We start from the raw sequence: 144,179 nt of genomic DNA on the forward strand, positions 1-144,179 counted from the left end.
TTTACCCACTTAATGATTTCTCTTAGTTGGCTTTTGCACATGGACTTCATTCTCCCCCAACCATTTTTTTTTAATTTTATTTTAATCATTGTTCAAGTACAGTTTTCTCCCACTTCCTCCCATTCCAGTCCACCCACCCAACCCTCCCCACTTCCTCCCCATTATCCCCCACCCCTAGTTTCTGTCCATGTGTCCCCCAAATTTGTTCCTGTAAACCCTACCGATTCCCCCCTGAAATTCCCTCTTGTCTCCCCTCTGGTCACTGTCAGTCTGTCCCCTATTTCAGTGTCTTTGGTTATATTTTGCTTGTTTCTTTGTTTTGTTGTTTAGGTTCCTGTTAAAGGTGAGATCATGTGGTATTTGTCTTTCACTGCCTGGCTTGTTTCGCTTAGCATAATGCTTTCCAGCTCCATCCATGCTGTTGCAAAGGGTAGGAGCTCCTTCTTTTTTTCTGCTGCATAGAATTCCATTGTGTAAATGTACCATAGTTTTTTGATCCATTCATTTACTGATGGGCATCTAGGTTGCTTCCAGCACCTAACTATTGTAAATTGTGCCGCTATGAACATCGGGGTGCAAAGGTTCTTTTGTACTGGCGTTTCAGTGTTCTTAGGATAGAGGCCCAGCAGTGGAATTGCAGGATCAAAAGGCAAATCCATTTTTAGTTTTCTGAGGAAGTCCCATACTGCTTTCCATAGTGGTTGTACCAGTCTGCAGTCCCACCAACAGTGCACTAGGGTCCCCTTTTCTCCACAACCTCTCCAACACTTGTTGTTTGTTGCTTTGTTTATGATGGCCATTCTGTCTGGTGTGAAGTGGTATCTCATTGTGGTATTAATCTGCATCTCTCTGATAGCTAGCGATATTGAACATCGTTTCATGTGTCTTTGGATTTTCTGTATGTTCTCCTCGGAGAAGTGTCTGTTCAAGTCCTTTGCCCATTTTTTAATTGGGTTACTTGTCTTCTTAGAGTGGAGTCATATAAGTTCTTTATATATTTTGGAGATTAAACCCTTGTCTGAGATGTCATTGGCAAATATGTTTTCCCATACAGTTGGTTCTCTTTTAATTTTGATACTGTTTTCTTTAGCTGTGCAAAAGCTTTTCATTTTGATGAGGTCCCATTTGTTTATTCTTTCCTTTATGTCCCTTGCTCTAGGAGACATGTCAGTAAAAAAGTTTCTTCATGAAATATTTGAGATTTTCCTGCTTACATTCTCTTCTAGGACTTTAATGGTGTCACAGTTTATATTTAAGTCTTTTATCCACCTTGAATTTATTTTTGTATAATGTGTAAGTTGGTGCTCAAGTTTCATTTTTTTGCACATAGCTGTACAGTTCTCCCAACACCATTTGTTGAAGAGGCTATTTTTATTCCATTTAATGTTGCTGTCTCCTTTGTCAAATATTAATTGACCATAGAGACTTGGGTTTATTTCTGGGCTCTCTGTTCTGTTCCATTGTTCCATGTGCCTGTTTTTATGCCAGTACCAGGCTCTTTTGATTACAGTGGCCTTGTAGTCTAGTTTAGTGTCAGGTATTGTGATCCCTCCTACTTTGCTCTTCTTTCTCAAAATTGCAGCAGCTATTCGGGGTCATTTATGGTTCCATATAAATTGTTGAAGTGTTTGTTCTATGTCTGTGAAATACGCCATTGGTACTTTAATAAGTATTGCATTGAATGTGTAAATTGCTTTGGGTAGTATGGACATTTTGATGATATTAATTCTTCCAATCCATGAACACGGTATATGTTTCCATTTGTTTGTGTCTTCCTGGATTTCTCTCCTCAGTGTTGTGTAGTTTTCTGAATACAGGTCTTTTACCTCTTTGGTTAGGTTTATTCCTAGATATTTTATTTTTCTTTTTGCCATTTCAAATGGGATTTTTTTTCTTGATTTCTGCTTCTGCTGTTTCATTGTTGGTGTACAGAAATGCCTTTGATTTCTGGATGTTAACTTTGTATCCCACTGTTTTGCCAAATTTATTTATTAGGTCAAGCAGTTTTTTGGTGGAGTCTATAGGATTTTCTATGTACACTATCATGTCATCTGCAAACAGTGGCAATTTTGTTTCCTCTGTTCCGATTTGATTGCCTTTTATTTCCTTTACTTGTCTGATCACTGTGGCTAAAACTTCCATTACTATATTGAATAGAAGTGGTGAAAGTGGACAACCTTGTCTTGTTCCTGTTCTTAGTGGAAAAGATTTTAATTTTTGCCCATTGTGTATGATGTTGGCTGTAGGTCTCTCATATATGGCCTTTATTATGTTGAGGAATGCTCCCTCTATTCCCACTTTGCTGCGTGTTTTTATCATGAATGGGTGCTGTACCTTCTCAAATGCTTTTTCTGCATCAATTGATATGATCATGTGGTTTTTGTCTTTGCTTTTGTTTATGTGATGTATTACATTTACTGATTTGCGAATATTGTACCATCCTTGCATACCTCGAATGAAACGCACTTGGTCATGGTGTATGATCTTCTTAATGAACTCTTGGATGCAGTTTGCCAGTAGCTTGTTGAGGATTTTAGCGTCAATGTTCATCAGTGATATTGGCCTGAAGTTTTCTTTCTTTGTTGGGTCGTTATCTGGTTTTGGAATTAGGATGATGTTGGCCTCATAAAAAGAGTTTGGGAGTCTTCCATCTTTTTGGATTTTTTGAAATAGTCTGTGGAGGATAGGGGTTATCTCTTCCTTAAATGCTTTGTAGAATTCCCCTGTGAAACCATCTGGTCCAGGGCTTTTGTGTGTTGGGAATTTTTTGATTACTGCTTCAATTTCATGTGCTGTTATTGGTCTGTTCAGGCTTTCTGCTTCTTTTTTATTGAGTTTTGGAAGATTATATTTTTCTAGAAATTTGTCCATTTCATCTACGTTTTCAAATTTTTTGGCATACAGTTTTTTGTAGTAATTTCTTACAATCCTTTGTATTTCTGTGGTATCTGTTGTAATCTCTCCTCTTTCATTTCTGATTGTGTTTATTTGGGTTTTCTCTCTTTTTTTCTTGATGAGTCTGCTTAAAGGCTTGTTGATTTTGTTTATCTTTTCAAAGAACCAGCTCTTGGATTCATTGATCCTTAGAATTGTGCTTTTAGTGTCTATGTCATTTAATTCTGCTCTGATCTTGGTTATTTCCTTCCTTCTGCTTGCTCTGGGCTGTCTTTGTTGTTGTTCCTTGAGTTCTTGTAGACGAAGGGTTAGGTTGTTTGTTTGAAGTGTTTCTAACTTTTTTAGGTGGGCCTGAATTGCTAGGAACTTCCCTCTCAGGACTGCCCTGGGTGTGTCCCATAAGTTTTGGGTTGTTGTGAGTTCATTTTCATTTGTTTCCAGAAGCCTTTTGATTTCTTCCCTAATGCCATTCTTGACCCATTCATTGTTTAATAGCATGCTATTTAATCTGCATGAATTTGAGTGTTTGGGTTTTTTTTCCTTGGGGTTGGTTTCTAGTTTCAGCCCCTTGTGATCCAAGAAAATGCTTGGTATGATTTCAATTTTTTTGAAATTGTTGAGGCTTGTTTTGTGTCCTATCATGTGGTCAATCTTTGAAAATGTTCCATGCACATTTGAAAAAAATGTGTATTTAGCTTCTTTGCGGTGGAGGATTCTGTGTATATCAGTAAAGTCCGTTTCATCTAGGGTATTGTTCAATGCCTCAATATCTTTGTTGATATTTTGTTTGGAATATCTGTCCATTTTTTATAGTGGGGTGTTAAAATCTCCCACTATAATTGCGTTGCTGTCAATATCTTCCTTGAAGTCCTCTAAGATTTTCTTTATGTATTTGGGAGCTCCTATGTTGGGTGCATATATATTTACAATATTTATGTCTTCTTGGTGGAATCTTCCCTTGAGTATTATGAAATGACCTTCTGGGTCTCTCTTTATGGCCCTTTTTTGGAAGTCTATTTTGTCAGATATGAGTATTGCTACCCTGGCTTTTTTTCCTGTCCATTTGCTTGGAAAATTTGTTCCAGCCTTTCACTTTCAGCCTGTGCAGATCTTTTATCCTGAGGTGGGTCTCTTGTAGGCAGCATATGTGTGGGTCATCTTTTCTTATCCAATCAGCTAATCTATGTCTTTTGATTGGAGCATTTAATCCATTTACATTTAAGGTTATTATTGACAGGTACTTATTCATTGCCTTTTATGTATGTGTGTTCTTCTCTCACTCTCTGTTTTCCTTTCTTTCCTTAAAGCAGTCCCTTTAGCTGGTAAGTGGAGGTGTATTCTTTTAGACTGCTTTTGTCTGAGAAGCTTCTTATTTGGCCTTCTATCTTGATTGAGAGCCTTGCTGGGTAAAGTAGTCGTGGTTGCAGACCTCTGGTTCTCATTACTTGGATTATTTCTTGCCATTTTCTTCTGTCTTGGAGTGTCTCCATTGAGAGGTCAGCTCTTAGCCTTATTGGGGCTCACTTGTATGTTACTTCCTGTTTCTCCCTTGCTGCCTTTAAGATTCTCTCTTTGTCTTGAAATTTTGCCATTTTAATTATTGTATGTCTTGAGGTGCATCTCCGGGTTCCTCTTGATCGGGGCTCTCTGTGTTTCTTGGATTTGTTTGACTTTTTCTCTCATCAAATTAGGGAAGTTTTCCATCATCACTTTTTCAAATAGGTTTTCTATCCCTTGTTCTTCTTCTTCTCCTTCTGGTATCCCTATTATACGGATATTATTATGTTTCATATTGTCTTGAGTTTCTCTTAATCCCTCTTCATTCTTTCTTAGCCTCTTTTTCTTTTCTTGCTCTTTCTGGGTGTTTTCTTCTACTTTGTCCTCTAGCTTGCTGATCTGATCTTCTGCTTCATCGATCCTGCTTTTCATTCCTTCTACTGTGTTCTTCAGTGTAGAAATTGTATTCTTCATTTCCTCTTGGCCCGTGTTGAGAGTTTCTATTTCCTATTTTATGCTGATGTAGTTTTCAGTGAGTTCATTGTAGCTTCCCTGTAGTTTCTGGTAGCTCATTGTGAGCTCATTGAGCTTCCTGACAATCATTGCTTTGAACTCAATATCTGATAGTTGAATCGCCTCTATTTCATTTAGCATTCTTTCTGAGGCTTCCTCCTTTCTTTTCATTTGGGGATTGTTTCTTTTTCTTCCCATTGTTTGTGAGACTCTTCTTGTTCGCCTCAGCTGCTTATATTGATCCCTTCTGGCTCCCTGGGTTTATGTTGTGAACTTCTGTAGTAGAATAGCAGTGAGTTTCAGTGGTGCTGTTTCCTTGATCTCCCAAGCTCACTGGTCTTGGGCTGTCATTTAAGTTGGCTTTGTGTTTGGCTTTGGGTTTTGATTGTTGTTGAGTCTTTCTTTGGTGGTTCCTTCCCACCAGCTGGTTAAATGAGGGTCACTCTGTCCACCACCTTTTGTATTTTGTTGTGCTGGTGAGGGCAGGTTGTTTTGAAGCTGGTTCTTCTGTGTGTATAAGGTTTAAAGAATTCTTGTTCAGTTGTTTGTATTGGGTACTGTCTCTACTGTTTAGTTGTATTTCCAGATAGTTCCTGGATTGAGGTTTCTGTGGTTACTACTCCCTCCTTCACCTTCTTCTGTTGTTATCTGTTAGTGGTTCCTTTGTTGTTGGGTTTCCTCTTCCAGTGGGTATCCTGGTGTTCACCTCCTCCTCCTTTTCTTTTTTGTCATCAGTTGGAAGGGGCAGGCAAAATGGTTTAAGAGAGCAACAGAGAATTCTATGCTATTTACAGTAGTAGCAAGTAGGGAAGAGATAGGAGATCCTTTGACTATGTATAGTGTTAACCGTGATCTTCCACCCAGCTAGCTAATTTTTAGAAAGGATGGAAAGAAGATAGGACTCTTGTTGGGGAAGGAAGGATTGTGAGTTGGATCTATAAAGCAGGGAGGTTGTGGGAGGTCAGATTCTGGGGTAAGGTGAGAGTAAAGGATAGTAGATACGTGTAGTGTGTGTGAGAGAATAGAGTTAACCACTACAGTAATAGAGTTCAGGAAACTTTGAAATGGGCTAAGATCTGGGGTGGGGGGAGTGTTGTGAAGTAATTACAATTGCATGGAACAGCAGTTATTTACAATAATATTATGGCAACAATCATATGACAGAGTCTATGAGATCTAGGTAACAAGAAAAGGGAGTGTGCTAATGGGACACAGGTGAGTTAAAGGACAGTAGATTAACAATACAGTATGGAAAGAGATATCAGGGGAAAGCTGTCAGGTCATACAATATATCCAGCCTAGCAAAGCAGACTATACAAAAAGAAGAGGGATATAAAAATACTATTAAAAAAAGATGTAGGAATACCAGAAAAATAAAAATAATACAAATATGCAATAACTTGCAGGTTCTCTGTAATAGCAGAGTGAAATTTATCTCACTGTCCCAGCTGTTGTGATGCCCCTTCTTTGGGTTCAACTTTGGTCTTTTCACAGATCCAGGATTTTGTCTCATTTGTAGGTATTTAGGAAAAAATTAAAACAGTAAAAATGGAAAAGGCAGATGAAGGAAGGAAGATGAGATAAAATTGGAGGACAGGAAGGAGGAAGGAATAAAACAAGAAATCAGGTAAGAGAGGAAAAAGAAATCAGAAGAGAATAAAAACAATAAAAATTAAAGAATTAAAAATTGTTAAAAAAATAGAATCAAATTAAAAAGTCTCTTGGTTTCAAAGTGGCCAAACGAGTTTCTCTGCTCTTGCTGGCTGAGGCAGGCTGAAGGATGATTGGTTTGGCTTTTCTTCCTAGGCCAGTGGAGCTCACACTGGCTCCTCAGCCTTGCGCCCTGGGTGTGGGAATCACGTCTTTCCCCAGGGTTACTGCTGTGGACTGGGGCGTGGGGATGCTCTCCCTGCACGTGCAAAACCATGCGCCCACAGCTGGGTAGCAGGGAGGCTGGAGCCACTGATCACTTTAAGAGAATTCCCCAAATGGTGTCTGTGTCTATTCACTCCTTCCTCTTGAGAAATTCCTACTGTTCAAGCCTGCCACTCCCCACAGTGGCCTGGCTTCTCCCACCACCAAACACTCCAGCCAGACCAGTGACTGTGGGGGTTTGGGTCCGCTGCACGACTCAGCCCCTCTGGTGTCCACCGCCTCCAAAGGTGCTCACAGCGCCCATGTGTTTGCCAGCACCTGGATTTTTCCCAGAGCCGTTCAGAACTTGTTTGGCTGGGGAGGGAGTAGTTGACCTGGCTTTCTCCCAAGGACCCTATGGCAAACCCAGCAGTGGGCCCGGGCCTGGGGCTGCATCCCTGGGACCACACACTGGTCCCAGGATCCTTCCTTGTTGCAGGACTCTTCTTAGGGTCCGTTCTTTGGTCTTTTGGTTCTGCCACAATCCTTGGTCCCCTATTTTCAAAAATGCTGAAGTATGTTGGTTGCTTGCCTCCCTACTCCATAGATCGGTCAGGATTTTCTCCCCTGAGCAGAGGAAAGCCGTATCTGCTCCATCCTACTCCGATGCCATCTTAGCCTCCCCAAAGTCCCAACCTTTTTTTTTTTAACAGCTCTATACTAGTTCATTAAGTGGTGCAATGTAATTTATTTAGCTAATCTGTTTTTGATGCTCATTTAGGTTGGAAAAATTCTCTTAAATGTAGCCCAGATGAAACTGATTAGATATTATAGAAATGAAAATAAAAAATAACAAGGAAGCATCATTTTACAATCATTCTACTGACAAATATTAGAATGGCGGGTAATGCCGAAGGTTAGAGGGGTGGGTAGTCAGTGACACTTTAGTGCCTGTTGGAGATGGTGTGGGCACAGCCATATAGCAGAGGAGCTGGCAAACACAGGCTACTTGAGTATGAGCAAGACATCCTTCCCCTAGGTGCACCAGAGAATTAGTGCTCGCACTAGTCTTACAAGAGACGTGTGTGCATGGCACTATTGTATTGTTTAGTGGGTGGGAGCAATGAAAATAGCTGTCTTAGAGGAATGACTAAGTATATCAAGCACTTGAAAGTGACATAAATGTGGTAAGTACAACATATATGCTGATTTTGGGGACTTACTACAAAAAAGAAAATGTAAAATATCCCATTAATAACTTTATACTGGTTATATGTTGAAATGAAAATATTTTGGATATATTGAGCTAGATAAAACAGATTATTAAAATTATTTCCACCCATTACCCATTTACTTTCACTTTTTTAATATGGCTACTAGGTAATTTTAAATGATAGGTATGGCTTGTATTATTATTTTTAAATAAACTTATTGGTGTAACATTGATTAATATCATTATATAATATCCAGGGGTACAAGATTATAATTCAACATCTGTTCTAACTATGGAAATCTAGTTTCCTTCCATTACCATATACTTGACCCCCTCTACCCACATGTTGCCCTCTCTTCACCCCCTTTCTCCTCTGGTAACCACTATCTATAAGTTTGTTTTTGTGGGTTCTGTTAGGTACTTTTTAAAAATGTATTTTATTGTTGTTCAATTATAGTTGGGGTATGTTTAGAGAGGGTGGGAGGGAAAGGTGGGGATAAAATACAGACAACTGTAATTATTATTATTTTTTAATTGTTATTCTATTACAGGTGCCCCAATATTTTCCCTTTTGTCCTTCTCCACCCAGCCCAGGCCCCAACCTCTGCTCCCACAGGCAATTCCAACACTGTCATCCATGTCCATGGGTCACTCATATATGTTCTTTGACTAGTCACTTCCCTTTCTTTCAAACATTATCCTCCTCCCACTTCCCCTCTGGTCACTGTCAGTCTGTTCCCTGTTTCCATGTCTGTGGTTCTATTTTGTTTGTTGTTTATTTTGTTCATTAGACTCCTCTTATAAGTGAGATCATATGGTACTTGTCTTTCACTGACTGTCTCTTTTCACTTAGCATAATATTCTCTGATTCCATCCATGATTTCACAAAAGGTAGGAGTTCCTTCTTTCTGCTGCATAGGTTTCCATTGTGTAAATGCACCAGTGTTTTGATCCACTCATCTACTAATGGGCACTTAGGCTGTTTCTAGCACTTGGTTATTCTAAATAGTGCTGCTATGAACAGAGGGGTGCATAAGTTCCCCTATGGTATTTGGTATTTTGAGATTCTGAGGGTATATTTTCAGCAGTGGAATGCTGAGTCAAAAGGCAGTTCCATTTTTATTTTCTGAGGTGTCTCCATACTGTTTTCCACAGTGACTGCACAAGTCTGTATTCCCACCAACAGTATGTTAAGGTTCCCTTTTATCTGCATCCTCACCAGCACTTGTTATTTGTTGATCTATTGATGAGGGCCATTGTGACCAGTGTAAGGTGATAGCTTATTGTGATTTTAATTTGCATATCTCTGATGGCCAGTGATGTTGAGCATTTTTTTGTATATCTATGGGCTATTTGTATGTCCTCCTTGGAGAAGTGTCTGTTCAGGTCCTTTGCCCATTTTTTCATTGGATTTTTTTTGTCTTCCTGGTGTTGAGTCATATGAGTACTTAATATATTTCGGAGATCAAACCCTTGTCTGAGGTATCATTGGCAAATATGTTTTCCCATATGGTTGGTTTCATTTTCATTTTGCTGATGTTTTCTTTAGCAGTGCAGAAACTTTTTAATTGGTTGTAGTCCCATTTCTTTATTTTTTCCTTTATTTCCTATGCCCTAGGAGATACACTGGCAAAACTACCGCTATGTGGGATATATGAAATTTTCCTGCCCTTGTTCTCCTCTAGTACTGTTAGGGTATCACAATTTATATTTAATTGTTTTATCCATTTTGAGTTAATTCTGGTGTATGGTGTAAGTTGGAGGTCTAATTTCATTTTTTTTCATGTAGCTGTCCAGTTCTCCAAACACCAATTATTGAAGAGATGGTTTTTACTCCATTGTATACTCACACCCCCTTTGTCAAGTATTAATTGACCATAGAGATGTGGTTTTATTTCTGAGCTTTCTATTCTGTTGCATTGAATTATGTGTCTGTCCTTATGCCAGTACTAGACTGTTTTGATTACAGTGGCTTTGTAGTATAGTTTGATACCAGCATTTTGATCCCTCCTACTTTGTTCTTTTTTATCAAGATTGCTGAGGCTATTTGGGTTTTTTTCTGTTTCTTATATATAAATTTTTGAAATATTTGTTCTAGATCTGTAAATATTCCATTGGTATTTTACTAGGAATTGTGTTGACAATATTGATTGCTTTTTGTAGTATGGATATTTTAATTATGTTAGTTTTCTCTATCCATGAGCATGGTATAAACTTTCATTTATTTGTATCATCCTTAATTTCTTTCTTCAGTGTTCTATAGTTTTCTAAGTCCAGGTCTTTTACCACTGTGATTAAATTTAATCCTGTGTTCCTTATTTTTCTTATTGCTACAGTAAATGGAATTTTTTTCCTAATTTCTCTTTCTGATAATTCATTATTGGTGTACAAAAATGCCATTGACTTCTGCATATTGACATAGTATCCTGCTTTTTTTTTTTGGTCAAATTCAATTATTAGGCTGAGTAGTTATTTGGTAGAGACTATAGCGCTTTCTATGTCCATTATCATGTCATCTGTGAATAATGCTAGTTTTACTTCCTCCTTTCCACTTTGGATGCCTTTTATTTATTTTTCTTGTTTGATTGCTGTGGCTAGAACTTCCAGTACTGTGTTGAATAAGAGTGGTGAAAACAGACAGCCTTGTCTTGTGCCTGATAGTAAGAGGAAAGCTATTAATTTTAGCCCATTGAGTATAATGTTGGCTGTATGTTTCTGGTATATGGTGTTTATTATGTTGAGGTATGTCCCCTCTATTCACACTTGCTGAGTGTTTTTATCATAAATGTATGCTAGACTTTACCAAATGCTTTTTCAGCATCTATTGATATGATCATGTGATTTTTGTCCATTTTTTATGTGGTGTATTAAGTTTATTGATTTATCAATATTGTACCATCCTTATGTCCCTGTGATGAATCCCAGTTGATTGTGGTGTATGACATTTTTAATGTATTGCTGGATCTGGATTGCCAATATTTTGTTGAGGTTTTTACATCTATATTCATTAGAGATACAGGCCAGTAGTGTTCTTTCTTTGTTGTATCTTTACTTAGTTTTGGGATTAGGATGATACTGGCCTCATAAAAAGTGTTTGGGAATCTTACCTCCTTTTGAATTTTTTGGAATAGTTTGAGAATGATAGGAGTTAGTTCTTCTTTTAAATGTTTCATGAAATTCACCTGTGAAACTGTCCAGTCCAGGGCTTTTGTGTGCTGTGAGTTTTTTCATTACTGATTTGATTTCACTAGTTGTTGGTCTATTCAGGCTTTCTACTTCTTCTTTTTTCATTCAAACATATTTATTGAGTATTATGATATGGTAAATACATAATTTATGTTTTCTCGAGGACTTCCATTCTTTTTTTATAGTTGTTCAAGTACAGTTGTCTCCATTTTCACCCCACCATGGCCTCCACCCCAACCATCCCTACCTCCCACCCTCTAACCTACCCCTTTCAGCTTTGTCCATGTGTCCTTTATACATGTTCCTTGATGGACGTTCTCCTAGTTCCCCCCATTATCCCTTTCCCTCCTCCTCTCTAGTCACTGTCAGTTTGTTCTTTATTTCAATGTCTCTGGTTCTATTTTGCTTGCTTGTTTATTTTGCTGATTAGGTTCCACTTATAGGTGAGATCATATGGTATTTGTCTTTCACTGCCTGGCTTATTTCACTTAGCATAATACTCTCCAGTTCCATAATGCTCTCTTTGTTGTCATGGAGGGTAGGAGCTCCTTCTTTCTTTCTGCTGTATAGTATCATATTGTGTAAATGTACCATAGTTTTTTGATACACTCATTTACTGATGGGCACCTAGGCTGCAACACTTGGCTATTGTGAATTGTGCTGCTGTGAACATTGGGGTGCAGAGGTTCTTTTGAATTGGTATTTCAGGATGTTTAGGGTATAACCCAGCAGTGGTATTGCTGGGTGAAAAAGCAGTTCCATTTTTAGGTTTTTGAGGAAATTCCATACTGTTTCCCACAGTGTCTGCACAGTCTGCATTCCCACCAACAGTATATTAGAGCTCTCTTTTCTCCACAACCTTTCTAGCACTTGTTGTTTGTTGATTTGCTCATGATGGCCATTCTTACTAATGTGAAGTGGTGTCTCATTGTGCTTTTAATTTGCATTTCTCTGATGGCTAGTGATCCTGAGCATCCTTTCACATGCTTCTTCTTGATTCAGTGTTGGAATATTGTATGCTTATAGAAATGTGTCCATTTCACCCAGGTTTTCAAATTTCTTGGCATGTAGTTCTTCATAGCAATTTCTTACAATTCTTTGTATTTCTGTGGTATCAGTTGTAATGTCTCCTCTTTCATTTCTGATTTTATTTTATGGGTCCTCTCTCTTCTTGATGAGTCTGCCTAAATACTTGTCAATTTTGTTTATCTTTTCAAAGAACCTGGATTCAAGGAAGCTTCTGGATTCATGGATTCTTTGGATTTTTTTTTGTCTCTATGTTATTTAATTCTGCTCTGATCCTGTTTGTTTCCCTTTTTCTACTCACTCTGGGCTTTGTTTGTTGTTGTTCCTCTAGTTCTTTTAGATGTAGGGTTATGTTGTTTATTTGAACTTTTTTCTCTCTTATTATGTAGGCCTGCATTGCTATGAACTTCTCTCTCAGAACTGTGTTGTGTTCCATAGGTTTTGGGTTGTTGTGTGTTTGTTTTAATTTGTTTCCATATACTATATGATTTCTATTTTAAGGGTTTTATTTATTTATTTTTAGAGAGAGGGAAAAGGAGAGAGAAAGAGAGGGAAACATCAGTGTATGGTTGCCTCTCACATGGCCCACACCAAAGACCTGGCCCACAGCCCAGGCATGTGCCCTGACTGGGTATCAAAATGGTGACCCTTTGGTTCACAGCCTGTGCTCAATCCACTGAGCCACACAAGCCAGGGCCGATTTCATTTTTGACCTCATTGTCAACATATTCATTATTTAATAAAATGTTATTCAGTCTCCATGTATTTGAATGTTTTTGGGTTTTTCCCTTTGGTTGATTTTTAATTTCAAGGCATTGTGATCTGAGAAGATGTTTGATATGATTTCAATTTTTCTGAGTTTGTTAAGGCTTGTTTTGCATCCTACCATGTTGTCAGTCTTTGAAAATGATCCATGTGTGTTTGAATAGAATGTATACTTTGCCTGCTTGTGGTGAAATGTTATGTAAATATCAATTAAGTCTATTTGATCTAGAGTGTCATTCATTTTCACAATATCATTGTTTATTTTTTGTTTGGAAAATCTATCTATGGTTGACTGTGGGTGTGAAAATACCCTACAATGACTGTATTGCTGACAATGTCCTTCTTAAGGTCCTTCAAGATTATCCTTCTGTTTATGTGCTCCTATAATGGGTACATATTTTTTTCAAGGTTATATCCTCTTGTTTGAGTATTCCCTAAGTATTATGTAGTGATCTTCTTTGTCTTGTTATGGCCTTTGTTTTGAAGTCTATTTTCTCTGACATAAGTATTGATACCTCAGCATTTTTTTCATGTTCATTTGCTTGGAATATTTTTTTTCCATCCCTTCAATTTCAGCCTGTATATATCTTTTGTTCTGAGGTAGGTCTCTTGTAGACAGCATATAAGGATCATGTTTTCTTATCCACCCAGCCACCTTATGCCTTTTGATTGTAGCATTTAAGCCATTTATATTTAAGGTTATTATTGATAAGTAATTGTTCATTACCATTTTTTCCCATTGTACCTGTGTTCCTCTCCCCTCTCTTTTTTCATCTTAAAGCAGTTCCTTTTAGCATCTCTTGCAGTGCTTGCTTGGTGGAGATGTACTCTTTTAGCTTTCTTTTGGCTGGGAAGCTCTATATTTTGCCTTCCATGAGAGCCTTGCTGGATAGAGTAGTCTTAGTTGCAGTTCCTTGCTTATCATTACTTGGAATATTTTGTGTCAGTCCCTGCTGGCTTGTAAAGTTTCTGTTGAGAAAACAGGTGGTAGCCCTATCAGAGCTCCCTTGTATGTTGCTAGCTATTTCCCTCGTGCTGTCTTAAATATTTTCCCTTTGTCTTTAATTTTGCCACTTTATTTATGATTTATCTTGGTATGTGCCTCTTTGGGTTCATCTTGGTTGGGACTCTCTGTGCTTCCTGAACTTTCATGACTTTTTCCCTCACCAAGTTAGGAAAGTTTTTTGTCATTATTTTTTTCAAACAGGTTTTCTATCCATGGCTCCTTTTCTTCTCCTTCTGATAGTCCTATGATGAAAATGTTGGTATGTGTCATGTGGTCCTGAAGCTCCCTTAAATTATCCTCATTGTTTTGGAGTCTTTTTTTTTCATTTTGTTGCTCTGTGTGTTATTTCTACCTTGTCTTTCAGCTCACTGATTCAGTCCTCTGCTTCATCTTGCCTGCTTTTAATTCCTTCTAGTGTATTCTTCATTTCCAATAAGGTATTCTTAATTTCGTCCAAGTTATTAAAATAGTGAATATGTCCTTTTCATGCTGTTGAAGTTCTCACTAAGTTTCTCATAGCTCCCATAAAGTCCCTTGCAGTTATCACTGAATTCCTTTGACATCCTTATAACTATTATTTTGAATTCTGTGTCTGATAAATTGCTTGCCTCAAATTAATTTGTCTCTTTTTCTGGGTATTCCTCCTTTCCTTTCTATTGGTGGTTATTTCTTTGTGTCCCCATTTTAGGTGACTGTTTTTGTTTGTTTCTGCATCTCAGATTGCTCTGCTTTGATTGCCTATCTTTGTGGGCTAGCCTTATGTGGTAGGAGTTCTGTGAGACTCAGTGACACCGTCTCTTTGATCTCCTGACCTTGATGTTCTAGTGATGCCCTTTATTTAGTTTATGTGGGCTCTCTTGTGTTATTTGAGCTTTGATTATTGGTGGCCCATTTGATGATGGGTTCTCCCCTCTGGCTGGCTAACTGAGAATTGCAACCCTCACAATGTCTTGTATGCTGTGCTTTTGCTTGTGTACATGTGCTTGCAGAACAAAGCAGAACTATCCAGAAAACCCAACCTATGCAAGAAAAATATCCCCCTTCCCATATCAGCAATATCAACAGCAACTGAGGAAAGATTGATAAGCTGGGAAGAGATAAGAATATTATAAGATAGGAAAAAAGAATATGAGATGACTAAAAAGGAGTAAAATGCTTTTGGGAAGGAGGAAGGAAAAAAATAAGAGTAGCAAATAGAAACAAGGCAAAGAAAGGGAGAAAATGAAATGTAACATGTAAGTAAAACAGAGAAGGGTGATGGCAAAATAGAGTAAGAAAAGGGAAGGGTATAAAGTGAGGTATAAAAAAATAAAAAATAGTAAACCAATAGAAACAAAATTAAACCACAACAGGTTCAATAACAATGAACAATGAGTAAATATTGATAAAGGTGGAAAGAGAATAAGAATATTATAAGAAATAGAAAAGAGAATATGAGATGTCTCTAGTAAAGAAAAATTATTTTTTAATTTCATAAAAGTACATTTTTTAGACTTCCGGGCAAGATGGAGGCATAGGTAGACACACTGTACCTCCTCACACAACCAAAATAAGGACAACAATTTAGAAACAAAATAACAACCAGAATTGACAGAAACTTTAACTGTATGGAAGGCTGACAACCAAGGAGTTAAAATAGACACATTCATCCAAACCAGTAGGTGGGGTGGAGTTGGGTGTCCAGGTAGAGAGGAGTTTCAGCAAAAAAAGCCATGGCATCAGGCACACAAGGCACCCTGGGCAAGCAAGAAGGCAGTGAGCTGACCCTGGGCATGCAGGTGGTGGCTGGCAGACCCTGGGCGTGGGGTGGCAATGGGCAGACCCAGCAAAGTGGCATTTGTGAAGCAAGGTGCTGCACTCAAGGCAGATGACTGACCGGGTGGTCCCACATTTGCACGTAGACAAACCAGGGGAAACAAGGTAGTGAGACAGACCATGAAACCCAGGGTCCCAGCATTGGAAAATAAAGCCTGAAAACACTGATTGAAAATAACTGTGGGGGATGAAGCACAGGGAGAGACTCGCACAGCCTTACAGGAGAGTTCACTGGAGAGATCCACAGGGTCCTAGAATGTACATAGGCCCACCCACATGGGAACCAGCACCAGAAAGGCCCAGTTTGCTTGGGGGCAGTAGTGGAAGGGACTGCAATCCAAAAGAGAGTGGAGCAAGCACCATTGTTCCCTCTCAGACCCTGCCCCCACATACAGTGTTACAACCAAGTAGCTGGGTTGCCCTGCCCTGGTTAAAACCTAAGGCTCTGCCCCTCATATACAACAAGTGTGACAAGACAAAAAAAAAAAAAGCCAAACAGAAGAACAGATCAAAGCTTCACAGCAAATACAACTAAGTGACAAAGAGATAGCCAACCTAGCAGATGCACAGTTCAAAGTACTGGTGAACAGGATGTTCACAGAATTGGTTGAATTTGGTCACAAATAAGATGAAAAAATGGAGGCCACACTAAGTGAAATGAAGGAAAATGCACAGGGAAACAATGGTGATGGAATGAAAGCTGGGACTCAACTCAATGGAATGGACCAGAAGAAAGAAAGAAATAATCAAACAGAATAGAATGAAAAAACAAGAATTCCAAAAAAAAAATGAAGAGAGGCTTAGGAACCTCCAGAACATTTTTAAACATTCCAACATCTGAATTATAGGGGTACCAGAAGGGGAAAGGGGAAGAGCAACCAGTGGAAAAGTTATTTGAACAAATAATAAAGGAGAACTTTCCCAATCTGGCAAAGGAAATAGACTTCTAGGAAGTCCAGGAAGCTCAGAGAGTCCCAAAGAAGTTGGACCCAAGGAGGAACACACCAAGGCGCATCATAATTACATTATCTAAGGTAAAAATGAAGGAGAAAATCCTAGAAGCAGCAAGAGATAAGGAGACTAACCTACAAATTAGTTCCCATAAGACTGTCAGCTGATTTCTCAAAAGAGACCTTGCAGGCAATAAGGGCCTGGAAAGAAGTATTCCAAGTCATGAAAGGCAAGGACCTACATCCAAGATTGCTCTATCCAGAAAAGCTTTCATTTAGAATGGAAGGGCAGATAAAGTGCTTCTCAGATAAGGTTGAGTTAAAGGAGTTCATCATCACCAAGCCCTTATTTTATGAAATGTTAAAGGGACTTATCTAAGAAAAAGAAGATAAAAAATATGAACAGTAAAATGACAGCAAACTCACAATAATTAACAACCACACCTAAAACAAAAACAAAAACTGACTAAGCAAACAACTAGAACAGGAACAGAACCACAGAAATAGAGATCACATGGAGGGTTAGCAACAGGGGAATGGGAGGAGAAGAGAGGGGGAAATGGTACAGAGAATAAGTAGCATAGATGGTGGGTAGTAAATAGACAGGGGGAGGGCAAGAATAGTATGGGAAATGTAGAAGCTAAAGAACTTATGACACATGGACATAAACTAAAGGGGGGAATGTGGGTGGGAGAGGGTGTGCAGGGTGGAGGGGAATAGAGGGGGGTAATGGGACAACTGTAATAGCATAATCAATAAAATATATTTAAAAAATAGAAGTACATTTTATTCTGCACTGAAAACTATCTTAAGAAAGTAAGGATAGATGACAAACAGAAAATATTTGCAACTTTTAATAAAGCTTTTATAAATGGGACATTTTCAGCATAATAAAGATAATAACTATAGTGAATCAAAATTCATTAATGTGTTTAGTTTTTTTACTTTATTGTTGTTTAATTACAGTTGTCTGCATTAAAAATGATTTTGAGTGGATTGCGGAAAAAGCAATAATAAGACTGAAAAGAGTATAAGAATCCAGGTTAAGAAAAGAGAAAAAAAAATCAAACTCAAATAAGCAAGAGCGGGAGGAAGGTAAAATGTAAGACAGGGGGAGAGTAACCTATGAGGTTTGAAATAAAAAATAGTGAATATGATAGTTGAAGAAAAACAGCCATAACCACAGTATCCATGCCAAACAAGCAATGATTTTAAAAATAGGAAGAAAATAAGAATACTAGGGGGAGGGAAGATGGCGGCTTTACTCTAGGCAGCGTTTTTCTCGGCTTCATGAAGAGGGGGGAAACTCGCGGATCGGTGGAGAAACAGAGCAAGTGGGCTAGGTTACTGAATCACTTTTGAAAGCAGGACATCAATAATTATTGCACTCACTGGAAAACCAGACGGTAAGGAGATGGCTACAGGACAAAAGGGGCCGAGGGATCAGCTCGAGGTCTAGGAGTGTGCAGACCCCAGGCCCACCGGTGCTCCGGGGTCTGCCCCAGGGCTCCTGGGAGAGGGAAGTCGCTGCTCCCTCCCCGGAATATGGGGGGGTGGGTGTGGGTGGGGGTGGGTGGGGGGCGAGCAACTCCAGGGGAGAACGTGTTGCTAAAAGGAACAGATTGGCCAGCTGGACTGGGAAAAAATCACCCAGGGACTATGAACACCCGGAGTGAGGGACTCTAGCCGACAGGACCAGGGGCAGCCTGGAAGGGCGCCTGCACCCCTAGCCGGGTTGAAGTGCAGATCCGTGGAGGGTACAGAGCCGGCCTCGCTCCGCTCGAGCCCCATAGGGAGGCCTGAATCCCGCGCCAGGATCCTGGGACGTGGTGCTTGGTGCGTTCCTACAGTGGTGGCTCAGAGATTTCTAGCCAGCCCGACCAGGGGAGCCCGGAAAGGCGCCAACACCCGGTCAGAGTGCGGTTCGGCGGGGACCTTGGAGCTGGAAAGGACTCGGCTCGAGCACCGTCAGGATGACTGACTCTCGCGCGCTTTGATCCCAGAAGGGTCTCGGCGAGGCGCTTAGGGCGATCCTAGACCCCAATCCCAAAAGTCTGGGGGAGGGGCGCTCCCTTTTACGATCCCCAGGGAGGGCGCAGTGAATCCCAAAACATCCCGGGTGCCTCCTGAGATCATAGAGCTGGAAACCTGCAGGACCCTGGAGTCCAGAAGAACATGGAAGTGAGATCCAAAGAGCCAGTGTGTTCTGGAGCGCCCAGGCTACCTGACAGACTTGCTGAGATCTGGCTGGGAGAGAGAGAAGCATTTCAAAGGTCCCTTCGCCAGCTGAAGCCAGCAAGATCAGAAAAACTGGTCTGGCCAGTTAGAAACCAACAAGAGGGTTTTTTTTGTTTTGTTCTGTTTTGTTTTTTTTTTGTTGTTGTTTTTTGGGGGTTTTGTTTGGTTTGGTTTTGTTTTTGTGGCTGATGTTGGTTCATTGATTTTATCTTGTGTTTTATGTGACATTTTATTTTTCAATTCTTATTATTTTTATCTCGCAATCCCTTATATTTCTCTTCCATTCATCCTAATATTATTCTTTCCACTCCAAATTTATCTCTCCTGCACTACATCTTCTGCTTTTCTTTCCTTTTTTTTTAATCTTGCAAGTTACTGTAAATTTGTATTATCTTTTTCTCACTCTTCCGACATTTTTTATTTTAATAATATTTTGGTATTCTTTTTCGTTCTGTATAATCTTGTTTGCTTGGCTGGTTATACTGTCATTTGATAGGTTCCCCCTGGTGTCTCAGTCACAAGGTGTTGATAAGTTACTATCCTTCATCTGTGTTCCATTAATACACCTCTCAAGGTTCTATACTCTTTATTCTTGTTATCTAGATCTCCTCGATTCTGCCACAAGACTGACACTTTACTATTACTGCTAGTAAGACCTAGTCTATACAATTGTAAATGCTTCTCAATACACCACCTGATCTCAGTCCACTTTCCAATTTTCTGAACTATACTATTGTGGGGGTTGTCTCTATTCTTTTACTCACTACTACTATATACTAATCTTTAGTCCAACCCTACCTTAGAATCTGACCTCCCACAGCCTCACAGCTTTCTAGATCCAACTAACAATCATCTCGTCCCCAATAAGAGTCTTACCTTCTTTCCATCCTTTCTAAAACGTGGATAGTGGGGTGGAGGATCATGGTTAACACTATAAGGGGGCAAAGGATAACACATCTCTTCTCTACTGGCTGCTAAAGTAAATATCATAGTATACTGTCTTGCTGTTTTAAACCATTTTGCCTTACTCCTCCAACTGATCACAAAAAAGAGTAGGGGTAGGCTGGGAGGACCAGGATACACGAAGGAGATTGCACCACTGAATCTCACAAATATTCTACCACAGAAGTTCACACCATAATTACAGGGTATCAGAACAGATCAAATTAACAATCAAGAAGCAAAAAGAAGAAACCCACGAACAATGAGAAAACAAAGAAACATCCCCCAATTGAAGGGAAACGAGGAAGCCACAGGAAAAATGCTAAATGAAATCGAGGAAATTCAACTATCAGATAGTGAGTTCAAAACAATGATTACCAGGAAGTTCAATGAACTCACAGTGAGCTTTCAGAAATTAGAGGGAAACTACATCAATCTCACTGCAAACTATATAAACATGAAAAAGGAAATAGAAACTCTCAACAAAGGCCAAGAGGAAATGAAGAATACAATTTCTGAAGTGAAGAACACAGTAGAAGGAATGAAAAGCAGGATCAATGAAGCAGAAGATCGGATTAGCGAGCTGGAGGACAAAGTAGAAAACAGCATCCAGAAAGAGCAAGAAAAGGAAAAGAGGCTCAGAAAGAATGAAGGGGGATTAAGAGAAATTCAAGACAATATGAAACGTAATAATATCCGTATAATAGGGATAAAAGAAGGAAAAGAAGAAAAGCAAAAGATCGAAAACCTAGTTGAACAAGTAATGAAGGAGAACTTCCCTAATTTGATGAGAGAAAAAGTCACACAAATCCAGGAGACACAGAAAGTCCCAATCAAGAGGAACCCAAAGAGACCCACCCCAAGGCACATCATAATTAAAATGGCAAAATTTCAAGACCAAGAGAGAATCTTAAAGGCAGCAAGGGAGAAAAAGAAAGTAACATACAAGGGAGCCCCAATAAGGCTAACAGCTGACTTTTCAATGGAAACACTTCAAGCCAGAAGAGAATGGCAAGAAATACTCCAGGTAATGAGAATCAGAGGTCTGCAACCAAGGCTACTTTATGCAGCAAGGCTCTCAATCAAGATAGAAGGCCAAATAAGAAGCTTCGCAGACAAAAGAAGTCTAAAAGAATACGCCTCAACCAAACCAGCTCTGCAAGAGATTCTAAAAGGACAGCTTTAAGGAAGGGAGGGAAAAGAGAGAAAGAGAGAAACGCACGTACATAAAACACAATGAATAAGTACCTATCAAAAATAACTTTAAACGTAAATGGATTAAATGCTCCAATCAAAAGACATAGAATAGCTGATTGGATAAGAAAAAATGACCCACATATCTGCTGTCTACAAGAGACCCACCTCAGGATAAAAGACCTCCACAGGCTGAAAGTGAAGGGCTGGAAACAAATCTTCCAAGCAAATGGACAGGAAAAAAAAGCCAGGGTAGCAATACTCATATCAGACAAAATAGACTTCCAAAAAAGGTCCATAAAGAGAGACGCAGAAGGTCACTTCATAATACTCAAGGGAAGAATCCATCAAGAAGACATAAATACTGTAAATATATATGCACCCAACATAGGAGCACCGAAATACATAAAGAAAATCTTAGAGGACTTCAAGAAAGATACGGACAGCAACACAATTATAGTGGGAGATTTTAACACCCCACTATAAAAAATGGACAGATCTTCTAACCAAAATATCAACAAAGACATTGTGGCATTGAACAATACCCTTGATGAAATGGACTTTACTGATATATATATAGAGCCCTCCATCCAAAAGAAGCTAAATACATATTCTTTTCAAGTGTACATGGAACATTCTCAAAGATAGACCACATGATAGGACACAATACAAGCCTCAAGAATTTCAAAAAAATTGAAATCATACCAAGCATTTTCTCAGACCACAAGGGACTGAAGCTAGAAAGCAACCTGAAGGAAAAAAACCCCAAACACTCAAAATCATGGAGATTAAATAGCATGGTATTACACAATGAATGGGTCAAGAATGATATTAGGGAAGAAATCAAAAGGTTTCTGGAAACAAATGAAAATGAACTCACAACAACCCAAAACTTATGGGACACAGCCAAGTCAGTTCTGAGAAGGAAGTTCATAGCAATTCAGGCCCACCTAAAAAGTTAGAAACATTCCAAACAAACAACCTAACCCTACATCTACAAGAACTCAAGGAATTACAACAAAGGCAGCCCAGAGCAAGCAGAAGGAAGGAAATAACCAAGATCAGAGCAGAATTAAATGACATAGACACTAAAAGCACAATTCTAAGGATCAATGAATCCAAGAGCTGGTTCTTTGAAAAGATAAACAAAATCAACAAGCCTTTAAGCAGACTCATCAAGAAAAAAAGAGAAAACCCAAATAAACACAATCAGAAATGAAAGAGGAGAGATTACAACGGATACCACAGAAATACAAAGGATTGTAAGAAATTACTACAAAGAGCTGTATGCCAAGAAATTTGAAAACCTAGGTGAAATGGACAATTTTCTAGAAAAATATAATCTTCCAAAACTCAATGAAAAAGAAGCAGAAAGCCTGAACAGACCAATAAGAACAAAAGAAATTGAAGCAGTAATCAAAAAACTCCCAACACACAAAAGCCCGGGACCTGATGGTTTCACAGGAGAATTCTACAAAGCATTTAAGGAAGAGATAACCCCTATCCTTCCAGACTATTCCAAAAAATCAAAAAGATGGGAGTCTCCCAAACTCTTTTTATGAGGCCAAAATCATCCTAATTCCAAAACCAAATAAAGACACAACAAAGAAAGAAAACTTCAGGCCAATATCACTGATGAACATTGACGCTAAAATCCTCAACAAAATACTGGCAATCCGCATCCAACAATACATTAAAAAGATCATACACCATGACCAAGTGGGATTCATTCCAGGGATGCAAGGATGGTACAATATTCGCAAGTCAGTAAATGTAATACATCACATAAACAAAAGCAAAGACAAAAACCACATGATCATATCAATTGATGCAGAAAAAGCATTTGAGAAAGTACAGCACCCATTCATGATAAAAACACGCAGCAAAGTGGGAATAGAGGGAGCATTCCTCAACATAATAAAGGGCATATATGAGAGACCTTCAGCCAACATCATACTCAATGGCCAAAAATTAAAATCTTTTCCACTAAGATCAGGAACAAGACAAGGTTGTCCACTTTCATCACTTCTATTCGATATAGTACTGGAAGTTTTAGCCACAGCAATCAGACAAGAAAAAGAAATAAAAGGCATCCAAATTGGAAAGGAGGAAACAAAACTGTTACTGTTTGCAGATGACATGATAGTGTACATAGAAAATCCTATAGACTTCACCAAAAAACTGCTTGACCTAATAAATGAATTCAGCAGAACAGCGGGATACAAAGTCAATATCCAGAAATCAAAGGCATTTCTGTACACCAACAATGAAACAGCAGAAGCAGAGATCAAGGAAAATATCCCATTTGAAATAGCAAAAAGAAAAATAAAATATCTAGGAATAAACCTAACCAAAGAGGTAAAGACCTTTATTCAGAAAACTACACAACACTGAAGAAAGAAATCAAGGAAGACACAAACAAATGGAAACATATACTGTGTTCATGGATTGGAAGGATTAATATCATCAAAATGTCCATACTGCCCAAAGCAATTTACACATTCAATGCAATACCTATTAAAGTACCAATGGCTTATTTCACAGACATAGAACAAAGACTTCAAAAATTTATATGGAATTATAAACGACCCCGAATAGCTGCTGCAATTTTGAGAAAGAAGAGTAAAGTAGGAGGGATCACAATACCCGACACTAAACTATACTAAAAGGCCACTGTAATCAAAACAGCCTGGTACTGGCATAAAAACAGGCACAGAGACCAATGGAACAGAACAGAGCCCAGAAATAAGCCCAAGTCTCTATGGTCAATTAATATTTGACAAAGGAGACAGCAACAGTAAATGGAATAAAAATAGCCTCTTCAACAAATGGTGTTGGGAGAACTGGACAGGTACGTGCAAAAAAATGAAACTTGAGCACCAACTTATGCCTTATACAAAAATAAATTCAGGGTGGATAAAAGACTTAAATATAAAACGTGACACCATTAAAGTCCTAGAGGAGAACGTAGGTAGGAAAATCTCAGATATTTCACGAAGAAACTTTTTTACTGACGTGTCCCCTAGACCAAGGGACATAAAAGAAAGAATAAACAAATGGGACCTCATCAAAATGAAAAGCTTCTGCACAGCTAAAGAAAACAGTAACAAAATTAAAAGAGAACCAACTGTATGGGAAAACATATTTGCCAATGATACCTCAGACAAGGGTTTAATCTCCAAAATATATAAAGAACTTACAAGACTGCACTCTAAGAAGACAAGGAATCCAATTAAAAAAGTGGGCAAAGGACTTGAACAGACACTTCTCCAAGGAGGACATATAGAAAATCCAAAGACACATGAAACAATGTTCAATATCGCTAGCTATCAGAGAGATGCAAATTAAAACCACAATGAGATACCACTTCACACCAGACAGAATGGTTATCATAAACAAAGCAACAAACAACAAGTGTTGGAGAGGTTGTGGAGAAAAGGGGGCCCTAGTGCACTGTTGGTGGGACTGCAGACTGGTACAACAACTATGGAAAGCAGTATGGAATGTCCTCAGAAAACTAAAAATGGATTTGCCTTTTGACCCTGCAGTTCCACTGCTGGGCCTCTATCCTAAGAATACTAAAACACCAATTGAAAAGAACCTATTCATCCCAATGTTCATAGCAGCACAGTTTACAATAGCTAGATGCTGGAAGCAACCAAGATGCCCATCAGTAAATGAATGAATCCAAAAACTATGGTACATTTACACAATGGAATTCTATGCAGCAGAAGGAAAGAAGGAGCTCCTACCCTTTGCAACAGTGTGGATGGAGCTGGAAAACATTATGCTTAGCGAAACAAGCCAGTCAGTGAAAGACAAATACCATATGATCTCACCTTTAACAGGAACCTAAACAACAAAACAAAGAAACAAGCAAAATATAACCAAAGACACTGAAATAGAGGACAGGCTGACAGTGACCTGAGGGGATAGAAGAGGGAATTTAAGGGGACAGTGGGAAGGGTTCACAGGAACAGATGTAAAGGACATATGGTCATAAACTAAGGGGAGGGTGGTAATGGGAGGGAAGTGGGGAGGGTGGGAGCGGGGGACTGGATTGGGAGTAAAAAGGAGAAAACTGTATTTGAACAATGATTAAAATAAAAAAATGGAAAAAAGAATACTATAAAGAAGGGAAAAAGAATGTGAGCTGTATAAGAAATATGATTTTGAGAAAATAGAGGGAGGAGAAATAGAGTAAAGAATAGGAAGAAGGCATGGAAAGGGGAAGAATAACACTTATCATGAAAATAAGGAAAAGCAGAAAGAAGAAAAATGGAGAAAGACAAGGGAAGGGTACAATGTGAGATTTGAAATAAAAATAAAATAAAAATATAAAACTATAAATAGAAAGAATAAAAAATAAAAGACAAAAATAGTGAATTAGTTGGAATACAATTGTAGGAAAAGAAGAAATGTTAAAAGACTCTGTGAGAGAAAAAATAACACAAATTCTGAAGAAAAATGAGGTGGAATTTGTTTCAGCAAATTTTGGTGTTTGCCTTCTGTCTTCTCCTTTTGGATGTACCTCTGGCCTTTTTTTAAAAAAAGATTTTATAGAGAGAAGGAAAGGGAGGGAGAGAAAGATCAATGTGTGGTTACCTCTTGTGCATTTCTTACTGGGGACCTGGCCTGCAACACAGGCAAGTGCCCTGACTGGGAACTGAACTGGCAACCCCTTGGTTCACAGGCCCATGCTCAATCCACTGAGCTACACCAGCCAAGCACCTCTGGCTTTTTATTAGTTCAAAGTCCAGGTATGGGTCCTCCATCTTCTGGCAGCACTTCATGTATAATCTTCACCTGCTACTAGATGGGGCTTTCATTGCAATTGGGAAGGTGGGATGACTGGGTCTCCCCTACAAGGCACTGTTCAGTCTTATGGGAAAATCGTGGGTTGTGTTCCCCTGCCCCTGTGCCACCTGTCTTGGTCTGTTCTAGCTTATTTCCAATAATGTATAGTTTCTGATGAACTAGCTGTCTGACCCAGGTACAGATAGAGTCTCTCCCTCTCTGGCACTCTCGTAGTTGGTATTTGGCACTGCAGTTATGTATATGCTGCCCACTGTGTGTGTATAGCCTGGATCTCCCTGACTTTGTATATCCCCCCAAGTCACCTGTGGCCCGGGTCTGGTGGTTCTCTGCCCTGGGAGGGAGCCACAAATGTGTGATTTTTGACTAGACTTTCTCAGGTTGCAGGCCCCTTGCATGGGTTATTTCTCCTTCATGCTGTAAAATCTCCTTACTGGCCATTGTGAAGTGTCTTCTGTATTCCTTTGCTTCCAAAGTTCATATCAGCTATGATTCCATTGTTTGTTCAGGATATTTGTTGGAAGATCAGCCAATAATCAGAGTTGGTAGCAAGAGCAAGTGGACTCAGCTTCCACTTACTTGGCTGCCATCTTCTCCCTTGCACTTTCACACATAAGAGATTTCTGTTTTTCCCCCCCCCTATAGTTTTGCTTTTACAAAGTGAGAAATAAATTTCAATCTGATCCTCACCCCCTATCTTTCAAAAGAAAGAAATTTCTAACGTAGTGACCCTGGGAAACAAAGGGACAGCTATGGGACCTCAGGGAGCTCACCTTCATCATCTGGGTTGTGGGGATCTCAGGACACAGTAGAAAGCTATCAGATGGAAGGCTGGGGCCATCATGATTCCCCTCACCTTCTGCCTAATAGCCACAGCATGTAATGCTTCTGAGCACTTCTTTGTGCCTGATGCTGTGCAGGAGCTCCAGTGGATGTTCTCACCCCATCTTCCTACTGTAGGGATATGGTGCAGGTGAACAAATGTAGATGCATCAGTAAAACAACCTGTCCAGTCCACACAGTGAGGCAGCAGGGAGTTGGAGTCCTAAGTCCCATCCATACCACTCCGCTCCAAAACTGTCCTGGAGTATAGTTCATTCTCTTTCTTCCTCTGACAAACTTAATTGGCCTCCACCATACTTAGCTGGGCTCCACCAACAGTTTCCTATCAGGTTGCCTGTTCCTATTCACACTGAGGTGTGGCCACCAAAGTGACTTTCATAAAATTCCATGCTGGCTTCTGGGAGTTCACACCCAGGGCCAATTCCACCTGGCTCAGTCTGCCATTCCAACCACCTGCCCTTGTACTGCCTGTACAAAGTTTCTGTCCATACTTACACAACTGGGCCTTTTCTATGGTAGGGCCTTTGTACAGGCTGCCCCTGTACCTGGAATGCCCTTATTCTTTCTTGTCTATCTAACAAACCCAAGCCACTGGTGACCTGCTTGTGAGAGGAGTCTCCCTCCCAGGACTAGTTAAAGCCATGGTGTCCCTTCTGTGCCCTACACCTGTTTGGGTCATTTTGTTTGTACCAGAGAACCATTTAACTTATGTGATAATCTGTGTTTAGCTGTTACTACACTTCTTTGACTCCTGTGAAATGTGTGAAAGTCTTCATGTTAAAGGAGGATGGAAGTAATCCCATAGCCAGGAGCCTTTCCTCCTCACTCTTCCCCTCAGGGATGTCACAGAGGTCTGTGGAACTGCAGCTGTCACTGATTATGAACCTACATTTACATTTGCCATTGTTTTCTGTGATATTGCCCAAACTTTGGTGTCCACATGAAGTCCTGCACAGGCTGTGTACAGATGAACTTCATGGGTAGTCTTAGGCATTAAATGATGCGGTAGGCAGGATAATGGTTTCCCCAAACTGTATATCCCAATCCATGGAACCTGTAATACACAGTTGGCCTTCCATATTTACAGGTTCTGCATCCACAGATTCAACCAACTGTGGATTAATATTCAGGAAAAAATGTTTGGTTGTTACTGGTATGTACTATGTAGTTAGGAATATGATGGTTGTGTCTGTAACTGAACAAGTGCAGATATTTATCTTGTCATTATCCCCTAAGCAGTACAGTATAACAACTATTTACATAGTATTTATATTATATTAGGTATTATAAATAATCTAGAGATGATTTCAAAGTAAATGAGAGGTTTCCATAGGTTATAGGCAGATACTGTACCATTTTATATAAGGAACTTGAGCATAGGCAGACTTTGGAATGGGTGAGGTCCTGGAACCAGTCACCATAGATACTGAGGGACAATGATCTAAAATTTCATGGCACAGGGGAATTAGGTTTCTAATCAGCCTACCTTATGATAGGAAAAATATCCTGAATGTTTGGGTGGGCTCAGTGTAATCACAGGCTCATTAAAGTGGGAGAGGGAGTCAGAAATGGAGGCGTGACAATAGGAGCAAAGCAGGGCAGTATGATTGTTGGTTTTGAAGATGAAGGAAGAATCCACAAACCTAGAAGTGCCAGCAGACCCCCAAGGCTGAAGAATGCAAGGACATGGATTCTTCCCCAGAGCCTCAAAAGGACTGTAGCCCTGAAGACACTCCAATTTTAGCCCACAGAGATCCGTTTTAGATTTCTGAATTATAGAAGTATAATATAATAAATTCATGTTGCAATTTAAGCCAGTAAATTTGTAATGATATTTTTCAGTAGCAATAGGAAATGAATGCAGGGATAATTATACTGCATTTTTACCTGGTGTGGATTTAGATTCTAACCTCTCAGAAGATATCATGTCACTGTATTTGCACATCTCTTCTCTCCTACAGAATGTGAACTTGTTGAGAGCTTGGACTTGCATTGTGTCCCTTTTCCCATAACAGTGCCTGGCTCAGAAAAAGTGCTCAAAACATGTTGATTAACTGATGCTTTGTGATTTTCTTTGAGTGTGTCTTCTCTCTGAGGAACACCAAGGTATTCTCTTGCTTTATTCTAGGTATCCTGGTAGTGCCAACTTCAGGGCTGAGCAGCCATATGTGTTGAGTAGAGATAGAGAAAGGGGGAGAGAGTGGGTTTTGTCTGGAGCCAGAGGCTTTCATATCTGTGCCATAGGGGACAGGTTCCACCTCTGCCCTCTTCCTGGTCCCCCCCTCTTATGGCATGCCCCCTCAGATGAAGAAGATCCAATACTGGCACACTTCCCTTTGATAACATTGTTCTAAAAATTCACAGTATTGGGAAGGCAGAGAAACAAGTTTCAGCAGGTCTTCTGGGCCTTAAGTTATGGCTCTGATCTGAAAGAAGTGTCCTTGCTGGTTAAAAGCCTTGTGTTTCACTGGAACCAGAAGATTCAGCTATTCTTTCTGACCCATGTATTTTTCCTGTGCTCCATGCCAGTGGAGATCATCTACTGTTGAGTTTCTCAATGCTGCAGGATGGGCATAACCCCCCACAGAATGTGGAGACTGTGCCTGCATTGTCCAGTTGTCATTTCAATGACAGCTGACTGCTACCTCATAGAGGTCCTCTGCTCAGCCTGGGCAGGTCTTTGCATGATACGGGTCTATTTCCTAACTTGGCTGTTATCCATAATGTCTCTCAGTAAGCCCAAATGCCTCTATGTAGCTTGGGGCCATGTCCACCACAAGTAGGCAGACTTCTGCATCTGTATCTAATGCTCCAAGCTCCCACAGAGACTTTCAGTACAAGGCAAAGCCCATATTCTAAACAATCACCACCCTGGTGCCAGAGCCCAGATCAATAGAGTGGGAAGTCAAATCCCTCCCCTTTGAATAATGCTGGAGTAACCAACCAAAATGTCCATTTCTTGGTGATTTGTTTAAGAAATTATGCTACATATGTGATGGAATACTATATTGCTGTTTTAGATATACTGTTGAATAAAAGAAGAATGGATTAGTCACGTTATATATGTAAAAAAAGAATATGCAAATTTATATATATTTGTAATTGATATATTCCCTTTGTAATTTATATATTCCCTTTGCTCAGCATTTTTCTTCAAGAAAATTTGATGGAATATACCAGAAGTTGGCAAATGTTTCCTGTGAAGGGCTGGATAGTAAATATTCTAGACTTTGTAGACTAGAGGTCTCTTTTGCCCCTCAGTTCTGCTGTTACTGTGTGAAAGCATCACAGACAATCCAAAAATGATGAGTCTATCTATGTGTCAATAAAACATTATTTACAAAAACAGTTGGTGGGTGGAGTTTGTAGTAAACAAAAATGTTGAAGTTTGGAGAGAAAAATATTCAAGAAATAGTTAAGGAGTAACTTGGGATTGTAAGTCATAGTCACTTACCAGGCATGTAGAGCTTCCCTCACTGAAATGAACTAAATCACTTCTCACTAGATATTCCAAGGTCCAGGAACATTTGAGTCCTTTCCTGTAGCAGAGCTATCAATTTGATCCCAACAGAAATTGGCTTTGGTGGAGGAAGGTTAGAACATCAATTAGGAAGTCTTGGGCTGGAAGTAACTCAAGGGAACCTGAATGAGAAGGGACATTTGTTGCAACAATTAGCATCTAGCAAGAAGTCCCAGGGCTGATTCATTCAGTAGTGTATCCCAATCCATGGAACCCATGGGTCCAGGACCTGGGTCTTTTCCCTCTGTGGATCAACCTCAGCAGTCTCCTCCCAGTCTGTCATCATTGCAAGACAGTTTCTGAAGTTCCAGGGGGGCATGCAGACTTGAAAAGACTCAGCAGAGGAAGACCCCATCTTTTTCTCTATAGCTTTTCAAAAGAGAAAACCTTTCCCAAAGCCCCTCTTTAAATATTCCTGTATGTCTTGGCCAGGATTGTGCCACATGGCTGTGTTAAACTAACCTTGGGGGAAGGAAATGGTATTGTTACAGCTCATTCATTAAAAGCAGGATTTATCAATAAGTTGTATCAGGGTCTGGTTGCTGTATACAAGAAGAATAGGGGGATGTCTATAGGGAACACCCAGGTGGGTCTGCTAGAGTTGGAAAATAAATGGGGTGACTTGACTCTACACCCTGATACATCTTCTCTCTTGGTGATCCCAGTCTCAGGAAGAACAGCTGGATCCATTTGGACAGTGACGCTATAAGAAACACTTTAAGATGAAGAGGGTAGGACCCCTTGAAAAATTTTCTGGTTTTTGGTTTTGACTGAATGGCTATTCCCTTGTGGCTAAACTCTTGGCATCTCCCTGGTTCTGAATTGGCAAGCAAACTATTGACACCCTCCATTTCTGGATGTATTGGACTCTCATTGTTCCCTACATTACTGGGTTGTCAGCTTTTGTGACCTGGGTTCTTATAAGGCCTCCTGCTCATCTACCTGTACCTGCTCTCTAGTGATCTACACAGGGTTGTGGAAAGGTATTCTTAAAGGGCATCCTTGCCTTAAGCTATGCTGATGGGGCATGAAGACCAACTCCTTGGTGTAGCATTTGAGGGCTTCTGTGATTGGCCTCATCTCCTTTTACTGCATCCTCCTGTGCTTCAGCCACCTGGCAAATGGGACCACCTCCTGTTCCTTACCTGCTTGATACATTCTGATCTCTGAGCCTTGCTCCTGATAATCTTCTGGCTGGTCACGCTCCCCACCCCCAACTCCACTGCTGGCACTCAGCACTTTCTGGGCATACGAGCCCCTTCTTCAAATGAAATTGACATTGAATTGCAATATGAATAACAAGATGAAAGTGATCTTTTATTAGTAAAATTTTATAAGTTCAAATTCAAAGCATTTGCTCATTATAATCAACTAGTGAGACCAATAATGCTTTCCTGAAGAACACAAACTGAACCTGGGTATATTTGACAACTGTAATCTTCTATCAGCCCTAGCATCCAAATCACTTTTCTTTTGTGTTCTATTGTTCAGTGTCAAACAATCCTGCTTCACAAAGAGAGCTAACAAATAGCCAAAGTTTTATAAAAGTCCTCCATTGCAATATTAAAGTGAAAAAAGGATTGAAAGAAAAATGCCATTTCAAAGCTGAATCTCTAACACTATCTAACAACAGGAGGGCAGAAGTGTCTAGTTTTGAACTGCAAGTATGAAAGTCAGACAAGAAATGCAAGGGCTTAAAAAAAACACTAAAGCAAACCATTGCTTGTCTGAACACACCAAGTGGAGGAGCCAAGAGGCTGGGTCTGGAAAATTAAGAACTACTGCAGTCCTGGCCAGGTAGCTCAGTTGGTTAGAACATTGTCCCAATATGCCAAGGTTGTGGATTCGATCCCCAGGCAGAGGACATAGAAGTACAAACCAGCGAATGCATAAACAAATGGAACAACAAATCTCTCTCTTCCTCAAACCATAAGTAAAAAAAAATTAAAAAGAAAAAGGGTTTATTAAAAAAAGAACTATCTCAAATTATATGTATATTTCTGCCTAGAATTTCAAGAGATTGCACTCAAGCATTGGGTTATTCTGGGCACTATGCTTTGGGAAATGCTGAGTGTAATAATAATAATAACAACAACAACAAAACAACAATAATAATAATAATAATAGCAGCTAATAAATATTTAGTGTTTTAGTGCCTTACAGGCACTCTGCTACCACTTTCTCATTCAATCCTCACACCAAACTTATAAAGGATTTTTATTCCCATTCTGTATATCAGGAAAATAAGGCTTTACAAAGGTTATTTTGCCCAAGATAACGCAGCTAAGTAGCAGACCTGGGACTAAAGCCAAGATCTGAAATCCAATGCATCCAGAAAAGTGTTCTGACATTCTGGCAACACCTCTCTAATCAAGGGAAATGTGACAGCTTTTATATTCAAATAGGTGGAGCAGGTGCAGGGGTTCCATTAAGAGGAGGTCAGTCAAGCAGAGACCTGCGGTGGTTCCCCTCAACATGGACACCACCAGCCAATACATCTGCTGAGAGGAACTACTCTTCCTTTGTAGTAAGAAAAAGAATCCACAGATTAGGACCTTTTTCACCAGGGAGAAGATTTAACTTATTTTAACTGAGATTCCTAGAAACCAAGACCTCAGATTAAGAAATGCTACCATGTACTGGCCGCTCAAAGACCCATATGTGCCAGTAATTGCAGAGGGCAATTTGGTACAACTGCAGAGAGAGAGACATGGCTTCTACCATGTCTAGCCTACTAGGGAACAAATTACCTTGGGTCTAACTGGATCCCCCTTCATGGTGGCAAAATCAGGTTTACAACTAGCTTGTCTCCATGGACATGTCTCTCCAGCCTGGGTTAGCAGCTAGAAACCTGGGGACATGGAGTAGCAGTCACCACAGTCACACAACTATATACCAAGGAAAAGCTGTCTTGATCTAGGAATGTTTCCCTCTAGTAAAGTTCTAGGCAATTTACTAACCACTCTTGCTTTAAACAGAGGCTTGTGTAGGGTAAAAGTCTTGAGAAATTGTTGAGCACCATCTATCAAAGTGCATTCTTTGAATCCACTGTGCTTCCAGAAGTATAGATGGTAAGTAAAACAGATGGATTTCCCAGATGTTTTTTTATCTTCCCCTAAGGTTATATTTATTGATGAGAGAGGGAGAGGAAGAGAGAGAAGAGAGAAGAGAAAGGAGAGAAGGGAGAGAAGAGGACAGAAGAGAGAGAAGGGAAAGAGGGAGAGAGGGAGAGAGGCATTGATATTAGAGAGAAACATTGACCAGTTGTTCACATACATACCCCAGTCGGTGATTGAACATACAACCTAGGTATATGCCCCAACCAAGAATTGAACCCATAACCTTTTGGTGTATGGACAATGCTCCAATAGACTGAGCCACCTGGCCAGGGTTCCCAGGTGTAATTCCTAAAATACATTTTTGGGAGTGGCTGTTTTCTGATTATGCTCAACTGTGGGCTGAAGAAGGAGTTTCCATTCTTCTTCTTCAGCCTTGAGAAAGATATTGCAAAGGCTGGATATAAGAGGGCAGCTGGCCACCAAAGGGGCATGCTTCCTCTCTTATTTACTACAGAGCCTGGTCTGTGTCTGGGTTGAGTGGTGAACTTCAATTGTATTCATCCAGGACTAGACTGTAAAAGGCCATGTGTGTCTCAGAGCTAGTCAAGGACAGCTTGAGTTAAGTTCAATCCAGGGCCCTCTGTACCAGCCCAAGAGAGGACCATGGCTACAGAACCCTGCATCTCCTTTGCTGACACAGCCCCAGCCAAGGGTAGAATCTCTCTGCTCACTGTGGTTGGGTTTGAGTGGCAGGGATGTTATGAACTTATATTACACTGCTAGCACTGTTTTGAATAATATTGTTGCATTAGAAGAGTATTCTGCATGAGAATAGATGGTCTTTATAAGACTGAAGCCTGAACAGAGCACAAAGTCTTCCTTTATACTACAATTTTGAGATCATGCCCCTGCTCAGAGACTAGGTCCAAAGTCCTTGGTCTTCCAAATGTTGGTCATTTAGCTATAACCTACTTTTCTAGCTTTTATACCAAAGGCATTGGCCCGGGCCAACTGGTCCACCTCTGTCCTTCATTCAGCTATTTCCATAATCTCACTATCAATTGCACACATGGGTCTGCTTTCCTTTCATCCTCTGAAGCCCTAATAGAAGGTCTGCTTCTTGGCGATGATTTTCTTAAGTCCGCAGCAGTATGGAATTCACCCTGTACTCATTCTGTGCCATCACTACATTCTGCCTGGTTGTATCTTGTCCACCTTGAGCAAGTAAAGGTCCCTAAGGGTGGGCTCTGCACACTCCCCTTGCAGTGACCAGTCCTTGCTGCTTTGCACATGGGCTACTACACATTTAAAGCACATGTATGGATGCCCAAGATTTCTCTCCATTTCTAATGCCTCCTTTGCAGACACAACAGGAGGTTCTGTAGCAATGCTGACCTCAGTGCTCCTTGCCTTCTTCCACCAAATCTGAAGGTGGGGGGATGAGGTCTCGAGGATTCATCCTGGCAACCAAGCAGACATCATAGCTGTCATGCATGAGGACATCGATAGCTATAACATTCCACTGATTTTCCCATGGGTCCAACTCCAGTATTTTTTTGGAGATAACCTCTTGGCGATCTGGAAAACAGCAAAGAAGAAAGACAAAAATATCACAGGAGTATTAAACTCAGAGGTCATAATCACAGTATTGAATAACTTTCTCTAAAAGACCAAAAACTAACGAAAAAACAAATCAAGTTACTTTAAATGGAGGACATGATGTTCCTGACATTTAGGAAACTAAGAAAGGCCATGTTACAACTCACATTCAAAATTTATTCAAGACATACCTATTTTCAGGGCATACTATTGTCTGAAGTTGAAAGGATGTTCCAGTGTTAATGATTTATTAATAATGTGGGCAAGAGATGAAACTGTCTAATTTCTACACTGGTAAAAGGAAGCATAGCTGGAGTCATGTGACCTGTGAGAGTTGCTGATATCCCTGAGCTTATGTTTTCTTAAATGAAGACAGAGATGCTAATACACAGCCAGGGTCCTTGCAGGAAACATGGGACACTCTAACTGGATGATTTGAAGAGTTTACAAAGGGACTGTTGGAAAAGTGTGGGCAAAGTTTGGGAAGACCCACAAGGGATGACACAGCACCCCAGGACTAATAGTAGCAAGGGCCTTTAGCACCTGAAAAGCAGCAGGGGAAGAATGGGTACTGGAACTTGCAGAGGGCAGCTGTCTGGTGAGTGCTGCCTGGCAGAAGCAGACTTTGATAGGGGAGGATGGATGCAGCCATCCTCAGCAACCCTTCAGGGAGAAAGCAGGGAGAATAAATAAACTATCTCTATCCTCCTCTCACTCAACAATTTATGCTCTTGCCTCCAGTTGGCTGAACCTAATCAGAAGCCAGAGAGGAAAGTAGCTGTGAAAGTAATCCATACAAGTTAGGTTTGTAGAACACAGAGCATGAGAGAAGGGACAGGGTGAGTCTGAAGGAGCAAATGAAAAATTTCTAGGCCAGCTGTCTATTTCACAATTGTGTTATGATTAGGGGAGATATTGTATGAAAAATTGCCTAGTACTGACATATAAAAGTCAATATTAGAAAATGGCTTATGTGTGCTTGTAAAGGATATATATTTTGTAATTGTTGGGTGCAGTATTCCATAAATGTTAATTAGGTCATATTATATAACCCTTCTACATATTCACTTATTTTTGTAGGGTAGTTTTGTCAGTTAGTTACTGAGAGAGCTGTGTTAAAACATTCCGCTGAGATTATGGATTTGTCTTTTTCTCCTTTTAGTTTTGTCAAGTTTTAGTGTACAGTTTTGAGCCTGTTATTAAGTAAATATAAATTTCATCATATATAAACTTATCAGGGATCCAAGATGGTGGCAGAGTAGGTGGAAGTTACACTCACCTCCTCCCAGTACCAAACTGGAATTATAACTAAATTATAGGACAGTTAACCTAAATAACCAATTAAAGAAGACTAGCTGAATAGAAGTCTCATAACCAAGGATTTACACAAGAAGCTACATCGAGACTTATAGGAAGAGTGGAGAAACAAAAAGGGCTGGCCCCACAAACAAGTATGGTGTTTGAAAATCCAGAGAGATATCTCAGCTATAAAGGTCCCTTCTCAGCCTACACTAGGCGCTCAAGTCTAGAGCCTGGAAGAGGATACTAGGGCCAGGAAGAGGAGTGAATGTAACATTTGGCTGTGAAAATCAGCAGGGATTCTGTCTACCAGAGAGAGACTGGAGTCTACTGGAAAACCAGGTGCTGTCTTAAAGGGCCAGCACACAAAGTCTCATTCACAGCCACTTACCCTAGGTTCTAACTGAGGGAGTGTGGCTCAGACTGGAGTGGAATTATGAGAAGAGGGACTGGGTGTATTGTGGCTCTGGAAAGAGAGCTGAGGGGACAGCCACCAGGGCACCTGTGCTAATTCCCTCTCCCATACTGCCAACAAGTACCACATTTCCTGGGTAGCACACTCCCATCTGTAGGCATCAAGCTATGGAAATGTACTAGCCCCACCCTCCTGACACCAACAGCTGGCTGTGGCCACCCCTAGATCCACAGTGCAGACTTTCTAGAAAGGTTATTCAGGACATCCAAGCAGAACTGTGGAAAGACTGAGTTGTATGGCTTTAGGGAGGGGGCCATTTTTTCCTCACATGCCCAACTGGTGCCGCAGTTCTTGTGCAGAGCCCTCCTTTCACACAGCCAAATCTTGGTCTGTTAGAACTTGATGAACTCTGTTGGCCTCATCCTGATGACTCCTTAAGACCCTACCCCACTACAAAGGTTACCAGGCACCTGGCAGGTGGTGCCTAGCATTGGTGTATCCTGGAACTTTGGCTGAGTGGCCTCAGACCCAGAAGTGTCTGTATCAGTGTCATGAACACCATGATACTTTGAATCTGTATCAGTTTCATGAACACCACTTGCCACTACCTGGTGACTAACTGAGGACCTACCTCATGCAACTTTTGTACCTCCAGAGGCTCTTTTAGTGATTGAGCCTAACAGGCAGCTGGCAGATTTGGGAAATGTTGGATCTTTAGTTGACCTTCCCTGGTTCACTGTGGATGGAAGCCAGCCTTAGTGCACAGCTTGGCCTCTCCCATGCACACTCAGGCCCAGTAGAGGCAGCTACAAACTGTGGATTGCTTTGTAGTTCCAAACAAGTATTTCAGGACCCATTAAAGGGAGTACCTGCCATTAACCTGCACCAGAGATGCTCCCAAGAGGCCCTAGAACCAATACGCCTGGTGGCAGGCTTCAGACTACACTAGAGTATAACTCAAGTAGCTCCACAAGCAGCATAACCAAAGGGATATCTCACTAGACACCAGATACTGCCGAGGTGAATTCTGCTTCATGAGGTCAGCCCTGGTGCAGCACCTCATACACTGTGGTCAGGGGCATCCACATAGTCAAATAGCCATAGGATTAACCTTAACCACAAAAGGACCAACAGCAGTCAAGACTTAAGTACAACAGGAGGGCTCACATAAGCCACACAAGGGACATTCCTGGAGCACCTAGCTCCAGTGATAAGTGAGAATGAACCACTGAACCTCACAAGACATTTATTATATAAGGCCAACCCACCAAGACTGGGAGACAGCAGATTTTCCTAATACACAGAAACAAATACAGAGAGGCAGCCACAATGGTGAGACAAAGAAACACATTTCATATAAAAAACAGGAGAAATTCCCAGAAAACAAACTAAATGAAATCATGTAAGCAATATACCAGATCCAGATCTTCAATACAATGGTTATAGGTATACTCAAGAAACTCAGTAAAGGCTTCAGCAAAGAGACAGCAAACATAAAAAGGACATAGAAACTATAAAAAGATCCAGTCAGAAATGAAGAATGCCATATCTGAAATAAAGAATACACTAATGGAATCAACAGGAGATTAAATAAAAGCAGGGACCAAATCAGCCATTTAGAAGACAAGGTAGCAGAAAACATGCAATCAGAGCATATATATAAAATGAGGATAGTTTAAGAGACCTCTGGGACAACATGAAGAATAACAACATTTGCATCACAGGGGCACCAGAGGAGAAGAGAGAGAGCAAAGCTTTGAAAACTTATTTGAAAAGTTAATGATGGAAAGCTCTCCTTACTTGGTGAAGGAAAAAAAACCAGGAAGTACAGAGAATCTCAAACAAGACAAACCCAAAGAGGCCAACACCAAAACACATCATAACTAAAGGCAAAAGTTAAAGACAATAAAAGTATCTTAAAAGCAGTAAGAGAAAGAGTTACCTACAAGTGAGCTCCTGTAAGACTGTCAGCTGACATCTCAACAGAAACATTTTAAGCCAGAAGGATTGTCAAAAAATATTCAAAGTGATAAAAATCAAGGACCTACAACAAAAACTATTTACCAGGCAAATCTATCATTTAAAATTGAAGGATAAATTTAAAAAATTACTGGAAAGAAAGAGCAAAAGGAGTTCATTACTACCTAACTAGTATTTAAAAAATGTAAAGGGACTTCTTTAAGAAAAGGAGGGACAAAAAAAGAAAAAGAACATAGTTATAAAAATGGCTGGCCAAGATGGAGGTGTAGGTAGACTCACTTTGCCTCCCCACGCAACCATAAGAAGGATAACAACCAATCTAAAAATAATCAGAACTGCTAGAAAATTGAACTGTATGGAAGTCCAACAACCAAGGATTTAAAGAAGAAACTTTAATTCAGATGGATAGGAGGGGCAGAGAGGATATGGTGTGATGTGGTGAGGCAGTGGCAGGTGGTAGTGGTGGCAAGGCAGCTGTGGTGGCAGCCCACAGAATGGGTAGTCCCACATTAATGTGTGGTGGATAAAAATGTGTGTGTGGCAGGGACAACTGGGGACAGTGATCCCAGCCTCAGGCCTGACTGCACTGCCCAGGGTTCCATTGATTGGAGAATAAAGCTTCAAAACATCTGGCTGTAAAAACCTGTGGGGGTTGTGTTGGCAGGAGAAACTCTCACTCTCACAGAAGAGTCTCTTGGAGAGGCCCATGAGGTTCTAGAACATACACAAACCCACCCACCTGGGAATCAGCACCTGAAAGGGAAGAGTCCACTTGTGGGAAGTGATGGAAGTGATGAAATGTGGGGTGAGAGCTGAGCAAGAAGAGGCATTGTTCCTTCTCTGACCCCTCCTCCACAGACAGCACCACAACACAGCAAAGAGGGTTGCCCTGATCTGGCAAATACCTAAGTTTCCACCCTTTATAACATAACATATGCCAAGACAAAGAAATGTGGCCCAAATGAAAAAACAGATAAAAACTCCAGAAGAAGAACTAAGTAATGAGATAGCCAACCTATCAGATGCAGAGTTCAAAACACTGATTAATTCAGAAACAAGATGAAGGAAGAAATGAAGGCTATACAAAGTGAAATAGAAGAAAATATACAGGCAACCAACAGTGAAGGGAAGGAAACAGGCATTTAAACCAATGATTTGGGACAAAAGGAAGAAATAAATATCCAACAGGAACAGAATGAAGAAACAAGAACTCAAAAAAGAAAATGAAGAGAGGCTGAGGAACCTCTGGGACAACTTTAAACATTCAAATATCCAAATCATAGGGGTGCCAGAAAGAGAAGACGGAGAGCAAGAAATGGAAAACTTATTTGAACAAATAATGAAGAAAAACTTCCCCAATCTGGTGAAGGAAATAGAGTTCCAGGAAGTCTAAGAAGCTCAGAGAATCTCAAAGAAATTAAATCCAATAAGAAACACACCAACACACATGGTAAGTCACCCAAGGTTAAAAATAAGGAGAGAATCTTAAAAGCAGCAAGAGAAAAGGAGACAGTTACTTACAGAGGAGTGCCCATAAGACTATCAGCCGATTTCTCAAAAGAAAACTTATAGGCAAGAAGTGGTTGGAAAGTTTTCAAAGTCATGAAAAGCAAGGACCTACATTAAAGAGTACTCTATCCAGCAAAGCTGTCATTTAGAATGGAAGGGCAGATAAAGTACTTCTCAGATAAGGTCAAGTTAAAGGAGTTCATCATCACCAAGCCCTTATTTTATGAAATGTTAAGGGGGCTTATCTAAGAAAAAGAAGATGATCAAAAATATGAACAGTAAAATGACAACAAACTCATAACTATCAACAACTGAAACTGAAAACAAAAGCAAAAACAAAAACAAACTAAGCAAACAACTAGAACAGGAAGAGAACCACAGAAATGGAGATCACATGGAGCATTATCAGCATGGAAGGGGAGAGAGGAGAATGGGGAAAAGGTACAAGGAATAAGAAGCATAAATGGTAGGTACAAAATAGACAGGAGGAGGTTAAGAATAGCATAGGAAATGGAGAAGCCAAAGACTTTATATGTACAACCCATGGACATGAACTAAGGGGAGGGTGTAGGAGGGCGGGAAGGTGCAGGGAGGAGGTGGATAAAGGTGAGAAGAAAATTGGGACAACCGTAATATTATAATCAATAAAATATACTTTAAAAAGTAGCTCTATCTAATACACAGAAACACAGGAAGGCTGCCAGAATGAAGAGACAGGGAGATAAGGCCCAAATGAAGGGACAGAGCAAAACTCCAGGAAAAAAGCTAAGTGACATAGAGATAGCCAACCTATCAGGTCCAGAGTTCAAGGCCCTGGTGATCAGGTTACTCAGAGAAATGACTGAGTGTGGCTGCAAAATAAAAGAAGTCAAGGCTATACAAAGTGAAATGAAAAATACACAGGGATATAATGCAGTAGAATTGCTGGTCCAAAAGGCAATTCTATTTTTAGTTTTTTCAGTAAATTTCATAGTTTTCCACAGTGGTTGCACCAGTCTTCATTCCCACCAATAATGTACTAGGGTTCCCTTTTCTCTGCAACCTCACCAGCACTTATTGTTTGTTGATTTGTTTATGATGGCCATTCTGATGGGTGTGAAGTGGTATCTTATTGTGGCTTTAATTTGCATCTCTCTGATGGCTAGTGATGCTGAGCATCCTTTCAGATGTTTTTGAGCCCTCTGTATGTCCTCCTTGGAGAAGTATCTATTCAGATACTTTGCACATTTTTAATTGGGTTGTTTGTTTTCCTGGAGTGGACTCATGTGAGTTCCTTATATATTTTGGAGATCATATCTTTGTCTGAGGTATCGTCAACAAATACATTTTCCCATAAGGTTGGATCTCTTTTCATTTTGCTGAAGTTTTCTTTAGCCCTACAGAAGCTTTTTATTTTGATGAGATTCCATTGTTTCTTCTATCCATTAAGTCCCTTGCTCTAGAGGACATATCAGTGAAAATATTGCTGCATGGAACATCTGAAACTTTCCTTTTGAAAAAATTTTATTTTAATTGTTGTTCAAGTACAGTTTTCTGACTTTTACTCCCACCCCAGGCCACCCACCCATCTTTCCCCACCTTCCTCTAATTTCCACCCCCCCTAGTTTTTGTCCATATGTTCTTTATATTTGTTCCTGTAAACCCTTCCCCTTTTCCCCTGAAATTTCTTCCCCTCTCCCCTCTGGTCACTGTCAGCCTGTCCTCTATTTCAGCATCTTTGGTTATATTTGCTTGTTTCTTTGTTTTGTTTTTTAGGTTCCTATTAAAGGTGAGATCATATGGTATTTGTCTTTTACCACCTGGCTTATTTTGCTTAGCATAATGCTTTCCAGTTCCATGCATGCAGTCACAAAGGGTAGGAGCTCCTTTTTTCTTTCTGCTGCATAGAATTCCACTGTGTAAATGTACCACAGGTTTTGGATCCATTCATTTACTCATGGGCACCTACGTTGCTTCCAGCACTTGGTTATTGTAAATTGTGCTACTATGAACATTGGAGTGCATAGGTTGATTTGGAATGGTGTTTCAGGGTTCTTAGGTTATAATCCTAGCAATGGAATTGCTGGGTCAAAAGGAAGATCCATTTTTAGTTTTCTGAGAAAATTCCATACTGTTTTCCATAGTGGTTGTAGAAGTCTGCAGTCCCACCTACAGTGCACTAGGGTTCCCTTTTCTCCACAACCTCTCCAATACTTGCTGTTTGTTGCTTTGTTTATGATGGCCATTCTGACTGTTGTGAAGTGGTATCTCATTGTGGTTTTAATTTGCATCTCTCTGATAGCTAGCAATATTGAACATCTTTTCATGTGTTTCTGGATCCTCTGTATGTACTCCTTGGAAAAGTGTCTGTTCAAGTTCGTTGCCCATTTTATAATTGGGTTGCTTGTCTTCTTAGAGTGGAGTCCTGTAAGTTCTTGATATATTTTTAAGATCGAACTCTTATCTGAGGTATCATTGGCAAATATGTTTTCCCATATGGTTGATTCTCTTTTTATTTTAATGTTCTTTTCTTTAGCTGTGCAGAATCTTTTTATTTTGATGAGATCCCATTTGTTTATTCTTTCCTTTATGTCCCTTGCTCTAGGGGACATATCAGTAAAAATGTTGCTGTATGAATATCTGAGATTTTCCTACCTATGTCCCCCTCTAGGACTTTAATGGTGTCATGACTTATATTTGCCTTTTAACCATCCTGAGTTTATTTTTGTGTATGGTATAAGTTGGTGGTCGAGTTTCATATTTTTCCATGTAGCTGTCCAGATCTCCCAACACCATTTGTTAAAGGGGCTATTTTTACTCCATTTTATGCTTCTGCTGCTTTTGTCAAATATTAACTGACCACATTGGCATGGGTTTGTTTCTGGGCTCTCTATTCTGTTCCACTGGCCTATGTGTCTGTTCTTATGCCAGTGCCAGACTGTTTTGATTACAGTGGCTTTATAACAAAGGTACAATGCCACATGCATCAGGTTTTGTGATCCCTCCTGCTTTGTCTACTTCTTCCAAATTGCTGAGGCGATTTGGGGTAGTTTATGGTTCCATATAAATTTTTGAAATGTTTGTTCTATATCTGTGAAATATGTCATTGGTACTTTAATAGGTATTGCATTCAACCTATAAACGGTTTTGGGTAATATGGACATTTTGATGATGTCAATACTTCTGATCCATGAACACGGTATATGTTTCCATTTGCTTGTGTCTTCCTTAATTTCTTTTTTCAGTGTTGTGTAGTTTTCTGAGTACAGGTCTTTACCTCCATGGTTAACTTTACTCCTAAGTTCTTTTTTTTTTTTCTTGTTGCTATAGGAAATGGGATTTCCCCCCCTGATTTCTTATTCTGATACTGCATTGTTGATGTATAAAAGTACTTTCAATTTCTGAATATGAACTTTGTATCCTGCTGTTTTGCTTAATTAACTTATTAGGTTGAGTAGTTTTTTGGTGGTGCTTATAGGGTTTTCTATGTACACTATCATGTCATCTGTAAACAATGACAGCTTTACTTCCCCCTTTCTAATGTGAATGCTTTTTTTCTTTTTTTTGTTTGATTGGTGTGGCTAGAACTTCCTATAATATGTTGAATAGAACTGGTGAAAGCATACACCCTTGTCTTGTTCTTGACCTTAGTGGGAAATCGTTTAGTTTTTGCCTGTTGAGTATGATGCTGGCTGTAGATTTTCATATGTGGCCTTTATTATGTTGAGGTATGCTCTCTCTAGTCCCACTTTGCTGAGTGTTTTTTATCATAAATGGATGATGTACCTTATGAAATGCTTTTTCTGCATATTAATATTATCATGTGATTTTGTCTTTATTCTTGTTTATGTAATGTATTATGTTTATTTATTTGCAAGTATTGTACCGTCCTTGCATCCCTGGGATGAATCCCACTTTATCATGGTGTAGGATATTTTTAATGTGTTGCTTGATGAGGTTTGGCAATATTTTGTTGAGGATTTTAACATCTATGTCCATGTGCGATATTGGTCTGTAGTTTTCTCTGTTTTGTCTTTATTTGGTTTGGGGACTAGGATGATGCTGGCCTCAGAAAAAGAGTTTGGGAGTCTTCCCTATTGGATTTTTTAGAATAGTCTGAGAAGGATAGGGGTTAGCTCTTCCTTACATGTTTGGTAAAATTCTCCTGTGAAACTGTCTTGTCCAGGGCTGTTGTGTGATGGAAGTACTTGATTACTGCTTCAATTTTACTAGCAATTATCAGCCTGTTCAGGCTTTCTGCTTCCTTTCCATTCAGGTTTGGAGGATTATATTTTTCTAGAAATTTGTCCATTTCACCCAGGTTTTCAAATTTCTTGGCATATAGTTGTTTGTATTAATTTCTTACAATCATTTGTATTTCTTTGGTTCAGTTGTAATTTTTCTCTTTTTTTCCCTTGATTTTATTTATTTGGGTCTCTCTCTTTTCTTCTTGATGAGTCTGGTAAAATGTTTGCCTGTTTTGTTTTTATCTTTTCAAAGAACCAGATCCTGGATTCATAGATCCTTTGAACAGTTCTTTTAGTCTTTATGTCATTCAGTTCTTCTCTGATCCTGATTATTTCCTTCCTTATACTGGTGTTGGGCTTTATTTGTTGTTCCTACAGTTTTTGTAGGGTTAGGTTGTATATTTGAAATATTTCTATCTTTTTTATGTAGGCCTGTGTTGGTATGAAATTGCTTCTTAGGACTGCCTTCACTGTGTCCCATAGAATTTGGGCAGTTTTGTGTTCATTTTCACTAATTTCCAGAGACTTTTTTATTTCTTTCTTAATTTCATTACTAGCCCCTCATTGTTTAATAGCATGGTATTTATTTTCCATGACTTTGAATGGTTTTGAATTTTTTTATTGAAGTTGGTTTCTAGTTTCAAGCCATTGTGATCCAAGAAAATACTTTATATGGTTTCAATTGTCTTGAATTTGTTAAGGCTTGTTTTGTCTCCTATCATGTGGTCTATCTTTGAAAATGTTCCATGTACATTTGGAAAGAATGTGTATTTTTGCTTCTTTAGGATGAAAGTTTCCATATATAGCAGTTAAGTCTATTTGATCTAGTTCATCATTCAGTGCCACAATATCCTCCTTGATATTTTGTTTGGAAGATCTATCCATTGTCAACAGTAAGCAAAACACCCATTTTTTAATTAGAAAAATTTTTTATTACAAATCATAAGCATGTAATTCTATAACAACAATATCATACTCAAGCATACCATATGTCATTTTAGGTGAATTGTTCAAATAAATTATTATATCCATATTAATACCCTACATATCACACTTACGCAGGTGTTACTTCTGCTGGACCTTGTATACATCCCCATGTACCCATTGTCCAGCTTTAATAATTTTCAACACTTGCCAATGTTGGAAAATCTATTCTTGGACCCTCTAACCTGTTCACTTTATTTTATTTATTTTATTTTATTTATTTTATTTTATTTTATTTTATTTTATTTTTTGATTTAATCTTTATTGTATTTTTTCCATTACCATTTAGCTCCCTTATACCAACCTCCCCCCCAGCAATCATCACACTGTTGTCCATGAATCCTTTTTGCTTTTTGCTCAATCCCTCTAACCCTAACCTCCACTCCCCTGGTAGCTGTCATCTGCTCTCCATCTATGAGCCTATTTCTGTTTTGCTTATTAGTTCAGTTTGTTGATTATATTCCACATACAAGTAAAAAAATATGGTATTTTTCTTTCTCTAACTGCCTTATTTCACTTAGCATAATGTTCTCCAGGTCCACCCATACTGTTGCAAAGGGTAAAATTTTCTTTTTTATGGCTGAGAAGTATTCTATTGTGTAAATGTCCCATAGTTTTTTAGCCACTCATCTGTCGATGGACACTTAGGCTGTTTCCATGTCTTAACAATTGTAAATAATGCTGCAGTGAACATAGGGGTGCTTCTTTTCTTTCAAATTAGTGTTTTGGGTTCCTCTGGATATATTCACAGAAGTGGGACTGCTGGGTTGAAGGGAAGATCCATTTTAATTTTGGAGGGTAACTCCTACCTCATTCACTTAAAAAATATTTGCTGGAGTAAAGCAGATTTCAGATATCATATCCGTTTCATTCACAAATGCTTCTAAATAATCTCTAATTGTTAAGAATATATTTTCTTTTCTTTCATTATAAAACTATAATGCCAATATTATCATAACCTAACAAAATGAGTAATTTCTCATTATCATCGAACACTCTAGTCTATACTCAAATTTCCCAGAAAAATACCTTTTTACAGAAAATTTGTTTGAATCAAGGGTCAAATAAGGCTCATTCTTTGCATTTGGTTTACACATTTCCTAAGACTCTTTTATTTTGCAATGAAAAACTTTATTCTTTGTGCTTTATGTGCTTTAACTTATGTGCTTTAAAAGTGAAGGTAGTTTTATAAAAGGCTTTACTTTCCTGCAGTATCATTAGCTTTATTTTAATCTAGCAGACTTCCAAAGTTTTAAGTGCTCTTGAGGCATGTAACACATTGATTATGTATTAGCCTAGTGCTTCTATTAGTGAGGTTAGAATTAAACAGTCATTTTGAATATAACTGCATTCTATCCTGTTTACTGATGCAACTATCAAACTACAGATACAGTTGCATATTAGATTTGTGCATAAAATGTACCTATTACAATAAAAATTATAAATCTATAGTATAGATTGCAATGATGCTATGATTAGATATGTAGAAACTAGGTTTGGTAATAAATATATGCATTAGGTATTATTTTAGAAATTCCTTCAGGTAATTTATTTCAAGTGGTAGTAGTGGAGAAGGAATATGAGTGTTTTCTGGGATCAAGTTCTCTTGACCAATAAAGACAGAGATAAAACCCAAGGCTTTGGGGTATTCTTCTATTTCTACCATTTCATACATTTTGAAATTTCTCCTTTAGAGCTCTGATCAAAAAGGTGGAGTAGGTGAAAGCTGAGCTTGCCATCTCCCATGACCATATCAAAATTAAAACTAAATTGTTGAACAATCAACCTGGAGGACCATCTGAAGACTAGCTTAACAAAAGTCCTATATAAAACTAATGATGTAGAAGCAAAGTTGACCCTGGTAGGCATTAAATAGCCTGGTGCCACACCCAGGTTTGGTAGTTAAAAATAAGGAGGAGTATCTCAGCTGCACAGTTTTCCCTGAGCAATGACAGGGCCCAGCCCCACCCTGGGGTCCCCAGCTCAGAGCACAGTGCTGGAAAGAGTAGCACCCCATGACATATGGCTATGAAAACCAGTGGGGATTCTGTCTGTCCAGAAGAGATGGAAGGTTGCTGGAAATCCTGGTGTCCTGTTAAAGGGCCTTCACACAGATATGCTCACTCACATGCACTCATCTTGGGATTCAGTGAAGCCCAAGTTACTTGGGAGTTACTGGAGACATACAATAAGAAACTGAATTGTGTGGCTTCAGGGCAAATACTGGAGAAACAGTTGCTATTGTTCCTGTGTTGAGCCCTTTGCCAACAAAACTGGCAGGTGAGCACAATCTTTCCTGTGTTGAGCACCCCCAGCATGACCAAATATGAATCTGCATTAATTGGCCCTATGAACCCCACTAACTTCACCCTGATGAATCCATGGGGCCCTGCCCCACCCAAATCATGCAATCCTTCAGGCTCTTTCAACAACAGGAATCTGGCCTTAGCTTGTGATGCAGTATTTGTTGAAAAACTCTCAAATGTCCATGGTCCCAGGTGGGTGGTGGCTGGCTTTGTTGTACCCTATCCCTTTTGCTCAGTGGCTACAGGCACAGTAATGGTGCTAAATCTGAATCTGCATTAACCAGGTGAATACCACTTGCCCCACACTGGTGACTACCTGAGATCCTGCTTCATCCCAATCTCATACCACCCGAGGCTCCTCATGAGCAGCCGGCAGGTGACAGCAGGCGATCTGCACCTTTCAATGACTGTCCCAGGCCAGTACTAGTAACAGCCAGCCTCAGTTACCAGTATGGTCTTTACCATATGCCTCCAGGTCTATCACACAGAGCTACCAAATGAAGATTGCTCTGTAAATCTTCAGAGCCAGTCACAGGTAGTAGCCAACATTGGCCTGCACTGCACAACACACCAAATGGCAGGCCTGAGATGACAAAATAACACCACCTGATTAGTTCCACAAGGTGCATTCCCAAAGGGTGGTCTTGGCAGGCACCAGAGCCCACAAGGGAAAATCCGGTTTTGTGTGGTGTTCGCCCACACAGCAGCTTGTATCCTGTGGTCATGGCTAATCCTCACTTAGTCATCCTAAGCATCAATCTCACACACTGATATGCCAGGAGTAATCAGTACTCAACTACAACAGGAAGGTAAACACAACCAGCCACAGAAGGGTACATACAACCAACACAAGGGACATGGGTGGAGCACCCAGCTCAGGTGATCATGAAGCCCATTTAGGGGCTTTGGGCTCCTAAAAATGCTTAACTACATAAGCCCAGCCTGACAAGATTGGGGGTCATAGCAGATCTACCTAATGCATAGAAACAAACAGAGAGGCAGCCAAAATGAGGAGAAACATGCCACAAATAAAAGAAAAGGAGGAGGAGAAGGAAGCAAGATGGCTACCCTTTAGGATTTGTTAGAAAGAAGACACAATTGCAACTGCTGCACTGCTGTAAGTCTGCAGGATGAGAACAGGATTTACTCATGATATTGCTTTCAAGCCACTGCCAAAGTTAATAGTTACATTTTCTTCAGTAAGAAGTGGTGGATTTGGAAGTGGCAAGATGGTGGAGTAGTGAGTGGAAGCCATGCTAACCTCCTCCTGGGACCAATCTGGAATTACAACTAAACTGTGGAAAAATCACCCAGAACAAACAACTGAATGATAGTGAGAGAGAATCATTATAACCTCAGACAGACAGAATAACTAGCTTTAGCACAACCTGTTTGGTAAGGAGTGTAGTGGAGATTCAAGAGGGCTGGATGGGTGACCACAAGTGGTAGCACTGGAGAAATAATTAAGTGGCAGGTTAGACTTCCCTGAGAAGAATGGGGCCTAAATCCCAATCTTGGATCCCCAGCCTATAACACCAGAGCCCCAAAAGTACACAGATAACAACCAGTAGCGAAAAGTGGCAGGGTTGCTCTCTGATGGAGATGGATGGCTAGCTATGCAAAGAGCTATTTAAAGGGCCAACACACCAATTTTAGTTTGTTATCACTTACCTGGGATTCCAGCAAAGGCAGGAGCAGAATGGGCTGGAGACACCTGAGGAGAGACTGGGGATGGAAGCTTTGGGCAGAGTGCAGAGAGAGTAGCCACAGGAAACCCAGTGCTGAGTCATCCCCCAAACGGTGGCAGCCATCATGCACAGGCAGACCACTCCCCTACAAGTGGCAGCAGCTGATGGGAAACAACAGCCCCAGCCCCAAGAAAGATTCTCTCCTGGCTCTGTGGTGCTTAAACCTGACTGCTGAACACATAGAGACTAGATTAATAACTAAAGGAGACAGCTACAGACATAAATCCCTGGCAAAGGCAGGGCAGAGTGGACTAGAGACACTTGAGGAGAGTCTGGAGATGGAGGCTTGGGGGTGAGAACTGAGAGGGTGGCTGGTGGGACCCCGGCACTGAGTCATCGCCCATACTGCAGCAGCCAATCTGCTCAGGAAGACCACACCCCTCTGAGCAGCAGCAACCTGAGAGGAAACGCTAGCCCCAACCCCAGGAGGATTTCTGCCCCACCCTATGGGACTTAAGCCTGACAGAATACTGAGTGCAAAGTGACTAATTAACAACTGAAGGAGACAACTGTAGACAGCAAGCTCTGGCAGTCTCAGAGCAGGCTGCCTAAGGTCAGATGGGGTCAACATCTGACACCACCAGAGGCAGATCCAAAAAGAGAAAAACAGTGGTAAATACTAGAGGCTACCAAGACAAAATCCACTGTAGTCTTCTTCATGATTAGTGATATTTTCTTTCCTGTATAGCTTTTTAACTTGCATTTCTTGTCCAGCAAGTTGGTGCATATTAAGTCACTAGAATTTATATTATAGTTTATTTCTCTCCTTTCTAGTAAAAGTCTTAGTCTCTTTATACCCTTATTAATACTGGTTCATTTGCTGTTGATACTGAAATTGTGGTGGGAAATATTCTTGTGGATGTGGGTTTGTTCCCTGTATTTTGTAGTTTTCTTCTGGCAGCACTTGCACAACAGCATACAAGATGTGACAGGCAGAGTGACCCTCGGTCAACCAGCAGGAGGAAAGGACTCACCAAAGAATGACCCAACAACAACCAAAACCAAAATACATCCAGAGAGCCAACATAAATGGCATCCCAAGAACAGCAAGTTCAGGAGATCAAGAAGACTGCACCACTAAGTCTCACAGGTCTTCTACCATAGAAGTTCACACCACAAACTCAGAGGGTCAGAACAGGTCAATTTAAGAAGCAGAGCCTAACATGAAGTGTCTCATAAACATTGGGAAGACAAAGAAACAAACCCTAGAGGCATAGGTAGACACACTGTGCCTCCTCACACAACCAAAATAAGGACGACAAAAATTCAGAAATGCAAAAACTACCAGTACTGACAGAAAATTGAACTATATGGAAGTCCGACAACCAAGGAGTTAGAGTAGACACATTCATCCAGACCATTAGGAGGGGTGGAGTCAGGCAGCCAGGCAGACAGAACTCGGGGCAAAGAGGTGGCTGGCAGACCCTGGGCACATAAGATGACTGTGGGTAGATCCAGCAAGGTGGCGGATTGTGGAGGGGCACAGCACACAAGGCAGCTGGCAAACCGGGTGGTTCCACATTGATGAACAGATAAACCAGGCAAAACTGGGGAACAAGACAGACGGCACAACCCAGGGTCCCAGTGCAGGGAAATAAAGCCTCAAAACCCCAATTGAAAACACCTGTGGGGGTTAAGGTGCGGGAGAGACTCTCAGCCTCACAAGAAAGTTTGTTGGAGAGATCTACAAGGTCCTAGAACATACACACACCCACCACATGGGAGCCAGTACCAGAAGGGCCAACTTAGCTTGGGGGAAGCAGCAGAAGTGATTGAAGTCTGGCAGAGAGCAAGGCAAGGGCCAGAGAGTGGGGTTCCCTCTTGGAACCTCCCCCCGCATACAGGGTCACAGCACAATGACTGGGTTGACCCACCTGGGCGAACACGTAAGGCTCTACCTCTCACTACATAATAGACGTGTCAAGACAAAAAAATGGCCCAATGAAAAAATAGACCAAAACTCCAGAAAAAATACAACTAAGCAATGAACAGATAACCAACCTATCCGATGCACAGTTCAAAGCACTGGTGATCAGGATGCTCACAGAATTGGCTGAATTTTGTCACAAATTAAATGAAAAAATGAAGGCTACACTAAGTGAAATAAAGGAAAATGTACAGAGAACCAGTAGTGATGGGAAGGAAACTGAGACTCAAATCAATGGAGTGGACCAGAAGGAAGGAAGAAACATCCAATCAGAAAAGAATGAAGAAATAAGGAGAACTGAAAGGAGAATTTTCAAAAAGAATTGAAAAAAATGAAGAGAGGCTTAGGAACTTCCAGGACACTTTAAATGTTCCAACATCTGAATTATAGGGATACCAGAAGGAGAAGAGGAAGAGCAACAAGTGGAAAAGTTATTTGAACAAATAATAAAGGAGAACTTCCCCATTCTGGCAAAGGAAATAGACTTCCAGGAAGTCCAGGAAGCTCAGAGAGTCTCAAAGAAGTTTGACCCAAGGAGGAACACACCAAGACACATTATAATTACATTAACCAAGATTAAAATGAGAGAGAGAATCCTAGAAGCAGCAAGAGATAAGGAGGCAGTTACCTACAAAGGAATTCCCATCAGGCTGTCAGCTGATTTCTCAAAAGAGATCTTGCAGGCAAGAAGGGGCTGGAAAGAAGTATTCCAAGTCATGAAAGGCAAGGACCTACATCCAAGATTGCTCTATCCAGCAAAGCTTTCATTTAGAATGGAAGGGCAGATAAAGTGCTTCTCAGATAAGGTCAAGTTAAAGGAGTTCATCATCACCAAGCCCTTATTTTATGAAATGTTAAAGGGACTTATCTAAGAAAAAGAAGATAAAAAAACATGTATAGTAAAATGACAACAAAATCACAACTATTAACAACCACACCTAAAACAAAAACAAAAAACAAACTAAGCAAACAACTAGAACAGGAAGAGAACCACAGAAATGGAGATCATGTGGAGGGTTAGCAACAGGGGAGTGGGAGGAGGAGAGGGGGAAAAGGTGCAGAGAATAAGCAGCATAGATGGTAGGTAAAAAAAAGACAGGGGGAGGGCAAGAATAGTATGGGAAATGTAGAAGCTAAAGAACTTATAAGTATGACACATGGACATGAACTAGAGGGGGGAATGTGGGTGGGGGGGTATGCAGGGTGGAGGGGAGTGAAGGGGGGAAAATGAGACAACAGTAATAGCATAATTAATAAAATGTATTTTTTAAAAAGAAACAAACCCCAAATGAAAGCAAAGGGGGAAACCTCAGAAAGAATGCTATATGAAACAGAGGCAAGTCAACTATCAGATATTGAGTTCAAAGCAATGGTTATAAGAAAGTTCAGTGAGATCACTGACAATTAGCAAAAACTATAGGGAAACTATGATGAACTCTCTGCAAACTATATCGACATAAAAAAGGAAATAGAAACTATCATCAAGGACCAAGAGGAAATGAAGAATAAATTTCTGAATTGAAGAACACAATAGAAATAATCAAAAGCAGGGTAGATGAAGCAGAGGATTAGATCAATGAGCTGAAAGACAAGGCAGAAAAAAACACCCAGAAAGAGCAAGAAAAAGAAAAGAGACTCAGAAAGGCAGGACAACATGAAACATAATAATATCTGTGTAAAAGGGACAGAAGAAGAAGGAGGAGGAGGAGGTGGAGGAGGAGGAGGAGAGGAGAAGGGGAAGGGGAAGGAGAAGAGCAGCAGCAGCAGCAGCAGCAGCAGCAGCAGTAGCAAGGGATAGAAAATCTGTTTGAAAAAGTCATGGAAAACTTCCCTAACGTGATGAGAGAAAAAGTCACACAAATCCAGGAAGCACAGAAGGTCCCACCAAGAGAAACCCAAAGAGGCCCACTCCAAGGCACATCATAATTAAAATGGCAAAATTTCAAGACAAGAGAGAATCTTAAAGGCAGCAAAGGAGAAACAGGAAGTAACATACAAGGGAACCCCGATAAGGTTAGCAGCTGACTTAGCAATGGAAACACCCAGAGCCAGAACAGAATGGCAAGAAATATTCCAATTAATGAAAGGCAAAGGCCTACAACCAAGACTACTCTAGCCAGCAAGCCTCTCTTTTAAAATGGAAGGTGAAATAAGGAGTTTCTCACATAAAAGAAGGCTCAGAGAATACACCTCCACCAAACTAGTACTGGAAAATATGTTAAAGAGACTGCATTATGAAAAGGAAAAAGAGAGAGAGAGAGAGAGAGAAACACAGCTGTGAAGGAAGTAAAATGGCAATGAATATGTACCTATCAATAATAATCTTAAATGTAAATGGATTAAATGCTCCAATCAAAAGATATAGATTAGCTGAATGGATAAGAAATCATGACCCACACATATGTTGCCGTTTGTAAGACTCACCACAAAACAAAAGACCTACACAGATTGAAAGTTAAAGATTGGAAAAAAATAATCTTAGCAAATGGACAGGAAAGAAAAGATAGGATAGTAATACTCATATCAGACAAAATAGACTTCAAAACAGAGCCCATACAAGGAGATCCAAAAGGACACTTCATAATATTCAAGGGAAGAATCCATCAAGAAGACATAAACATTATAAATATATGTGCACCCAACATAGGAGCACCCAAATATACAAGGAAAATCTTGGAGGACTTCAAGAAAGATATTGACAGCAACAAAGTTATAGTAAGGGATTTTAACACTTGTCTGTTAACAATGGATGATCTTTCAGAGAAGATATCAACAGGGATATCATGGGACTGAATAATGCTCTAGATCAAAGGGAATAACCTTTCATACCAAAGAAGCAAAATACACATTCCTTTCAAATGTGCATGGAACATTTTGAAAGATAGGCCATTTTGAAAGAAAGACATAATAGGACACAAAACAAGCCTCCACAAATTCAAGAAAATTGAATAGCAAGCATTTTCTAGGACCACAAGGTGACTGAAACTAGAAATGAACCTCCAGGAAAAAACTCAAGAACACTGAAAGTCATTGAGATTGAATAGCATGCTATTGAACAATGAATGGCTCAAAAATCACATCAAGCAAGAAATCAAAAAGTTTCTGGAAACAAATGAAAATGAACTCACAACAATCCAAAACTCATGGGACACAGTGAAGGCAGTCCTAGAGGGAAGTTCAGAGTGATAGAGGCCTAACTAAAAGAGGTAGAAACATTTCAAATAAACAACCTAACCCTATGCCTACGAGTACTTGAGAAACAACAACAAAGACAGCCCAGAGCAAGTAGAAAGAAGGAAATAACCGAGATCAGAGCAGAATTAACTACATAGAGACTTAAAGCACAATTCCAAGGCTCAATAAATCTAGAGTCTGTTTCTTTGAAAAGATAAACAAAATTGACTTTAAGTAGACTCATCAAGAAAAAGAGAGAGAGGATGCAAATAAACATAATAGGAATGAAAGAGGAGAGATTACAACTGATACCACAGAAATACAAAGGATTGTAAGAAACTATTATGAAGGACTATATGCCAAAATATTTGAAAACCTAGGTGAAATGGACAAATTTCTAGAAAAATATAATTTTCCAAAACTTAATGGAGAAGCAGCAGAAACCCTGAACAGACCAGTAACAGCTGACAAAATTGAAGCATTAATCAAAAAACTCCCAACACACAAAAGCCCTGGACCAGTGAGTTTCACAGGAGAATTTTACAAAGCATTTAAAGAAGAGGTAACCCCTATATTTCACAGACTATTCTAAACAACCCTAGAAGATGAAAGACTCCCAAACTCCTTTTATGAAGCCAGCATCATCCTAAACCCAAAACCAGATAGAAACACAACAAAGAAAGAAAACTTCAAGCCAATATCACTGATGAACATAGATGCTAAAATACTCAACAAAATATTGGTAAACCACCTACAGCAATACATGAAAAAGATCATACACCATGATTAAGTGGGATTCATCCCAACAATGCTAGGAAGGTATGGTATTCACAAATCAATAAATGTAATACATCGCATAAAAAAAAGACAAAAATCACATGACAATATTAATAGATGCAGAAAAAGCATTTGATAAGTTACAGCACTCATTATTATGATGAAAACACTCAGCAAAGTGGGAATACAGGGAGCATTCCTCAACATAATAAGGGTCATATATGAGAGACCTACAGCCAACATCATACACAATGGGCAAAAACTAAAACCTTTTCCACTAAGATCAAGAACAAGACAAAGTTGTACACTTTCACCACTTCTATTCAATATAGTATTGGAAGTTTTAGCCACAGCAATCAAACAAGAAAAGGAAATAAAAGGCATCCAAATCAGAAAGGAGGAAACAAAACTGTCATTGTTTGCAGATGGCATGATAGTGTACATAGAAAATCCTATAGACTCCACCAAAAAGCAGCTCAACCTAATAAATGAATTGGGCAAAACATGGGGATACAAAGTCTATATTCAGAAATCAAAGGCATTTCTGTATATCAACAATGAAATATCAGAAACAGAAATCAGGGAACAAATCTCATTTCTTATAGCAACAAGAAAAATAAAATACCTAGCAATAAACCTAACCAAAGAGGTAAAAGACCTGTATTCAGAAAACTACACAACATTGAAGAATGAAATCAACTCTGAAGAATGAATATGTTTCCACAAATGGAAACATATATCGTGTTCATGGATCAGAAATATTAACATCATCATAATGTCCATATTACCCAAAGCCATTTATAGATTCAATGCAATACCTATTAAAGTACCAGTGACATATTTCACAGATATAGAACAAACGCTTCAAAATTTTATATGGAACCATAAATGACAGTGAATAGCTCCAGAAATTTTGAGAAAGAAGAGCAAAGTAGGAGGGATCACAGCTCTGGACATCAAACTATATTACAAGTCCACTGTAATGAAAACAGCTTGGTACTGGCATAAGAACCAGTACCAAGATAGAACAATGGAACAGAATAGAGGGCTCAGAAATAAACCCAAGTCTCTATGGTCAATTAATATTTTACAAAGGGGGAAGAAGTATAAATGGAGTAAAAATAGCCTCTTCAACAAATGGTATTGAGAGATCTGGACAAGCTACATACAAAAAAATGAAACTTGACCACCAACTTACACCATACACCAAAATAAATTTAAGATGGATAAAAGACTTAAATACAAGTTGTAACACCACAAAAGTCCATCTGGAGAACATAGGCAAGAAAATCTAAGATATTCCATGCAGCAATACTTTCACTCATATGTGCCCTAAAGCAAGGGAGATGAAAGAAAGAATAAGCAAATGGGATCTCATCAAAATAAAAAGCTTCTGCACAGCTAAAGAAAAGAACATTAAAATAAAAAGAGAACAACCATATGGGAAAACATATTTGCCAATGATACCTCAGACAAGGGGTTGATATCCAAAATATATAAAGAATGCACATGACTCCATTCTAGGAAGACAAAAAACCCAATTAAAAAATGGGCAAAGGACTTGAACAGACACTTCACTAAGGAGGATATACAAAGTGTCCAGAGACATATGAAAAGATGTTCAGCATCACTAGTCATCAGAGAGATGCTTATGAAAAGCACAGTCATATACCATTTCATCCAGGCCAGAATGGCCATCATAAACAAATCAACAAACAAGTGTTGAGCAGTATGCAGAGAAAAGGGAACCCTATTGCACTGTTGGTGGGGTTGCAGATGGGTGCAGCCACTGTGGAAAACAGTATGGAATTCCCTGAGAAAACTAAAAATGGAATTGCCTTTTTATCCACCAATTCCACTGCTAGGTTATATCCTGAGAGCACTGAAACACCAATCCAAAAGAACCTATGCATCCCAATGTTCATAGCAGCACAATTTACAATAGCCAAGTGCTGGAAGGAACTTAAGTGCCATCCATAAATGAATGGATCAAACAACTATGGTACATTTACACAATGAATATGCCACAGCAGAAAGAAAGAAGGAGTTCCTACCCTTTGCAACAGCATGGATGGAACTGGAGAGCATTATGTTAAGTGAAATAAAACAGGAGGTGAAAGACAGATACCATATGATCTCACCTTTAAGTGGCACCTAATCAACAAAACAAAGAAGCAAGCAAAATTTAACCAGAGACATTGAAATTAAGGTCAAATGAACAGTAACCAGAAGGTAGATGGGAAGGGATAATAGAGGGAAAAGGGTAAAGGGTTTTCAGGAACAACTATAAGGGACACATGGACAAAACTAAGGGGAAATGGAATCAGGGCAGGGAGGTGGGGATGGCTGGGGTAGGGGGAGGAGGTGGAGAGAAAAGGCAGACAATTGTACTTGAATGACAATAAAATTCAAGAAATGGAAGAAAATACCTAGGACTCTGGACATGTGATTCAGTGGTTTGGAGTACCATTCCATGTACTGAAAGGTTGCCAGTTCAATTCCTGGTTAGGACACACATGCCTAGTTTGTGGGTTCAATCCCTGGTTGGCGTACATATGAGAGGCAACAGATTGATGTTTCTTTCTAACCTCTCTCTCTCTCTCTTTCTCTCTCTCTCTCTCTCTCTCTTTTTCTCTCCCTTCCTCTTTCTCTAAAAATCAATGGAAACATGTCTGAGTGAAGTTTAAAAAAATACACAGAAATAAATTTAACCAAATAGGTAAAAGACCTATACTCTGAAAATTATAAGACATTGAAGTAATAAATTGAAGAATATACAAATAAATGGAAGAGTATGTCATGCTCATGGTTAGGAAGAATTAATATTTTAAAATGTCCATACTCCCCAAGGCATGAATATATATATATATATTTTCATTCAATGGCATGCCTATGAAAATATCAATGGCACATTTCACAGAGCTAGAACAAATAATCCTAAAATTTATATGGAACTACAAATGACCCAGAAAGCACAAAATTGGAGGTATCATGCTACTTGGTATCAAACTTTACCACAAGGCTATAGTCATCAAAACATCATGATACAGGCATAAAAACAGACACATAGATCAATGAAACAGAATAGAGAGCCCAGAAATAAACCCACACCTATATAGTCAATTAATATATAACCAAAGATACAATGGAGTAAAGACAGTTTATTCAACAAATGGTGTTGGGAAAACTGGACAGATACCTAAAAATTAAATTAGACTCCTTTTTGTACAATACCAAGAATAAACTCAAAATAGATTAATGACTTAAATGTAAGACATGAAACCATAAAACTCCTGAAAGAAAACATAGGTAATAAACTCTCCAATATTGCTCTTAGTAATATTTTTTGTGGATATGTCTCTCTGGGCAAGGAAATAAAAGAAAAAATAAGCAAATGGGACTACATCAAACAAAGAGTTTTTGCACAGCAAAGGAAACCATCAATCAAACAAAAGGACAACCTATTGAATGGGACAAGGTATTTGCCAATGATACATCTGATAAGGGGTTAATATCCAAAACTTATTAAGTCATACAACTTAACCCCCCTAAAGCAAACAATCCAATTGAAAAATGATCAGAGGTCCTGAATAGACATTTTCCAAAGAGAACAAAGAGATGGCCAATAGACATAATAAAAGTTGCTCAAGTTCATTAATTATCAACAAAATGCGAACTAAAATAATAAATAAATATAACTTCACACCCATCAGGATGGCTATGATTAACTAATCAATAGGCAACAAGTATTAACAAGGATACGTAGAAAAGAGAACCCTTATGCATTGTTGGTGGGATTGCAAGTTGGTGTAGCCATTATGGAAAACAGTATAAAGTTTCCTCAAAAAGTGAAAAGGAGTAGTACCATATGACACAGCAATTCCACTTCTGGGTATTTATCCAAAGAAATGCAAAACACTAATTAGAAAAGGCATGTACACCTCTACATTTAATGCAGCATTATATATAATAGCCGAGATATGGAAGCCATCTAAAGTACCCACAAATAGATGAATAAAGAAGAAGTGGAGCATATATACAATGGACTGGCCATAATAAATAATGTAATGTTAACATTTGCAAGAAAACAGATGGCCCTATAGGGTGTTCTGCTAAGTGAAACAACTCAGGCAGAGAAAGGCAAGTACCATATGATTTTACTTATATTTAGAATCTAAAGAATAAAAATGAACACACAAAACAGATACAGACTAAAAGATTCAGAGAACAAATTGAGGGTTGCCAGATTAGAAGATGTTGGAGGAGCTGGGTGAAAAATGTGAAGGAACTAAGAAGTACAAATTGGTAGTTACAAAATAGTCATGAGGGTGAAAAGTACAGCACAAGGATTATAGTCAATATTGTAATAATTATGTATGGTTCCAGGTGGGTATTAGACTTATTGGGGGACCACTTTATAAATTATATAAACATCTAACCATTATGTTGTACATTTTAAACTAATATAAAATAATATTGAATGTCTACTCTAATTAAAAATAAAAAATATTTCTTATTTGGTACTACAATCAGGCCTTCTGTCTCTGATGCCTCCTCATACTCACATTATAAACTAGATCTCATTTTATTCTTATGGTATCCTTTGGAGGTAGTAGCTCCATTTTGTGGATGTGATAACTCAAATTCAAAGGTTTGGTGAGTTGCTCAAGATCACTGAACACTAAAATCCATGCTTTTGCCAGTCCTCATACTGTTCTCAGGCTTATTTTTGGTACTGGGTTAGTTAAGGGAAGTCAAATCAACACCAAAGTTATAAAACATTTTTAAATGGATCAATACCTGCTCCATGGAATCCTCCACAGATATACAGCTTCCCATCCACTGTTCCTGCATTGGTAGAATTGGTTCGAAGAGAGAGCAGGGAACTTGGCATAGGTGGGCCTTCTCTCCAGAAGTCCCCATCAGGGTTATAGATCTCCACCACATCCAGGCACTTTCTAATCTGGCCCTTGTCTTGACCTATGCAGCCAATTCCACCTACAGAGAATGATAAGAACAGACACTTCATTGTAGATAGCCTCCTTACTGCTACGGTTTGTATCATGTTTCTAGGCCTTTTGACCTTTCTCTTTGTTGCCTTGGTGCTACTTCTAAGCAATAGTGATGTCTACTAGATAGTCCATAACCAAATTTAATGTCATTTCTATTCACAGTGTTCCATCTGCTTGTTCTTATGCATGATGCTGATTCCACTGCAGGCTTTATATTCTATATAATATCCAACACTGGTTGACACGATGCATACCCCCTTTAGAATAAGAACTCCAGGTTTAAATATGAGGGTAACTTGACTTTGACATCTGCCTTCCTGTTGATAATTCACAATGATTTCACTGATCTTGTTAGCTAGAGATGTGTCCTTTCCATTCCTCATCATTACAAGCCTGTCTTTTCCTCTCTTCTTGAGTTGCGTAAGTTTTCTCCATTAGGAAAGGACAATTCTTTGGTAAATTTAAGGTTTGAGGGTCAAAGGAAGGCCCTCAGATCTAACTGTCCAGTGCATCTTCCACTTTTGGATGATACAGTTAATTCACCAGATAGTCATTGATTGCCTAATATGTGCAAGGCAATGTGCTAAGTGATAAAGGGAATTTAGAAAGATGAATAAGGCATATTTCTAGCCATTAAGAAGTTGAGGGGTAGAAAGAGCCATGTATGCAAATAAGTGAAGGAGATCATGACAAGTACCTTAAAAGAGATACAAATTAGACCCAGAAATCCAGAGACTGCAACAAGTAACAGAAATATCTTTTATATATTATGACTTTAAGTACAACCCTCCACAAGAAAAGTAATTGTGTAAGAACTTCCAATTGACTGTAATAATAAACACAAAGTTTTTAAGTGATGTTTTTTGTTCTCTCCTCCAAAGTACCACAATGAATGTTCTTAAATGTCAGGGCCATATTTCCTGACCTGAAATATGGCTCCTGAAACTAAGGCGAATTCAATGGAAGGAGAGACACTCTTGTACTTGCAGACACTCCTCTCATCAGTGACCTCATTTCATGCACACCCAATCTGACAACCCTGATCTGCACAATCAGTCAAAATAATTTTAAAGTGCTAGTCTCAGGCTAAACCAGGTCCCTTTACTGTAGAGAGGGTCGTAGAAGAGTCACTGCATTTGTGGAGTGCTGGTTGGTGTTTGGCTAAATATATAGATATTTATAGCAATATCTATAACTAAGAACCAAACCTAAGAACTTCTCTGATCTCATGACATTTACTGAACATCACTATTACTTAACATCTTTTGCCTACCATTGCACTAGTCAGATGGTTATTTGCATTATCATCTGTTTTTCAACTTTCAATACTGCATCTTCAGTAACTAGTACTGTACCTGATATGTGTGTCTGGAATGAATGAATGAGAAATTTAACTTTTCCTATGGTTTCTGAGTTTGTTCACGTGGATGTATTGTAAGCTTATTCAGGGCAAAGTCCATTTTTTACATATTTTAAGTTTATTTCAAATGCCTGGCACACAGTACTCAATGAATCCAAGAGTGATGGGAACAACTCTTTTAACCATGGTTGGGACTTACGTCAGGTGTAAGAGGTGATAGAAGAGGACTTTGGAGGAAGACTTTTTTTTCACTTTGCTGAAAGAGCCTGGCCTGTTTCTTGTATGAATCTAGGGACTGAGATTATAAACTCAGGAAGCTTTTAGCTACTTTCTTTCTTATCTGGCTGGATAAATAATTTAGCCCCCTATAGTGCCAAGTCTGAGCAGCAGTGTTTCCAGGGAGAGGACATGCTCGCTTTGGTTAACTGCAGAGCTCTGTTGTTCATGGGTCCCCTTTCAATGTAGTACTGTGGTAGATAGAAGTTCCATAGTCCAACAAAAAGTGGGGGCAGGTTGGCCTTAAAGAAGATGATTTATCTGTAGCATTTAACCCTGGCAACCACCTGTCAGGTAATAACAAGATGATTTAGTTACCTGTTCTGCAAGACACAGGAGAGATATTATTAGGCTGATCAGTAGTTTCCCCCTAGGTCTGCCAGCCTAAAGCATCATCAACTTCCCTTCATTTGATCTTAGACAAAAGTCCAAGAAGTGATCATTAACTTCTCTTAACTTGGGGTACCTAATAGGATACAAGACACATTTCCTTTTTTAAAAAAGATTTCTCTCTTTTTAAGATTTTTATTTATATTTTTTATTTTTAGAGAGGGAAGGGAGGGAGAAAGAGAGAGAGAGAGAGAAACATCAATGTGCGGTTGCTGGGGGCCGTGGCCTGCAACCCTGGCATGTCTCCTGGCTGGGAATTGAACCTGTGATACTTTGGTTCCCAGCCTGCGCTCAATCCACTGAGCTACAAGACACATTTCTATTAATACTTCTCTGAAGTGACCCTGAGAGAACTATTAATCAAAAAAAAATTCACAGTTTAAAAATATAGGCATATAAGATAAATGCATCCTTAAAGGCAAGGCATGAGTCATTATATTTTCCAAGGTATCAAGCATAATATCTTTTTTCTAAAAGAAAATCTTGATAATATTTGCTTAATAACTATTAAAAAGATTATATGTTTTTGGAATAATTATCTTGTATATAAATAAGATGATTTATAGAGAGTGATAATTTGTGCTCATTCCCATATGTGCCTAGTAACTGGTGGAGTAAGAGCATAATTAAAAAATGATGACATATGAATTAGCATAAACTAATTAAAATAATACATTTTATTAAAATGAGAGTTTGTGATCATTGATATTCTTTAAGGCATCAAAATTTGTTTCAACTATTTTATTTTTTAAAATATAGTACATTATTGAGCTAGGACTCTAAGATGGCATCGGAGTAGGAAGGAACAGATTTGGCTTCCCTCTGCACAGGGGAGAAAATCCTGGCCGATCTATGGAGTAGAGGAGCAAGCAACCAACATACTTCAGCATATGTGAAAATAGGGGACCAAGGATTGTGGCAGAACCGAAAAACCGGACCCTAAGAGGAGTGCTGCAACACGGTAGGGTCCCAGGAACCAGCACGGGATCCAGGGGCTGCAGCACCAGGCCTAGAGCTCAGTTGCTGGGTTTGCCACAGAGTCCTTGGGAGAGAGCCAGGACAACTGCTCCCTCCCCGCCAAACAAGGTCTGAGTGGCACTGGGAGGAACCCAGCTGCTAGCAAACACAGAAGGGCTGTGAGCACCCTTGGAGGCTGTGGACACTGGCGGGGTTGGGTTATGAAGTGGGCCCTGATCCCCACAGGCACCAGTTTGGCTGGAGAGTTGGGCTGTGGGAAAAGCCAGGCCATTGTGTGGAGCAGCAGGCTTGAATAGAAGGAATTTCTCAAGAGGAAGGAGTGAAAACACAGACACTGTTTGGGGAATTCTCCTAAAGTGATCAATTGCTCCACTCTCCCTGCCACCAAGCCAAGGGCATGCGGGCGTGTGCAGAGAGAGCATCCCAGCACCCCAGCCCACAGCAGTAACCCTGGGGAAAGGCCTGATTCCCACACCCAGGGTGCAAGGCTGAGGAGCCACAATAGCTTCCCAGACAGTGCGCTCACTGCTGACCGAGGAAGAAAAGCATTACTAATCACCCCTCAGCCTTCCACAGCCAGAGAGAGCAGAAAAACTGGTTTGGCCACTTTGAAACCAAGAGACTTTTTAATTTTATTCTATTTTTTTAACAATTCTTAATTTTTAAATTTTATTATTTTTATTCTCTTTTAATTTATTTTTCCTCTCTTTCCTGCTTTCTTCTTTTATTCCTTCCTCCTTTCTTTCCTCCAATTTTATCTCTTCTTCCTTCCTTTGTCTGCCTTTTTTATTTTTATTTTTTAAATACCTACAAGTGAGACAAAATCCTGGATCTGTGAAAAAACCAAAGTTGAACCCCAAGAAGGGACATCACAACAGCTGGAACAGTGAGACAAATTTTACTCTGCTATCACAGAGAACCTGCAAGTTATTGCATATTTGTATTATTATTTTTCCAGTACTCTTACATCTTTTTTAATGGTATTTTTGATTCCCTCTTCTTTTTGTATAGTCTGCTTTGCTAGGCTGGTAATATTGTACGACCTGACAGCTTTCCCTTGATATCTCTTTCATAGTGTATTGCTAATCTACTGTCCTTTAACTCACCTGTGTCCCATTAGCATACTACTCGAGGTTCTGTACTCCTTATTCTTGTTCCCTAGATCTCATAGATTCTGTCATATTATTGTTGCCCTAATATTATTGTAAATAATTGCTGTTCCATGCAATTGTAATTACTTCACAACACCCCTTCCAGATCCCATTTCAAAGTTTCCTGAACTCTATTACTGTAGTGGATAACTATATTCTCTCATATACTACACCTATTTACTATCCTTTACTCTCACCTTACCTCAGAATCTGACCTCCCACAACCTAACTGCTTTATAGATCCACCTCACAATCCTTCCTTCCCCAACAACAGTCTTATCTTCTTTCCATCCTTTCTAAAGATCAGCTAGCTGGTGGAAGATCACGGTTAACATTACACATAGTCAAAGGATCTCCTATCTCTTCTCTACTGGCTGCTACTGTAAATATCATAGAATACTCTCTTGCAGTCTTAAACCATTTTGCCTTCCCCCTCCAACTGATCACAAAAAACAGTAGGTGGAAGCTGTGAACACCAGGATAACCACTGGAAGAGGAAACTCAACAACAAAGGAACCACCAACAGAGAACAACAGAAGAAGGTGAAGGAGGGAGAGGAAGCCACACTAACCTCAATCCAGGACCTATCTGGAAAACGACTAAAAAGTAGAGACAGTCCCAATACAAACAACTGAACAAGAGCAAGAGGTTAGGTTTTAAATCCTTAAAACCTTATACACACAGAAGAATCAGCTTCAACACAACCTGCCCTCACCAGCACAACAAAACACAAAAGGTGGTGGACAGAGTGACCGTCATTTAACCAGCTGGTGGTAAGAACCCACCAAAGAAAGACACAACAACAATCAAAACCCAAAGGCAAATACCAAGCCAACTAAATGACAGCCCAAGACCAGTGAGCTCGGGAGATCAAGGACTGCACCACTAAAACTCACTGCTATTCTACTACAGAAGTTCACACCACAAACCCAGGGAGCCAGAACAGATCAATTTAAGAAGCAGAGGCTAACAAGAAGAATCTCACCAACAATGGGAAGACAAAGAAACAAACCCCAAATGAAAGGAAAGGAGGAAGTCTCAGAAAGAATGCTAAATGAAATAGAGGCAACTCAGCTATCAGATATTGAGTTCAAAGCAATGATTGTCAGGAAGCTCAATGAGCTCACAATGAACTACCAGAAACTACAGGGAAGCTAAAATGAACTCACTGAAAACTACAAGAACATGAAAAAGGAAATAGAAACTATCAACAAGGACCAAGAGGAAATGAAAAATACAACTGCTGAACTGAAGAACACAGTAGAAGGAATGAAAAGCAGGACTGATGAAGCAGAAGATCAGATCAGCAAATTGGAGGATAAAGTAGAAAAGAACACCTAGAAGGAGCAAGGAAAAGAAAAGAGGCTAAGAAAGAATGAAGAGGGATTAAGAGAAATGCAAGACAATAGGAAATGTAATAATATCCATATAATAGGGATACCAGAAGGAGAAGAAGAAGAGCAAGGGATAGAAAACCTATTTGAAAAAGTGATGATGGAAAACTTCTCTAATTTGATGAGAGAAAAAGTCACGCAAATCCAGGAAACACAGAAGGTCCCACCAAGAGAAACCCAAAGAGGCCCACCTCAAGACACATAATAATTAAAATGGCAAAATTCCAAGACAAAGAGAGAATATTAAAGGCAGCAAGAAAGAAACAGGAAGTAACATACAAGGGAACCCCAATAAGGTTAACAGCTGAGTTCTCAATGGAAACACTCCAAGCCAGAAGAGAATAGTAAGAAATATTCCAAGTAATGAGTACCAGAGGTCTGCAACCAAGGCTACTTTACCCAGCAAGGCTCTCAATCAAGATAGAAGGCCAAATAAGAAGCTTCCCAGACAAAAGAAGTCTAAAAGAATACACCTCCAGCAAACCAACTCTGCAAGAGATGCTAAAGGGCCTGCTTTAAGGAAACAAGGAAAAAGAGAGAGAGACAGAGAGAAAGAGGGGAACACAGGTACAAAAATGGCAATGAATAAGTACCTATCAGTAATGACCTTAAATGTAAATGGATTATATGCTCCAATCAAAAGACATAGAATACCTGAATGGATAACAAAGCATGACCCACACATTTGTTGCCTACAAAAGACCCATCTCAGGACAAAAGATCTACACAGACTAAAAGTGAAGGGCTGGAAACAAATTTTCCAAGCAAAAGGACAGGAAAAAAAAAAGCCAGGGTAGCAATACTCATATCAGACAAAATAGACTTCCAAAAAAGGGCCATAAAAAAAGACCCAGAAGGTCACTTCTTAATACTCAAGGGAAGAATCCACCAACAAGACATAAACATTGTAAAAATATATGCACCCAACATAGGAGCACCCAAATACATAAAGAAAATTCTAGAGGACTTTAAAAAGGATATTGACAGCAACACAATAATACTAGGCAATTTTAACACCTGACTATCAAAAATGGACAGATCTTCCAAACAAAATATCAAAAAGATATTGTGGCATTGAACAATGCCCTACAGGAAATGAACTTAACTGATATATACAGATCCCTCCATCCCAAAGAAGCAAAATACACATTCTTTTCAAATGTACACAGAACATTTTCAAAGATAGACCACATGATAGGACACAAAACAAGCCTCAAGAATTTCAAGAAAATTGAAATCATACCAAGCATTTTCTTGGACCACAAGGGACTGAAGCTAGAAACCAACCCGAAGGAAAAAAACCAAAAACACTCAAAATCATGGAGATTAAATAGCATGCTATTACACAATGAATGGGTCAAGAATGATATTAGGGAAGAAATCAAAAGGTTTCTGGAAACAAATGAAAACGAACTCACAACAACCCAAAACTTATGGGACACAGCCAAGGCAGTCCTGAGAGGGAAGTTCATAGTAATACAGGCCCACCTAAAAAAGTTAGAAACATTTTAAACAAACAACCTAACCCTACATCTACAAGAACTTGAGAAACAACAAAAAAGACAGCCGAGAGCAAGCAGAAGGAAGGAAATAACCAAGATCAGAGCAGAATTAAACGACATAGACACTAAAAGTACAGTTCTAAGGATAAATGAATTCAGGAGCTGGTTCTTTGAAATGATAACAAATTTGACAAACCTTTAAGCAGGCTCATCAAGAAAAAAAGAGGAAGGATCCAAACAAACACAATCAGAAATGAAAGAGGAGAGATTACAACTGACACCACAGAAATACAAAGGATTGTAAGAAATTACTACAAAGAGCTGTATGCCAAGAAATTTGAAAACCTAGGTGAAATGGACAAATTTCTAGAAAAATATAATCTTCCAAAACTCAATGAAAAACAACCAGAAAGCCTGAACAGACCAATAACAGCAGATGAAATTGAAGCAGTAATAAAAAAACTCTTGACACACAGAAGTGCGGGTCCAGATTGTTTCACAGGTGAATTCTACAAAGCATTTAAGGAAGAGCTAATGCCAATCCTTCACAGACTATTCCAAAAAAACCAAGAATGATGGAAGACTCCCAAACTCTTTTTATGAAGCCAGCATCATCCTAATCCCAAAACCAGATAAAGACACAACAAAGGAAGAAAACATCAGGCCAATACCACTGATGAACATAGATGCTAAAATTCTCAACAAAATATTGGCAAACCGCATCCAGCAATACATTAAAAAGATCATACACCATGACCAAGTGGGATTCATCCCAGGGATGCAAGGATGGTTCAATATTCGTAAATCAGTAAATGTAATACATCACATAAACAAAAGCAAAGACAAAAACCACATGATCACATAAATAGAACCACATAAAACCACATAATAGATGTAGAAAAAGCATTTGAGTAGGTACAGCACCATTTTTGATAAAAACACTCAGCAAAGTGGGAATAGAGGCAGCATTCCTCAACATAATAAAAGCCATATATGAGAGACCTGTAACTAACATCATACTCAATGGGAAAAAATTAAATTCTTTTCCACTAAGATCAGGAACAAGACAAGGCTGTCCACTTTCACCACTTCTATTCAATATAGTACTGGGAGTTTTAGCCACAGCAATCAGACAAGAAAAAGAAATAAAAGGCATTCAAATCGGAAAGGAGGAAACAAATCTGTCACTGTTTGCAGATGACATGATAGTGTACCTAGAAAATCCTATAGACTAGGTCAAAAAACTGCTTGACCTAATCAACAAATTTGGCAAAACAGTGGGATACAAAGTCAATACCCAGAAATCAAAGGCATTTTGTATACCAACAATGAAACAGCAGAAACAGAAATCAAAAGAAAAATCCCATTTGACATAGCAAAAAGAAAAGTAAAATACCTAGGAGTAAATCTAACCAAGGAAGTAAAAGACCTGTATTCAGAAAACTACACAACACTGAAGAAAGAAATTAAAGAAGACACAAACAAAAGGAAACATATACCATGTTCATGGATTGGAAGAATTAACATCATCAAAATGTCCCTACTCCCTAAAGCAATTTACACATTCACTGCAATACCTATTAAAGTACCAATGGCATATTTCAAAGACATAGAAAAAACACTGGAAAAAATTTATATGGAATCATAAATGACCCTGAATAGCTGCTGCAATTTTGAGAGAAAAGCAAAGTAGGAGGGATCACAATACCTGATATCAAACTGTATTACAAGGCTACTGTAATCAAAACAGCCTGGTACTGGCATAAAAACAGGCACATAGACCAATGGAACAGAACAGAGAGCCCAGAAATAAGCCCAAGTCTCTACAGTCAATTAATATTTGTCAAAGTGGGAAGCAACATAAAATGGAATAAAAACAGTCTCTTGAACAAATGGTGTTGGGAAAACTGGACAGCTACGTGCAAAAAAATGAAACTTGAGCACCAACTTACACCATATACAAAAATAAATTCACGGTGGATAAAAGACTGAAATATAAGTCGTGTCACCATTAAAGTCCTAGAAGAAAAAATAGGCAGGAAAATCCCAGATATTTCACACGGTAACATTTTTACTGATACGTCCCCCAGAGCAAGGCATATAAAGGAAAGAATAAACAAATGGGATCTCACCAAAATAAAAAGCTTCTGCACAGCTAAAGAAAACAGTATCAAAATAAAAAGAGAACCAACCATATGGGAAAACATATTTGCTAATGATACCTCAGACAAGGGTTTAATCTTAAAAATATATAAAGAACTTACACGACTCCACTCTAAGAAGACAAGCAACCCAAATAAAAAATGGGCTAAGGACTTGAACAGACTCTTCTCCAAGGAGGACATACAGAGCATTCACAAATACATGAAAAGATGCTCAGTATTGCTGGCTGTCAGAGACATGCAAATTAAAATCACAGTGAGATACCACTTCACACCAGTCAGAATGGGCATCATAAACAAAGCAGCAAACAACAAGTGTTGGAGAGGTTGTGGAGAAAAGGGAACCCTATTGCACTGTTGGTGGGACTGCAGACTGGTACAATCACTATGGAAAACAGTATGGAATTTTCTCAGGAAACTAAAAATGGATCTGCCTTTTGACCCAGCAATTCCACTGCTAGGATTACATCCTAAGAACCCTGAAACACCATTCCAAAACAACCTATGCACCCCAATGTTCATAGCAACACAATTTACAATAGCCAAGTGTTGGAAGCAACCTAGATGCCCATCAGTAAATGAATGGATCAAACAACTATGGTACATTTACACAATGGAATTGTATGCAACAGAAAGAAAGAAGGAGCTCCTACCCTTTGCAACAGCATGGATGCAACTGGAAAGTATTATGCTAAGCGAAATAAGCCAGGCAGTGAAAGACAAATACCATATGATCTCACCTTTAACAGGAACCTAAACAACAAAACAAACAAACAAGCAAAATATAACCAAAGATACTGAAATAGAGAACAGACTTACAGAGTTCAGAGGGAGAGGGGCGGGAATTTCAGGGTAAAATGGGAAGGGTGTACAGGAATGAGTATAAAGGACACATGGATAAAAACTAGGGGCGGGTGGAAATGGGAGGGATGAGGGGAGGGCTGGGTGGGTGGGCTGGGATGGGAGTAAAAGATAGAAAATTGTACTGCAACAACAATTAAAATAAAAAAATATATATTACTTATTTTCTGCCTTAATGAATTGAAGATACCAAATATAATTTAACATTTCATTAAGGATTCAGGAGGAACATGATTTGTTCTCATAATATGCCATAGATATGTAGATGGTTCTATACATTAGCCTGCATGAAAACATGCATGCCTAAAATTTGCATTCTTTTTTCAGATAAATATTTTATTTTATTTTTATAATTTTTTTATTGTTGTTTAAGTGGTTGTCTCCATTTCACCATGCCACTCCCCCACCCCAGCCATCCCCTCCTCCCACTCTCAAACCTACCCCCCTTTGGCTTTTTCCTTATGTTTGTTATACATGTTCATTGATGGTTCTTCCCCTATTTCCTCCCATTATCCCTCTCCTCTCTCCCCTCTGGTTACTGTCAGTTTGTTCTTTATTTAAATGTCTGGTTATATTTTGCTTGCTTGTTTTTTTGATTAAGTTCCACTTATAGGTGAGATCATATGGTATTTCTCTTTCACTGCCTGGCTTATTTCACTTAGCATAGTGCTCTCAGTTCTATCCATGCTGTTGCAAAGGGTAGGAACTCCTTCTTTCTTTGCCTAACTAACTAGAAGCTTAGGTAGCAAATGGTCCTACATAATTCAATAACAAGTGTACTGCACTCACATAAGAAAAGCATAGTTTTTGATGCTTGCAATGATTGTTTTTAGAGGTCATTTTAATTTTGAAATGGGGTAGATTTGGGATTGAAATCCTGGATATAATCACACTATTACGTTATAAAGTAAACAAAGAGCTTACCTTTAAGATAATACATGTAAACCACCTAGGACTGAGTAGTTCTCAATAAATACTACTTTCCTTTTCATGAGGCAGAAAAGAGTGTAACAACTTAAAATATTTTTCCTAGTTAAAAATATCAGATTTTGGCACTTAAAGGTGCTGGCATCAATTACTTGGTAAATGTACATATATAGAACCTTTCACTTTCCAATGCCAGGAAAACAGTTTTTGTTTTATTTAGAATGCAGACTATCAAGATGGATTATCTACTTAAAGATATGTTTTACCCCATAAGTAACATAAGCTTTTTGTGGATAGGGGCCTTGTCCATGTAATTATCTAAATAGTGCAGGCTAAGTAATGGTTACACAAAGATTCAAAATTGTAAATACAATAAAGGAGAATCAGTAGGGAAAAAAATAGGCTTGGAGAGTTTCAAGCAATTTCCTGGAGTACACTGAATAGCTAAGTTAAAGTAAGCCTATGTTCTTTTTTTGCAAATGTACTCAAACCTGAAATAGAAGTCTCAGAAAAAAGTAAATTGAAATGGAAAATTATTGATTTAGTCCAGAGGTGTCAAACTCATTTTCCCTGGGGGCCACATTAGCCTCACAGTTGCCTTCAAAGGGACGAATGTAATTTCAACTCCTTAACAGTTGAGGAATAGTTACATTTATACAATCCTAAAATTATTTTGGCATAATTTTAGGTGAAATTATGAGTTTGACATCCCTGGTAAAAATGAGTTTGACACCCCTGATTTAGATGATATCTAGGAAGGATTGAACATTTTCAAAGAGCTTTAGAAAGTAAACAGAACTGGACACACACTCATTCTGGATCTTAAATTAACACTCTCTAGATAACTCCCAGAAATGTTGGTTAATAGAAAATCCTTGGACTAGGGACACTACTGCCTAAAACAAATGCTTCTACCTAAGACCATGCAAACAGATTCTGCTGAAACAATTGTCGCACTCTTTATGTACTTTTATTCTTTATTCCTTTGATCACATTTGTTCTCTTTATTGGTTTACTAAGGGGTGATGACCATCTTAACTTTATAATTTGGCTCTTTCAAACTATTGCTTGAGCAGCAAATTTGAATTATGGTATAAAACTATGTTATACTAACATTACCAATAATACAAAAATAAACTATTTTTGTAAAAATGAACATTTACCCTTTATTTTTTCCAAAAAGATCAACTGATTCCTTGGGATCTGTGCTCTATACTTCCTTGTTGGTAATAGTTTAACTATCTTTTTCTAGTTTGTTGAGAGTGAAACTCAAGGCTCCTAAGTGCACATTTCTAGCTCTTCTCCTTCTTTTCATTTTTATTTATTTGTTTTTTTAAAAAGATTTTATTTCTTTATTTTTTAAAGAGGGGAAGGGACAGGAAAGAGAGGGAGAGAAACATCAATGTGTGGTTGCCTCTTGCATGCCTCCCCACTAGCGACTTGGCCCCAAACCCAGACATGTACCCTAGGCTATGAATGACCAGCGACCCTTTGATTTGCAGGCCAGCACTCAACCACTGAGCCACACCAACCAGGCCTCCTTTTCATTTTTAATAAAATGCCTGCCACACTAGGTTAATAAAATAAAAACAAAAAGTCCTTGCATTGAGAGAGGGGGATAAAAATTTTCTTGGGATTTAATAGTGGCTGGTTATCATGAATCCAAAGACAATATGCACAGAGCTCCACTGAGGCTGATCACAGCTCCTGGATTCAGGTTGTTTGTAATTCAAGACCAAGGCCAATTGTTCTATCAGATGCTTAGTCAGATCTTTCAAGTATATAGTTTTCTCAGAGTGGACTATTTCTTATAAAGGGTCTGAAGGGATTAAACCCTTCCTGAGTGGTATAAGTGAACACTAGTGGGACAGATTCCTAAGGATAACACTTTTATCATAGGTGCTATTCAACTCAAATGATCCTCAAAAATTTGTCCCTCACATTGGCTGATATAGAAAATAGTAAACCAACCAATTAAAATGCCTTTTCCAAAATAGTTATGGAAATTAGCATGGCTTTGGATTTTTCTATTGCTAACTGGAGAGTGTGCCATTCATTGCTAAAAATTCATTTAGTACCTTGATTAACACCACAGAGGATGTAGAACAATTTCTATTTATGCAAAAACAAAAGGCAAACTGACTATTAAGGAAGACTTAGGGAGTTTTGGGGACTTATTTTCATGGTTAGGCCTGGAAAAATTGAGATCATGTCATTAGAGTGCCCTCCAAACCCTTCTTGTGACGCTTTGTTGTATATTACATAGTTTGACTCATTTATCTACAGTCTTAAATCTACAAAGTCGCTGTCCTAATGAAGATTTCAAAAAAATTTATTTAAAGAAAAAAACAGAATGAACTCATGCTGATTAACATGCACACTGAAAATGAGAGCCAGGGATAAACCTTGTCTTCAAGAAGAATCAACAGTGTAGAACACCTGGACACCCCTGAAACCCTGTTGCTTTAGCTGATAGAAAACTAAAATGGAAGAATGAGAATATATAAAAGTTCCATACCTCTAGGAAAAGACTAACTGTTCTATAGTCATGGTAACAAATCAATATGAGAGCTGGTTTTCAACCTGATTAATCAATCCATGACAACTTGCTAAAGCAAACATGCCTCTGGAACCCATAAGTCAGATGGAACCTCACACTCTGAAAAGCAGCCAACTAGTAGCTGACTCACTCCATTGATCCTCTGTGAAGGCTGATCTACCCCTGCCTCTGTAATAACATTAAATCACACTTCTAAGGTTCACATAATACACTCCCACCATTGTAACAATTATAATCCAAAATAAACTCCTGCTGAAAAATTCTATATAAGATTACCAGTTAGCTTGGCTCAATGAGAACATCTCTGATCAGCAAACCATTCTGGCACTTAAGTAAGCAGTAAATTCAGCCTTTTGATTTCAGATACTGAGTGCTGGTGTCATCCTTTAACAACAATCAAAATTAACATTTAATTGAGACAGACTAAATTAATCTTTACTCACAGAGATATTAAAGTAACTCAGTTTACTTTACCTAATTTTTCTCTATCACACTTAGACTTACACTGCTCCTGGTGCCATGCATATCCATCTCCTTTTTCTTCATTTGACTATTCCTACCTATAAGGTGGGTTAGTTGACACTTCACTATGTCCTCATAGGCATGCACTTAACTGTACACATATTTGATCTGCCTATGTCCTGTCCTAGTCATTAAGTTTCTTGTGAGTATAGAATGTGTCTTCCTTCTCTGGGTCTTGAGCATCCAGACTGGGTCTGGCATACCTATGCTACAAAAAGCATTTGCTGAATTAATGACAGTATGTTAATAAATTTAATTATCTCTCCAATGGAAATTATTAATCTGTCTGATATCAATGTTACTCAATTGAACTTTGCCTGTTTTCAGAGACATACAAAAGGATGCTTAGCATCACTAGGCATCAAAGACATGCAAATTAAGAGGACTTCCAGCCAGGATGGATGCGTAGGTAGACATGCTGTGCCTCCTCGCAGAACCAAAATAAGAACAACAATGATTTAGAAATTTTAAAAAAAAACAGTACTGACAGAAAATTAAACTATATGGAAGTCTGACAACCAAAGAGTTAAAAGTAAACACATTCATCCAGACCAGTAGGAGGGGCAGAGTCAGGTATCTGGATGGAGAGGGGTCGAGGCAAGGCAGTGGCTGGCAGACCCCGGGTGCCCAAGACAGCAGCCGGGGGACCCCGGGAGAGCAAGGCAGTGGTGGGTAGACCCTGTGAAGTGGCAGATTGTGGAGCATGGAGTGCAAGGTGGCTGGCAGACTGGGTGGTCCCATATTCACGCACAGATAAACCAGGCAAAACTGGGAAGCAGGACAAGCTGCACAACACAGGGGCCCAGCGCCAGGAAATAAATCCTTAACACATCAATTGAAAACACCTGTGAGGGTTGAGGTGCTGGGAGAAACTCCCAGCCTCACAGAAGAGTTTGTTGGAAAGACCCATAGGGTCCCAGAATGTACACAAACTCACCCACAATGGGAATCAGTACCAGAAGGGCCCACTTTGCTGGGGGGAAGCAGGAGGAGTGACTGAAATCTGGCAGAGTGGAGCAAGCGCCATTGTTCCCTCTTGGACTCCTGCCCCACATATAGGGTCACAACAGAGCAATGTGGGCTACCCCACCCTGGTGAATACCTAAGGCTCCACACCTCACTATGTATCAGGCACATCCGACAAAAAAAATGGCTCAAACAAAAGACCAGATCAAAACTCCAGAAAAAATACAACTAAGCAATGAAGAGACAGCCAACCTATCAGATGCATAGTTCAAAACATTGGTAATCAGGATGCTCACAAAATTGGCTGAATTTTGTCACAAATTAGATGAAAAAAAATGAAGGCTATGCTAAGTGAAATAAAGTAAAAAAATGAGGAGAGGCTTAGGAACCTCCAGGACAACTTTAAATTTTCCAATATCAGAATTATAGGGGTACCAGAAAGAGAAGAGGAAGAGCAACAAGTGGAAAACTTATTTGAACAAATAATAAAGGAGAACTTCCCCAATCTGGCAAAGGAAATAGACTTTCCGGATGTCCAGGAAACTCAGAGAGTCCCAAAGAAGTTGGACCCAAGGAGGAACACACCAAGGCACATCATAATTACATTACCCAAGATTAAAGACAAGGAAAGAATCTGAAAAGCAGCAAGACAAAAGGAGACAGTTACCTACAAAGGAGTTCCCATCAGGCTGTCAGCTGATTTCTCAAAAGAGACCTTGCAGGCAAGAATGGGCTGGAAAGAAGTATTTCAAGTCATGAAAGGCAAGGACCTAAATCCAAGATTTCTCTATCCTGCAAAGCTTTCATTTAGAATGGAAGGACAGATAAAGTGCGTTTCAGATAAGGTCAAGTTAAAGGAGTTCATCATCACCAAGCCCTTATTATATGAAATGTTAAAGGGACTTATCTAAGAAAAAGAAGATAAAAAAACATGTATAGTAAAATGACAACAAACTCACAATTATTAACAACCACACCTAAAACAAAAACAAAACCCAACTAAGCAAACAACTAGAACAGAAAGAGAACCACAGAAATGGGGATCACATGGAGGGTTAGCAACAGGGGAGTGGGAGGAGGAGAGAGGGGGAAATGGTATGGAGAATAAGTAGTATAGATGGTAAGTAGTAAATAGACAGGGGGAGGGCAAGAATAGTATGGGAAATGTAGAAGCTAAAGAACTTATGACACATGGACATGAACTAGAGGGGGAAATGTGGGTGGGAGAGGGTGTGCAGGGTGGGAGGGAATGAATGAAGGGGAGAAATGGGACAACTGTAATAGCATAATCAATAAAATATATTCAAATAAAAATTATTTTAAATTTATTTTTCATTGAGGCATAATTGACATTAGATTAGATTCAGGTGTACAACATAAGGATTTGCTATTCGTATGAGAGATAATTTTTTAAAGACCTAGTTAGAACTTTAAGTTCAAATTTTTATCAATTCCATTTGTTCTTAGATTGACAAAGACCTATATATCCTGTTAATTCAGGACTTCTAGAGGAGATGTCATGAGCTTGGCTGGAGTATGTGAGTTTGTACCTTATCTCACTCATCTTGCTATTGAAAATACACACACACACACTCACACAAGTGATATGCCTACATAGTCAGGAACCAGTTTTCCTAACTCATCTCATGTGGAGAGTATCGAGGTTATGATCATTGGCAAGAATAATGAAATACTGAAATCCTGAAGCCCAAATCTTGAAGGCAGAGAGTGCAGAGCCAGTACCATCCAACTTACAAATAAATGTGGTTATTACTCCCTACCCTCACCTGACTCAAGGATTTCCCTAAGGGTCTCTGTTAATAACTTAGGATGACTACTGAAGCAGCCTTAATGGAATGATAGAATAAAAATCAGTAACCTTGATGTAAGGAAGGAGTAGCACAGTGGTAGTAAATAAAGCTTTATTGTCTGATGACTGGTTCTGATTACTGCTATGCCACCTCATAACTGTAAGTTTGAATGAAGTACTTAACCTGAAATTTTGTTCTTTCCCTTTAAAAACTGTGAAATAAATATTATACAAAAAGAATTGTGTCTCATAAATAAAGTGTGTATAAAACATGTATATAGTATTAATTTTTCCATTCTGGCTGAGATGTAGTAGTTTATGGCAGGCTAATGATCCTTACAACCAGGAAAAATCATACATTGGAAAAAAAACACATTTAAAAGATAGTGGAACCTTGGCTACTGTGGCTCAGTGGACTGAGTGCTGGCCTGCAAACCAAAGGGTTGCAGGTTTGATTCCCAGTCTGGGCACATGCCTGGGTTGCAGACCATGTCCCCAAGTGTGAGGTGCATGAGAGGCAACCACACATTGATGTTTCTCTCTGTTTCTTTCTCCCTCCCTTCCCCTCTCTCTAAAAATAAATAAATAAATAATTTAAAAAATGGGTAATGGAGAGGTATGGAAACAATAAGGGCTAGATGAACTAAAATTCTAGAGAGTAAACAGGCCTTTCTGAGACATTTTTTTTTTGCCCTTGTGGTATTAGCTAATTCTGAACAAAAGATAAGAACTGGATTTGACAAAGACAGGACTCTAGTGAGGAAAAGAGAAATCAGGGGAGTTTTTAGGGGTTGTGTGGGGCTGGTTAGATACACTGAAAACTAGAGAATCTGCAAAGAGGAATCTCAAACACGCCAATTTTCTACTCAAAATGTTGATTACTGGGACAATCTGGGATTCTGGGCCAAATACTTCTAACAAATTTAAGAGAACAAATTTGGACAAATTAAATTCATAAAAAATTTAAGGTCAGAGAGAAATCTCCCACAGTTGTATGGTATGTAGGAGATGAAACTGAACTGCTGTGAGGCCTTGTTACTATAGACAGTCAGGGAGCACCAGAAAGAGTCTTCCCCATTACCTAAGATGGTGCAGTGGGAGGTTCTTACACTGAGTGGTGCCAAAAGCAAGAAAGGTGAATGGATAGGACCAAAGGCAAAAAGCTAGCAAGACAACTGGATGGGAAAAAAACCCTACCCTCCCTATCCCTATTATAGCGTGGGCTTGAGCAGGAAGAGGAAATAGTCTTTGAGACGAGAGTCTACCATTCTTCCATATTGTGGCATGTGAATAAACCTCTTTACTTTGTTAGTTTGGCTTTCGTTGTAGCAGGCAGCAGAACCTGTGTTTCAGTTACAGTTTTTGGTGACTCTGGAAGAATGCATAGACCTCAGTAAGTCCTGGAGGGCCAAGGACTTCATGGGGACTCATATGTTCCCATTTTGTCTTGGGTCTTTCTATGGTTATGGTTTTTGGTTTATACTTTTGTGTCATCAGGGGTTGTTCTGTAGACTCCTGAAGGGAGCCCACTGAGCTAAATTTTAGCAGATTAGTCCTTATACAACTATGATCCAATGACTAAGAAAGAGTTGGTTTTCTATTGTAACACTGTTTGGCCTGTGTATACTTTAGATTATGGGGGGAAGGGAAATGCCCCCTAAATGGTTGCTAAATTATTATACTGTCATACAGTTGAAATTGTTTTGCCAACGGTCAGGAAAGTGGAACAAAATGTTTAGGCATTTATGTCTTTATACAATAAAGATTGGGCAAAGAAAGGGAACAAACTAATGATGCAGAGAAGGGAATTGGCTTCAAAACCCCTCCCTGATAGTAAGCCACAGAAAGAAAAGGAAAATAAGATGAGTCTCTTTAATTCCCTAAATCCAGAGAACCCAGGGTTAGCAGCAGGAAAATTTCCCCAGCAGCTAGATACCTCTAAAATAAGGCCAGAGGAGTGACAGCACCACCCTCTGGGCATATAATGAAGAAATGGCCTTCCCCTCAAAGACCCAGCAGGAAATCCAATTTGGCTAGGGAGCATCCCTACCTGGAGCAGGACAATTCTCTTTGAGGCAATACCGCACTGGCAGAATAAACAGGACTGGCCACTACTGGGCCCATACTCCATTTTCCACTTCAGATTTACTGAAATGGAAGAATTCCAACCCCTCATATAGGGAAGATCCTCAGAAAATGACAGATCTTATTACCTCCATTTTTGTCACTCTTCATCCTAACTGGGCAGATGTATAGGTTCTTGTTAACATCCTACAAATGGTGGATGAAAGGCAGTTAGTTATAAATAAGGCTAATGAAGAGGCTCATCACCTATATCAAGAGAATCCCAATGGGACCTCCACAAAGCCAGGGTGATTCCCTTGACAGAGACCAACTGGTACCCAAATAGTGGGAACCTAGCCTTCTTAGCAAAATGTGCATATTGGAAGGGCTTAAGAAAGGGTGCCTAAACAAAAGAACTTGAACATGGTACATGCTGTTCAACAAAAACCAAGTGAAGCAAATAAAGATCCTCTTGAATATTTAGAAAGGATCTATCAGGCCTATTGAAAGCACGCTGATGCTGACCTAGAGGCACCAGAAAATGTCCTGATGGTAATTATGACTTTTATTAGGCAGAGTGCCTTGGTTATCAGAACGAAGCTCCAATTTTTAGATGGGAGATTGGAAATGAATCCCTCCCAGCTGGTGGGCATAGCCTATAAAGTTTACCATGCCAGGGAAACAAGGAAATTAAAGCAGGTCACCATGTTCTGAGAAACAGTGCAGGGAATCAAGAAAAAGAGACAGGACTGAAAAGGAAAAGAAAGAGACCCACCTGGTACCAATCAGTGCACCTATTGTAAAAGCCATTGCAGAAGGACTTCCTAGAATAAATAAATAAATAAATAAATAAATAAATCCTCTTCAAGAAATGTTAAGAGAAAGGATGACTCTGATGATAAATGAAGAGGCCCAGGTGGCTCACCTAGATACCTCCTGACCTATTACTATTCCCCCACAGGAGCCCCAGGTACAACTGATGGTGAGAAAAAAGTTAATAGATTTCCTCACTGTTCCAGGAGCTATATACTCAGTGCTAAATACAAAACTAACCAAGAAAAGTTCAGTTGTGGGGTGACCAGACAATTACAAGGCAGGCATTTCTTCAACCTCTAGAATGCAAGCTTAGGAATCTAAAACTTACACATAGTTTTCTCTACATGCCAGACTGCCTCATTCCACTGTTAGGCCAAGATTTACTCTGAGAATTGCATACATAAATGTTTTCCTCTGAGCAGCAATTATGGTTAGGAGTCATGCGTGAAAATATTCTTCAGTTTCAGGTGGTCCAAATTTGCCTAGAAAAACCCAGAGGTGAACTCTTTCCACCTGAGAACTATGAGTAGGTTGATCAAGCCATTTGTGCTGACAGAACCCCAGGTAAGAGCTGTTAATATCCAAGCCATAAAAATTAATCTAAAAGAAGGGACACAGATCAGATTAAAAATATACCCCCTTTAAAATGAAGCTTTATAGGGAATTCGACCCATAGTGCAGAAATTCTTAAAATCAGGATTAATTTGGCCATGTCTGTCTCCCTACAACACCCTTATTTTGCCAGTCAAAAAGCTTTACTCTGATGAATATTAATGTGTACAGTACCTTAGGGCCATAAATGACATTGTCTAAGACATTTATCCTATGGTGCCCAAACCTCATGCTTTGATGACTACTGTGCCTGGGGAAAGCAAATTGTTTTCAGTCCTCAACTTGAAGGATGCTGGTTTATGCATCCTAATAGATGAACAGTCTCAACTATTATTTGCCTTTGAATAACAAGACTCAGAATCCAAAGCCATGCTTCAACACTGTTGGATTGTGTTGCCACAAGGATTTAAGATTCTTCCAGACATATTTTGGGAAATATTAGCAAAACAACTTAAGAGATGTTCAACTGAAATCAGGAATTATTCTACAATATATAGATGACTTACTAATAGCTAGCAATAGTTGTGAAGACTGTTTGCTCAACACTATCACAGTCCTAAATAATTTGGCAAAAAGATGGTATAAATTGACCTCACAAGGTCCTGATTTGCAAATAGGAGATGGTATACCTGGGACTCCAACTGAAGGAGGACACTAGGAAAGTGAAGACCAATAAAAAACAAGCTATTGATACAATAAAATCCCAGACAACCAGAGGTAGCTTCATGGATTCTTAGGGATTATAGGGTTTTGCCAGATTTGGACCCCAAACTTTGGCCTTATAGTGAAACCAGTGTATAATTTTTTGGAAGGACTAGACTCTAAACTCCTTGAATGTACAGAGACTATCTGGTGGCATTTGACACCTTGAAAGAAAAACTAGTTACAAAATCCTGCACTGGGATTGCCTGATTTACAGAAACCTTTCAAATTATACATTCATAAAAGGGAAGGAATTGAATTTGTGGTACTAACCCAGACCCTGAGAAATACTCCTCAAACCATAGCCTATCTTTCAAAGAAACTAGATCACACAACAAAAGAATGGCCACCATCTCTCCAGGTAATAGCAGCTATCTGTGACATCTTATAGGAAGTACAGAAATTTACTCTGAGGCTATCTACTATAGTATTTGTGCCACTCCAGGTCCTAACCCTATTAGAATAGAAAGAAGGGTATTGGTGATGACAGAGCACCTGGGGAAATATCAGCCATTTTATTAGACATCCCTAAATGTTACCTTACAAACCTCCACTACCTTAAATATGGCCACCCTAACCCTGAACTCAGAGGGAAGTTCAGATCACCAACATGATTGCTTAAAAATCATTCACAAAGTTTCTTTTAACAGACTGGATTTATTGGACCAGACAATGACAGAACCTGACAGGGAATTATATACAGATAGGAGCAGCTTCAATAAGAACAGTCAATGATGAGTTGGGTATGCAGTATCACATAGATAAGGTAGTAGAAGCCTCAGCCCTTGCTATAGGAACCTCTGCATAAAAGGTTGAACTGATAGCCCTACCTAAGACTTTAGAATTTTCCTAGGGTAAGAATGTTAATATCTACATTGACTCTAAATATGCCTTCATGGTAGTCCGTGCCCATGGGTCAATATGGAAAGAAAAAGGGCTCTTAACTTCAGGGAATAAGGACATCAAACATGCAAAATAAATTTATAATTCCTAGAGCCAGTGAATCTACTGACACAGATTGCCACAATGTACTTTCCAGGACACCATAAGGATAGTTCTAAAACAAGCCAGGAAACTAGACTGCTGATAATGCAGCAAGACAAACTACCCAAGGGCTGCACATCTTGGGGTTTTAATTCTTTACCTGGACTTGCCAAAATTTAGACCCCATTACACAGAATGAGATGAGGAATGGACCCATGAATGGGGATTCTCTAACAATGATCTTAATTCTATATGGAAGATCAATATTCTCATGGTGTGATCTGACTCTCTAATGCTCTAGTGTATTCCATCTTCATATACCTACATGAAGAGACCCACTCTGGCAGGTATGCTATAATGGATCTCATTAGACCATATTTGGAGGGTCCTCATTTGGAAGATTATCCAAGCCTATTAGACAAGCACTTAAAACAATCATAAGACAGAATATGCTTTAACAGGAAAGGAGGTAAAATAAAAAGGGATACATCCATTTGAGGACTGGCAAGTTGACTTACATAGATGCCTAAAACCATAGGAAACTAAATTTTTATTAGTTTTTGTACACACCTTTTCCAAATGGGTAGAGGCATATCCCATGAGAACTGAGAAAGCAGCTGACATTCCAAACAAGATGGAGGAGTAGATAGAAACCCTTGACTTCCTCACACAACCAAAAGGAGGATAACAACCAATCTAAAATCAATAAACAACCAAAGGCACCAGAAAATCTAACTGCATGGAACTCTGACAACCAAGGCATTAAAGAAATAAAATCAAATAAAATCAATCAGAACAACCAAACCAGTAAGGCGACAGACCCTGTGGGCCAACTCAGGACAACTGCCATGATGCTATAGCCTTGGAGGTGGGGCTATCTGCCTACCTCCTGCGGGCTGTGAGGGAAGGACTGACTTAAGGGGAAAACTGAGACTCAGCTGACTGTGGGCTAAGGCTGGGGTTGCTGTGGTGAGAGATACTTCCAGTCTCACATGAGAGAGTTCGTTGAAAACTGTGCCAGAGATGAGCAGGCAAGCTGCACTATTCTCTTTCTGGCCACTTCCCAACAGGTAGCACCACCGCGCAGCAAAGAGGGTTGCCTTGCCTAGGCAAATACCTAAGGCCCACCCCTTTATAACCTATCAGCTGCACCAAGACAAAGAAATATAGCCCAAATGAAAACACAGAGCACAGTACATGTTTCCATTTGTTTGTGTCTTCCTTGATTTCTTTCTTCAGTATTGTGTAGTTTTCTGAATACAGGTCTTTTACCTCCTTAGGTTTATTCCTAGGTATTTTATTTTTCTTGTTGCTATATCAAATGGGAGTTTTTTCTGGATTTCTGCTTGTGCTGTTTCATTGTTGATATACAAAAATGCTTTTGATTTCTGCATGGATGGAACTGGAAAGCATTATGCTAAGCAAAATAAGCTAGGTGGTGAAAGACAAATACCATATCATCTCACCTTTAACAGGAACCTAAACAGCAAAACAAACAAACAAGCAAAATGTAACCAAGACACTGAAATAGAGAACAGGCTGACAGTAATCAGAGGGGAAAAGGCAGGGAATTTCAGGGGAAGGGTTTGCAGGAACAAGTATAAAGGACACATGGACAAAAACTGGGGGGGGGGCTGGAAATGGGAGGGAGGTGGGGAGGGCTGGTGCGGGTGGGCTGGGATTGGAGTAAAAGACAGAAAACTGTACTTGAACAACAATTAAAATAAAATTAAATTTTAAAAAAGAAAGAACAGAGCAAAGCCTCACAAAGAGAACTAAGTGAGAAGGAGATTGCCAACCTATCTGATGGAGAATTTAAAGCCCTGGTAATCAAAATGCTCACAGATGTGATTGCGCTTGGTTGAAAAATGAAAAAACAAATGAAGGATACCCAAAGTGAAATAAAGCAAAACAGGGAACCAACAGTGACAGGAAGGAAACCAGGATTCAAAGCAATGATTTGGAACAAAAGAAAGAAAGAAACATCCATCCAGAAGAAAAGGAAGAAACAAGAATTCAAAAAAATGAAGAGAGGCTTAGGAAACTCTGGGACAACCTGAACTGTTTCAAAATACAAATTATAGGGGTTCTGGAAGAAAAAGAACTACAGTAAGAAATTGAAAACTTATTTGAACAAATAATGAAGGAAAACTTCCCCAATCTGGCAAAGGAAATAAACTTTCAGGAAGTCCAGGAAGCTCAAAGAATCCCAAAGAATTTGGACCCAAGGAAGAACACACCACGGGACATCATGAATTACATTGCCCAAGATTAAAGATAAGGAGAGAATCTGAAAAGTAGCAAGAGAAAAGGAGACAGTTACCTACAAAGGAGTTCCCATTAGACTATCAGCTGATTTCTCAAAAGAAACCTTACAAACAAGAAGGGGCTGGAAAGAAGTATTCCAAGTCATGAAAGGCAAGGACCTACATCCAAGATGACTCTATCCAGCAAAACTTTCATTTAAAATGAAAGGGAAGATAAAGTGCTTCCTAGATAAGGTCAAGTTAAAGGAGTTCTTCATCACCCAGCTCTTATTATATGAAATGTTAAAGGTACTTGTCTAAGAAAAAGAAGATAAAAAACATGATGTGTAAAATGACAACAAACTCGCAACTATCAAAAAGTGAACCTAAAAGAAAAGAAAAACAATGAAAACAAAAACTAAGCAAACAACCAGAACAGGAACAAAATCAGCAAAATGGACATCACATGGAGGGATTTCAGTGGGGAGGGGAAATGGAGAAATAGGGGGAAAAGGTACAGAGAAGAAGAAGCAAATTAGTAGACATAAAATAGATGGGAAGATATAAAAAATGGTATAGGAAACAGAGAACTCAAAGAACTTATATGTACAACCCATGGATATGAACTAAGGTGGGGGAATGCTAGAGGGTTGGGGGAACAGGGTGGAGGGGGGATAAAGGGGGAAATTGAAAAACTGTAATAGCATAATCAATAAAAAATACTTAAGAAAAAGAAAAAGCAACTGAGGTAGCAATTAATTGAGCACTTCTACTCAATAAATAATCCCTAGGTTTGAACTTCTTCACAGGATTCAAAGTGACAGTAAACCATCATTTACTTCAGAAATCTCCCAGAAGACAGGACAGGCACTACAGATTCAACAGAAACTATGTGCATCCTGGAGACCCCAATCTATAGGGATGAGTGAGGAAAAACACCACACAATAAAGAATATCCTGGTGAAAATATGCCAGAAAACACATTTGAAATAGGACGAGGTACTCCCTATTGCCTTGCTCCAGATTAGAGTAGTGCCCTGAAGTGGAATTAAATTAAGCTCTTTTGAAATAGTTTATGGGACACCATTCCAAGTTTTTATTTCAGGAACACCCCATTTAGATTTAGATTATGAATCAAAAATCAAACAATATATACAACATTTAGGGCACAAGTTTGCACAAGTTTGCTTATTGCAGGTAATATCTACCCATCTGACTAGCCCTTACACCTGTTGCAGCTGGAAGACCCAGTCTTACTAAAGACCTGGAAGACTCAAGGTCCTGAACAGCAGTTAGCTGAGCAACGGACCACTCTCTATGACATCCTTCTGACAACAGACCCATTCATAAAGCTTCATGGGAATCAAGCCTTGGATCTACCACACATGGGTAACGTGGGCACCACCTGAGGAGGACTCAGATCTTGCTGCTGCTATTGGTACCTAAAGGGAACTCTGAACTTGCACTCCTTTAAAGAGATTTAAAATTCCTCTTTTGGAGAGGGATAGAATGTCCCAAAGCTAAGTGGCAATGTTATTTTTTATTTTATTCTGCATTTCCCAGATAGTGGCTCCCTGCAAATTTATTCTGCTGTTGGGTATGCCACCCAAACCCAGCTCAGGGTAAAATCATGGGATCTTTTAGTCTCTCCAGTTTATGACACTTCACTAAACACTCAACTGATTGTCTGTGCAGTAGATATCACTTTGGAAATCCATCTGCAACACCATCTCTTGAAACATGAAGCAGTCCACCAGCTTCACTTGTTCAGCCATGCCATCTTCTAAACACTGCATATAGTGCCCTCAAAGACAGCAGTCCTTCTCCTTCACTTAAAAGCCTCCATCCATTCCTGATACCCACATCTTCCTTTGTTATATGGTAAGAATTTCTGGACCCAGAGATAGGTAAGACTACACTGTTTGTCAGCAGAAGGTAACTACAGAAGAATAAGACCTTCAACTATTTGACCTTGTAAGATTACAAGGGTCCAGAATTTTGAAGAGGGGAATTGTTACTATAAAACAGTCATTCAGAGTGTCAGAGGAGACTCCACCCATTGGCCAAGATGGTGGCAGGGGGAGCTTCTTATACCAAGTACACCAAAAGCTAGAAATATGAATGGATAGGGCTTGAGAGCATATGGAAAAGTAAAAAGATAAATGGATAGGGCCCCATATGCCTCAAAAGCTAGAAAGATAATTGGGTTCTGAAAAAAATCCTTCACCTCCCTATCCCTATACAGAACTGTGGGCTTGAGCAGGAAGATGAGATGGCCTTTGAGATAGGAGTCCATCATTCTTCCAGGTTGTGTGGCACCTGAATAAACATCTTTCCTTTTTCACCAGCACCTGCCTTATGAATTTGGTTTTTGTGGCAGAAGGCAGTTGAACTTCTGTTTTTTATTTGGTAACAATATTTCCCTCACTTTACCATACTGCTTCCATTGTGAAGGAGATTTCGGTGGCTGCTCTTTTGGGGTAGCCTGTAGACAACCTAGGAGTTAGTAAGAAATTAAATCCATTACAAGGTATTAGGGAGAGCACTTATTATACTAACTGACAGTGACCCCAGTCACAATCGGGGCTCATATAGATTCCCAAAAGCAGACAGAGCTTTTTCAAAAACAATTAAGAAATGACTGTAAGGTATCATTGAAATTTGAAACTGATAAATTTTTAGGTTTCTATATGACATTTGCCCAAATTCCAATTGCCCAAATTATACATGCAATGAACATTAAATCTGAACTAAGACTACCACAAAAATAACTAAAAATGAACTTCATTCAATTTCACAGCTTATAAATATATTTGGAAATTACATACAAAATGTTGGGAAGTTGACTTTTTTGGATAGAATCTTACAACATGGTAAAATTTATTTCATCCTCAGTTCTTGATATCCAGAAACTAGATTCTATGCTACTGGAAAAGCCTTTTTACTTGGTTTATTCACTTACATTTCTGTTTCACCTATTTTTTTCTTGATTGAAACACTGCCATGTAGACTTTCAGGTAAGACAGAGGTGTAGGTAGATACACTATGCCTTCTTACACAACCAAAACAAAGAAAATAACAAATTTAAAAACAAAAAATAACCAGAAGTGCTAGAAAATCAAACTGTGTGGGAGTCTGACAACTGAGGGGTTAAAGAAGAAACATTCATTCAGACTAGTAGGATGAGTGGAGTTGGGCAGCTGGAGCAGAGAGGATGCATGACAAGGCAGGACGCATGTTTGGAAGACCAGGAGGGTGAGGTAGCAGCTTGCAGACTGGGCAGACCCACATATTTGCATGTGGATAAACTGGGAGGAACAACTGGGGATGGAGACAGACCACACAAGCCAGTGTTCTAATGTGGGAAAAGAAAGCCTAAAAACCTCTGGCTATAAAAACCTGTGGGGGTTGTGGCAGTGGGAGAAACTCCATCCTCACAGGAGAGTTCATTGGAGGGGCCCACCACATCTTAGAACATACACAAACCCACACACCAGGAATTCAGCACCAGAAGGGACCAGTTTGCCGGTGGGTAGCAAGGTAAGTGACTGAAAGCCTGTTTAGAGCTGAGCAAGCAACATTATTCCCTCTCTGTCCCCTCTCCCGTACACAGTGCCACAACTCAGCTATGTGAGTTGCTCCATCCTGGTGAATAACTAAGGCTCCACCCCTTACAATGTAACACTTGTGCTGATGCAAATAAATATGGTCCAATTGAAAGAAGAGATCAAAACTCCAAAAACAGAACTAAGCAATGAAGAGATAGCCAACATATCAAATGCAGAAATAGTTGAGTATGTTTGTAAAATAGATGAAAAAGTGAAGGCTATGCAAAGTGAAAGAAATGGGAATGTATAGGGAAACAACAGTGACAGGAAGGAAACTGGAACTCAAATCAATGATTTGACACAAAAAGAAGAAATAAACATTCAACCAGGACACAATGAAGAAAGAATTCAAGAAGACAAGAGGCTTAGGAACCTTTGGGACAACTTTAAACATTCCAACATCCAAATCATAGGGGTGCCAGAAGAAGAGGAAGAGTAAGAAACTGAAAACTTATTTGAAAAAATAATGAAGGAGAACTTCCCTACTCTGGCAAAGGAAATAGACTTCCAGGAAGTCCAGGAAGCTCAGAGAGTCTCAAAGAAGTTGGACCCAAGGAAGCACACACCAAGGCACATCATAATTACATTACCCAAGATTAAAGATAAGGAGAGAATCTTAAAAGCAACAAGAGAAAAGGAGACTGTTACCTACAAAGGAGTTCCCATAAGACTATCAGCTGATTTCTCAAAAGAGACCTTGCAGGCAAGAAGGGGCTGGAAAGAAGTATTCCAAGTCATGAAAGGAAAGAACCTAAATCCAAGATTACTCTATCCAGAAAAGCTATCATTTAGAATGGAAGGGCAGATAAAGTGCTTCCCAGATAAGGTCAAGTTAAAGGAGTTCATCATCACCAAGCTGTTATTATATGAAATGTTAAAAGGACTTATCTAAGAAAAAGAAGATAAAAAATATGAACTGTAAAATGACAACAAACTCACAACTATCAACAACCCAACCTAAAAACATAACAAAACAAAACAGAAACAACTATGAACTAAGCAAACAATTAGAACAAGAACAGATTCACAGAAATGGAGATCACATAGAGGCTTATCAGCGGAGTGTGGGAGGGTGGGAAATGGGGTAAAAGGTACAGCAAATAAGAAGCACAAATGGTAGGGACAAAGTAGACAGGGGAAGGTTAAGAATAATGTAGTAAGTGGAGAAGCCAAGGAACTTATGTGTATGCCCCATGGCCATGAATAAGGGGAAGGAATGCTATTGGGAGAGGGGTATAGGGTGGAGGGGAATAAAGGGGGAAATGGGATAACTGTAATAACATAACCAATAAAATATATTAAAAATAGAACCTAATAAATAGCCCAAATGAGCAAAATAGAAGCAGAGGCATGGAAGCAAGGAATAGACTGTCAGCCACCAGAGGGTAGGGGGAAGGGGGATCAGGGTAGAATGAAGGGGAAAGGACTAGTCAAGTAACATGTATGAATAATACATGGACATGGACAACAGGGTGGGTATTGTCTGTGGGAGTGGGGGTGGTGGGATGGGTGAAGGAGAGCTAAGGGGGAAAATTGGGATAAGTGTAATAGAACAACAATAGAATATTTATTTTTAAAAATAAAAGCAATGAAAAAAACAGGAAAAATAGAAGATGATGTTAGGGAAATGGAATGTGCTTAGAATAACAAAGGACTTAATAATAAAAGACAAAAACAAAGAGAAAGAATAGCAGAAATATGGCCTGCTTCAATGTGGTTGGTAGGGTAATGAGTGTAATAATTTATAGTTTTAATTTGAATATTTCACCTAAAATGCCATATGCTGTGCTTGAGTGTGATATTGTTGTTACAGAATTACATACTTATGATTTTGTAATAAATGGAAGTATTATTTGTGCCAGACCCTGTATATTGATGTTCTAGGGTTTTTTATGGGAATGAACCAATCTTTCACCAGCCCCTACAGGCTGTTATAAGACCACACATATTTGAGTGATAAGAAAAAAATGCATTCAGATAAAAGTTACTTTTTAACATCTCTAAAGAAATTAGGTGGGAGAGGCAAAATGAAGAGGATTGGCATGATCTGTGGCTTTGTCTCTCCTATGGTGGCTTTCTCTTCTATTAGCACAGATAATCATATTTTGTTGCAAAAGCCCACATTTCATTGATTAAAAGTAACCAAAGTGTTATTCCCATTTGTAAATATTTTTCTTGATAGTATATATTAGGATGTAAAACTACTGTTCTCATACTCCAAGGGACTTGGAAATTCCATAAGGATAATTTTGTTTCTAATAAGTCAATAGATTTTCATTTAATATTATTATCTGTGCTCTAGAGAACAAGAAATACAAGTAAAAATAGCTAATTATGTATACATTTGAACTAGAATGCAAGAGGAAGGGAGACTATTTCATTTTTACTGAGGCAAACTTCTAAGAAAAATAAAAGTAGTTATACTCTTTTAGCAATTTGCTTCTTACCCAAAACATAAATCTCACTGTTGACTACAGCTGTACTGAATCGGTACTTAGAATACTTCATGGGTGCCCGCTCTGTCCATTGGTCTTGTCTAGGGTCATACTGCAACAGTTTGTTGCTTAATCGATCAGGTTCTTCAGCAGGAAGGTCCATCTGCATGAAATATGACAATCAATATAATACATCAGTATATATATAATATAATACAACCAATATAATACAACCAATAATACATCATTTAAAATCTCTGTGGATACATAAATGCAATTAGCCAAAGCAAATAGCCAAGCAGATGGAGGTTAACTGTAGTGACTTGAACTAACAAACCCACAAATCCCATGATTCAGGATTATGAATCCACTGTCCATATCAGAGGAATTTATATTCCATAATAATGAGGCTAAGATGTTGAGTTACAGCAAATAATCTGTGATCTTAGCAGTAAGACAACACAGCATTTTTTAAAAATGAAGCAGCTGCAATGCCTTAAAAATGAAACCATGCTTTCTATAGTAGAACAGTATTTAAAGTATAATTTTATTTTGTCAAACATTATAGTGGTGGATTCTAATATTTGTGAGAAACAATTTATAAGGCATTTATATTTATAGTAATTTTCTTTTTTTTAAAAGATTTTATTTATTTATTTTTAGAGAGGGAAGGGAGGGAGATAGAGAGAGAGAGAGAGAAACATCAATGTGCGGTTGCTGGGGGTCATGGCCTGCAACCCAGGCATGTACCCTGACTGGGAATCGAAACTGCAACACTGTGGTTTCGCAGCCTGCACTCAATCCACTGAGCTATGCCAGCCAGGGCCTATAGTAATTTTCTAGTACAAATGGAACAAATATTATAGTGTTCTAGTAATTATTTTTACCCCATAATTATAACCTATATAGGAATGGTCTGATGAATTCAATTTTCAAAATCTATGCATTAATATAAATTATTCACAGTTATTTTATGTATTTATTTTATTTACATATATTTTTAAATGACTAGATATAGTACAAATTGAATGACTGTTTATCCTTACACAGATGTATGTGGCTTCTCCTACTCATAAAATTCAGGTGAAGTAATTCTTTTTTATAATGTGTCAGGAACTTTTATGACTTCAAGCTAAGGATGCTTAAGTGTCTTTTAGTTTTAGTTTTGGATGCAGATGTTCAACACAGAAATAATTGCCATAGTTACAAAAGTTGTGTGCAATTAATTTTAGTTAATTACTTTAAATGCATCAGGAGTTATCACTATGATTGCAATCACAACCCCATGTTACTTTGCAATTTAATGTATAGCATTAGGCAAAGACTAGCTAAAGCTTTTCTCGGGCAATAAATATTCACGTCATAAGTTCAAAGACAATATAAATTAATAAATATTATCTTTATTGTTTTAATTTTTCTTTTTTTTCTTTTTTTTAAAGAGAAGAGGGAATTTTTAAAAAGATTTTATTTATTCATTTCTAGAGAGGGAAGGGAGGGAGAAAGAGAGAGAGAGAGAGAGAAACATCAATGTGTGGTTGCTGGGGGTCAAGGCCTGCAACCCAGGTATGTACCCTGACTGGGAATTGAACCTGCGACACTTTGGTTCGCAGCCTGCACTCAATCCACTGAGCTATGCCAACCAGGGCTAATTTTTCTTTTAATATATTTTCTTCTAATGTAAGTATTTAATCTCCAATGTAGTGAAAAAGTAAAGAAAAGCTTATAAGTTCTCTTTAGAGCTTATTCATATAAAAATTAACTATATAATGAATAGTTATAAAAAAGCTTAATTATAAATAATTTGTCAGGTATCAGCTACTAGCTGATCTGTACTTCTTTTTGATACATAGCACAAATTTAAAATGTATTAAATGTGAAGTTTAAGTTTTTAAAACAGGTATGGTATGTCATTTACATGGCAAAGTGCAAGCTTATGAAATAAATGCAAAAACATCAGTTTTATCATGAAATAAATAAGGAAAGCCAAGAAACAATATAGGAAAAAATAAATTTACATCATGTGGGTTGACAAGGAGCTATTAAGATTAATTTCTCTTAGAAAGACAGCATGGCCAGGGTAAAAGACAACTGGAGATACTACTGTGAGAGCTCCAAGACACTGGGAGGAACACCCAAGAGAAGAGGAAGGACCACTGTGGTCACACTCTTTTAACTTTTCAATTTTGACTTGCCAACATTTCACTGGGCTTCAATATAAACAGTGTTCTGGTTTCTCTGTGTGTGGATGCCCAGCAAAAACACAAAGTGTTTAAAATCATAATATGCTGTTGCAGAAATAATTGTGCCAACACAGGATCAGTATTATTCTGGTTTCCTACTTAGAGTAAGAATTTTAAATGTGGAAAGGACCTAAGAGTTAGTTGCCTCATACAGCTGTTATGCAGACAGTTCTGGGATGAGGACCCAGCTTCTCTGCCTCCTCCTTATATGTTCCCTACAGATAATCCATCAGCATAAGCATCTTTCATAATTAGTAAGATGGGAAGTATTATGAAGAATACAGCATGAATACTGAATGAAGGCATTCTATGAATAACACTTTACAATTTTATTCTCCTAAACTGATTTAACACTTTAAAATTTAAGTTTAATATTTCATAAAATAAATTTTTTTTATCAAAATGCAAGCCATACTCTTTTAGTATTGAACAACCACAACATTTTCAACATAGCAACCTGACTCAACATAGCCATGCCAGTTAGGTGTGTAGGAAATCCCTTAACCTGAGGGGTCCAGCCTCCAATCACATAAAGTTTATTATTCACTGTCACTACAGCATGACATGCCAATTGTAGTGGAAGGGGAGACACCGTTTTCCAAATGTCCTGTTCTACTGAGTACTTATCAACACAGTTTGTAATAAGATACTGGTTTTTAATTTTCATCTGTCCTCCTATAACATAGAGGTCATCATGGACACTGCCCAGAGCATAGAGTTCTCGAAATTCAGTAGTGCATAACTTTTCCCAAAACTGGTTTCCTCTATCATGATACCTGTAAAATAATAGAAAGAGAATTCAGGATTAGAGTTAACATGAAAACAACTTACCCAAGAAACACACTTAAGCTTTATTTCCAACCAAAAATAATATGATTTGGTTCTTCTAACTTGAGAGGAAGTAAACATCACTATAAGATAGTTATACAGGTTTGCAAGATATTTTTTTTTTATTTTTTGAAAGGACTGATGAAGAAAATATAATGTGTATAAAAACTATTACCCACACCTACCTTCAGAATTTTAGGAAAAATAGTATATTGAAAAAGTGTAGATTATCCAGGACTAGCCTTCATTTCCTAATTCTGGGGAGGAAAATCAAGAACAAATAGCAAAGTCTCTTAGCAAATCATTTGTAATTTTACCATAAGAGAATAATAAGTAAAAATAAAAAATAAAACGTCTAATTCTGTGGACTAGAAGTTTCACCTTAATACTAATTAAGAAGTAAGTTTTAGAGCAGAGAATCTGAAAACATCTTAATTCAGAGACTTCTAATGGGATGATGTATGTGTAGACTTTTAAGGATTGTTCTTTTAGTTCTAATTGGCTCAGATCAGCATCAAGAACACTTGTGAGTGTTATAAAAATCTACCTGCAGATGTCTGTCAGGCATTTAACATTTATTTTAATCCCCTAGATATGATAATTTTAGTAATTTCTTCCATGAATAATTATGTCAGTCTGAGAAGAATCTTGGGAGATAGAGACACTAGGATATATGATCTCTTAATACCTCCAGAAGTCCAACATATACATTAACTGATTATCTGTGCACGTGTAGCATTATATAGTCACTAAATACATGAGTTTGTGGCTATCCTTTGTCTTGCTTCTTGATAGTGGTTAAGTCAGTCATGACTTGGGACGTAGTCTGAGAAGGACAAAAGTACTTACTGGGACAGTGGTATAAAATATGATATTAGATTTCTTGTAGAAAATCCAGAATGTGTACCTGGAATTCAAAACTAAAACAAAACAAAAAAACAAAAGCCAGGGAATTAAAAAAATTGTTCTGTTTGGAAACAAATGAAGAAATTATCTGTGTGTGTTCCCTACTGAGTACAATTTTAAAGTTCAGACTACTTATTTTGCATCAAACATTGACAGTTGATGACGTTTATGAGTTTTTCTTAATTATGTTGTTAACTCTTTCATTCTTTCCCATTCTTGACAGGTAAGTTAGAAGATTATGCTTCTTTTATATAGGGCATGTCTGGCTTGTCACACACTGAATGCAGAAGTTTATCAAACCTTATGATAGCTATCTTCTAGATAATTCTAGGTAGGAAACCAGAGTCTGTAGAATCACAGGTGATATTTTTACCACTATTTTTAATTGTACTGAATTTCAGAAGAGAAAGGAGAATTAGGTATCTAACTGTAGGTAGAGGCTACTAAAGTAAAGCCAGTAAATGAATATATACAAGAACTAAAAAAATGGTTTGATTTACTGAGACATGATTCAAGAAAACAGGCCAAGAATGAAATACATCCCATGAAGATTGGGATGTACATGTTCACTGGGCAACTTGATAATCTGATTTTTGTTTTAACAGTTTGAACTGAAAACATGGAGAGAAAATGCCCAGATAAAAATGTAAAACTTGGGAGCATTTGAGATCTTGCTTCCTGGCAATTTTTACCAGTTTTGGCTTAAGCTCATATTTTTTTTTAAACTGTAAAATTTATTAAGAAAAATAGATGTGTCATAAAAAAGAAAATAATAGTGACAAAATCATTCAATGTTCTCAGAAGTTGATAGTTTAAAAACAATATGTATCCTTAGCTGTTTGCATATCAAAGTATGGGAGATAAGTAAAGGAGATAGGTCCATCTTTTAGAAAAGAAATGACCAACTAGAGTATTAGTCTACTGCTTCTTTTAAGTCAAAAAGAAATGTATCTGCATGAAAATATATTACCTACAGAGTAGAAGGAAACTGAAGAGTGTCTAGGTAAAAATAAAAGGGATTAAAAACAAAAGTAATACAGTAGGAATATACCAGAAGATAGTAATGATTTCTCACACATATCACAAAACTGGCACTAAAGTGACCTTCAGTAGTGCCTGCCATAAGATTTTTAACTCTCCAGATACCTGCTGGAAGTCTCATTTAAGCCCAAAGCAATGCTTCTGATTATTTAATTATTTTCCTTACTGACAATTTCATTATTAGAGGAAATGAGGAGGGAAACTGATACTTTTACCCTAATTCTGACCAATGTGGAGGAGCTGGTTGGTGATGGGAACCTGGTTGAATCAAGATAGATCAGGGTATGTAGTCAGACATATGCTGTAAGAAAGGGAAGCAGGCTTTCAAAAAAGTTAAGAAAAAAATACTTGGGGATCAAAATAGAAACACATTTTGATAGGATTGGATATTTATTAAAAATAAATTCTGGTGGCAGTTTTGTAGACTGATCAGAAAGAAAAGGACTATTTAAAGAACCTAAGGTACTTATAACAAGAGGTTTTCAAATGGAAAGAGGGGCCAAAAAATCCAGGACCAAATAAACAAGTGGCATGGACCTATAAGAACCATGCTGGGAAAGCCAAAGCTCCCTCTTCCTTTAAGATTTGATATCCAGTGTCGCAGGTTCGATTCCCAGTCAGGGTACATGCCTGGGTTGCAGGCCATGACCCCCAGCAACTGCACATTGATGTTTCTCTCTCTCTCTCTCTATCTCCATCCCTTCCCTCTCTAAAAATAAATAAATAAAATATATAAAAAAAGATTTGATATCCCAAAAGAGAAAAAAAAGTTGAAACCATGGTAATTCTGAAGAACCTTGCTCCTTCTACTGAGTGACATGCTCTGCCACAATGGGCATAGGTCCAGGTCTTATCTAGTGTTCTACATTCCCTCCCTTCTCTCTACTAGAGAAGATGAAACATGTACACAAAGGATGAATATGAAAAAGGGACAGGCCTATAGCTTGAAACAGATAATGAGATACTAGGAGATGACAGAAAGAGTAGATCTCTTAATTATTTCTTTAACCTAACTTTACTGTTCACAAACATTGCTTTCTGACTGAAAATTCATAATGAACTCTGGAAAGAGGGAACTGAGGGGAAAAAGATATTGAAGGAGAGCTTTACTATCTATTATGTATTTCATGTATATATTTATTATTTACCCAAGTAGATTTAAAAGCTGAATACTTGCTGAATAAATAGTAAACAAATGTATGTGTCCTCATATACAAGATCTAGGTGATATGCTACTTCTTAGCAGACACTCTTTTTCCTCTTACATTTCCAGGGGTGAAGCACTCTTATTAGGCTACAAACATTTTATACTATTGGAGGTTTAGGGAAGATCCACACATTAAGGATACAGAATGCAATGTGACAGATAATTAGTAATTTTTGTTTGAGAAAAAATCACTACTTTGGAGTAGTAACTAAAATAAATAAGTTCAAAGGAGTCAATGGTAGTAAATTTTTCTTCCAGTTAAAAGTTATATCAAACTCTTCAAAAACAAAGCGTACTGATAAATAAGAAAAGAATGAAAAGATATCCAATGAAATTAAAACATATATATATTTAGCTTATGTAAATTATATGTTCTTAACAAAGGTTTTTAAGTATGGGTGATTTAATTATGAATTTTACATATGTAAAATACATAAAATGTGTATTTACAGGGTAATTTTGATTACATATAATTTAAGATGTGATCACTCTTTCAGCAGTATTTTTTTCTACTGTTGCTAATGTCAAAGCAAGGTAATTAAAACAAACATAAATACAGTGCTAGATACAAACCTATAGATTTCAACATTCTTGTTCTTTTGTCTAGAGAGTTTAGAGGCAGTTGCTTCTCCAGCCACAATTATAGCATTGTTTTCCATGACAACACCAGTACACACAGATCCTAAACCCTCTCCATATTTGGGAGATGAGATAAAGTAGGTCTTCCGTGATGCAGGATCATAACAAAAACTGGCATCCCCATAATTCCTATGTCTTGACCTGATTCCTGAAGAATTATTGCCAATGCAAAGCAAAAGACTAGTAGTCTCCATGCCATAACGAAGATTTAGAGGATGCTGTTGTGGTTTCTTGAAGGTTTTGAATGTGTTTTGAATTATGTCAATGCAATTTGCATCACATAGAAGCATTGTGTTTCTTTTCAGGGCTTGTCTTAAAAAAGAAGGATTTATAAGTTCCAGTCTTACTTGCTTCAAAAGCTCAACAAGATGCTCTTTGCGCAATTCCTGGTTATGATTTACCCATCTCAGAACTAAGTCCAAAATGGTCTCCTCTCTGGATATGTTAAGGTCATCTGATTTAATAAGCATTAGAAACTGGTACATTTCAGTTTCTAGTATTTCTTCATGTAAGCTCACCTCAGCAAAGTGCTGATATAAATATTTCTTTGACTGATCAGATAAATCTTCAGCTCCAATCTGCTTTGCAAAATGATAGATACCCACACAGTTGAAGGCATCCATATGGTCCATCATATATTTTTGACACACACTAAAGACTTCTTCCATCTGCATAAAATAGGCAGCCATAGCTACAGTCTGTACATTGGCATTATTGATCTCCAAAACTGCACTGTACATGTAATTTAATATAACTGACACACTTTCTGCTGTGATGTCATAAAGTATGACTTCTCTTTGAGCACATTCAAGTAGCCCACAGGTGAACATGGCTTTGAAATAAGGACTGAAAACAGACAGGATCAGTCTGTGGCAAGGAAATTTCTCTCCTTCTGCTATGATTACTACATCAATCATTTCTGCTAATTCTTTCATGTTCTTAATTTTATTCAGTAAATTTAAGCTATGTTGGTATTTTTCTTTTCCATCAGTTTTGTACTCCATGATAGACTCTTCAATGTTTCTAAGTTGTCTTCAAATTTAGCTTGATTCTTGAGGGGCTATTTGCATATCAGATTACTCACAAAGCAACACGAGATATAGCAATCCTGAGGGAAAGAAAAGAAGCAGTTTTTTTTCTAAGAAAAAATTCTCTACATTATTTAAAATGCAGCATTAGTTCTATGAAGTATTTATAAAAATATTATTCATTCCAAATAGAATACTTTAACTTCAAGATAACTACTTTTTATATCTTAAAATAACATCAATTGTATAAACAGTAAATTTTTATTTTCCTAATCAGCTGCAGAGGCCTTTCTAGGGGTCTGGAAAGTCCTCCCTCCCATGGTGAATGAAACAGAAGTGATAAGATGGGAATATTTTAGAATTCCACTTCCCGTTATCAAATACAGCTATATGGCAGACTGAGGGTACATAGGAATTAGGTAACATTTTCTCTGAAGAGATGCAACATAACAAAAAAGGCTATGTGTGCCTCCCCCAAAATGCACCCAGATGTATTTTCACAAAATCACAACCATGGGCCATGTATAATGGGTGAAAAAAATTTCCTAAAATTCTTCTCAAACTTTGCTTTGGGGCAAATAATTCAAAACAGATGCTTTGGAAAGCACAACCCAATGTCTGCTGACCTGGGGCTTCACAATATTTGAAACTTCCAATTAAATCATCCTAAACTTAGAAAATACACAAAAGTCATTTGGTTTCTTCTCTTCCTTCCTTAATCAGCTTCTCTTTTCCCCTATTTCATAGTAGCAGAAACTGTATGTATGGCTTCTTGACTTAAAAAGCACTAGTCTAGTTAAAAGTCTCTTTAACCTAGATATCTCATCTTCACCTTTCCTAGAGTAATGGAAATAGGCTGTTTCACAGAAGTTAATTAGTTGTTTTGATTTAATGAAAGACATTTCTAAAGTCAGAAACCTTTATGTGAAGAGGGGATCTCAAGTCTCTGTCACTCTTTCTACTTGGCTATAAGTTGCATGCAATAAGGATAAATATTGATGATAGAAAAGTCAGTACTAGGAGTTTAAGAAAGAAGGGGAGGTGTAATTTCAAAAATGTAAAAACAAAATTTGTCAGCTGTAAAGATTATACACGTTCTTTTCTTTTCTTTTTTAATTGTTGTTCTATTACAGTTGTCCTAATTTTCTTCCGTTGCTCTTCCTTGCCCTGCTCCTGCTCCCACAGTCAATCCCCACCCTGTTGTCCATGTCCATGGGTCATTTATACCTGTTAGTTGATTAGACCCCTTCCTTTATTTCCCCTCTTAACCTCCTTCTTCCTTCCCTTTGATGACTGTCAGTCTGTTTCTTGTTTCCATGCCTCTGGTTCTGTTTTGCTCATTTGATGGTTTTGTTCATTATGTTCCCATTATACTGAGAAAATATGGTATTTGTCTTTCACTGCCTGGCTTATTTCCACATTTTCTAAATCTATGTGATCCTGTAAAGAATTAGAAATCTCATGTGTCTTTATAAGGCATGGTATTTTTTTTTCCAGTGCTAAATTAAAGTTATTTTCAGGAAACAAGTGTTAAACATGATAGGAACATTTAATTATATAATGGCAACTATAAGACATATAAAAAGAAAGTACAACAATTAGCCAATATGGTAGTGGAAAAACTATAATAAAAAGTATGATTGCAAAAAGGAAACCTAAATTTGAATAAAAAACTAGCCAATCAGAGAATATGTATACTTAAAAATTTTTTAATGTTGTTCAAGTACAATTTTCTCCCTTTCCCCCCACCCCTCCTTACCACACCAGCCCTCCCCACCTCCCTTCCCCATTTCCACCTCCCTTGTTATTGTCCATATGTCCTTTATAATTGTTCCTGTAAACCCTTCACCCTTTCCCCCCATTATCCCCTCCCCCTCCTTCTGATCACTGTCAGCCTGTTCTCAATTTCAATGTCTTTGGCTATACTTTGCTTGCTTGTTTATTTTGTTGATTAGGTTCCCATTAAAGGTGAGCTCATATGGTATTTGTCTTTCACTGCCTGGCTTATTTCACTTAGCATAATGCTTTCCAGTTCCATCCATGCTGTCACAAAGGGTAGGAGCTCCTTCTTTCTTTCTGCTGCATAGAATCCCATTGTGTAAATGTACCACAGGTTTTGGATCCACTCATTTACTGATGGACACTTAGGTTGCTTCCAGCACTTGGCTATTGTAAATTGTGCAGCTATGAACATTGGGGTGCATAGGTTCTTTTGGATTGGTGTTTCAGGGTTCTTAGGATACAATCCTAGCAGTGGAATTGCTGGGCTGAAAGGCAGTTCCATTTTTAGTGTTTTGAGAAAATTCCATACTGTTTTCCATAGTAGTTGCACCAGTCTGCAATCCCACCAACAGTGCACTAGAGTTCTTTTTTCTCCACACCCTCTCCAACATTTGTTGTTTGTTGCTTTGTTTATGATGGCCATTCTGACTGTGGTAAAGTGGTATATCACTGTGGTCTTAATTTGCATCTCTCTGATGGCTAGTGATATTGGACATCCTTCCATATGTCCTTGGACCCTCTGTATGTCCTCCTTGGAGAAGTGTCTGTTCAAGTCCTTTGCCCATTTTTTAATTGGGTTACTTGTCATCTTAGAGTGGAGTTGTGTGAGTTCTTTATATAGTTTGGAGCTCAAACCCTTGTCTGAGGTATCATTGGCAAATATGTTTTCCCCTACAGTTGGTTCCCTTTTTATTTTAATGCTGTTTTCTTTAGCTGTGCATAAGGTTTTTATTTGGATGAGATTCCACTTGTTTATTCTTTCCTTTATGCCCCTTGCTCTAGAGGACATATCAGTCTCCTAGAAAATATTGCTGCATGAAATATATGAGATTTTCCTGCCTATAATCTCCTCTAGGACTTTAATGGTGTCACGACTTATATTTAAATCCTCTATCCACCTTGAATTTATTTTTGTGTATGGTGTAACTTGGTGCTTGAGTCTCATTTTGTTTGCATGTAGCTGTCCAGTTCTCCCAACACCATTTGTTCAAGAGACTATCTTTGCTCCATTCTATTCTGCTGCCCCCTTTGTCAAATATTAATTGACCATAGAGACCTGGGGTCTCTGGGGTCTCTATTCTGTTCCATTGGTCCATGTGCCTGTTTTTATGCCAATACCAGGCTGTTTTGATTACAGTGACCTTGTAGTATAGTTTAGTGTCAGGTATTGTGATCCCTCCTACTTTGCTCTTCTTTCTCAAAATTGCAGCGGCTATTCGGGGTCATTTATGATTCCATATAAATTTTTGAAGTGTTTGTTCTATGTCTGTGAAATATGCCATTGGTACTTTAATAGGTATTGCATTGAATCTGTAAACTGCTTTGGGTAGTATGGACATTTTGATGATGTTAATTCTTCCAATCCTTGAACATGGTATATGTTTCCATTTGTTTGTGTCTTCCTTAACTTCTTTTTTCGGTGTTGTGTAGTTTTCTGAATACAGGTCTTTTACCTCCTTGGTTAGGTTTATTGCTAGGTATTTTATTTTTCTTGTTGCTATATAAAATGGGATTTTTTCCCCTGATTTCTGTTTCTGGTATTTCACTGTTGGTGTACAAAAATGCCTTTGGTTTTTCTAAGATGGCAGCTTTGTTTGAGGGAGCATGATCCCCTACCTCTGTGCAGGGCAGAGAAACTTGCAGATCGGCGGAGGAACAGAGCAAGGGGCCTAGGTTACCGAAACATTTATGAGAACAGGACATCAAAAATTATAGCGGACATTGAAAAACGAGACAGTAAAGAGACTGCTTCAGGACTACAGGGACCCAGGGATCAGCTCGGGGACCAGGGGGGTTGCAGCCACCAGGCCTGGTGTCCTGGGTCTGCCTCACTGCACCTGGGAGAGCGGAGTCGCTGCTCCCTCCCCGGACTATGGGGGTTGAGCCACACCAGGGGAGACCTTGTTGCTTGAAGGCACAGAGAGGGGAGTTGGACTGGGAGACAATCTTGCAGGGGCTGCAAACACCCACGCATAGCCCTGGGAGGGGTGCCTCCAGCCTGAATGACCAGGGGTAGCCTGGACCTACCCCCAGCCCAGTGGGAATGTGGATCTGTGGAAAACCCAGACTTCCGGAACAAGGAAAGGGCGCAGGGGTTCTCAGGTTTCTGGAGCCTGCGGTGGTGAACTCGGGGAAGCCTGCGCCCCTTTGGGATTCCCAATTTTCGAGCTGTGAACCCGGAAGGGATGCGGCGCTTCGGGGGTTCCTGGAGCCCGCAACGGGGAAATTGGTGAAAGTGCACTCCCCTTAGCCATCCCCGGAGCTGGCACCGTGAATCCAGAAAAGATGCGGGTGCTTCCTGAGAACATAGAGCCCGCCAAGGTGAAATCTGGGGAAAGGGTGCATCTCCTTGCAATCCCCAGAGCTTGCACCATGAACCCAGAAAAGACGCAGGAGCTCTGCGGGGTCCTGGAGCCCCAGAGACCGTGGCAGTGAGATCTGGAGACTGTGCTCCGGAGCGCCCAGGGTTCTTCAAGGGAAAGTCAGATTGGCTCTTAGGAGAGCTCCCTGCTGGCCCTGGGGAAAGTACCTGAGAGACTGACTGAGTTCCGACTGGGAAGAGTGATAAGCATTTCAAATGCTCCTCAGCTTGCTGAATCCAGCAAGAGCAGAAAAACTGGTCTGGCCAGTTAGAAACCAACAAGAGGTTTTTTTTTATTTGTTTGTTTGGTCTTTTTTTTTGGCTGTTGTTGGTTCATTGTTTGATTTTACCTTGTTTATTTAAGTGACTTTTTATTTTTTAATTCTTATTATTTTTATATCTCTCAATTTCTTATGTTTCTCTTCCTTTCATCCTAGTATTATTCCTTTCACTCCAAATTTATCTCTCCTGCATTCCATCTTCTGCTTTTTTCCCTTTTATTGAGCTTGCAAGTTACTGCAAATTTGCATTATCTTTTTCTCACTTTTCTGACACTTTTATTTTAATAGTATTTTGGTATTCTTTTTCTTTTTGTATAATCTTCTTTGCTTGGCTTGTTACACTGTCATTTGATAGGTTCCCCCTGTTATCTCAGTCACAGTGTGTTGATAACTCACTATCCTTCATTTGTGTTCCATTAGTACACCTCTCAAGGTTCTATACTCCTTATTCTTGTTATCTAGATCTCATAGATTCTGCCACATGACTGTTGCTTTAATACTACTATAAATAAGACCTAGCTAATACAATTCTAAATACTACGCAACACCCCTCCTTGATCTCAGCCCACTACACAATTTCCTGAACTATGTTATTGTGGGGGTTGTCTCTATTTTTTTACACACTACTCCTATTTACTAATCTTTATTCCCACCCTACATCAGAATCTGACCTCCCACAGCCTCACAGCTTTTTAGATCCAACTAACAATCCTTTCATCTGAAATAAGAGTCTTACTTTCTTTCCATCCTTTCTAAAATATGGCTAGTGGGGTGGAAGATCACAGTTAACACTATAAGTAGCCAAAGGATATCCCATCTCTTCCCTACTGGCTGCTAATGTAAATATTATAGAATACTGTCTTGCTGTCTTAAACCATTTTGCCTTACTCCGCCAACTGATCACAAAAAAAGAGTACGGGGAAGCTGTGAACACTAGGATACATGAAGGAGACTGCACCACTGAATCTACCACAGATTCAGTGGTAGAATACCACAGAATTTCACACCATAATCACAAGAACAAGAACAGATCAATTTAAGAAACAGAGGCTAACAAGAAGAGTCTCAGGAACAACGAGAAGACAAAGAAATAATCCAAAAATGAAGGGAAAGAAGGAAGCCTCAGAAAGAATGCTAAATGAAATAGAGGCAACTCAACTATTAGATATGGAGTTCAAAACAATGATTGTCAGGAAGCTCAATGAGGTCACAATGAGCTACCAGAAACTACAGAGAAGCTACAATGATCTCACTGCAAACTATATCAACATGAAAAAGGAAATAGAAATTATCAAGAAGGGCTAAGAGGAAATGAAGAATACAATTTCTGAACTGAAAACACAGTAGAAGGAATGAAAAGTAGGACTGATGAAGCAGAAGGCCTGATCAGCAAATTGGAGGACAAAGTAGAAAAGAACACACAGAAAGAGGAAGAAAGGGAAAAGAGGCTCAGAAAGAATGAAGAGGGATTAAGAGAAATGCAAGACAATATGAAATATAATAATATCCATATAATAGGGATACCAAAAGGAGAAGAGAAGAGCAAGGGATAGAAAACCTATTTGAAAAAGTAATGATGGAAAACTTCCCTAATTTGATGAGAGAAAAAGTCATACAAATCGATGAAACACAGAGAGTCCCAATCAAGAGGAACCCAAAGAGGCCCACCTCAAGACACATCATAATTAAAATGGCAAAATTTCAAGACAAAGAGAGAATCTTAAAGGCAGCAAGGGAGAAAAAGGAAGTAACATACTAGTGAGCCCCAATAAGGCTAACAGCTGACTTCTCAATGGAAACACTTCAAGCCAGAAGAGAGGGCAAAAAATAATCCAAGTAATGAGAACCAGAGGTCTGCAACCAAGGCTACTATATCCAGCAAGGCTCGCAATCAAGATAGAGGGCCAAATAAGAAGCTTCCCAGACAAAAGAAGTCTAAAAGAATACACCTCCACCAAACCAGCTCTGCAAGAGATTCTAAAGGCACTGCTTTAAGGAAGGGAAGGAAAAGAGAGCGAGAGAGAGGAACACACGTAGATAAAAGACAATGAATATGTACCTATCAAAAATAACCTTAAATGTAAATGGATTAAATGCTCTAATCAAAAGACATAGAATAGCTCAATGGATAAGAAAAAATGACCCACATATCTGCTGTCTACAAGAGACCCATCTCAGGATAAAACACCTACACAGGCTGAAACTGAAGGGCAGGAAACAAATCTTCCAAACAAATGGACAGGAAAAAAAAAGCTGGGGTAGCAATACTCATATCAGACAAAATAGACTTCCAAAAAAGGCCCATAAAGAGAGACCCAGAAAGTCACTTCATAATACTCAAGGGAAGAATCCACCAAGAAGACATAAATATTATAAATATATATGCACCCAACATAGGAGCCCCCAAATACATAAAGAAAATCTTAGAGGACTTCAAGAAAGATATTGAGAGCAACACAATAATACTAGGCGATTTTAACACCCTGCTGTCAAAAATGAAGAGATCTTCCAAACAAAATATCAACAAAGATATTGTGGCATTGAACAATACCCTAGATGAAATTGACTTAACTGATATATATGGAGCCCTCCATCCCTGAAAAGCTAAATACACATTCTTTTCAAATGTTCACAGAACATTTTCAAAGACAGACCACATGATAAGACAGAAACCAAGCCTCAACAATTTCAAGAAAATTGAAATCATACCAAGCATTTTCTCAGATCACCAGGGACTGATGCTCAAGGAAAAAAACCCCAAAACACTCAAAATCATGGAGATTAAATAGCATGCTATTAAACAATGAATGGGTCAAGAATGAAATTAGGGAAGAAATCAAATGGTTTCTGGAAACAAATGAAAATGAATTCACAACAACCCAAAACTTATGGGACACAGCCAGGGCAGTCCTGAGAGGGAAGTTCATAGCAATACAGGCCCACCTAAAAAAGTTAGAAACATTTCAAACAAACAAACTAATCCTATGTCTACAAGAACTCGAGGAACAACAACAAAAACAGCCCAGAGCAAGCATAAGGAAGGAAATAACCAAGATCAGAGCAGAATTAAATGACATAGACACTAAAAGCACAATTCTAAGGATCAATGAATCCAGGAGCTGGTTCTTTGAAAAGATAAACAAAATTGACAAGCATTTAAGGAGACTCATCAAGAAAAAAAGAGAGAAGACACAAATGAACACAATCAGAAATGAAAGAGGAGAGATTACAACTGATACCACAGAAATACAAAGGATTGTAAGAAATACTATGAAGAACTGTATGCCAAGAAATTTTAAAACCTAGGTGAAATAGACAAATTTCTAGAAAAATATAATCTTCCAAAACTCAATGAAAATGAAGCAGAAAGCCTGAACAGACCAATAACAGCAAAAGAAATTAAAGCAGTAATAAAAAAAACTCCCAACACACAAAAGCCCTGGACCAGATGGTTTCACAGGAGAATTTTACAAAGCATTTAAGAAAGAGCTAACCCCTATCCTTCACAGACTATTTCAAAAAATGCAAAAAGATGGAAGACTCCCAATCTCTTTTTATGAGGCCAACATCATCCTAATTCCAAAACCAAATAAGGCCCAACAAAGAAAGAACACTTCAGGGCAATATCGCTGATGAACACTGCCGCTAAAATCCTCAACAAAATACTGGCAAACCGCATCCAACAATACATTACAAAGATCATACACGATGACCAAGTGGGATTCCATTTCAGGGATGCAAGGATGGTACAATATTCACAAATCAGTAAATGTAATACATCACATAAACAAAAGCAAAAATTAAAACCACATGATCATATCAATTGATGCAGAAAAAGCATTTGATAAGGTACAGCACCCATTTATGATAAAAGCACTCAGCAAAGTGAGAATAGAGGGAGCATTCCTCAACATAATAAAGGCCATATATGAGAGGCTTACAGCCAACATCATACTCAATGAGCAAAAATTAAAACCTTTTCCACTAAGATCAGGAACAAGACAAGGCTGTCCACTTTCACCACTTCTATTCAATATAGTACTGGAAGTTTTAGCCACAGTGATCAGACAAGAAAAGGAAATAAAAGACATCCAAAATGGAACATAGGAAACAAAACTGTCACTGTTTGCAGATGACATGATAGTGTACCTAGAAAATCCTATAGAGTCGGGCAAAAAACTGCTGGACCTAATAAATGAATTTGGCAAAACAGCGGGATACAAAGTCTATATCCAGAAATCAAAGGCATTTCTGTACACCAACAATGAAACAGCAGAAGTAGAAATTAAGAAAAAAAAATCCCATTTGAAATAGCAAAAAGAAAAATAAAATGTCTAGGAATAAACCTAACCAAAGAGGTAAAAGACCTGTATTCAGAAAACTACATAACACTAAGGAAAGAAATGAAGGAAGACACAAACAAATGGAATCATATACCATGTTCATGGATTGGGAGAATTAACATAATCAAAATGTCCATACTACCTAAAGCAATTTACACATTCAATGCAATACCTATTAAAGTACCAATGGCTTATTTCACAGACATAGAACAAACACTTCAAAAATTTATATGGAATCATAAATGACCCCGAATAGCTGTTGCGATTTTGAAAAAGAAGAGCAAAGTAGGAGGGATCACAATACCTGATATCAAACTGTATTACAAGACCGCTATAATTAAAACAGCCTGGTATTGGCATAAAAACAGGCACATACAACAATGGAACAGAACAGAGCCCCAGAAATAAACCGAGGTCTCTATGGTCAATTAGTATTTGATAAAGGGGGCAGCAGAATAAAATGAAGTAAAAATAGCCTCTTGAACAAATGGTGTTGGGAGAACTGGACAGCTACATGTAAAAAAATGAAACTCGAGCAGCAAAATTACACCTTATACAAAAATAAATTCAAGGTGGATAAAAGACTTAAATATAAACTGTGACAGCATTACAGTCCTAGAGGAGAACATAGGTAGGCAAATCTGAGATATTTCATGCAGAAACTTTTTTATGGACATGCTCCCTAGAGCAAGGGACATAACGGAAAGTATAAACACATGGGACCTCATCAAAAGAAACACCTTCTGCACAGCTAAAGAAAACAGTATTAAAATTAAAAGAGAACCAACCGTATGGGAAAACATATTTGCCAATAATACCTCAGACAAGGGTTTAATCTCCAAAATATATAAAGAATTTACAGGACTCCACTCTAAGAAGACAAGCAACCCAATTATAAAATGGGCAAAGGACTTGAACAGACACTTTTCCAAGGAGGACATACAGAGGATCCAAAGACACGTGAAATGATGTTGAATATCGCTAGCTATCAGAGAGATGCAAATTAAAACCACAATGAGATACCACTTCACACCTGTTAGAACAGCCACCATAAACAAAGCAAAACAGCAAGTGCTGGAGAGGTTGTGGAGAAAAGGGGACCCTAGTGCACTGTTGGTGGAACTGCAGACTGGTACAAACACTATGGAAAGCAGTATGGAACTTCCTCAGAAAACTAAACATGGATTTGCCTTTTGACCCAGCAATTCCACTGCTGGGACTATATCCTAAGAAAACTAAAACACCGATACAAAAGAACCTTTGCACCCCTATGTTCATAGCAGCACAATTTACAATAGTTAGGTGCTGGAAGCAACCTAGATGCCCATCAGTAAATGAATGGATCCAAAACCTGTGGTACATTTACACAATGGAATTCTATGTAGCAGAAAGAAAGAAGGAGCTCCTACCCTTTGCAACAGCGTGGATGGAGGTGGAAAGCAATATGCTAAGCAAAATAATCCAGGCAGTGAAAGACAAATACCATATGATCTCACCTTTAAGAGGGACCTAAACAATAAAACAAAGAAACAAGAAAAATATAACCAAAGACACTGAAATAGAGAACAGGCTGACAGTGACCAGAGGGGAGAGGGGAAGAAATTTCGGGGGAAAAGGGGAAGGGTTTACAGGAACAAATTTAAAGGACACATGGAAAAAAACTATGGGGTGGGTGGTAATGGGAGGGAAGTGGGGAGGGTTGGGTGTGTGGGCTGGAATGGGAGTAAAAGGGAGAAAACTGTACTTAAACAATGATTAGAATTAAAAAAAGAAATACAAAAATAAAAAGAAACAAACAAAAACAAACAAAAGTGCCTTTGATCCTGGATATTGACATTGTGTCCTGCTGTTTTGCCCAATTCATTTATTAGGTCAAGCAGTTTTTTGGTGGAGTCTGTGGGGTTTAATATGTACAGTATTATGTTATCTGTAAACAATGTCATTTTTGTTTCCTCTTTTCCAATGTGGTTGCCTTTTATTTCTCTTTCTTTTTTCATTGCTGTGGCTAGGACTTCCAATACTATGCTGAATAGAAGTGATGAAAGTGGACAACCTTGTCTTGTTCCTGATCTTAGTGGAAAAGATTTTAGTTTTTGCCCACTGAGTATGATGTTGGCTGTAGGTCTCTCATATATGGCCTTTATTATGTTGAGGGATGGTTCCTCTATTCTCACTTTGCTGAGTTTTTTTTTTATCACAAATGGGTGCTGTACCTCATCAAATGCTTTTTCTGTATCTATTGATATGACCATGTGATTTTGAGAATATGTATACTTAAACTAGGAGTAAAACCCTCCTTGCCTGATTTTGTGGCATTAATAGCTCAGTTTTACTTCAAGAAAAGCCACAGGCTTTCTTTGTAAGGATTTGCAGGTTAAAAGTGAACCTTTGGTTTTTGCTTTTTAAAAAAAGATTTTCACAAAGAAAATTTAATTATGGGCTAAGAGGTCATTATGTTTCTTAATTTTCCTACAATACCTTATGACTAGCCCAAATCATATTATCTAGGCTATATTATACATAAAAACACCTCAATCAATTTTACAGATGACGGTTGTTACTTTAAGTTAAAAAGCATAAAACCTTTCTTTTATAAGAAATATTTATGCAATAAATATTTTAAAAATTTTAGTATTGCACTGATATACAAGAATCCCTCAAAGGAAATCAATACTAATAATGCTGGAAGGTCAAGTGAAGCTTTCAGATAAAATCACTAGATCTAACACACTGAAGGTTGTGTCAGACTCATGAGTTCCTAAAATGTTGATCTTGATGTTGCAAGGAAAGATATGAGATGCTGAGGAGTGTAATGTTATGACAAAAATGCTAGAATTTTTGAGTATGTCAATTTTAATAAATATACAGGTGACATTAGTTTCAAAGAGAGGTTAAAATTGAATCATAACTAGTATATTTTGAGTTTGTTTTCTTATAAACACATTATATGCAATATCTTATAAAGCACTTTATAGTGGACAATGTTGGGTTTCCAACTGGCCTTCACTTGGTGAAATTGGGATGGGATTGACTCTCATCCCCCTCACTACTATGACAGGTTCGTGGATGGGTGTGAGACCTGAGATTACCCTAATTAGAGTGAAGCTCAGGTCTCTAGTTCAATGGTTGGGGGTGTTTATATGTTATACAGATGAGAGGTCTGGCACTGCTGCAGCGATGTCTCCATAAGACAGTATGAGAGCAATATAAAGAACAAGCAGGGTATCCAGAGCAATGGAGTTTGAAACATGTCTTTTACCTGTATTTTTCAGTTTTGAAGGACAAACCATTCCTTTTATTATTTAAACTAGTTTTAATTGAGATTGCTGTTATTGGCACTCAAGAGTCCTTATGAGTATATGTAGCATATGTAAAAAATATTGAGAAAAGGTTGCCGATGGTAATTGCAATTATATATTTTATAAAATTGCACTTTTGTTATATTCTTATATTTTCTGTTATACTGTCAAGTAAAAGAGCCATAGAAACCTCTATTTATCCTCATTTCTCATTGATAGAAGGCAACAGTCACTAAGGTACTCTTTTGAGTTTACTTTGTCTCATCAAATAGTCACATTATACAGATGCAAGAACTGTCTTGAACCAAGTTTGTCTGACTCCAAAGTCTGTACTCTTATTAACCACTCTCTGTAGTGCAATTGTCAACAAACTAGGGCTTTGTCAGCCATACAGGTTCTATAGTAACAACTCAACTTCTTCATTACATTGCAAAAGTAGCCACAGGCAGTAAATAAACAAATGAGCATGGCTGTATGTCAGTTTGATGTTTCTGGATATTGAAACTTGAATGTTATATATTTTGATGTTATGAAATATTTTCCTTTCATTTAAAAAAGTCATTTAAAGGGGACTTCTGGCAAGATGGAGGCATAGGTGGACACACCGTACCTCCACGCACAACCAAGATTAGAACAACAACAATTTAGAGGTAGAATAACACCCAGAACTGATAGAGAATTTATCTGAATGGAAGTTGGATAGCCAAGAAGTTAAAGTAAACCCGCTCATCCAGACTGGTAGGAGGGGCGGAGAGGAGCAGCCGGGTGCGGGTTGTGGCTTGCGGAGAACAGGGAGAACTGGGCACATAGGGTGGCCGGGAGTGCTTAAGGCATCTGGGGCACACAGGATTGCAGCAGGTGGACCCTGAGTATGCAAGCGGCAGCTGGCGGACCCAGTGGGGCGGCGATTGTGGACCAGGCAGAGCGAGCAGCCCAGGATCCCAGAGAAGGGACTGAGGTCCCAGGAGAACGAACCTATTGCCATTGTTCCCTCCTGCCCTGGGTCCCACCCCCGCCCCCACATACAACATCACAATCTAGTGACTGGGGTGCCCAGCTCCGGTGAACACCTAAGGCTCTGCCCCTCATCGTAACAGGAGTGACCAGACCAAAAAAAAAAAAGATAGAGAGAGAGAGAGAGAGAAGTCTCAAACAGAAAAACAGATCAATGCCCCAGGACTCATCCTTTTGAGCAACCAAGAGCTAGCCAACCTATCAGATGCACAGTTCAAAGCACTGGTGATCAGGATGCTCACAGAATTGGTTGAATTTGGTCGCAAATTAGATGAAAAAAATCAAAGCTACGCTAAGTAAAATGAAGGAAAATGCACAGGGAACCAGTAGTGATGGGAAGGAAACTGGGACTCAGATCAATGGAGTGGACCAGAAGGAAGAAAGAAACATCCAACCAGAAAAGAATGGAGAAACAAGAATTCAAAAAAACAAGGGGAGGCTTAGGAATCTCCAGAAGATCTTTAAACGTTCCAACATCTGAACTATAGGGGTACCAGAAGGAGAAGAGGAAGAGCAACAAGTGGAAAAGTTATTTGAACAAATAATAAAGGAGAACTCCCCCAATCTGGCAAAGGAAATAGACTTCCAGGATGTCCAGGAAGCTCAGAGAGTCCCAAAGAAGTTGGACCCAAGGAGGAACACACCAAGGCACATCATCATTACATTAGCCAAGATTAAAATGAAGGAGAGACTCCTAGAAGCAGCAAGAGATAAGGAGACAGTAACCTACAAAGGAGTTCCCATCAGACTATCAGCTGATTTCTCAAACAAAACCTTACAGGCAAAAAGGGGCTGGAAAGAAGCATTCCAAGTCATGAAAGGCAAGGACCTACACCCAAGATTGCTCTATCCAGCAAAGCTTTCATTCAGAATGGAAGGGCAGATAAAGTGCTTCTCAGATAAGGTCAAGTTAAAGGAGTTCATCATCACCAAGCCCTTATTTTATGAAATGTTAAAGGGGCTTATCTAAGAAAAGAAGATACAGAAAAAACATGTATAGTAAAATGACAGCAAACTCACAATTATTAACAACCACACCTAAAGCAAAACCAAAAGAAACTAAGCAAACAACTAGAACAGGAACAGACCCACAGAAATGGAGATCACATGGAGGGTTAGCAACAGGGGAGTGGAAGGAGGAGAGAGGGGGGAAAAGGTACAGTGAATATGTAGCATAGATTGTAGGTTGAAAATAGCTAGGGGGAGGGTAAGAATAGTATGGGAAATGTAGAAGCTAAAGAACTTATAAGTATGAAACATGGACATGACTAAAGGGGGGGATATGGGTGGGAAAGGGTGTACAGGGTGGAGGGGAGTGAAGGGGGGAAATGGGACAACTGTAATAGCATAATCAATAAAATATATTTTAAAAAGTCATTTAAAATTATAAATTTCATTCATAATTCATGGTGTACATATAAAAATAAGTAGCAGGTTAACTATTCCTGTTCTACTATTGTAAATAAATCCATTTTCTAGATTATGAGTGTCCTGCCTGGGTGCCTAATCACCACTTATCTGCTTAAATCCAGCTTAAGAGTTTTGAGAAGGAGAATGCTCAGATTTCTATTTTAAAAAGATCATCTGGTTGTCTCTAAGTTTCCTAAATAATCAATTTCTTAAATACTTTATTTGAATGCAGCTTCTATGACCCAAACATTGGCTCCAACAACAAAAATACTTTTTAAAAAAGAAATAACTGTTTCAAACATTCTGAGGAAATATTTATGAATTTTTAAAGACAGGCATCTAGATCTTTTAAGTATCCCTTTTTTCCAACTGCCTTTTATACAACTCTTGAAAGCTACCCTAATTGAAATGGACTTATAGACCAAATGAATTTAGTGATAAAAATCCTGAAAATTACATGGGCAGTTAAATTAGCCACCATACTTAAAAAACATTTTCAGCATTGTTGTTTGGATATATAAGGTACACAGAAGATATTGGTATTGCAAGTGGGGCTTGGATGTAAAATAGTCCTGGTTTTGAATCTCAGTTTAGCCACTTACTTGCTGTAATCCTAAAATTACTTAACCTTTCCAAAACTTGGTCTTTTCATCTGTAAAAGAGGGATAATATATATAACTAAAGTAGTTAGATTGAGCATCCAACAGAAATTATTGTAAGTTTATAGTGGCATAGAATAGTGTAGAGCAGAAATTAGAAACATAGGCTTTGGCCCTGGCTGGTGTGGTTCAGTGGATTGAGACTGGGTCTGCAATCCAAAGGGTGGCCATTTTGATTCCCAGTCAGGTCACATGACTAGCCTGCCAGTCATGTCCTCAGTAGGGAGCACATGAGAGTCAACCACAAATTGATGTTTCTCTCCCTCTCTTTCTCCTTCCCTTCCCCTCTTTCTGAAAATAAATAAATAAAATATATTTTTTAAAAAGATACATAGGCTTTGGCTTGGGTAACTGAGGCCTGAATTTGAATCCTTGCTCTACTATCTAGTAACATGAGCGAGTTTCTTAGTCTCTTCCATTTTCTTACCTAAGATTAGTTTTATTAATTATATAAGAATAATTGAGAAAATTAAAGCTGACCATGCATGTACACAATATGTAACTTGCTTGGTAAAATTTGCTTGATAAAGTTGAGGCAGGATACCTATACAAATAATTTTCAAATAATAATAATGTTTGTGTCCATATTCAAATTGCTTATGGGTAGAGACACAGGTTATACATAGAAGAGAATTGAGAGTAACTTTTCCTTTAATGGGGGCATAGAGGACATTCTCCTTTCATCAGCAAAACAAAATTGTGTAAATGTTTTCAGTGGTATCGATGGGTAGTTATTCTCTGTTTGACTTTATAGAGGACTGAACTGGTGCATTTATAGTAATATTACCCATAGTAGTGGAGAAAAATGAGTAGCAAAGATAAATATGAATCACAAGAATAAAGCCTAATTACTTTGCAAATCCAAAATGCAATTATATTTGTGTCTAGTATAGTTAGTTCTGAGACTGCACTACTATAAATTTTACTGTGGCATTTACTTAAACTACCAATGTTTTGCCTTTACAATGTTTAACTTTATAATCTTTACATTATCTTTAAAATTACTACTTTTTCTAAAAAACAATTGATATATGACCATGCCTCCATATTTTGCTGAAGTCAAAAGTAGTTTAAATTCATAGCAGGACAGTTTGAAAAAGCAAAAACTTGGAAATAACCTAAATAGCCATTAATAGAACAGACGGACTATAGTGTATTTACTCAAGAGAATACTGCACAGCATAAAAAAGAATTAACTACTGCTACATGTATCAACATGGGTGAATTTTACAAACATAATAATGTGTGAAAAAATGTAGAGGGATAGTTGCTGCATACCATTGATACTATGTTTTAAATATCCAAAACAATATTATATATTCTAATAGAGTAAACATAGATGATAAATCCTGACAAAGTAAATAGACACAATTGGTGAATCTGGTCAAGGGTATATGGGAGTTTTTTATATTATTCTTAGAACTTTCCTGTGAACTTGAAATTATATCAAAATAAAAAGTTAAAAAAGTATATATTCTTTAAGGATACACACAACTGTAGTGGAATATAAGGAAATAAAGGGTCATTATAAACATGAAATTAAAGATAGTGGTTGCCTATCAGGAGGCAAGGAAGGAGGGGGATGCAATTGCAGAAGGGTGACAAGGAATTTTAACTGCATACTCAATTTTAACTCCACCAGCTGTATGGTGGGTACACAATACATAATTATTCTTTATGCTTTTTTGCATGTCTTAAATACTGTGTAAACTGAGTTTAAAACAAAAAAATTTATAACATCAGGATACCTTATACCTTTTGAAAACCTAACCCACATTGTAAACATGTCTATGTGTATGTACATGTACGTACACACACACACACACACACACACACACACACACATACAGAGTGCTACATAATAAACTTCCTTTTTAAGTTGTCAAGGTGTATGTAGTTCAATGTATGTGTTTGGAAAATACAAAAGCTTATAACCTACTTATCTAGTCTGAATGAGAACTGTTTTGGGGGAGGGGCAGAAATAATTCCTTCCTGCTCCTGCTTTGGTGGGAAAAGAAGTTACTGGATTTCCTGAATTAGTGTGTTTTTTTCCTCATCGAAATGTTCTGTGTGGTGATAGGTTATAATATGAAATGATAGTTGATCAACAACAAAGCTTTGAATTTTATCAATGAAAAAATTGAAGACCTCAGAAATGACTTGTACAGGGTCATAAATCCTAATCTGTCTAAAATTCCCTTTCAAAGACTTTGGTTGGCAAGCTGAGGAAGCCAACCAAAGTATGATTTTCAACATATCAGAAAAGCATGTCCAAGTTCCAATGTTTAAACAAAATCCTTCTGTAAGTTTGTGGCTATTGTAAACCCTGAAAAAGAAGACACCTGTTAAGAAGGCCTCCTGGTGGTTAAGTGGACAAACAAAACAAAACAAAACAAAACAAAACAAAACTGGAGCCTAGCAGCCCTTTCTACACAGGGGCCTCTCATGCAAACCCCATTTCAGAGAGAGGCCTGCATTGAATTGCCTGCCTCTAACCTGAATTGCCTGTCTACACTGTGTTTCCACCATCTGAACCAGCCCTTATAAAGGAGTTCTTGGAATCTTATTTCAACCAATAGGACTGAAGCTTTCCCCATCCAATTGGAGCTGCACAGCTCTGATCAACCAGAACAGCTCTATTTTAACCAATCAGGACAGTGTCTTTTGGACCAATCAAACTGAAAATTATTTGGGTTAGGACAGACCAATTTGGGATGGGTGGGAGGGGCTTTTGTCTATATATAGCCAGCTCCCCTCTGGCTCTGAGAGATCACTTTCCTTTTCCACTGCAGACAGAACACTTCATTTCCCTGGCTGAGCTGAAACATTGAAGATCTCTTGCAGGAGCAGAGTGAAGCAGACCAGTACAAGCCAGAGCAGACTGGCACAAAATGGAGCAGACCAGCAGCAGTGAAAAGTAGATCATCAAGGAGCAAAGGAGAGCAGACAATTGAGGTGCAGAGCAATCTAGCTCTCTGGCTAAAGAGGGGCCTGCCCTCAGGGCTGCCTCACAGCTGTGTTGTTTTCACAGCTGTGCTTGTCACAGTTGAGCTATTTTGCACTAAATTAGGGATTCTTGTTGGCATGGAAGGACATTGGTTGACACTTTTAAGTATAAAATCACTACTCCATATTTTAAAAAATTATCCTGAGCCCATTTTCAGCAACACTACACCTCATTCAGGCATTATGAGGCCCTTCACAATCTGGCACCTCCTGATCTTTCCTGCCTCATCCTTCCTTCCTTCCTTTTTCAATCTTTTAGTAGTGGTGAACTGCTAACAATGCATACATGACTTTATACCTGAAAAAATGTAAATGACTCTTCAACATTCAGCTCAGATACCACTTCCTCACTGAGGACTTCTCTGCCTTTCCTTGCTGCACCTTGGCTATAATGGTTGTACTGCTGTTGTTGCAATTTATTTATGCATATGCCTGCCCCCCCCATTTCAATGATGAAGACATTAAGTGTAGGACGCTCATGTCTTAATCATCTCTGTATTCTTAATATCTGTCTGTAATGATGCTTGGCACATTAACATTGTTCAATATGCTTTCTGCAATTAAGTGAATGCTTTGCATAGTCCTAAATTACAAGTTTATAATAACTTTTTTCTTTTACATTTTGTACATGTTAATAAACCACTATATTGGAGATTTTTTTCCTACATATAAAAGTTGTGCTCAATTATTTAATTTGCTATCTTTTTGTCCAAATTAAATAAATCACCCAGAATCATTAACTTGATTTCCTTGCCTGTAGCTTGATGCATTGTGACACCCACTTCTCACTCCTACTTTTAAAATTAATTCCCAGTCACCATGTGCTTTTAGGAATTTGGTTACCATTCTTAGAGAATAACTGAAGCCAGAGATCACACATTGGCTACTCACAGACTTTTCTATTTTTTGTAAGTTATTAATAGTTGTCAACAAGCAAAGTTGAAACATTCCAGCATCTATTGAAACTAATGAACAATATGGTAACAGTGGGCCCTTAATTCCCATGGTGACAACAATGTGCAGGACTTGAGTAGCCAGTTGCCACCTCTCTGATGGCATGTCTATTCACATATTCCCCAGCCCCCAGTTATCATTTATAATTCTCCCTATGCTGTTGCGTTTCTCACCACTGCTTCTTTAGTTATCCTACAGCCATTTAAGTTTGTGAAACCTGGTTTTTACCATTACATCCCCATACGCTAATTTGCTTCAGCATTACCATCTTGTGCAGACACTGGTAGAAAATGGCTCAGAACACAGGCACAATCCTAAAATGTACTCTGAGTCTCCCACTAGTATGGACAGATGCCGGATTCATTTAATAGTAATAATCATCCCTCACTCCAGATGCTTAATAATGGCCAGGTATATGGATGATGAAGCTAAATAAGGCATGCTTCTTTTTTCTTTCCTTTGAGTTCACAATGTTTTGTCTTTCACCATGCTTTACACTTTGCAAAGAGCTTTAAGATGCATTGTAGGTTATTAGTTTTGTGGAGGGGGAGGGAATTGCAGGGCAATTACATTCCTGGCTTTAAATTTAAGAGAGTGGCCTTGACCCTTGTGGCTCACTCAGTTGGTTGGGCATCCAGGTCCCCAGTGGGGGTGCTTATAACCAATTAATATTTCTCTCTCTCATCCATGTTTCTCTCTCTTTCCTTCTCTGTCTCTCCCTCCCTCTCTAAAAATAAATAAATAAATCTTAAAAAATAAAGTTAAGAGAGTTGCCTGGGGATACTTTCCATGTTTATTCAAGCTTTTTAAAGTGCTAGGCACTATGCAAGGTGCTAGGAAGACAACTTGGAACAGAGACATGGTGTACTTCTACCTTTCTGGAGCTTACAGTCTAGTAGGGAGGCAAATGATCAAGTCATTCTGAAAATGAGAGCACCATGCCAGGGCTACCAAACTGAATAATGTCACAGAGAGTCTTAGCAGGGTAGAGATGGTCTCTATCAGGAGGGTACTGTTAAGCTGAGCCCTGCTGGCAAGAGCTGGCCCCAGGGTGACTCAAGGGAAGTGCTACATTAAGACAAGACTAGACGCCCCACGTTTCCCCATCACTCTGTACTTACGGGAGTGCTGCCTCAGTTTGAGATAGGGTCTCTTTCCGTTCACAGGGGGGGAGTGCTGCCTCAGTTTGAGATAGGGTCTCTTTCCGTTCACAGGGGCCGCCAGGCCTGGTGGCTGTCAAGGACGCTCTGGAGTGCCGAGGGCGCAGGGCAAGCAGGCAGCTGGCAGGTGGTGACGGGCGTGATTGACCCACACTGCCTAATATGGGCAAGGTCCGCGCCTAGCAGAGGGTACAGGAGGGAGGGCACTGGCAGGTCGTCTGAGGTGACATCTACTGGCCCTCACAGCCCAGGCGGTGGGGAGCCACGCCCTCCAAGCACTGGGAACCTGTCTGCGCCTGCCAACGCCTTCCTGTACCGGTGCCAGGCACTCAACAGCTCCGAAGGTCGCTCTGCACCTGCGCGAGTTGCCAGAGTGCCAGGACGACTGAAGATCAGCCAGGAGGGTGAAAGGACACATTATTAAAAATGACAAATCCTATCTGTTTAAACTTTTCTTTTTTTTTAAAGTGTGTTTTTTTTCTGAAGATTTTATTTATTTATTTTTAGAGAGGGAAGTGAGGGAGATAGAAACATCAATGTGCGGTTCCTGGGGGTCATGGCCTGCAACTCAGGCATGTACCCTGACACTTTGGTTCGCAGCCTGCACTCAATCCACTGAGCTACGACAGCCAGGGCTAATCTTTTCTTTAAAAAAATTATTTTATTTTATTTTAATTGTTGTTCAAGTAGTTTTCTGTATTTTACTCCTATCCCAGCACACCTGCCCCAGCCCACCCCACCTCCCTCCCATTAACAACTCCCCCCGAGTTTTTTTTCATGTGTCCTTTCTACTTGTTCCTACAAACCCTTCCCCTTTCCCCCTGAAATTCCCTCCTCTTTCCCCTCTGGTCACTGTCAGCCTGTTCTCAATTTCAATGTCTTTGGCTATACTTTGCTTGCTTGTTCGTTTTGTTGATTAGGTTTCCATTAAAGGTGAGATCATATGGTATTTGTCTTTCACTGCCTGGCTTATTTCACTTAGCATAATGCTTTCCAGTTCCATCCATGCTGTCACAAAGGGTAGGAGCTCCTTCTTTCTTTCTGCTGCATAGAATCCCATTGTGTAAATGTACCACAGGTTTTGGATCCACTCATTTACTGATGGGCACTTAGGTTGCTTCCAGCACTTGGCTATTGTAAATTGTGCTGCTATGAACATTGGGGTGCATAGGTTCTTTTGGATTGGTGTTTCAGGGTTCTTAGGATATAATCCTAGCAGTGGAATAGCTGGGTCAAAAGGCAGTTTCATTTTTAGTTTCCTGAGAAAATTCCATACTGTTTTCCATAGTGGTTGCACCAGTCTGCAGTCCCACCAACAGTGCAATAGGGTTCCCTTTTCTCCACAACCTCTCCAACACTTGCTGTTTGTTGCTTTGTTTATGATGGCCATTCTGACTGGTGTGAAGTGGTATCTCACTGTGGTTTTAATTTGGATCTCTCTGATAGCTAGTGATATTGAGCATCTTTTCATGTGTCTCTGGATCCTCTGTATGTCCTCCTTGGAGAAGTGTCTGTTCAAGTCCTTTGCCCATTTTATAATTGGGTTGCTTGTCTTCTTAGAGTGGAGTTGTGTAAGTTCTTTATATATTTTGGAGATTAAACCCTTGTCTGAGGTATCATTGGCAAATATGTTTTCCCATATGGTTGGTTCTCTTTTTATTTTAATACTGTTTTCTTTAGCTGTGCAGAAGCTTTTTATTTGATGAGATCCCATTAGTTTATTCTTTCCTTTATGTCCCTTGCTATAGGGGACATATCAGTGAAAATGTTGCTGTGTGAAATATCTGAGATTTTTCTGCATGTGTTCTCTGCTACAACTTGAATGGTGTCACGACTTATATTTAAATCTTTTTTCCACCTTGAATTCATTTTTGTGTGTGGTGTAAGTTGGTGCTCGAGTTTCATTTTTTTTTTTTTGCATGTAGCTATCCAGTTCTCCTATTACCATTTGTTGAAGAGGCTATTTTTACTCCATTTTATGTTGCTGCCCCCTTTGTCAAATATCAATTGACCATAGAAACTTGGGTTTATTTCTGGGCTCTCTGTTCTGTTCCATTGATCTATGTGTCTTGTTTTTATGCCAATACCAGGCTGCTTTGATTATAGCGGTCTTGTAATACAGTTTGATATCAGGTATTGTGATCCCTCCTACTTTACTCTTCTTTCTCAATATTGCAGCAGCTATTTGGTGTCCTTTATGCTTCCATATAAATTTTTAAAGTGTTTGTTCTATGTCTGTGAAATATGCCATGGGTACTTTAATAGGTGTTGCGCTGAATCTGTAAATTTCTTTGGGTAATATGGACATTTTGAGGATGTTAATTCTTCCAATCCATGAACACGGTATATGTTTCCATTTGCTTGTGTCTCCTTTGATTTCTGTCTTCAGTGTTGTGTAGTTTTCTGAGCATAGGTCTTTTACCTCCTTGGTTAGGTTTATTGCTAGGTATTTTATTTTTTCTTTTTGCTATATCAAATGGAATTTTTTTCTTGATCTGATTCTGATCTTTCATTGTTGATATACAAAAATGCTTTTAATTTCTGGATATTGACTTTGTATCCCGCTGTTTTGCCAAATTCATTTATTAGATCAAGCAGTTTTTTTGGTGAAGTCCATAGGATTTTCTATGTACACTATTATGTCATCTGCAGACAATGACAGTCTTGTTTCCTCCTTTCTAATTTGGATGCCTTTTATTTCTCTTTCTTGTCTGATCTCTGTGGATAAAACTTTCAATACTATGTGAATAGAAGTGGTGAAAGTGTACAACCTTGTCTTGTTCCTGATCTTAGTGGAAAAGATTTTAGTTTTTGCCCATTGAGTATGATGTTGGCTGTAGGTCTCTTATATATGGCCTTTATTATGTTGAGGAATGCTCACTCTATTCCCACTTGGTTGAGTGTTTTTATGATAAATGGGTGCTGTACCTAATTACATGCTTTTCCCGCATATATTGATATGATCATGTGATTTCTGTATTTCCTTTTGTTTATATGATGTCCTACATTTACTGATTTGCTAATATTGTACCATCCTTGCATCCCTTGGATGAATCCCCCTGGGTCATGGTGTATGATGTTTAAATGTATTGCTGGGTGTGGTTTGCCAATATTTTGTTGAGGATTTTAGTGTGTCTGTTCATCAGAGATATTGGCCTGAAGTGTTCTTTCTTTGTTGGGTCTTTATCTGGTTTTGGGATTAGGATGATGCTGGCTTCATAAAAAGAGTTTGGGAGTCCTCCATCACTTTGGATTTTTTGGAATAGCCTGTGAAGGATAGGGGTTAGCTCTTTCTTAAATGCTTTGTGGAATTCTCCTGTGAAACCATCTACTCCAGGGCTTTTGTGTGCCAGGAGTTTTTTGATTACTGCCTCAATTTCATCTGCTGTTATTGGTTTGTTCAGGCTTTCTGCTTCTTCTTCATTGAGTTTTTGAAGATTATATTTTTCTAGAAATTTGTTTATTTCACCTGGGTATTCAAATTTCTTGTCATACAGTTCTTCATAGTAATTTCTTACACTCCTTTGTATTTGTGTTGTATCAGTTGTAATCTCTCCTCTTTCATTTCTGATTGTGTTTATTTGGGTCCTTTCTCTTTTTTCCTTGATGAGCCTACTTAAAGGCTTGTTGATTTTGTTTATTTTTTCTAAGAATCCAGCTCCTGGATTCATTGATCCTTAGAATTTTGCTTTTAGTCTCCATGTCATTTAATTCTGCTCTGATCTTGGTTATTTCCTTCCTTCTACTTGCTCTGGGCTGTCTTTGTTGTAGTTCCTTGAGTTCTTGTAGGTGTAGGGTTAGGTTGTTTATTGAAATGTTTGCAGCTTTTTTAGGTAGACCTGTATCACTCTGAACTTCCCTCTCAGGACTGCATTCCCTGTGTTCCATAAGTTTTGGGTTGTTGTGAGTTCATTTTCATTGGTTTCCAGAAATGTTTTGATTTCTTCCCTAATTTCATTCTTGACACATTCATTGTGCAGTAGCATGCTATTTAATCTCCATGATTTTGAGTGTTTTGGGTTTTTTTCCTTGGGGTTGGTTTCTAGCTTCAGTCCCTTGTGGCCAGATAAAATGCTTGGTATGATTTCAATTTTCTTGAATTTGTTGAGGCTTGTTTTGTGTCCTATCATGGGGTCTATCTTTGAAAATGTTTCATGTGCATTTGTAAAGAATGAATATTTAGTTTCTTTGGGATGAAGGGCCCTATGTATATCAGTTAAGTCCATTTGATCTAGGGCATTGTTCAATGCCACAATATCTTTGCTGGTATTTTGTTTGGAAGATCTTTCCATTTTTGACAGCAGGGTGTTAAAATCACCTAGTATTATTGTGTTGCTGTCAATATCTTTTTTGAAGTCCTGTAAGATTTTCTTTATGTATTTGAGTGCTCCTATATTGGGTGCATATGTATTTACAATATTTATGTCTTTTTCTGGATTCTTCCCCTGGGTATTATGAAGTGACCTTCTTGATCTCTCTTTATGGCTCTTTCTTTGAAGTCTATTTTGTTTGATAGGAGTATTGCTACCCTGTTTTTTTTTTTCTTTTCCATTTGTTTGGAATATTTGTTTCCAGCCCTTCACTTTCAGTCTGTGTAGGTCTTTTGTCTTGAGGTGTGTCCCTTGCAGACAGCATTTGTTTGGGTCTTGATTTCTTATCTATTCAGATATTCTACGTCTTTTGATTGGCACATTTCATCCATTTACATTTAAGGTTATTATTGATAGGTACTTATTCATTACCATTGTCTTGTATCTGTGTTCCTCTCCCTATCACTCTTTTCCTTCCTTTTCTTAAAGCAGGCTTTTAGCATCTTTTGCAGAGCTGGTTTGGTGGAGATGCATTCTTCTAGACTTCTTTTGTCTGGGAAACTCCTTATTTGGCCTTCCTTTTTAATTGAGAGCCTTGCTCTTTGAGTATTCTTGGTTACAGGCCCCTGGTTCTCATTACTTGGAATATTTCTTAACATTGTCTTCTGGCTTGGATTGCTTCCATTGAGAAGACAGTTGGTAGTCTTATTGCGGCTCCCTTGTATGTTACTCCCTGTTTCTCCCTTGCTGCCTTTAAGATTCTCTGTCTTCTAATTTTGTTATTTTAATTATGATGTGTATTGAGGTGGGCTTCTTTGGGTTCCTCTTGCTTGGGGTCTGTGTGTTTTCTGGATTAGTGTGACTTTTTCTGTCATCACATTAGGGAAGTTTTCCACCATTACTTTTTCAAACAGGTTTTTTATCCCTTGCTCTTCCTCTTCTCTTCCTTCTCCTATCCCTATTATATGGATATTCTTACATTTCATGTTTTCCTGCATTTCCCTTAACCCCTCTTTATTATTTCTGAATCTCTTCTTCTTTTCTTGCTCAAACTGGGTGTTTTTTCTACCTTGTTGTCCAGCTCACTGATAAGATTCTCTGCTTCATTGATTCTGCTTTTGATTCCTTGTACTGTGTTCTTCAGTTCAGAAATTGTATTTTTCATTTCTTCTTGGCTCTTGTTGATAATTTCTATTCCCTTTTTCATGTTGATACAGTTTGCAGTGAGTTAATTGCAGTTTACCTGTAGTTTTTGGTAATTCTCTGTGAGCTCATTGAGCTTCCTTATAACCATTTCTTTGAACTCAATATCTAATGGTTGATTTGCTTCTATTTCATTTAGCATCTTACGGAGGCTTCCTCCTTTCCTTTCAGTTGGGTATTGTTTCTTTGCCTTCCTATTGTTTGTTAGACTCTTCTTGTTAGCCTCTGGTTTTTAAATTGATCTGTTGTGACTCTCCGGGTTTATGGTGTGAACTTCTATGGTAGAATATCTGTGATTTCAGGGGTATCATCTCCTTGATCTCCTGAGCTTGCTGGTCTTGGGCTGTCATTTATTTTGGTTCCATGTGTGTCTTTGGGTTTTGATTGTTGTTGGGTTATTCTTTAGTGGGTTCTTCCCACCAGCTGGTTAACATGAGGGTCCACCATGTCTTATATTCTGTTGTGTACTTGTGGCCAGGTTGTGTTGAAGCTGGTTCTTCTGCCTATATGAGGTTTTGAGACTTCTCTCACTCTTGTTCAGTCATTTGTACTGGGGAACGTCTCCACCAATTAATTGTATGTCCAGATTTGTCCTGGGTGGAGGTTAGTTTGGTTCTACTCTCTTCTTTACCTTCTTCCTTTGTTATCTATTGGTGGTTCCTTTGTTAGCAGCTTTCCTCTTCTGGCAGGTATACTGTTGTTCATAGCTCCCACCTACTCTTTTTTGATCAGTTTGGGACAAATTGCCCCAATTTGCCTTGCCCCAATTAGGGACAAGGCAAAATTGTTTAAGATAATGGGAGTGTATTCTATGGTATTTAAAGTACTGACTCATAGAGAAGAGATAGGAGATCCTTTGTGTATGTATTTTGTTAACTGTAATATTTCACCCAACTAGCCACTTTTTAGAAAGTGTGGAAAAATGATAAGACTCTTGTTGGAGGGAGGAAGGATTTTGAGTTGGATCTAGAAAGCAGTGAGATTGTAGGAAGTCAGATTATGAGGTAAAGTGAGAGTAAAGAATAGAAAATAGGTGTAGTGTGCGAGAGAATAGAGTTAACCACAGCAGTAATAAGGCTCAGGAAACAGTGAAATATACTAAGATCAGGGAAGTGTGCTGGGTAGTATTTACAATTGTATGGAACAGCAATTATTTAAATAGTAATGGAGAGACAATCCTTTGACAGAATCTATGTGATCTGAATAACAACAATAGGAAGTAAAGGACCTAGAGTAGTGTGCTATGGGAACACAAGTGAAGTAAAAGATGGAAAATTAAAAGTGCACTATGAAAGAGCGAACAAGGGAAACAGCCAAACAATGCAATTTAACAAACCAAGTGAAGAAGACTAAACAGAAAGAAGAGAAAATACACTATTAAAATAAAAGATATAAGAATAATGAAAAAAATAATCATAATACAAATATGCAATAACTTGCAAGTTCCCTTTGCTCTGACATAGTAAAATAAACTTTGTCTCACTGTCTCATTTGTTGGGATGACCCCTCTTTGGGTCTAACTCTGGTACTTTCAGAGCTCCAGTTTTTATTGTCTCATTTGTGGGAATTTTTTAAAAAAGAAGAAAGGAAGAAGGAAGGAAGGATGAAAGAAAGGAAGAAAGAAAGAAAGAAAAAAGAAAGAAAGAAAGAAAGAAAGAGAGAAAGAAAGAAAAGAATTAAAAGAAAAAATTACTTAAAAAAATCTTCTTGCTGGCTCAAAGCCAGTGAAGCAAGTTCTGCTGGTCTTCTGGCTGCAGCAGGGTGAGGGGAATTGGTTATGCTTTTCTCTCTTATCTTCCAAATCTCTGATTTGAACATCTGCTTCATCTACTCTATTGTTGACTTTTATAATATATTCTTCTTTAAAACAATTTTATTTTAATCATTGTTCAAATACAGTTTTCTCCTTTTTACTCCCAATCAAGCCCCCCATCCCACCCCTCCACACTTCCCTCCCATTACCACCCTCCCCTTAGTTTTTGACCATGTGTCTTTTAAGTTTGTTCCCGTGAACCCTTCCCAATGTCCCCTGAAATTCCCTCTACTCTCCCCTGTGGGCACTGTCAGCCTGTCCTCTATTCAGGGTCTTTGGTTATATTTGGCTTGTTTCTTTGTTTTGTTGTTTAGATTCCTGTTAAAGGTGAGATCATATGGTATTTGTCTTTCATTGCCTGGCTTGTTTAGCTTAGCATAATGTTTTCCAGCTCCATCCACACTGTTGCAAAGGGTAGGAGCTCCTTCTTTCTTTCTGCTACATAGAATTCCATTGTGTAAATGTACCATAGTTTTTTGATCCATTCATTTACTGATGGGCATCTTGGTTGCTTCCAGCATCTAGCTATTGTAAATTGTGCTGCTATGAACATAGGGGTGCATAGGTTCTTTTGGATTGGTGTTTTAGTATTCTTAGGATACAGTCCCAGCAGTGGAATTGCTGGGTCAAAAGGCAGATCCTTTTTTAGTTTTCTGAGGAAGTTCCATACTGCTTTCCATAGTGGCTGTACCAGTCTGCAGTCCCACCAACAGTGCACTAGGGTCCCCTTTTCCACAACCTCTCCAACACTTGTTTGTTGCTTTGTTTATGATGACCATTCTGACTGGTGTGAAGTGGTATCTCATTGTGGTTTTAATTTGCATCTCTCTGATAGCTAGCGATATTCAACATCATTTCACGTGTCTTTGGATTCTCTGAATGTCCTCCTTGGAGAAGTGTCTGTTCAAGTCCTTTGCCCACTTTTTAATTGGATTCCTTGTCTTCTTAGAGTGCAGTCGTGTAAGTTCTTTATATATTTTGGAGATTAAACCCTTGTCTGAGGTATCATTGGCAAATATATTTTCCCATATGGTTGGTTCTCTTTTAATTTTAATACTGTTTTCTTTAGCTGTGCAGAAGCTTTTAATTTTGATGAGGTCCCATTTGTTTATTCTTTCCTTTATGTCCCTTGCTCTAGGGGACAAGTCAGTAAAAAAGTTCCTTTCTGAAATATCTGAGATTTTCCTACCTACGTTCTCCTCTAGGACTTTAATAGTGTCACGTTTTATATTTAAGTATTTTATCCACCTTGAATTTATTTTTGTATATGGTGTAAGTTGACGTTCAAATTTCATTTTTTTTTGCACCTGGCTGTCCAGTTCTCCCAACACCATTTGTTGAAGAGGGTATTTTTACTACATTTTATGTTGCTGCCTCCTTTGTCAAGTATTAATTGACCATAGAGACTTAGGTTTATTTATGGGCTCTCTTTCTGTTCCATTGGTCTTTGTGCCTGTTTTTATGCCAGTACCAGGCTGTTTTGATTACAGTGGCCTTATAGTATAGTTTAGTGTCAGGTATTGAGATCCCTCCTACTTTACTCTTCTTTCTCAAAATTGCAGCAGCTATTCGGGGTCATTTATGATTCCATATAAATTTTTGAAGTGTTTGTTCTATGTCTGTGAAATATGCCATTGGTACTTTAATAGGAATTGCATTGAATGTGTAAATTACTTTGGGTAGTATGGACATTTTGAGGATGTTAATTCTTTCAATCCATGAACATGGTATATGTTTCCATTTGCTTGTGTCTTCCTTCATTTCTTTCCTCAGTGTTATGTAGTTTTCTGAATGCAGGTCTTTTAACTCTTTGGTTAGGTTTATTTCTAGATATTTTATTTTTCTTTTTGCTATTTCAAATGGGATTTTTTCCTTGATCTCTGCTTCTGCTGTTTCATTGTTGGTGTACAGAAATGCCTTTGATTTCTGGATATTGACTTTGTATCCCGCTGTTCTGCTGAATTCATTTATTAGGTCAAGCAGTTTTTTGCCCGACTCTATAGGATTTTCTAGGTACACTATCATGTCATCTGCAAACAGTGACCGTTTTGTTTCCTCCTTTCCAATTTGGATGCCTTTTATTTCTTTTTCTTGTCTGATTGCTGTGGCTAAAACTTCCAGTACTATATTGAATAGAAGTGGTGAAAGTGGACAGCCTTGTCTTGTTCCTGATCTTAGTGGAAAAGATTTTAATTTTTGCCCATAGAGTATGATGTTGGCTGTAGGTCTCTCATATATGGCCTTTATTGTGTTGAGGAATGCTCCCTCTATTCCAACTTTCCCGAGAGTTTTTATCATGAATGGGTGCTGTACCTTATCAAATGCTTTTTCTGCATCAATTGATATGATCATGTGGTTTTAATTTTTGCTTTTGTTTATGTGATGTATTACATTTACTGATTTGCGAATATTGAACAACCTTGCATCCCTGGAATGAATTCCACTTGGTCATGGTGTATGATCTTCTTAATATATTGTTGGATGCGGTTTGCCAGTATTTTCTTGAGGATTTTAGCATCAGTGTTCATCAGTGATATTGGCCTGAAGTGTTCTTTCTTTGTTGTGTCTTTATTTGCTTTCAGACTTAGGATGATTTTGGCCTCATAAAAAGAGTTTGGGAGACTCCCACCTTTTTGGATTCTTTGGAGTAGTCTGGAGGAATAGGGGTTAGCTCTTCCTTAAATGCTTTGTCGAATTCTCCTGTGAAACCATCTGGTCCCAGGCTTTTGTGTGTTGGGAGTTTTTTGATTACTGCTTCAATTTCTTTTCCTGTTATTGGTCTGTTCAGGCTTTCTGCTTCCTTTTCATTGAGTTTTGGAAGATTATATTTTTCTAGAAATTTGTCCATTTCACCTAGGTTTTCAAATTTCTTGGCATATAGTTCTCTGTAGTAACTTCTTACAATCCTTTGTATTTCTGTGGTATCTGTTGTAATCTTTCCTCTTACATTTCTGATTGTGTTATTTGGGTCTTCTGTCTTTTTTTCTTGATGAGTCTGCTTAAAAGCTTGTCCATTTTGTTTATCTTTTCAAAGAACCAGCTCTTGGATTCATTGATCCTTAGAATTGTGCTTTTAGTTTCTATGTCATTTATTTCTGCTCTGATCTTGGTTATTTCCTTCCTTCTGCTTGCTCTGGGCTGTCTTTGTTGTTGTTCCTTGAGTTCTTGTAGACGTAGGGTTAGGTTGTTTGTTTGGAATGTTTCTAACTTTTTTAGGTGGGCCTGTATTGCTATGAACTTCCCTTTCAGGACTGCCTTGGCAGTGTCCCATAAGTTTTGGGTTGTTGTGAGTTCGTTTTCATTGGTTTCCAGAAATGTTTTGATTTCTTCCCTAATTTCATTCTTGACCCATTCATTGTGTAATAGCATGCTATTTAATCTCCATGATTTTGAGTGTTTGGGTTTTTTTCCTTGTGATTGGTTTCTAGCTTCAGTCCCTTGTGGTCCGAGAAAATGCTTGGCATGATTTCAATTTTCCTGAAATTCTTGAGGCTTGTTTTGTGTCCTATCATGTGGTCAATCTTTGAAAATGGTCTGTGTACATTTGAAAAGAATGTATATTTAGCTTCCTTTGGATGGAGTGCTCTGTATATATCAGTAAAGTCCATTTCATCAAGGGTATTGTTCAATGCCTCAATATCTTTGCTGATATTTTGTTTGGAAGATCTGTCCATTTTTGATAGTGAGGTGTTAAAATCTCCCACTATAATTGTGTTGCTGTCCATATCTTTCTTGAAGTCCTCTAAGATTTTGTTTATGTATTTGGGGCTCTTATGTTGGGTGCATATATATTTACAATATTTATGTCTTCTTGGTGGATTCTTCCCTTGAGTATTATGAAGTGACCTTCTGGGTCTCTCTTTATGGCCCCTTTTTTGGAAGTCTATTTTGTCTGATATGAGTATTGCTACCTTAGCTTTTTTTTCCCTGTGCATTTGTTTGGAAGATTTGTTTCCTGCCCTTCAGTTTCAGCCTGTGTAGGTATTTTGTCCTGAGATGGGTCTCTTGTAGACAGCAGATATGTGGGTCATTTTTTCTTATCCATTGAGCTATTCTATGTCTTTTGATTGGAGCATTTAATCCATTTACGTTTAAGGTTATTATTGATAGGTACTTATTCATTGTCTTTTATCTACGTGTGTTCCTCTCTCTCGCTCTCTTTTCCTTCCCTTCCTTAAAGCAGTACCTTTAGAATCTCTTGCAGAGCTGGTTTGGTCGAGGTGTATTCTTTTAGACTTCTTTTGTCTGGGAAGCTTCTTATTTGGCCTTCTATCTTGTTTGTGAACCTTGCTGGATATAGTAGCCTTGGTTGCAGACCTCTGGTTCTCATTACCTGGAGTATTTCTTGCCATTCTCTTCTGGCTTGAAGTGTTTCCATTGAGAAGTCAGCTGTTAGCCTTATTGGGGCTCACTAGTATGTTACTTCCTTTTTCTCCCTTGCTGCCTTTAAGATTCTCTCTTTGTCTTGAAATTTTGCCATTTTAATTATGATGTGTATTGAGGTGGGCCTCTTTGGGTTCCTGTTGATTGCGACTCTCTGTGTTTCCTGGATTTGTGTGACCTTTTCTCTCATCAAATCAGGGAAGTTCTCCTTCATTACTTTTGCCACTAGTTTTTTGATCCCTTGTTCTTCTTCTTTTCTTCTTCTTTTTCTTTTATCCCTATTATATGGATATTATTACATTTCATATTGTCTTGCATTTCTCTTAATCCCTCTTCATTCTTTCTGAGCCTCTTTTCTTTTTCTTGCTCTTTCTGGTAGTTGTTTTCTACTTTGTCCTCTAGCTCGCTAATCTGATCTTCTGCTTCATCGATCCTGCTTTTCATTCCTTCTACTGTGTTCTTCAGTTCAGAAACTGTATTCTTCATTTCCTCTCGACCTTTCTTGAGAGTTTCTATTTCCTTTTTCATGTTTATATAGTTTGCAGTGAGATTGATGTAGTTTCCCTCTAATTTCTGATCACTCATTGTGAGTTCATTGAACTTCCTGATAATCATTGTTTTTAACTCACTATCTGATAGTTGAGTTGCCTCGATTTCATTTAGCATTTTTCCTGAGGCTTCTTCATTTCCCTTCAATTGGGGGTTGTTTCTTTGTTTTCTCATTATTCGTGGGTTTCTTCTTGTTAGCCTCTGTTTCTTAAATTGATCTGTTCTGGTTCCCTGCAATTATGTGTGAACTTTTGTGGTAGAATACTTGTGAGATTCAGTGTTGCAATCTCCTTCGTGTGTCCTCGTGTTCACAGCTTCCCCCTACTCTTTTTTTGTGATCATTTGGAGGAGTAAGGTGAAATGGTTTAAGACAGCAAGGCAGTGTAGTATGATATTTACATTAGCAGCCAGTAGACAAGAGATGGGTCATCCTTTGGCTCCTTATAGTGTTAACCGTGATCCTTCACCCCACTATCCATGTTTTAGAAAAGATGGAAAGAGGGTAAGATGCTTATTGGGGATGAGAGGATTGATAGTTGGATCTAGAAAGCTGTGAGGCTGTGGGCGTTCAGATTCTAAGGTATGATTGGGTTAGAGATTAGTATATAGGAGTAGTCTGCAAAAGAATAGAGAGAATCCCCACAATAGTATAGTTCAGGAAATTGCAAAGTGGGCTGAGATCAGGTAGGGGTATGGAGTAGTATTTATAATTGTATGGAGTAGGTCTTATTAACAGTAATAGTAAAGTGATAGTCTTGTGGCAGAATCGATGAGATCCAGATAACAAGAATAAAGAGTATAGAACCTTGAGAAGTGTATTAATGGAACACAGATTAAGGATAGTAAATTGTCAACACACTTTGACTGAGATACCAGGGGGAATGTATCAAATGACAGTATTACCAGCCAAGAAAAGAAGATTATACAGAAAGAAAAAGAGTACCAAAATATTATTAAAATAAAAAATGTTGTTAAAGTGAGGAGAAGATAATACAAATTTACAGTAACTTGCAAGATTAAAAAAAAAGAAAGGAAAGCAGAAGATCGAGTGCAGGAGAGATAAATTTGGAGTGGAAAGATTAATATTAGGATGAATGTAATAAAAACATAAGGGATTGCGAGATATAAAAATAGTAAGAATTGAAAAATAAAATGTCACTTAAAACACAAGATAAAATCAATCATCCAACAACAGCCCCCCAAAACTAAACCAAACCAAACCAAACAAAACAAAATATAAAAAAAAACCTCTTGTTGGTTTGTAACTGTCCAGACCAGTTTTTCTGATCTTACTGGCTTTAGCTGGCTGAGGTACCTTTGAAATGCTTCTCTCTCGTCCCAGCCAGATCTCAGCAAGTCTCTCAGGTACCCTTGGCGCTCCCGAGCACACTTGCTCTCCAGAGCTCACTGCCACGTTCTTCTGGACTCCAGGGTCCCTGCAGCGTTCCAGCTCTATGATCTCAGGAGGCACCCACGACGTTTTGGGATTCACTGTGCCCTCCCTGGGAATCATAAAAGGGTGTGCTCCTCCACCAAACTTTTGAGATTGGGTCTCTAGGATCGCCCTAAACGCCCCGACCCTTCTGGGTTCACAGTGCGCGAGTCATGATTCCCTATGGGGCTTGAGCCGAGCCCTTCCCGGCTCTGGGTTTTCCACCGATCTGCATTCCCACCAGGTTAGGGGTGTTGGCGCATTTCCCGGGCTGCCCGTCGTTGGGCTGGCTGGAGGCCCTCACTTCTCCGAGGTCTCTGGGTTGGTGTTCATAGTCCCTGGGCGATTTTTTCCCAGTCCAACTGGCCAATCTGTTCCTCCAAGCAACAAGCTCTCCCCTGGAGTTGCTCAATCCCTGTATTCAGGGGAGGGAGCAGCGACTCCCCTCTCCCCGGAGCCCTGAGGCAGACCCAGGAGCACTGGGCCTGGGGACTGCACACCCCCAGACCCTGTGCTGATCCCTGGGTCCCTTTTGTCCTGAAGCAGTCTCCTTACCATCTGGTTTTTCAATGATAGCAATAATTTTTGATGTCCTGCTTTCAAAAGTAATTCGGTAACCTAGTCCACTTGCTCTGTTTCTCCACTGATCCGTGAGTTTCCCTCCTCTTCACAGAAGCCGAGAAACATGCTACCTAGAGTAGAGCTGCCATCTTCCATCTCCTATAATATATTCTTTATTTTCGTTATTGTAATCTTCACTTCTGATTCATTCTTTTTGTGTTTTCTATCTTTATTTTTATGTTTACTATTTCTTTGTTGAAGTTCTCACTAAGGTTATCTAATCTTCCCCTAAGTTCTTTGAGCATCCTTATAACCAGTGTTTTGAACATAATAGATTATTTTTCAATATTTTGTTTAGGTTTTTTTTCCTGGAGTTTTGTTATGTTCTTTCACTTGGGACATATTTCCTTGTCTCCTCATTTTGGCTGCCTCCCAGTGTTTGTTTCTATGTATTAGACAGATCTGCTATGTCATCTGGGTGTGGGGAGAGTAGTCTTATGCAGTAGGTGTCCCATAGTGTCTTGTGGTACAACATTCCTGTTTGTCAGAGCTGACACTCCAAGTGCATCCCCCACCATGTGAGGTGTGTACACCTTCCTTTTGTACTTGAGCCCCGACTGCTTTTGGCATCTTAATGGGAGGAATTTGCTCTGAGGACAATTGGCTGTGAAGATTGGCTGCAACCACCTTGGAGGAACAGCTGTTCAGGGTCCAATCCCACAGGGCAGGACTTACTTCAGTGGGGGACTCTAGTGTCTGTTGATTCTGCCTCTTGAGTGTGTCCATTGTGGGAGAGATTAGGTTATGCTTTGAAATGGTCTGAACCTGTCTAACAGGTGCTTGGGGTCTGGGGCCTGCCAGGAGATGCAGGCCAAGGTCAGCCATGTGGGGAATTTCTTAAAAAACTAAATGTCTCAAATCTTCTGAAGAATAGGGAGTGAATAGAAATCTCCTAAATGTGTTTTATAAATTAGCACATAATTAGATTTGTAAATGAGTGAATCCCTTTTTCCAAAGCCCAATAAAGATAGCTGTAAAAGCAATGACAAACTGCTCTGGTTCACATGTCAGTGCTATCTCCATCCCACTTGCTGCTGGAGCTCTGATTAAGTCTCCCAGCAAGTGATGGTGCCTGTAATGAGGGAGTTATATAGAACTTGCAATTTGCATAGTGCCTCTTACTCTTTTTATTTAATTCTCATGCCATCCTGGAGTACCACAAGCCTCAGGATGGCCAATGGTGGATTACAGGTGGCACAGTGAGCACATGGGAGAACTCATCATGGAACTGCCACCTGTTAATTCCATATCTGTTAGAGCAGCTGCCTCATCATTCTACTGATTATTTTCCCTTTGAGTCTTTAAGTAATCCCCAAATGCAATAAGTATGTCTTCTATTGCCTTATCTCACTAGAATTAAATGGAGGACGGTTTTGTGACACTCTGCTAGAGTTCTACCCCAACTTCTTCTGTTACAAAAATTCATATGTTGGAGTCCTAATTCCCAAAACTCAGAATGTGGACCTGTTTTGAAACAGGGTCTATAGAGAGGTAATCAAGTTAAAATGAGTTCATTAGAGTGGGCCCTAATCTGATATCAATAGCTGAGGAAAAATCATTTGATAAGGTACAGCACCCATTTATGATAAAAAAACACTGAGCAAAGTGGAAGTAGAGTAAGCACACCTCAACAAAATAAAGTACATATATGAGAAACCAACAGATAACATCATACTCAATGGGTAAAAAATAAAAGCTTTCCCACTAAGATCAGGAACAAGACAAGGGTGTGTGCTTTCACCACTTGTACTGAACATAGCATTGGAAGTTCTGGTGACAGTGATCAGACAAAAAACAACAACAACAAAAAACAAACCCAAAACAAAAACAGAAAGCATCCTAAGCAACCAGAAAGATAACACTTTAGACTCCACTAAAAAAAGTACTCTACCCAAAGAGTGAGTTTGGCAAAGCAGCAGGATACAAAGTCAATATTTAGAAATTGAAGGCATTTTTTTGTACACCAACAATGAAATATCAGAAACAGAAATTAGGAGAAAAATCCCATTTACTATAGCAACAAGAAAAATAAAGTACCGCCCTGGCTGGCGTAGCTCAGTGGATTAAGCGCAGGCTGCGAACCAAAGCATCACAGGTTCGATTTTCAGTCAGGGCACATGCCTGGGTTGCAAGCCACAGCCCCCAGCAACCACACATTGATGTTTCTCTCTCTCTCTCTTTCTCCCTCCCTTCTCTCTCTAAAAATAAATAAATAAAATCTTTAAAGAAAAAGAAAAAAGGAAAAATAAAGTACCTGGGAATAAACCTAACCGAGGATGTAAAAGACCTGTACTCAGAAAACTACAGAACACTGAAGAAAGAAATTCAGGAACACACACAAAAAAGGAAGCATGTACCATGTTCATGGATTGGAAAAATTAACATAATCAAAATGTCCATACTACTCAAAGCAATTTATAGATTCAACACAATCCCAATTAAAATACCAATGAAATATTTCAGATATAAAACAAACATTTCAAAAATTTATATGGAACCATAAATGACCCTGAATAGCCTCCATCATTTTGAGAAAGAAGAACAAAGTAGAAGGGATCACAATACCTGATATCAAACTATGTTACAAGACCACTGTAATCAAAACAGCCTGGTACTGGTATAAGAACAGACACATTGACCGCTGGAACAGACTAGAAACCCCAAAATAAACCCAGTCTTTATAGCCAATTAATATTCAACAAAGGGTGCAGAAACATAAAGTGGAATAGAAGTAGCCTCTTCAACAAATGGTGTTGGGAGATCTGGACAAGTACATGAAAAAAAATGGAACTCAATCACCAACTTACGCCATACATAAAAATAAACTCAAAGTGGACAAAAAGCTTAAATATAAATTATGACACCATAAAAGTCCTAGAGGAGAACATAGGAAGGAAAATTTTAGATATTCCCAGCAACAATATTTTCACTGATATCTCTTTAGAGCCAGGGACATAAAGGAAAGAAAAAAAACAAATGAAACTACATCAAATTAAAAAGTTTCTTCATACCTAAAGAAAACATCAACAAAATGAAAAGGGAACCAGCTGTGTCGGAAAATATGTTTGCCAATGTAACCTCGGACAAGGGTTTGATCTCCAAAATATATAAAGAACTCAAACAATTCCACACAGGAAGACAAACAATCCAATTAAAAAATGGACAAAGGACCTGAATAGACACTTCTCCAAGAAGGACATACAGAGGGCTTAGAAACATATGAAAGGATGCTCAGCATCACTAGCCATCAGAGAGATGCCTATTAAAACCATAATGAGATAGCACTTCATACCAGTCAGAATGGCCATCATAATCAAATCAATAAACAACAAGTGCTGGCGAGGTTGCGGAGAGAAGGGAACCCTAGTACACAGTTGGTGGGAGGCAGACTGGTGCAGCCACTTTGGCAAGCAGTATGGAATTTTCTCAGGAAACTGAAAGTGGAACTGTCTTTTGACCTGGGAATTCCACTGCTGGGATTATACCGTACGAATCCTGAAACACCAATTCAAAAGAGCCTATGCACCCCAATGTTCATAGCAGCACAATTTACAATAGCCAAGTTTGCAAGCAACCTAAGTGTCCATCAGTAAGTGAGTGGTTAAAAAAACTATGGTACATTTACACAGTGGAATACTACGCAGCAGGAAGAAAGAAGGAGCTCCTACCCTTTGTGGTGGCATGGATGGAGATAATTATGCTAAGTGGAATAAGACAGGTGGTGAGAGACAAATACCATATGATCTCACCTATGAGTATAACATAATCAACAAAAGAAACAAGTGATTAAAATAGAAGCAGAGACATGAAAATAAAGAACAAACTAACAGTAACCAGAGAGGAAGTGAGAGAGGATAATGGGGGCAAAATGGGGAAGGGTTGTCAAAGAAGGTGTATAAAGGACACAAGGACAAAGCCAAAGGGCGATAGGACTGAGGGTGCGAGGTGGGGATGACTGGGGTTGGGGGGAGGCTTGGGGGGAAAATAGAGACAATTATACTTGAACAACAATAAAAAAGGAAAATATAAAAAGGTTATAAAGATCATTTAAATTTTTTCCTTTTGTATGTTCTAGTACTCTGTTGTTTTTATTTTTACCTTTAAATTTTAATTCATGTAAAATCAATGTGGTGAGAGCACCCATGTTTTCCTAAATAATGCAGTTTTTCCTACAACTTGAAATTTTGGACTTCTGCCTGCATGTGTATCATTACCACTCTATTATCATGGTTATGTTTTTGTATTATGCTTAGCTACCTAGAAAGGCAAGTGTCTTTTTATTACATTCTTTGAAAAATTTTTGGCTCTCCTTTACCACTTATTTCTTCCTTTTTTTCTCTTTTGAAACATTGTTTATAGAAAATTTTATATGAGTCATAAACTAATTTAAATTATACCAAAAACAATAACGACAACAACAAAATAAATCTTTTTGACAAGCCTTGTTCTAGAAAACCATAGCATGTGCATTTAGGCAAGTGCACACTATTTCCTGGGAAGAACCATGCTTTATTTTTTTCTTTCTGTAACTTGGTTTCATGCTTTGACTATTTATAGACAGCTTTTTACTTCAATAAACATAGATCATAACTGTAGTGTCTGCACATATGGAACACAGATTGTACCATCATTTACTTAGCTGTTTTTCACTGATGGTCATATCAGTCTTTTTTTTTATTTAGTCATTATAAACACTGTGATGAATATCTTTGTGCACAAGGCTTTTTGAATTTCTAATTAATTTTTTTCTCTTGATAGATTCTTAGAAATGCTATTTCTTGGGTAAGATGTGCATTCTTTAACCACAGAGGGTTTTTCCAGCAGCCTGCACCCACAGGGTATGGAAGTACCTACTCTCTATGTCTTAGGTGCTACCAGCCTTGGCAGTCTTCTTCTTCTGTGAAGTTCTGTTAGGCAGAGATATTATCCTGTTTTTATTTTCATATTTTATTGTTAATAAAGTTGAACTTCTCATATTATTATTCATTTGTATTATTTTATAATTTTTCTTGTCCAACTTCTTTGCCCATTTTGCTTTTATAGATTTGTTATTTTATTATCCATTTATTTGAAGTTTGAGATATAATGATATTAAACATTAACTTTTTTCCTGTAATATATTACAAATATTATCTCCTTTCCCTTTGTCTTTCAACTTTATGGAACCTTTAAAAGTTCTGTTGTCATTTTCTAGACTTTACATTATGGTTACAAATGTTTTTCACATCCCAAGATTATTTTTAAAATACATCAATTTTTCTTCTAGTGTATTCATAGCCTTATATTTTAACCTACCATGTTTTGCTGTATATAATACACACTTTTTTGCCCAAATTTCTGAGAGAAAAATAAGAATGCACATTATATATGGGTATAATGATTATTTAATCCCATGTATAATTGGCACCAAAATGTGGGTGTACATTACACACAGCAAAATATGGTATTTGGATTTATTTTAGTGTAAAGAGTGATATGTGCATCCAGGTTTAGTTCATTTTATTTTTCTGTGTGTTGAGCTAGCTGTTCCAATCCCATTTATTGAATACTACATCTGGAGTTTTCTGATTTGAAATTCTAACTTTCTTCTACACCAAATTTCTTTATTTACTTCTGTCTATTTCTGCACTCTCTTTTTTCTACTGGGCTATCTCAGTAACATTCTGTTTTAATTCTTATATCTTTATAATATTTTTTGACTCATGCTTGGGTTAATTTCTTTTTTGAAATTTTCTTGACTGTACTTACACATCTATTTTTGACTTCAGTTTTAGAATCATTTTTGTCAAGTTTCCAAGAAAGATCACCTTGTAATTTTATTGAGAATTGCAAAAATACAATATATTAGTTTGAGGAAACTAAATAATTTTACAATATTGAGTATTCTCTCTAAGATCCAAATATGCCCTGTCATTTGTTGGAGTCTTCTTTTATGTTCCTTGGTAACATTATTTGTCTATTCATGAAAAACACTTCTAGCTCTCTGCCTACATGAATCTCACTGAGAGGCAGTGAAATACTGCAAATACAAGCCATGTGCTATACACATTAGAGAATATTTAAGAGGTTTTTCTTAAGGGCAATTTGGACTGTCACTAATTTTTCCATATATACATGGGGATACAAAATCATGCATATTTTTATTATTGTTTTGGTTTGTTTGGACCTGTTAGGTAGGATAGATAGTAAACTGAGGCAGGGAGGAGGAGGGAGACAGGTCTCACTCACTAACACAGCAGTCCCGAGCCTGGTCTGATAATATTGCCAGGTGTTCCAACATCATAAGAAACACCATGAAGAGTGTTAGGCTGGAGTCACTCAAGAAATGAAATGGATGCAGCGAGCTAAGGAGCAGGGTTTATCAGCGGGAATAAGAGGGAAAGTGGAGTCAACCTAGGGAGGTTGGGGAGCCAACCAAGGGAAGTGAAGACACACTCTGTAGTTCTTAGGCGGGGTTTTTAAGCACAAAAAACCGCAAAGGGTAACTGGTTGGGGAGTCAGAATCTGATTGGCTACAGCTGGTTGCTGGGTGCCATTTATATTGATCATTGTTCTTGATACACCTTGTCAGGCTAAAGTTAAAGCTTCATCCTGTTATGCCGGATAGGCCAACCCCAGACCCCAATCTTAGCCAGGCATCTGTTTGTCCTGGGTATGGTCAGCAGACAGTTTCCCAGACTACAGTTTCCCACAGTACAGTTTCCTGTCTGGTGATTTTCAATTCCTGCTAGGCCTACCTAGGTCTGTCAAGCGGGGAGCCCTTGAAATTCTGTGTGTATCACTTCCACTCTCTAAAAAAGAAAGACTTTGAAACAGGGTTCATTCCAAGGCCTGGAAGATGAAAGGGGGTCTAAAGTGTCCAAAGAAAAAGCCCATAAAACAATTTTGTTTAATTACCTACCTCTGGTCATGATGTTTTATGAGGGAGGCCCTAGCGCTTACAAAAAGAGCCCATAAATAATTTTAGGTAACTGCCTCAACTTTAATTAACTGCCTCCTGTCACATATCTGTTTTACAAGATAAACAAATGTGGTCTGGAGGTAGGTAAGGATTCAGGATAACAGACCCCCACATATCCCTAAGTTTGCGTAGTCAGGTCCCCCTGGGAAATTTGGCACCACCATTACCCATCAGTCAATATGTAACTTCTTCACCCCCATCTTGTCAACCATGTAAGTCCTCAGAACAGAGGACCTGATGCTCTTGCCATTTCTGCTTTTATTGCCCTTGCTTTTTGTCACTCATACTCTTACCTTTCTTCCCTGCCTCAGCAAGGCCCATTCTCTTTCACAATAATGTATCACTAATAAGCCTCACTTACATGCTAATAGACTTGCTGTTCTATAATTCTTTACTGCATCAGCAAAAACCGAGTTTCTCCCATAACAGAACTACTAAATCAATCAATACAATAGATAAAAGCAGTGATATATTTGGGTGTCACTTAATCACAAGGTATTTTTGGTGCTGTGTAACTTGTCATAATTGGTTTCCCCCTCTGGTTTGTGGGGAGTTCACTGCAATACTATGACTTCTGAGGACAGGTATGATATTAAATTTTGAACTTGTGTGATTTATTTTTAATTCAAGTGAGTCTATATGCAGTTACAGCAATTATCACTTTGTGAGACTGTTACAGAACAGCAAGTGGGGGGGGGTGGTCTGGGACGATATACTATTACCAAAAGGAATCCCCCAGGTTCGTTATGTCCGCTGCCAGAGGAAAGACATCTCTCAATGCCAGAGATTTGTGAAAAGGAAAGGAATGTTTATTTAATAGTATACAAACTTAAAGTAGTGACCTAATGTCTTCATCAAAATCCCAAAGTCCCTTAAAACACCCACAATCACACACAGTCCTTCCTTCCCCCTTTGCCCAGTCTGAAGTACCGTATCTCAGGAAAAGAAACAGAAGTCAGTGGCTCAGGCAGCTCCCAGTTCTTCCCAGTAATCCGTCTTGGCTGGTAGGCCTCCCTCGGTTCCCGGCACCATCAGCTGTGTCACCGGGTTCTCTTCTAAAGCCGAGTGGTGGTTCCCCCTTCTAAAGCTGTGGGGGTCCCCACTCTGGCAAAGCTGCATGGTTCTCTCTCCACTGCCCCAGCTGAGTGGTCCTCTCTGCACAATGGCTGCAGGAGTCTCCACTCAGCCAAAACTGCATGGTTCTCCCTCCCAGGGCCTTGGGAGTCTCCACTCTGCTAAAGACAGAGTGGTTCTCTCCCTCTGCACTGGCTGCGGACCTCTCTGGATAATGGCCTTGGGACTCTCCACTCTGCCAAAGCCACGTGGTTCTCCCTGCACAATGGCTGCAAGGAAAGGGGTCGCCACTCTGCCAAAGCCAAGTGGCGGTTTTCTGCTAAAGCCACATGGTGATTCTCTCTTGCAGGGTGGCGGGAGTCCCCACTCTGCTAAAAACAGAGTGGTTTTCCCTCCACTGGCTGCAAGGAGGGGAGGGGGGTTGCCACTCTGCCAAACCCTGAGCGGTTCTCTCTCAATGGCTGTGGTCCTCTCTGCACTGCCGCAGCCAGACGGTTCTCCCCTCCTGCTAGGGTCCCAGCAGTGTGGTCCTTCCCTGCAAAGGCTGCCACTTCTTGGTTTAAATCCCCATGCCAACCTTCCTCTGCAGCCCCATTTCTGACTCCTCCCACACTCGGCTACTCTTGCCATCAGTCTCACATCCTTCCAGCTTTACTGGACTGCCATCATGAGTCTGGGCAGGTGTGGCCCCTTGTCATGGAGCCAATCTTCTTCAAGCTCCCACACAGGCACTGTAACTCGGGGGGACCTGCCCCCCAGTTAAGTCTTGGGGAAGTTACTTCCATTCCCCTGGCTTTGATCATGGCCACAGCTATTTAACATATCTATGTAACCAGTTAAAGGTTATAGATATGTTAAGTGACCATATCAGAGGTTAGCTGCAAAGCTGTTGCTATGTAAAACAGCTCTCAAAGACCCTGTTCCATTTGTCTCTTCCCCCAACCACACCTGGGGGGTGCGGTGAGGACATCCTAATATTTCCTGAACACCTTGAGTTTTGGGCCCCATTACAAATCTCTATGTGGACCCCCCCTCTTGGCTGCACCCTGTAACAAGACCAAGATACAGCTTATTACTAGTGATTTAAAGGGTGTCCTGTTACCTCAGCCTGTACCCAAAATACTAGTGCTTCCTGGAATGCTTCCCAGCATTCCCTTACTTATGTGGGTCCTGGCACTAGTTCCATTTAGTGTTTGTAGAGGAATAGTGAGATGACCATGGAATCTCTTGTAGAACTGTGAAACTTTATTCAAATGAAGTCTTTTCATTTCAGTCATTTCTGACCTGTTTAGTGGCTTTCTTACTGCCCCCCACCTCTATCCCTTCAAATGTGCTATAACCACAAAAAGGTTACCAAACAGTGGGTAGTTAATTTAGGGCCAGTAAAGTGGGCTTTAAGTTTAACTGTGTAACTGACAGAATGATTCATTACTTTGTGGGTCATTGGAAAAGAACAGAATTTCTCAAACTGTGTTCCATGAGCTGATATTAATCATACAAATGCCCTAAGCACAAAAAGTTCTCAGGGTTGCAGGGCCAAGTTGGCTTGAGAAATGCTGCATGCTAATTCCCCTGAGAGGGGAATTTACAATGTGCATTAGCATATTAAAAGTTCTGAGTAGTACAGCAGGGAAATTTTCCTTCTCTGAGTGATTAAACAAAGGAAAAGTTTCTTTTAGGCCTAACAGGTCTCCCTCAGTATCAATTTTGGAAGGGCTTGAGGAGATTTAATAGAATTTTACCTTGCCTTTTGTCACAGGGTCCCAGCTTCTTCTGCCCCCCATTAAAACATACTAGAGCTGGATTTTAAATAAAATGCAATCAAAATCAAGTTCCACTACCAATATAATTTTGCTTATTTATTAATAATATCAGTGGTGTGTTTAAGTGCATTAGATAAAAAAGGCGGGCTTTTTGACTCTTGTGGCACTTTCAGAAAATGACCTTCTACTGCAGTCATTGATTAATTGATTCACATAATAGATATTAATGGACTTCTGAGTCCTCAACACTGTACTAAGTGTGAAAACGCTGGAGCTATTCTAGTCAGGGAGTGGTAAGAGACAAGAGAACTAGGAAAATACCAGAAGCCCATATCTTTCATGGGACTACTCCAGAGACAGAATTCTGCCATCAGCCTTAAGTGGCTGTGGGAGAAGTATAAGCCTGAGCCTGAGGGGGATGTAGCCCAAGCCAGAAAGTGGGTCATCTTTCCACAGTAACTTTTGAGGGTTTTGCCAGGGACACTGACACTCACAAACTAAATTGACATGTACCACTTCTCAATGATAGCAATACTACTGTGTGACAAGCCACCTGAAACTTCCATTACCAAAAACAATATTAATTTATTATCTCAGGTTGCCTTGGGTTGATTTGATATAGGCTCAGCTGGGTGGCCCTGCTTCTGGTGTTTGCGGCTGGAGCAGCTCTGCTTCTTCAGATCTATTAGTCAGTTGGGGCATCTCCACTCATATGCTTCTTTTCTTCTTATTGAATTTATTAGGGTGATATTGGTGTATAAAATTATAAAAATTTCAAGAGTACAATTTCATAATATATCATCTGTACATCGAATTTTGTGTTCACCATCAAAAATCAAGTCTCTTTCTATCACCAATTATCCCCCTTTTACTCTCTTCTACCTCCTACAACCCACTTTGCTTCTGGTAATCACCAAACTGTTGTTGCCTGTATCTATGACATTTCAGATGTTTTTGCTTAATCTCTTCATCCTTTCTACCCAGTCTCCCAAGTCACCTCTCCTCTGACAGTTGTAATTCTGTTCTTTGTATTTATGAGTCTGGTTCTGTTTTGTTTGTTTATTTTGTTCATTTGATTC

General features: G+C 38.8%; 1 protein-coding gene across 3 annotated transcripts; it reads right to left on the bottom strand.

The window, feature by feature from the left end:
• Positions 1 to 30,286: 30,286 nt before the first annotated feature.
• Positions 30,287 to 119,134, bottom strand: KBTBD12 (kelch repeat and BTB domain containing 12). Of its 3 annotated transcripts, none has more exons than XM_045850263.1 (7): positions 118,953 to 119,134; positions 97,409 to 98,582; positions 93,359 to 93,629; positions 90,626 to 90,776; positions 60,076 to 60,273; positions 34,727 to 34,909; positions 30,287 to 30,394 (listed from the first exon to the last, which is right to left on the bottom strand). In XM_045850263.1, the coding sequence occupies exons 2-6, from the start codon at positions 98,476 to 98,478 to the stop codon at positions 34,728 to 34,730; spliced, it is 1,872 nt and encodes a 623-aa protein (XP_045706219.1). In that variant the 5' UTR covers positions 98,479 to 98,582; positions 118,953 to 119,134; the 3' UTR covers positions 30,287 to 30,394; position 34,727. The 3 variants fall into 3 exon arrangements, with proteins under 3 accessions (XP_045706219.1, XP_045706218.1, XP_045706217.1); XM_045850262.1 differs by lacking the exon at positions 30,287 to 30,394 and adding an exon at positions 31,565 to 33,387; XM_045850261.1 differs by lacking the exon at positions 30,287 to 30,394 and having other exon boundaries at positions 31,565 to 34,909.
• Positions 119,135 to 144,179: the final 25,045 nt, after the last annotated feature.

This window comes from Phyllostomus hastatus, unplaced genomic scaffold, assembly GCF_019186645.2.
Source record: "Phyllostomus hastatus isolate PE091 unplaced genomic scaffold, TTU_PhHast_1.1 phas_contig_80, whole genome shotgun sequence".
In the NCBI taxonomy this organism is placed as follows: domain Eukaryota; kingdom Metazoa; phylum Chordata; class Mammalia; order Chiroptera; family Phyllostomidae; genus Phyllostomus; species Phyllostomus hastatus.

Bases quoted from the DNA above. Each gene is read 5' to 3' on its own strand.
- KBTBD12 (XM_045850263.1), bottom strand. From the start codon at position 98,478: ATGGAGTACAAAACTGATGGAAAAGAAAAATACCAACATAGCTTAAAT. The intron at 93,630-97,408 runs GTTTGTATCTAG...ATTATTTTACAG, and splicing joins AAGAATGTTGAAATCTATAG to GTATCATGATAGAGGAAACC. The intron at 60,274-90,625 runs GTAAGAAGCAAA...CATTCTCTGTAG, and splicing joins CAGTGAGATTTATGTTTTGG to GTGGAATTGGCTGCATAGGT.